General features: G+C 44.1%; 1 protein-coding gene and 1 non-coding gene across 2 annotated transcripts; one reads left to right on the top strand and one right to left on the bottom strand.

The window, feature by feature from the left end:
• Window positions 1-11,117: 11,117 nt before the first annotated feature.
• Window positions 11,118-109,657, top strand: LOC147438215 (phosphatidylinositol-3-phosphatase myotubularin-1-like). The gene is made up of 19 exons (XM_086487517.1): window positions 11,118-11,465; window positions 11,961-12,044; window positions 48,465-48,539; window positions 48,634-48,705; window positions 48,798-48,876; window positions 48,952-49,001; window positions 77,565-77,860; window positions 77,947-78,020; window positions 78,097-78,160; window positions 80,550-80,612; window positions 81,198-81,297; window positions 81,426-81,539; window positions 81,613-81,782; window positions 82,267-82,351; window positions 107,416-107,643; window positions 107,726-107,785; window positions 107,855-107,919; window positions 108,046-108,355; window positions 108,444-109,657. Exons 1-19 carry the CDS (start codon window positions 11,424-11,426, stop codon window positions 108,993-108,995), a joined length of 2,583 nt encoding a protein of 860 aa, XP_086343643.1. The 5' UTR covers window positions 11,118-11,423; the 3' UTR covers window positions 108,996-109,657.
• A 2,526-nt stretch (window positions 109,658-112,183) lies between these two features.
• On the bottom strand, window positions 112,184-112,257 carry TRNAE-UUC (transfer RNA glutamic acid (anticodon UUC)). Its single transcript has one exon. It is a non-coding gene; the product is annotated as a tRNA-Glu (tRNA).
• Window positions 112,258-144,179: the final 31,922 nt, after the last annotated feature.

Raw genomic sequence — 144,179 nt, forward strand, 5'->3', positions numbered from 1 at the left:
TGTTACTGTGGCGGAATCAAACTCCTCAACCGGTGTTCTCGTCACATCCCTATAGCTATGGTCCCTCAAGTTTACCTTTTTTATGGTTTCCATATGTCTCAGGTATATATGGTCATAACCCCAATCTTGGACCATTTTCAATTGTCGCATGAATGGTCTTCCCAGAATGATTTCATAGTTGTTCTTCTTTCCAAAGTCAACAACAGCAAAAGTGTGTTCATATTTAATGCCACAAGAAGTAACAAGTACTTTTTCTAGCAATCCTAGGGGCTTTTCCTTGCGTTCGTCTGCAAGCTGCAGGGTCATTCGTGTGGATATCAAGGCAGGTTTTCCCCAAACCTCTTTGGTTGCAATGGCCACACCAGCTCCACTGTCAAGGATTGCCATGGTTTTTACATTATTGAATTCCACAGGAAGGGTGGTGTTTCCATCTTCTCCCTCATAATACTCGCCTACCTTGTTTAATGGCACTGGCCTAGTATTTGGTTGAGGCATTTCAAGCTCTTTGATGCCTTTCTCGATTTGAGTCATTAGGGTTTTTACACCAAATTTCTCTAGACATTTACCCACATTAGCCCACATGTTTGGTCTTATTCTGAGCAACTCGGCTAACATTATTGTACAGGTGACTGGGGTAGATAGAATATCTACTAGCCCCTTTGAATCGATGGCCTTGTTGGGAGACAGTCTCTGTGATGGGACTGCAACCACATCAGACTTGGTCTCGTACTGTCCCATGTAGGACGATAGTGTTCTTAGCAAATGGGGTTGACTATCCATAGATTGTACAGATCCTTTGTCACCCCAATACGATCGCACGTCTAGATTCATTTGAGATCCAGTCTCAAATTCCTCTATTGGTGGTAGAAACACTCCTTGTTCATCACTAGTCTTGTCTACTCGTCTTCTTAGGTCATCGGCTTCATTGGCCTCTCTGACTTGTTTCCACAATTCGTCAAGACCATTTATCTCTTTACAATCCTCAGGTATAGCTTGGTGAAATCCCTCGGAAGAGTATCCATGGTATTCAGTGCTATCCTTAGTTCTAAGGCTGGGTCTTTGAGGTTTGGTCTGTGCTCATGACTAGAATCTGGCTCTTTTAGTTCCTGGTTTTGTGGGATTACTTGTGTAGGCATGACACGGATCACATCCTCGGGTTTTGCAACTGGTGGTTCTAGAAAAGCTTGGGCTGTTTGAATCATTTTCTTGCACAGTTCAAACCTTTGCTTTTCTAGTTCCGCATAGGGATATGTCATCCACCTGTGTTCTTGGGTTTGGTTGTTTTTGAGCCTTTCATCATAGGCTTTCAAGAGGGCATCTAATGTCTCATTAACCTTCTCTGCCAACACAAATCCTCCTGAACTCGCACTTCTCGGTTTCTCATCCGTGGATGGTTCTTCTAGAGGTTTAACTATCTGTGTAAGAGAAGGTGCCTCCTTTTCCTCATGTTGTTTTATCGTCTCCTCAGCTTCGGTAAGCTTCTCAGCTAGGGATTTTTGCTCTCGTTCCCTGCGTGCTTTCATCCTAGTCTTTCTAGCTTTCCAACTATTTCGTTTGCTCTTGGTTTTCTGATTAGATGCGTCTGTCTTTGGTCCATCATCTGTCTTTGGACTCATGTCACTTTCCGTGTTCTTTGTCTCTGGATTCTCATCAGCTTTCTTTTGAGCTTGTGCTCTCGTAACCACTTGAACTGGTACGACATTTTCATTTTTAGAGCTATTAGGTAGCTGAAAAATCCCTAATACATTTGTCGTGATTTTCCTGATTTGGTTTGGGTTTTTGGGTAATCGGGGATCAAGTGAGTGATGCCACACTCAAGACAATAGGCATTTACTTCAGTGATCTCCGTATGAGGACATTGTTTGACCAAGTGGTTGTCATGACTTTTGTGACAACCTGTCTCTGGTTGAGGAGATTCTTTTAGCATTTCCTCTTGGCTACAAGCAAGCTTTGACCTAGATAAGCCGTTATTTGCAATGAATCGCAATGTCCTTTCGTCCATTTCATATCTTCTTTCTTTGGGCTGAAACCCAGGAGGTGGAGGTTGTACCGGCCTCACCACTCCATGTGTTTCGCTCACATTTTGTTGCTCCGAAGGGTAGTGCTCACTTTGGTTGCTATACCACATTGTAGCTGAACCCGGCGTTGGTTTATTTGATGCTTCCATCATTGGCATGTATCTCATGTCTACCGATATTCTAGCACCTGGCAGCGGAGGTTGTTATCCTAAGACAAGTTGTGGCCTTAAAACTCCTACTGGTCGTGGCGCATTCCCCGTAATGTATCTAGGTGGAGTAGGTACTTCTGGAACAGGTTGTACATACCTCTCCCTAGCATTTTCCATGCTATAATAGCACCCTTCCCCCGTATGGTTCGTCCATTTTCTCTCAATTTCACACCACTTCGGCTCTCCCGAATCAGACCTTACAAGAGGAATCAACCTCTTGACCAAGTCATCGATAAGCTTTTCTTGATCAATAGGTGCCGTTGGCTTGGCAATGGACTCACTTATCTGTGAAACACTGTGCTGAGAGGATGTGTCATCTCCTTGACTCTTTAAGTCCTTTTCTTTGTATGCCTCACAATTATCCACTAGATAAAGAGCTTCTTTGATCAACTCGTTTAGCGTCATCCTCCTTATCATATGCAGATCCTTCTGAAGGCCCGCATGTCTCATTCCCTGGATAAAGATCAGCATCAGTCGTGCTTGCGTAGGTAATTCCGCTTTCGGACAGAGCTTAACATATCTCTTGAGCCGTAATGATGCTTTGCGTACTGATTCATCCTCTCTCTATTTGAATCTATGGATTTGCGAGACCGTGTTGTGAGCAATGCCTTTTGGGGAGAATTCTTCAATAAACTCCTCAAACAACTCATCTAGGGTCTCAAAATCCCATTTTTCCATCGAGTCGAACCATGTAGCTGCATCATCTTCTAGAGTCAATCCAAATCCCGCAAACTGTGTCGCAAAATCTGAAACTTCCTCTGCTCTAATCACTCTTCTAAAAGCCGTTACGTGATCTCTCGGATCTTTATCTCCGGAGTATTTTCTGTTTACCCATTTCTGGACTTGGGATGGTCTAACTCGTCGATTGTCTATAAGTCTAACCAGAGACTCTCCCAATCCTTCTCTCGTTATCGCTCTTGAAGGGAATCCTGGTGGCTCTCTTCTTGGAACTCCTATAGGAATTCTCGTGTTTGGTGGAGGCATTTGTGGTCCTTCATTGACCAAACATCCACCTCTTTCTAGTACAGTCTGTGGATTTGTGCTTTCTACAACTCTGTATTCTCGTCCATACTTGTCGACAACTATAGATCTCCATTGACACTCGACTCCGTATGTGTAGACATATAAGAGCTTGTAATCCGTTATCTCTTCTAGGTATGGATCTGAGCACCTATAAAGATTGACCTCATTGTCGTCAATGTATCTATATAGTCCTTCACTCTCATGAACAATCATCCAAACTCTCTCAACAAGATGGGTCTTTATCAATTGCAAGTTTGGAAGATCCATTGTGGGAGGATATTCCTCTATCGTTGGGATCTCCAAGCTTGTGTAAGCTACGTTTGAATCTAGGGTAGACATGATTTCTGGGCTTAAGAGCTTTTTCTTGGTTCAAGTAGACTTAGTTCACTGTGTTCAAGTGCTTTGGTTAGGGAAAAGTCGAAACTATGTCCAAAACCGCAACCGTTTCGTCACAATTCTCGTAAATTGTCGCTTTTAGACACCCCTGACTTCCGGATGAATTTTGAATCCTCAAACGATGTTTTTTTCAAAGTTGAACTAAATGGTTGCCGTAGGCATGCATTTAGGGCATGCATTAGTTCATGTTTTGCTCTAAGATCTATAGAGCCGCTCTCAGGCTACGTTTTGATATAAAAACTTTTCCGATTCGATACCGTTTGTGAAAGTTATGGCCAAAACAGTGAAATGCAATTTAGACTGGTCAAAATGAGTCCAAATTCAATTTTGAAAAAAGATTTGGGATCTCTGTGACACTATGAACACTCTTGTATGGTCAAAATTACAGTTGGACCCTAAAACTGGCCTAGAGACATACTACGCGTAGGATGTCTATATGCTTAGAATTTAACAAAATTTGGTCTAGAGACTCCCCTTAAGTCCAGCAACACAATGGTATGCTCAGAATTTCATTTGGACCTAAAAATGGCCTTGAGACATCCTACGCGTAGGATGTCTTTTTGCTCATAATGACTTGAAATTTTCACCCCAGCTTCTCCTTGATGTGCTGATCACAGTGGTGTGCTCATAGGTTGGTTTGGAGTCCTAAATCAAGCTGGAGACATCCTACGCATAGGATGTCTAACTGCTCAGATTTTGTCCAAACTTGATCCCAAGATTCTCCTAGTGCTCAACAACCCAATGGTATGCTTAGAATTGAATTTGGATGCCAATAGGTCAAGATTTAGGCTGCAAGAGCTTCTAGTGCACTCCAAGAGTAGGATGTCTGACTATTCTTGTCTTTGCTTGGTAAATAGGCCAAACAAGGTCCAAATTCACTTTTGCAAAAAGTTCTGGAATCCTTGAGACACTTAAAACCTCCCTATATGGCCAAAGTAGAATTTTGACCACTTTTTGCTCTGTTTCAGCTCAAACTTGCACTGTAGCTTCCCCTTGATGTGCTAATCTCACGCTATTTTTACTTTTTGATTCTGACACCTATAGGCTGGTCAAATGATCAAGAATTTGTTCCAGAAGCTTGATGTCTGGTCTGATGAATTTCCAAGTCAAATCAACTCCAAATTGGACCAAAATTGACTAGGAGGCTTGCCTAAGGCTATACAACAGCATGGTATGGTCACAATAGAATTTTGGTTTTAGAATTATGCAGTAGACATCCTACGCGTAGGATGTCTTTTTGCTCAGAATGAACCCAAACTTGAACCACAGACTCTCCTTAAGGTGCTGATCACTTTGGTATACTCAGAATTCAGTTTGGAGTCCAAAATCACTCAGAAGACATCCTACGCGTAGGATGCCTTTTTGGCCTGTTTGACCCCAGACTTGTCCCACAGCTTCCCCTTGATGTCAGCAACCCAATGCTATGCTTAGATTTGAGTTTGGATGTCAAAAGACCCCAAATAACTAGCTATTCTTGCCTTTTGTCTGTCCAAAAACGCTAAAGTCTGTTCAATCTTCCCTTTCACTGACCCAAATGAGATGAAATTTATCACATGCACTCAAAACATCATGTATAACATGCACATGAAGTCACCCTATGGTTTGGTCTCAAAATTATGCCTTGAGCACAATTTGGGTAGGATGTCTGACACTTCTCGTCTTTTGGCTTTGATCTGTCAAAATTTGGTCAAATTTCCACTTTCCAGGTGAAAATAGGGTAGAACCTACCTTCTAAACACACTGGTAACCTCAGATTTTCAAAATTTTCACCAGACCACCCTGTAGACATCCTACGCGTAGGATGTCTACTGCTGATTTTAGTGTCCCTGATGCTTCCTTATTCTCTCAACAAGTCCAAGTATGCTTCACAATTGCAAAAACATGCAAGAATCACTCAATTTAAACCTTTTCTGAAATTTTACGTTTTCTGACTCCGTCTTTTGGCTTTTGGTCAACAAAAATAGGGAAAAACACTCAAGCCGATATGTTACTAGGGTAAAACCTACCCTCTGAACCCACTGGTGCAGTCAGAATTTTCAAATTTGGTCTCCAGAACCCCCTTGAGACATCCTACGCGTAGGATGTCTATGTTTACAAAATTGCAGGTTTTCTTCACAGAACCCTTGCAAATGCTCTTTTATATGCACAGCATCAGTCAGTCGTACAAAAATATCCACAAAAGCTTGTTTAATGCATTTTTACCCTCAAAAGCACACTTTTCCGTGATTTCAAATGCAATCAAGCACTTTAGCAAATAATTCAGTGATGAATAGCTCTAGATTAGAATCGTATCACTTACCTAAAGCTACTCCTACAAATCATATGGGGTTTTGCATCTATGAGTAGAAAAATGCTTCACTGCCACACACGGACTAGTAAACGCTTTTATCACCTCACAAATCACTCGACCACCAACAACTACTCTAATCCACAGATCCTAACTAAACCTATCTAGTTGCAGACCCTCACCAAGACACACGCTTCCTGGCTATCCACTTGACCGCGGAATATCCTCTTCCGGATCCACTTAAGAAAAACGCTTTCTTTAGCCGAAACTAAATCAAGCAACCATCACACGAGTGTTAGTAGGAAACCTACTTAGGTCCTTGTGTCCCCGGCAGAGCGGCGCCAATGTTGGATGGGAAGCGACTCACACACCCATGAAGTGCATGCAAACACTACCTAGATCAACATAATGTCAATCGAGGACACAAATGACACGATAGGCACACATAGGAAATCTCTTAAGCTTGTCAGGCTGAGACCATCCTACACATACAACACTCTGGAAGGCCAACTAAACCACAATCAAGAACCTCACTGCTCTCAACTACACCACCTAGCCACACACACACACATACGGAAGGTAACTCACCTAATCATGCCAGATTCATACGAAACTTAAGGAACACCATCCCCTCACTAGGATACACCTGTCCCTAAGCTTCTACACTCAAAACCCTCACTCTAAATCCATATGCGGAAAATGCGTAGGATGACAGAGCTGAATTTTGAAAGTGCCCGAAACTGAAATTTATGAGTACCTATGCTTAGCTTATGTCGCCACGATTCTATAGACTACTAGCACGCAGAAAACAGACATTGTTTGATACACTTACGGCCACAAATAGCTCGTAGATGCGTCAGCGTGTGCGTTTCGTCTCGCGTGGAATGCTTGGCGTTGTCGCGTAGCTCTCCTCGAGCCTACATCAATGGTGCAGTCGGATCTCCAATGTGTTGAGCGAGTCGGGCGTAGCGAGAGGATGAAGCTCACACTCACTCTCTTTCTCTCTCACACACAGTAGACGGCAGCGCTAAAGTTTTGATTATGAAAAAGTCTTTTTTTACAAAATGACCTAGGTACCTTATATACTAAGGATACCTTAGGTTTAACCAAAAATGGGGTTGAAAGGGTCAAATGGCTTTGTATTTACAATCTGGAAGTGTCATTGCACCCCGGCTTCTGAAACTAGAATAACTACTCATTACAAATGACGTTTATAGCCATAATCCGCAGCATTTCATAACTCGCAAAAGATAAGACTTTGGTACGAAACTTGAGTTATGTTGTGTTGTTGACCCAGTGGTCAACAACGTTGCTCTTGGTTTCATTGAACCTCCTCACTGTATCAAGTATCAGTTGGCTCGCATATGGGATGCCAACAAGGAAACATCAGTGTTCTTACGAAGATACTACCACGTGTTTTCGAGGACGAAAACACTAAGGGGGAAGTAGTGTCAGGCCAAGGGCTAGAGGGCAGGGCCCGACCTAGGGGAGTCAAGGACTTAGGCCAAGGGCCGGACTAAAGGTGTGGACAGGGGATCCGTTTAGGGCAAAGGGCCATGGGCTCTCCTATAATAGGTTGGTAGGGAGGAGGATCCATAGTTCAGTCTCCCCTCGGCCTTTCACTGAGAGAGAGCACTGTACACGCCGAGGGAAGAAGGCATGCCCTCCTCTGTGTGTGTGTGTGTGTGTGTGTGAGAGAGAGAGAGAGAGAGAGAGAGAGAGAGAGAGAGAGAGAGAGAGTGTCGAAGAACATATGGAGATAAGAGGGGCGAGAGAAAGAGAGCATGTGACACCACTTGCTCTTCCATAATAGAAAGAGAGGGAGGGATAGAGAGGATGACTTGTAAGTTGAGGGAGAGAAAGAAAGAGAATCTTCCTGTGAATCTTCAGTTTACCCTTCTTTTAAAGTGGGGCTCAACTCCAATTTTTCGTTTATTAGTTAGATTGTTCCATGGAATCTTTGGTCCCACCTTAGTCACTCCTTTACTTTCCAAAGTGACTTGGTAGGACTAGAACCCAATATCGGTTGGGTGGGTAATGACCACTCTATGGTAGCACTAGAGCGCCCTACCTCCACAAGGTCATCGATGGGACGCTTCAATGTTAACATTGAAAATAAACAGAGTTGCTTGTTTCGCATGTGAGTTGCACACCCGCTCGCCTATCCTGTGCACAACGTGGTGAGGCATGGATGACTCCGCCCCAATGCATGCCAATTGTTGGCCACACATCCACCAAAGCCTTTGCATCATGGATTTGCACACATCATAGCCGTTTTCGTTTGTTGCCAAGAGGGTATCACCCTAGATTCTCCTCAAAAGAGTGTTTTTACTTCATTAACATACAACGAGATTGAAAAATCTCACACAAGGTTCGTCCACATGGGCGGGACCTTTTAATGGCAAAATCAGATAGCACACACACAACAACATTTTTAATCAACGATGCACACATCAACGAATCTCCACAACTTGCTTAACATAACGAATCTCCATCAGCTCTCTCTCGCTTGCAATCTGCTTCAGCATCTCCAACATTGTGTGGATTGCCAAACCTTCTCCACAATCTCCACACATGTTCTCTCTCTCTCTCTCTCTCTCTCTCTCTCTCTCTCTCTGTTCCTTTCTCCATTTTAGTTCATTATTTTTGAATGGGCCTCACAAGTCTTGTGTCCTTAGAGCGGCAAAAAATCCATGGCTATGGCAAAGAGATCTCGTCATTGTTGTAATTAGATTCGAAGGGAAGACCTTTTTTCCAAATGCAATCACCTATTCGTGCACCTGGAAGGCCTGCGTCCTTTGCATGGGTGAGCAATTTATGATAAGATCGAATTCATGATGAGATCGCTAGTCGGGGGTTGTTGAAATATCATCACTAATTGGAACTTGATTGCAAGATATGCCAAACACACTGGTGTCCCTTCTTCAAATGCATTCACATATGCTTGCTAATCAAGGGCTATTGGAGCATACTTGGTGGTGATTTGATCAATATGTGTGCCAAATGTGGTGCCCTCACAAAAAGCTGAAGTTCTTGCTAGGTATTATTTATAGGGTGTCATCTCTTGGAGCTTGTTGATTTTTGGATATGCCCAAAATGGCCATGGCAAGGAAGCTCTGGGTTGTTTTGACCAAATGTGACGGTGCTTGAACCCTGTCTTAACATGGGTGAGAGAAATCTTGATGACATTGCAAGTGAGGGGCTATTGCCTAATGATGTCATGTTTGGTAGTGCCTTGATTGGCATGTATGCCAAATGTTATGCCCTCACAAAAGCACGAAAAGTTTAGATGGGCATCCTTGCCAACATGTTGCACTTGGCAATGCTTTGGTCGACATGTATGCCAAATGTGGTGTTCTTATGGGCAGGGGATGTTCCCTAATGATGTCATATTTGGAAATGCTTTGATTGGCATGTATGCCAAATGTTATGCCCTCACAAAAGCACGAAAATTCTAGATGGGAATCCTTTCCATGATGTTGTCTCCTCTTTTGGAGCATATTCATTGCAAGATAGGCCATGGCAAGGAAGCTCTGAACTGTTTTTACCATCTGCAAAGGGAAGGCTTTCTCCGACTACAATCATCTATGCTTAAACTTTGAAGGTATATGGCCTTATATGAGGCCTTCAAATGGGTGAGAGAATTCACAACGAGGCTTCTAGTAAGAGGCTGTTGGTGAACATGTTGCTCTTGGCAATGCTTTGGTCAATATGTATGCCAAATGTGGTGCCCTTATGAAAGCACAAAAAGTTTTAGATGAGCTTTCTATGTGAAATGTCACATTCTAGAACGTGTTGATTGCAATATTTGAGTGGCATGGCTAGGAAGCTTTGAACTGGTTTTTGTTGCGATGCAACACGAGGGTAACTCCTCTATTGCAATCTTCTTTCTCAGTGTGCTCATTGCATGGATTGCTGCTCAAAGGCTCTTGGAAACACGTTTTGCTTGCCAGTTCTTTGACTCATATGCATGCCAAATGTGGTGCCCTTTAATGAAAGAACAAAAATTTGTTGGGGCATGTGTTAGTGAGTGATTCTTATGCAGCTGCTAGCATGTCAAAGATGACACACAAATTTGAATGCATGAGGATTAAGAACGTTGCTCGAAAGCAGCCAAGGCATAACTGTTGGATTGATGCAAGTGGAAGGGCTCAATGATTTGCTAATGAAGATATCAAGTATCTGTAAGGAAAACATATCTAGTTGCAGGATATCGTATCCGCCTATCACCCTCATATATGTCCCCTACCACTGCAAAAGAGCCTCTCGACTCTTCCATACCAAAGATTTGGTGATGCAACTTCAGCCTTTGCCTTGTCCATCCTGTCTCCAATATGCACCTACCGCGCTCAAAATAGTCCTTTACCATTGTAAAAGATCCCTCTCGGCTCTTTCATACCAAAGCTTGGTAAGACAACTTTAACCTTTGCAATGTTTACTCCGCCTCCACTATCATGTTTGTTTCGAGCAGTGCGGCCATACAGAAGGTTGCATTCAGCTTGTGTGCATTGATGATAGACATTCAATTGCACGATGAGTAATCATTACCATTTTTTAGTGATTTTGGACACTGAGAACGCACTTAATGAACGTGTTGAAAATTGCAAGCTGCTATGGAATGGCACGTTCCTTCGTATTATAAAAATTAGGGAGGACTGTGCAAACTCCCCCATGCAAGGAGACTTGCATGTTTTTTTTTTTGAAACATAAAAATGGAACAACAAAAAATTAATAGCATTAATGTCTTGTATGATTATGAACATTGAGCTTGATCAAACTCTAACCCTCCTTGTGGTTTTTTGTGAGGTACACCTCTGAAACACTACAATCGGTATCCCATTTTTATGAGGTACACCTCTGAAGCACGACAATCGATATCCCAAATACTCTCAGTTAAGAAAACTAACACGTTTTGATGAAAACACACACACACTCTCTCTCTCTCTCTCTCTCTCTCTCTCTCTCCACATCAATCCTGCTCGATAATAAATATCTTAAACTAATTAATAGCATCAAATAATAAAACTTGTCAATTTTTTTTCATTTGGGAAGTGTTGAATACTTTGCTCAATCTCAATTCGATGCGAACGCAGCTAATGAAGCAGTGTAGGTGCACCACATACCATAGTGAAGGAAAACTTATTTTTGTGAGCATATGCAACACAGCAAAATTAAAAGGCCCAAGTAGACTTATCAAGAATAGCGCACGTGGTTACGTTAGTAAACTATCTGTCGACAGAGTAGAAGCAGTAGCGGGTAACGCGATCGTTCAAAGGATAGGAAGCAGCATAGCCTTGATGCGGAGACGCTCAAATAAAAGAGAGAAAGAACGTCTGTTTGTGCAAAGACATAGCCATTCCTCTCTGTTGTTTTGTCTTGGAGCAAGGCATTAAATTCCAGCACCGCAGCGAATTCTCTTGCCGATCAGCTCCTCCTTGTATTTTTCTCGTGTAACGCAGTGGTAGAGCAGGGATTCTTCTTTTGGAAACAATGGATGGATCAGAGAGTTGGCTCGATTGGACTTCTGTGGAGGTACGGTTGTGCTTCACTCATCTATTTCCATGCATTTTTTTTCTATGGTATTCATTTTTTCCTGCCCCATTAGGAGATATCAAATTATATGGTAGCTTTGTCGATTCATAGAAGATTTCACAGGAAATTGTTTATTTGGCTTAAGACTGCATGCTCGTCAAGTAAATGCAGATTTGCAGATAAACATACTTCAGAAAACCAGTAAGGGGGGCATGCATTTTAAGTTTGTTTTTTTCTATGATCGTGTTACATGAGCTACACGTCAACCTGCTCCTTATCGTGCAACTGTGCTTATTGTTAAAGAAAATTAACACAAGGTGGAATCCGAGCTACTTTTAGAATTAGAACATGCACAGCGTTCAATACATCAACAAAATTTGCATTAAGGATAACTGCATGTAGGTTTTTTTTCATAAGTGTTCTTACTTTGTGCTGTCGAAGTAATTTGCCGATAATTACTTGCTGTGATGTGCTCTTTCCTTCCATCATTTCAAGGTTTCCGTCTCCCAACCTATCAGTGGGTCTTTTTCACACGGCATGGAAGATCTTCTTCTGCCAGATGAGGGAGTGATTGCTGAGGTATGATACTCGTTTTTCCTGTTGTTTCGTGTCCAAAATGGTTTGGAAACCACCTGTTGAAAGTTAGTTATGAAGAAGTCTTTATTTAATATTGCATTTTATTGTGCATGTAGTTGTTTGTGGCTGGATTCTTTTTGTTTCCTGCCTTTTGTGTTGGTTGTCTATGTAAAAGGAGGGTTGTGCATTTGTAGGAGAGGAAGTATCCTTTGAGTTGAGTTGGAGACAAATCATTCACATCCTTTGAGCTGAGTGGCACTACATGTTGACTGTCTTTTTGAGACCTCAAGACCCTTGTTGTGATTGGTTCTTGCCTCTAGGAAGTTCTCACTTGCCTCTTTCCATATGAAGGTTGTAGCCCGATTTGGGGAGACTTCCTTTTAAATTCAAGTTTAATGCTCTTCATTAAGCCAGGCTTGAGAAAGGCTTGGTTATGGAACTCTGATGGATGAATTGCGGTTGTTGGCAAGTACTTGAGCTTTTTGAGATAGCAAAGTGACACTCTCTTCCTCACTTAACTTTGTCATTTGGATGTCTGATTGCTCATCTTGTTTGCTTGAGTCAGATATATCCTAATTTGTGCAAAATGCTCGACATATAAGTTTCTTAAGCCTTGCTCTCGGCATCGGTGTTCTAGCTCCAAAAAATTAATTCATCCTTTTTTTTCTTTAGAGGAAATTAATTGAGATTTTTATATCAAAACATTTGATATATCTTGAACTATCTAGAATCTTTATTACTTTCAGTGAATGTTACATTGGTTTGAGTCTTTAATTATGTCTCCTAATCAAAGGTGTTTTGACAACTGGAGAAAGTAAAGGTAAAGTCTTTAGATATCTTTACATATCTAAACATCAGACTGAAAAGCAAATTTTTAATAAGGGCATATTCAATGTTTTCATACTAGCGTAATATTTTCCTCAAAAAAAAAGCTAGAAAACAATAACTATATAGGAAGTAAGTTATTCATGTATTGAAGGGTTGGACCACCAACCTCTACACCTACCCAAGGACAATTCAATCTCGATTTGATTGATTATGTTTCCGATAAAGCGCTAAGTCACAAAAAAACAGATCTTGGATCTTGAGTCTAGTTCCATAGTCTCCACTCAAGGAGTATCTTTCGACAACATGAAAATTTAATTCAAATTGGGTAAGCAATGGTGTAGACTCTTGCCACACAAGGGCCCATCAACTATCCCATTCGTGGTGGTCTCTTGTATTTTTGTTACCGTTTTTGTGTGGTACTGTCAGAATGTAACGCACCACGTGCCAATTGAAAGAATAGATTGGGACATACTTTTAGTTGGTCCGTTTTAGGATTTTGAATCCTAACCCTTTCATCTTTAGGCCACTTGGCTTCAATAAGTTGGTCTTTTCTTCTTCTTCTTCTTCTTCTTCTTTTGTTAGGGTTTAGGCCCCTCAGCTGGGATCTGTAGGTTGGCTAGGGTTAGGATCAAAGAGTCCTAACCCCCTTCGTCTTCAGTGGTGGATACGTCAGCAGTTTGTGACATACTCCCTGTTATGATCATGTCTCGAGCTAGAAGAGAGCGAGAGCCTAGAGGAGGTGCTCACAATATAAGGTACTTGATCACGACTTTATTTCTTGATTACAAGACTTAATACTTGATTAAGAGAACTTGACCATAAAACTTGCATTACAATGCAAGAGTACAAGACAAGACTTGCTAACAAGACTCGAACACAAGACAAGATATGGAGGAGGGCTTACCTCGCAGGAGCCTCACAACTGGTGTTTGCAAGACTGAGGGGCTTGTACTATGTAGCCCAAGATTTCTATTTATACTAAAGCCTAAGGAGGTCAAGAATCTTATAAGTTCTTCCTTTAGAGTCTTCTAGCTCTGCTAGAACCTTCAAGATTCTTCCTCAAAATTCTTCTACTTACTTCTAGAATCTTCTTGGTACTTCTAGAACCTTCTGGGATTCTTTAAGTTTCTAGAATCTTCTAGATTCTTCTAGAACTCTCGTATCCGTGACAACACCCCCTTCTCTAGCCACGAGGAGCGTTTGTGCCTCGACGTGGGGCAGGCTATGATGGACATTGTTGATGAAACTTGTGCTTTGGCAGGTGCGTGATGGAGGTTAGATGTAGGCTCTCATGTTTGTTCGCTTGCATTATACTTTATGTACAGGGGTACTGAAGTCTTCCACGAGAGATCATGGAGGCAAGGATTTGCCTCCACGAAGTCGAGCAAGGATTTGCTCGCCTTCATCTTCTTTACGACCTTCGATCTCTATGGGCGGTGGTGGCTGTGAGCATCTCTCGGGAATTTGGCACTGATAACAAGGTTCCAAAAGTGAAATATGAAAGAGTAAATGGATGTTTATAGAATGTGGTAACTAGAGACGGGATGTGAGTGGATTCACTTGGCCAATTATCTTGAATGGTCCAACTTTTGGGAAGGGCGAGATGAACGTAGATCGCGGCGGAGAAGCCACATTCAATCCCCAATCTCGTACGGTGGATGTTGCATTCAATGTTCGTCCGCGTTACTTTTGTGTTTGTCCGTGCTACTTTTATACTTCTGTTGAGCTTTTTTGATATTCATTGTGAATTCTTCATGAATGCTCTGTAGATATGTGACGAAATCTATGGCATCCGGATTCTTCACTCCATGATTCATGTGGACATCCATCCTCGGGTGTCGACATAATTGGCAAAGAATGGGGTATGTCGAGTAGAAGCATGAATAGTGCTATAGGCAAATTAGCCAGGGCTAGCAATTCTACCCAATTGTCCTGATGGTAGTTGATTGTGCATTGGAGATATTGCTCTAGAACTTGATTCACTCTCTTTGTTTGTCCGCACTCTGTGGATGATTGCGTAAAGAGAGGTTAATCTTTACTCCTAGAAGCTTGAACAATCCTCTCCGAAAGCTTGATATGAACTATGATCCTCGATCTAAAACAATGTTGCCTGGAAGCCTAGGATAGTGGTAAATACCCCCAAAGAAAAGCTTTCCTTTCTTCTCCAATGAATGGAGGGTAATAGCCTTCTCGTAGCTTGCTTGGTTTCGACAACTACTTGTTCAAAGCATGTTGAGAGGAGTGCCGATGAGACTAACTTGAGAAGCACCATTTGGGTAATGCTCTGGTTGCATGCGTACAAACAGCTTCCCTTGTTGAAAGTGGCCTCTAAACTTTGATCATACCCCATCAAAATTTTCATGTGGGTTGACCTTGGGCTCCCTCCTTTGTTGTGGTTGTTATGGACTTGGACACTCCAGCGAGAAATCAATAGCAACACACGATTAGAAACTGCAAAATCATTGAACTTTGACGCGAGAGAGAGAGAGAGAGAGAGAGAGAGAGAGAGAGAGAGAGAGAGAGAGAGAGAGAGAGAGAGAGAGAGAGAGAGAGAGAGAGAGAGGAGGCATGGTGGAGTTCTGCGCCTAGATGCAATGGGCCGAAAACTGGCGCCCCTTCCTGTATTTCTTTATTATTATGCTCGCAAAGTACAACTCCCCAAGGGTCCTCTGCTCTCAGACTTTGCGTCCAAATGCTCTGCAGATTGAGGCTCTGGAGCCCTTTATAAACTTACAAGGGATGCCCAAAAGCAGAGCCCTGTAAAGCTTCTGTAAGCACACCGCTCAAAAGCATCAGTACTCAAAAGCTCACGCAACTGCCACGTCCTCGACCCAACGCAAATCGCAAAAATCCGTACAACAGGCCTGCCACATGGCACAACGAGCGCGATTTACGGATAGCAGCCCAAGAGGTCAAGCTTTCGATATTTTGGAGTTTAGGCCCCACGGCAAGTGCTCCTTAAGTTCTTTAGGTCATTAGGGGTTAGGTTTTTAATTCCTAGCCCCTTTTAGGCCTCTCAGCAAGACATTCTGTGTCCAGACTTCTTTTTGTCCATCTGGGCTCAGTTTCTCTTATCCTCTTGGCCATTTCCCTTCCAGTTGGGCACGCCATGTCATCACTTTGTGACACGTCTATACAAGCTCTTGAACAAACGTATTACCACGTTTGTTCTAGTATCATACTCGATGGTATTCGGAAGCCTCGGGTACTTATTCCTAGGACATGACCCTATTCCAAGGAAGTTTCGTTCCTTATTTTGAATCTTCGAGAACCAAGGTTCTCACCTTCCAGACTCAGGGCATGGCATCCCCGTAACTCTTTCCTGACTCTGTTCCTAGAGTCCTCTTTCTGCAGAACACGCTCTAGTTTCTCATGCAGAGGCTTATGCCTTCCTCTGCTCCTACTCCCTTGCGAAAAGGAAGTGCTCCCGCAAACAAATACTCAGTGATCAAAACATGAAAAATGTTACCTTTGAAGTCTCGACACTTGGAACGCAAACTTGGTTTCCGAAAAGCAACTTCCCAGAAGGGATCTCTTTGCAGAGAACCTTCTCTTACAATCCTATAGATAAAAGAGGGGTGTTCTTGGGCTGAAAACAGAGAAAAACAACAACTTGTCGGGATGGAAATACTCTCCGTAGGCACTTCTTTGTGATGAAACTTGCCTACCTGGTCTTGGCGTCATTCGGTACATCGGGGCAGCCATGGGCATCACAGACGGCATCATCTTCGCGGCGAAATCCGCAGCAGCATCTTCTTGTTCCTAGCATTGGCCTTTTTCTTGTGTTTGCGAGTCCCTCACGTCGTGTTGGTGACTTCTTTGATGCACCATCAATCTACTCATGCTTTCATCCCTTGGCAGGACATAATAAACAAAGCAATCACATGTATGCAAGCAAATGGGTGGTTGTCCATAGTACTGATAAGTAAGCTTGCCCCCAAGTCCATCACATAACTTGCACAATGTTAATCCTTCCCTAAGGTCGATGGAAACTCCATGTTACCATTGTACATTTTTGGCACTTGTTTGGTTTCCACTATCTTTGAAAGGAGCTTTAAAGAAAGACAAAATGCTATTTGTTCCAACTTACCTTAGTAGAGTTTTCCAATGCTTGCTCCCCATACTTGCTTTCTCAGAAAGAATTTGGTTTTCCTCAAAGTTTCCTCTAAACCCATCTTCAATCAAGTGCTTGCTCATCCTTATGCACAATTCTAACTCATTTCGGAATTTCCTTCCGACTATGGAATATTCCCTTTCCGATGCCCTTGTCACCCCCTGAAACCGGCCTGTACTTTCAAAAAGAGCGATAGACCTTAGACTTAAACCTTATTTACTTTCACCCATTTAATTTGTTGCCCACTTTACTTGTACTTTCAAGACACAACAAAGGGGGAAGGGATACAGGCTGCTAGATTGCACCTGTATGAGAAGACCGACACCAGATTGGCCCCTAAATAGGCGCCCCTTTCGGTATTTCTTTATTCTTTAAAAGAGGGAATAAACGCTGTGGTTCCCTACAAGCTGCCCCGCACAACCTTGGCTGAATTTCAACTGTTTTGGCCCGATTTCGGCAGCATAACTGTACTAGGACCCTTCATAGTCAGTATTCCCACGCATTGGATTACTTTCCCGACGCATACGGACACTTTGCAAAACCTGGCGAGAATCTGCAGCACGCTATATTCTCTGTTTTCTGCCCCCGAAAATGCGCCAGATCACCTGTACAGCGGTCCCCTTGCGTCCCCGAACCTCCTGGGGTATTAGGGTCCGTTTAGGGCCAAAACCCTAAACCTGCAAAAATACACAGCAGGCTGTAATTCACTGTTTCGGGCTCCGTATTGCGTGCTGGTCGCATCCGTAGCAAGTCCTCGAGCTCCCGCACCTGTAGGGCTACTTGCCCTATGAATCGGACGAGATTTCGCACGTGAAACCTCTCCGAATCACCTGTACGTGCAGGGGATTAGCCGCTGGAGTAACCTGTGCAAGAGGCTCTTGCCTCGGCAATCGCGAATGAATCCACACAACTGTACATTGGTCAATTGAAAAGCCCACTAGAGGGGCATAACATACTGCCATAGGGGAGAGAGAGAGCAGTGCGTAGCGTGCAGGGCATCACTCCTGGCACCGCACTGTACAAAAGAGGGAAAGGAAGCACTCCATAGCTCTCAACCTGTGACAAAAACTGAAAATGAGCCTCCCTTCTCCGAAATTCAGCGTCACTTCTTCCTGCATGAGGAAAGTGCATAGAAATGTGCCACTTGGCACATTTACAGGCTATTTCTCGTTTCGGGGTTGCCGCCTAAAAATCTCCCGACCGGTTGCCCAGTTGACTTCACTGCAGAGTAATAGAATGTTCCCCTTGTCATTCCGGAGATAATGACGTGAACACATTTTCAGGTCCCAAAATAGCAGTTCCCTAAATTTTAGGAGATGCTGCCATTGTATCTTTCTAGGTCATCTGACCCTCTTTGTACACTACAACCACACCAACAACTGAATGTAGCCTCTGTAGCAAAGGATTCCACTTTGACTAGTCAATGACCCCACTTTGGCTAACCATAGTCCTTGTCCAACCTTAGTGCTCTCTTGCCCTCAGGCTTGGACTCCCTCTGAACAGTTCCACACTAGCTATGCAATGCAGGGCAGTTAGATTTCCCGAGGGGTGTTTCCAAAAAGTGAAAATGAATAAATAATAAGAAAGAAATCAGCAAAAAGGATAGATAGTAGTCACACGCTTGTGACATACCCCCCTCTTGAAATCTCAAACGTCCTCGTTTGCATCTATGTCGTACATGCTCACAGTCAACACTGGTGTATTCAACACATGTACGACACATGTACGACACATACATGCTCATTGTCAACCCTGGCGTCACAAAGTGATGACGTGGCGGACAGCAGAAACCCTAATTTCTGCCAGAAACCCTAAAATTCCTGCAAACCCTAATTTTTGCCAAAAACCCTAAATTCCGGAAATCGCGGAGGTGGATTATTAAAAATAATTTTTTTTTTTTTTTTTTTGGAAAATGATGAGCGACGCGAATTTTGCTTTTGCTTTTTTTTTATAAAAAAAAAAAGAGAAAAGACTCTCTAAGAGAGAGAGAGAACTGATGCTTTTGATTTTAAAAGCTTTTGGGGCTCTGCTTTTGGGCATCCCTTGTAACCTTTAAATTAGTGGTGAGGGCCTCACTTCTCAGAGCATCTGGACGCAGAGTCTGAGAGTGAAACCCTAACCGCTCTCTTGTACTTTGATGATTGATTAATACAAAAAGAAATACCGAAAGGGGCGCCAGTCTTTGGGGCCAATATCTCTAGGCACGGAACTCCGCCGGGCCAGTGCAAATCTATTGTGATCTGTGAATTGTTTTGAAGTGGTTATTTGGTGCTGTCGCGGTTGATTCTTGACTTGGAGTGTCCAAGTTTGTTACAGTGGTATCAGAGCACGGCCGATTTCTCTTCTACGGGAAATCCGATCCCCGATTTTTTTTTTTTTCCGCGGCACCTATGGCTTCAGGCAATGATCAGTCGACTCCCTCTGCATCTGGAGATGCGGGCTGGGATCACAACGAAGATTCAGACAGAGAGTATGGCCCGCCTCGGCCTACTCAGGCGGAGCAAACAGAGATGGAGCGTCGTCAATTGAATGATGCTCAATTTTGCCAAGGACCCGAAGATGGTAAAATATATGAACCAGACCTCTTTGAAAGAGGTACAGATGGAGTGGCAGAGAAATACAACACCACTCCCGAAACCCGCTCTCAAGAAACCTTCTACCTCCAAGAAATATACGGAGAAGGAACTGGAGAACGTGGTTGATGCACGGATTGCTCAGCTTTTCGACGTGCAAAAGAAAGGCAAAAAGCACGGCAAAAAGCAGGGCAAAAAGCAGAACAAAGGTACTGACTTCCCGGGATATTTGGGTCGTCAGTCGACATTCGACAAAGCAAAGAAACGGAAGAAGCGTGTTCGATTTGAAGGAGTACCCAGTTCTTCTTCTTCTTCTTCTGACAGCTCTTCTAGCTCCTCGGATTAGAGCGAAGAAGACAGAAAAAAAGCAAAAAGCGAAGCAAGACACAAAGCTTCGGAACGGGCAAGAAAAAGGCAAAGAAGGCTACATCTCGCCCAGAGACTGACAGTTCTACTGAGGACTCGTCTACAGACAGCTCAGATTCCGATGACGGAAAGTTTTATGCGAACAAGAAGAATTTTTACAAAGCCAACCGGTATGACTTTCTCGAAGATAACAGCAAGAAAGTCCGAGAGTTTAAGGAAGGTGGCCACTCGATCAAGTTTGATACTTTTCAGGATACTCAGATGCTTCGAAGGCTTTGTCTCTTATACAGCAGTTTGACATCGCTTTCGCGGGAGGACGCTATTCAGAGCACTCCAAGATTCGGAGAGCTGCCTCTTACTCTGAGGGGAATGCTCGTACTTGGTGGTCCACGCTTCTATTAAGCAAGACTGTGCCAGTTACATGGCTGAAATTCAAGAGGCTTTTTATTTCTTCTTGGTTGACTCAAGAGTTTGAGCGAGATATACGAGCTGCTTGGAACCATCTCCGGATGACCAAGAGCGATACAGTGAATTCTTATTGTGAAAGATTCTGGAGCTCTTTTCTACCCGCCTCTTCGTTCAAGAAGATCTCGTTCAGAGAACAAATTGAGCGGTTTACCTTGGGTCTACCTACAGAGATCCGAGATCACTGCTTGGAACAGAAGTCAGCTTCTATTTAGGAGTTGATGAGTCATGCGAAGCGGGGCTTTGCCATTCACTCTGGCAGTCTGACCTACCCCACAGATGAGGCCATGACACAACGAGCCAAACAGACTTCTGGGAATGAAAGTAGAATGAAAAAGAGCAACCCAGAGAAAAAAAAAGGATGCACGACCCAAGCTTACTCCTGAGGAGAGAGCTCGCTTCATCAGAGAGGGGAAGTGCTTTGGATGCGGGAAACATGGACATATTTCCGCAAAGTGCCCTGATAAGGCACAGAAAGAACAGAATGATAAAGACGACGACAGGTCTGAGAGTTCGAGAGCAGCTGAGGAATGTGGCAGAAAAGGCAGATAGAAAAGCAGAACTGGTACCACATGGCGTGGGACTTGCACCGAATCAAATGAATGAAAGTACAAACTTTGCCGTTTTTTTTTGGGGCAAAGTGAAGGATCAAGAAGCTCTTTTGAAGGAGCCAAGGCCAACTTCTTTTCACTTGGAATTGGCGGCTCGATTTGGAACTGCGCCCGACAGACTGACGCCACTGGCGGAGGTAGTTCGACTGGCACCCGGATGGGATGTTGCCATTACACCGAGCATTGGCAAACTTCGTTTGCAATGACAGGGGTGTTCAGGGCACGTGAGTGACGTTCTACTCGGGATCCCTTGGTACCACAAGAACTACGCCGTGGTTGACTACCGGGCCGAGAAAGCGACTTTGATAAATGAAGGGCTTAGAGATTGTACTTGATGAACTTCAGTTTTCTTACTCATTCTTTTGGGAGAACTGAACCATGGATAAAAGTTGAATATGTTTTGACCTGAAGAAAAGAACGCCAAGATTTTTTTCTCCACGCTCATGCTGATTGCTTTTGAGAGGGCCTGAAGATCATACCATTGATCTGATATCTGGAAGCACACCACCGAATCGGCCACCTTATTGTGTGAGCCGAGTACAGAATGAAAAGATTATGAACTCAGTGAAAGACCTCTTGGAAAAGGGTCTTGTCCAGCTTAGTACTTCACCGTATTGCTCTCCAGTGTTGTTGATTTTGAAGAAAGACAGATCTTGGAGAATGTGCATCGATTATAGCACTCTCAACGAAATCACCATCAAGAACAGATTTCCGATTCCTAGGATCGATGATATACTCGACAGGTTACAGGGATCCTCGTGCTTTAGCAGGATTGACTTGAAGAGTGGATATCATCAGATCAGGATAGCGCCAGGAGATGTCTACAAGACAGCTTTTCGAACGACTTTTGGGTTATTTGAGTTTTTGGTGATGCCTTTTGGCTTAACCAATGCTCCTGCGACATTTAACCGGATGATGGACAGGATTTTTCGAGAGTACAGGCTATTTGTTGGCACTTTCTTTGACGACATCATTGTTTTCTCGAAGAATGAGGCAGAACACAGAGATCATCTGCTTCAAGTCTTTTAGGCATTACGAGATCACACGCTAGTGATTAATGCAAAGAAAAGTGAATTTTTTCCTACCATGGATACACTTTTTGGGACACATTGTGTCAGCAACACAACAGGAGTGCAAATGGACCCGGCCAAGATAGAGACTATCCGTGATTGGCCCGATTTGAGGAATGTCCATGAAGTTAGAAGCTTCTTGGGACTATGTTCATACTACAGGCGGTTCATACGAAAGTTTGCAGAGGTTGCTTCCCCTTTGCATATCTTGACACAGAAAGGAGTACCTTTTTCGTGGGGACCCACAGAGGTGACTGCCTTTCAGACATTGAAAGAGAAATTGACTACGGGACCTATTTTGACTTTGCCGGACTTGCAGAAGTCATTCGAAGTATATTGTGATGCTTGTGGTCGTAGTCTGGGTGCGGTCTTGATGCAAGAAGGCCATGTCATAGCTTACGAGAGCCGTTTGTTCTCTAGGCCGGAGATGACAGCACAGATTTATGAGAAAGAGCTTTTGGCGGTTATCCATGCTCTTACTCAGTGGCGGCATTACCTACTCGGAGCGGATTTTATTGTCTTTACAGACCATCAGAGTTTGCGCTACTTCTTGTCACAGAAGCAGCTTTCGGAAAAGCAGATGCGGTGGGCGAACATCTTGTCACAGTTTCACTTCCAGATTGTCCATGTGCAGGGACAGAAGAATGTGGTGGCAGATGCTTTGTCTCGGAAACCGTTGGTTCTGGCTATTTCCGCGATACATCATAGGAGCTTCGAGGATATGGTCGATCAGTGTGCCACAGATACAGATTTTGCAGATATTTTCACACGGATACGGGATGGGGAGACAGTAGCTGGATACTCCCTTCGGGAAGGCTACTTGATGAAAAAGACTATGTTGTGCGTTACACAGCCGTTGAGGGAAAAGGTTATGACTGATTGCCACTGTCCACCTTTTACGGGTCACCGCAGCATTGCTACCACCATGAAAGGGGTAGAGAGAGATTTCTTTTGGCGGAGACTGAAGAAGGATGTGGAAGAGTTTGTGCGCAGTTGCTTGGTATGCTAGAAGGTCAAGTTTGACAGGCATAAGGCACAGGGATTGTTACAGCCTTTACCCATACCCACCCACCCGCCCCTGGGAAAATATTGAAATGGATTTCATTTTTTTTTATCTCCCGAGAATACAGAATGATCACGATGATTTTCCGATTACATGGCACGCCTGAGACGATTGTCTCCGACAGAGACCCCAGATTTATGAGTTTGTTTTGGAAGGCAATTTGGGAGAACATTGGGACGCGGTTGCAGTTCTCGTCATCGTTCCACTTGCAGACTGACGGGCAATTTGAGATTGCCAATTCAGTGATTTTAGATTTATTGAAGTCTTGTATCTCGCATCAGAAGACTCAATGGGAAAAGAACTTACCTTTGGTGGAATTTGCCTACAATAACACGATACACTCTTCGACGGGGAAGACGCCATGAGAGATTGTTGAAACTGCTGCGAAGGTTCCATCCTTCCTGAGCACGAAAGATTAGAAATTTGAAGCGGATGAATATTCGCGAGATTTGGATACGGCTTTTGCCAAGGTTCACGAGACTTTACAGAAGTCTCAAGAACGACAGAAAAAGACAGCGGATCGCCATCGTCGCGACTAGAAACTGAAGGAGGATGATTGGGTGCTCTTACTTTTGAGAAGGCACGCCTAAGAAAAAAAAAAGGGAAAGGAGAGGCTTTTTCCAAAGCTTAGTATGTGATACTACGGACCTTTCCAGATTACTGACAAGATAAATGATGTCTCCTTCCGATTGGACCTGCAAGATACTTGGAGGATTCATAATGCATTGCATGTGAGTCTCTTGAACCCTGTTAAGGGTGATGTGCCTGATGATGGGGAGCCTGATGAGCAACCCGAAGTGGAAGAAAACGAGGAGATCCTTGTTCCTGAACAGATTTTGGCACATAATGATACGAAGAAAGGTAAAGTCCGAAGGCGGTTCTTGGTTAAGTTCAAGAACTTTCCTGCATTTGATGCGAAGTGGATGGAGGAGGAGGACCTAACAGATACTCCTCGGATTGTGAAACTTTACCTCGATGTTTTGGTTTAGCATAGTCTACTCCAAACGGAACCCAGAAACTCAGCTTGGCCGAAGATCTGGTGCAGTGGGATGCACAAGAGGGGAGTCGCTCCACTCCTTTGTCAACAGATGCCTCGATTTTGATACTAAAGTCACTGATGTCTCTTTGAGCTTCAGGGATACTGAGAGCTGACAGTATTCTGCTGGATGACTTTATGAAATGGAATTCCTGATTATGATACTGATTTGTTCTTGACTTCTTGTGAGTTCAGGAACTGATGCCGAAATGACTGTAGCATTTTGGTTTGATTGATCTCGAATAGACATGGTTGCAATAGGGGTTAGTCAATCGGACATCGATGAGGTCCCGATTGGACCTAGATGTGATTGCTAGCTACATTGCCGATAAATCATGGTCTAAGATCCGAATGAATGTTGAATGTCATGTGATGTCCTGTGATGTCTGGTGATGTCCTGTGATGTCGTGTGATGTGACTGTCGATTTTGTACATGTGCTAGATGTGCGTTCCTAGTACGTAGGTACTAACAGTCAGTGTCTGCTAAGACGGTTTATGGCTTTTGTCGGTTTTGCAGGCGTAATCGCGGTCGATTACAATGCTTTCAAGAGGGGGGTATGTCACAAAGTGATGACGTGGCGGACAGCAGAAACCCTAATTTCTGCCAGAAACCCTAAAATTCCTGCAAACCCTAATTTTTGCCAAAAACCCTAAATTCCGGAAATCGCGGAGGCGGATTATTAAAAAAAAAAAAATTTTTTTTTTTTTTGGAAAATGATGAGCGACGCGAATTTTGCTTTTGCTTTTTTTTTTATAAAAAAAAAAAGAGAAAAGACTCTCTAAGAGAGAGAGAGAACTGATGCTTTTGATTTTAAAAGCTTTTGGGGCTCTGCTTTTGGGCATCCCTTGTAACCTTTAAATTAGTGGTGAGGGCCTCACTTCTCAGAGCATCTGGACGCAGAGTCTGAGAGTGAAACCCTAACCGCTCTCTTGTACTTTGATGATTGATTAATACAAAAAGAAATACCGAAAGGGGCGCCAGTCTTTGGGGCCAATATCTCTAGGCACGGAACTCCGCCGGGCCAGTGCAAATCTATTGTGATCTGTGAATTGTTTTGAAGTGGTTATTTGGTGCTGTCGCGGTTGATTCTTGACTTGGAGTGTCCAAGTTTGTTACACCTGGTGTATTCAACACCTCGTCGACACATGTATTGCCTGTGTGTGAACCCTATCTCAATGACATAGTGGTAGCTTCGCACTCTGCCATTGCTTTGAGTCATTAACTTTCCAATGACAAAATGGTAGCTACGCATTTTGCCACTGTTTTTTAGTACACGTTGGATCCAGTAACACTTTCGAGCATACCGAAACCGACAGTTTAAGAATGCAGTTACACATGTACTCTTTAATAGAAGCAATTACTGTATCCTTGACAAACTGACAAGAAATACTCACTTATATAGCACTAACCACACTTTTGGACATTCCGTAAGAGCAATTGCAAAACTGACAATCTGTATAGCTATAACATTCATGTAAGATGTACTTGATTTGAGCTCACTTTAAATACCATGTACATCATTCCTTTCAGAAGCCATTGTCACACTGACAATCCATGTAGCTTTGAAACTCAAGGGGTCAAGGTAGGTTGCAAATCGAAGGCTTCAAGGTAAAGTGATAACACAGTTGGTGACTCTGCAAGTTCACCTTCTTCCATCCACTTAGCACCCATTGGTGGATAGTTCTGAACTTCACCAAGTAACGCCTAGCAACCTTGCCTTTCACTTTTCTTTCTTTATGTGCCAAAATTTGTTCCGGGACCAAGATCTCGTCAAGTTCCTCGACTTCCAGCTGATCTTCAGCTGGCATATCCTCTGGCACATCACCCACATAGGGTCTGAGAAGACTCACATGAAACGCATTGTGAATCTTCCAACTCTCAGGAAATTTCAGCATATATGCAACATCATTGATTATGTCGCATACTTGAAAAGGCCCATAGTAACACATGCTGAGCTTTGGAAACAGTCTTTCCTTGTCCTTCATCTTCTTTAACCTTGCCTTTTCAAAGCGTAGAAGCACCCAATCACCAAGTGAAAATACCACTTCACGATGGTGATGATCAGCTGCTTTCTTTTGCTTTGCCTGAGTCTTTTCTAAGGCCACCTTGACCTTCTTGTACATTTCATCCATGTCCTGAACATACTTATCTGCTTCAAATATCTTGTCCTTTGTATGCAGTATGGGAGGAACTTTCTTGCCAACTTCAACTATCTCAAAAGGTGCCTTGCCAGTTGATGAATGCATTGTATTATTGTATGCATACTCCACCAATTGCAAATACTGCTCCCACTTTCCTTTATGCTCTGACACATAGCACTTCAACAGATCTAGGAGAGTAGAATTTGCCTCTTCTGACTGCCCATCTGTTTGAGGATGAAATGACGAAGAGAATTTGAGCGTGGTGTCCATATTCTCAAACAAGCCTCTCCAGAACAAACTTGTCATGCGTGGATCACGGTCGCTAATAATCGACTGTGGCATGCCATGATACTTGAAAATATTGCTCATAAACAAGCGTGCCATATGATCTGGCTTTATCTTCTTCATGACAGGAATAAAATGAGCCTGTTTGCTGAATCTGCAAATGATGGTCCAAATACCATCATTTCTTGTCTCCGTTCTCGGAAGATCAAAGATAAAATCCATAGCAATACTTTCCCATGGTTTATCTGGAATAGGTAGTGGTTGCAATAACCCTGGTGCCTTTTGCCCTTTTAGCATATTAGGCATTCTCGAACAAAGGCATCCACATCTCTTCTCAATGTAGGCCAGTAGAAGAATGTCTCAACCTCTTTAACTGTAGCGTCGATACCACGACGCCCTGCATACGGTGGGACATGACTCTCTTCCATAACTTTGCGTCGCAATGGCTTTGTGACACACACAATCTGCCATGCATCATCATGAACCCATCTTTGAGAAGATAGTGTTCATGACGTTGTCCATCCATTAGCTGCTTGCAGACCCTTGCAAAGTCTTCATCATTTGCTTACTGTTCCCTCATATCATCAAGTTCATGATGATAAGGAATTAACACAGCTGAAATTTGTGGCTTCCTTGACAAGGTATCAGCCACAACGTTCTTCTTGCCTTCCACATGCACAATCTGAAAATGGAACATGGACAAGATATTTGCCCATCGCATATGCTTCTTAGATAACTTTGCCTGTGTTAAGAAGTATCGCAAGGTCTGATGATCCGTTTGGACAACGAAATCTGCACCTAGCAGGTAGTGTTTCTAACTTAGGAGCGCATGAATCACGGCCTGCAGTTCTTTTTCGTAGACTTGCATAGTCTTTTCTGGCCCTCGTAAGATTCTACTCTCATAGTCTACTACCCTGCCATCTTGCATTAGCACTGAACCAATGCTACTACCACAGGCGTCATACTGGACCACAAATGACTTCCTAAGATCTCGCAACACAATGACCGGATCTGAAGTCATCTTTTCCTTTAAGAGATTAAAAGCTGAAATCTCTTTTTGTGTCCATCTGAGGTGACTGCCTTCTTTTGAAGAGCATGTAAAGGTGAAGCAATCTCAGTGAAATTTCGGATAAACCTTCTGTAATAGGAGTAAAGTCCCAAGAAGCTTCGGACATCGTGCACCGTCTTCAAATCTGGCCATGACTTGATCGCTTGAACTTTTGCAAGATCCATTCTGACACCATCCTTTGAGACAATGTGTCCCAGAAAGTGAATCTCTTCCAGAAAAAATTCACTTTTCTTTGCATTGATGAGCAACCTATGGCTGCGTAGCTCTTTGAACACAATGGCCAAGTGATGCCTATGCTCCTCTTCATTCTTTCAGTAGACTATCATGTCATCAAAGAATGTACCAACAAACTGCTGATGTGGACGGAAAATTCTGTCCATCATCCTATTGAACGTAGCAGGAGCATTTGTGAGACCAAAGGGCATCACTAGAAATTCGTAAAGGCCAAACGTAGTTCTAAAAGCAGTCTTGTGCACATCCTCTGATCTAATGCGGATCTGATGGTACCCACTCTTTAGATCTATCCTGCTAAACATAGCTGCTGCTCCTAATTTGTCCAGAATATCATCAATTCTAGGTATAGGGAACCTATTCTTGATGATATTCTTGTTCAGTGCACGGTAGTCAATGCACATACGCCATGAGCCATCCTTTTCTGCACCAACAACACTGGAGAATAGAATGGAGATGAACTGGGCTGAATGAGCCCCTTTTCTAACAGCTCCTGAACTTGGCTCATTATCTCTTTCTGCTGAGCCGCACTAACCCTGTACGGAGGCTTATTTGGTGGGCTACTGCCTGGCACCAAATCTATCGCATGGTCCTCGGGTCTCTTTGGCGGTAATTGAGACGATAATGAATCGGAAAAACAATCACTATACTGTTGTAAAAACATTGACCTTTCTTTATCTAACACAGATAAATTTGATTCATCACAATCCGACACTTCACGTGCAAAAACCAAGTACGCAGAAAGATGCTTTTTCATTACATAAGTAATAGCAGAAGCTGATACAGTGGGAATAGACTCCCCTTTAAGCTTTACATCCAGAATGTGAGTCTTTCCCATGCTCTGTACAGTGATCTTTTTGTTGTAAGCATCCATGATTCCTTGTACATGAAACAACCAAGGAATACCTAGCAACACATCACATCCGTCCAGTGGCATGATGTAAAATTCTTCAGCATCTACATAGGACTGGATATGTAGGCGCAACTTTTCGATGATAGGTGTCACAGCCTCTGTATGGCCAGGACATGCCAAACCTGCCTCTGGTGTATACCCCATCTCTTCAGGTCTGATTCCCAACTTTGAAGCCAGTTCTGGGGAAATGAAGTTGGCTTTGGCACATGGATCAAAGAAGATAAGCAATGTTTGATCCCTGACCTTTCCCCATGCTCGCAAAGCTCACTTGCATCTGAATTTGGCTTGTCGCCCACCATATCTGGCACTAGACCAGCCATGGGCCTCTTTCCTTTCCTGTCCTCCTTGTCTTCAGAATCAGCTGGCCTTTTCTTTTGAGGGCAATTGTAAGCAATGTGGCCAGGTTGCTCACAGATAAAGCATTTGTTCTCTGACCTCAAGACCTTCTTTTGCTCTTCCGACTTGCGAGGAAAATGTCTTTTCCATTTCTTTGCTGGTCCCTTTTCTGATTCAGTCGTAGGTTTGCCTTTCCCTGTGTTGGTTGGCTCTTGAGTCCCTCTAGGAACCTCATTGGGAATGTACTTCTTCGCTGAATTTTTCTTGGCTTATCCTTCCTTGACGCCAGTATTAAATTCACCATCTTCTCCCTTGAGGAAACCATTGCCAGTGTTTGCTACCTCGATGAGCTACGTCAAAGTCATGACTTTGGTCTTCGTGCAGTACTTTCTCAATCCTGTGGGTAGGCCACAACAATATTTTTCAATCTGTTCTGTCAATGGCACAAACCTACGGGAAGAAGAGCTTTCCAAAACTTCCGATTGTAGTCATCTAGATTCTTGCAAGTAGTAGCATTAAGCTGGTGCCATTCTGTCATGACATCTGCTTCAAAGTCATCAGATAACCATGCTGTCGCAAAAATCTGCTTGAAGTAAATCCATGTGGATGGAGCTTGCCCTTGGAGCAATAAAGTTGTCCACGATTGTCCCGCATTCCCTGTCAAGAAAGTGGCTACCTTGCGGACCTTTGAAGCCTCTGTAAAGTTTCCCCCTGCATAGGCCTTGTCAAAACTGCTGGAGGAATGAGAGAGCCTTCCTCCTGTCATCAAACCGTGTAAAGGTCGTGAATGTCACACCTTTGCCCTCTTCTTTGTACGGAGTTGGCCTCTCCAGCTATAACCGGCCCGTACAACGTAGAGGGCTGTACTATTTCAATTACCTGTTAATTTTACACAGAGCATTGAGAAGGGAAGAGAACACAGTTGCGTCCAGCGACTAGAATGTCACTGCGCACACGAAACCGACACCCTGTAGGCCCCAAAGACTGGTGCCCCTTTCGGGATTTCTTTATTCAAATTAAGGTAGACGATCCGACCACTTAGCACAAGCTTTCACAAAGCTGTTCAAACCTAGCGAGGGCTGAAAACGCAGGTTTTCGACCGGATTTCGACAGCATAACGGCGCAAAACCCCTGTAGGTCAAAAAAACCTGTCTAGGACGGATTCCCTCAATATTTGGAAGCTTTCTGGTGAGCTGTCACAGAAATTCAGCGGGCTGTAATTCTCTTTTTTTCACTGTCGGGAGCCCAAAAGCCTGTACACGCATCCCAAGGCTCTCACGAGGCTCCCCCGATGTTCCCTTGCAGTTTAGGTGCGAAACCCTAAACCTGCAGAAAAACACAGTAGGCTGTAATTCCCTGTTTCGGATCGTTTTTAGCGGAGCGAACACGCCTACGCGTGTCCCAAGGGCTCCCGCACGCAATGGGACAGTTCCCCTGTGAATTGGACGAGTTTTCACGCGAGAAAACTCTCCAAACTCGCAATCTTTCGTGATGGAACTGTGCGTACCTGTGGGGATTAGCAATTAGCTAATCCGGTTCCTGTTCAAAAGGCTCTTGCGTTGGCAAACGCGCATAAACCCCAGAACTGTACATAGGTCAAATGAGAAGCCCACTAGTGGGGCATAACATACTGTACGTAGGGGAGAAAGAGAGAAGTATGTAGCGTGCGGGGCATCACTCCCGTCACCATACTGTGCATAGAGGGCAAGGTAAGCATTCCATAGCTTCTGTACCTGCTACAATCCACCTGAGGCTGAAAATGGCGCCCCCTTTGTTGATATGCAGCTCGTTTTTGCCTCCCAGAGTGGCAGAATCGCTCACAGGCTGACACGTCGCCCAGTTTCCGAGTTTGGGCTTTCCCTGCTAAAAATATCTCAACTGGTGCGTCAGTTGACTTGGCAGCAGAGCAATAGAATGTTCCCCTTGTCATTCCAGAGCTAATGACGCGAACACATTTTCCGGTCAAAAATAGCAGTTCCCTAAATTTTAGGAGATGCTTCCATGGCGTCCCTATCGGTCTCCTGACCATCATTGAAGACTACCATTTGACCAACATCTACAATGTGGGTTAATTTACTGGCCCCTTTCAACTTATAAAGTTGCAGTGACTTGACGAGTGGCCCAAATTCCAGTTTGGCGCACACGAGCTTCCATACTCATCAAAATTCAGTGCTAACTGGCCCGGGCAGTCCCTGTCTGACCAACCTAGATCCCCGATGTGAGAAACCCATTTGGTTGCAGCCGTTTCACACTGGCCATGCAATGTCCACTTGCATCTTTTCAAGGGTTTTGGGACAAACAAGTAAAAATAAAATAAATATATCTAATACTTATTTACGGAAGGCAACAGGAAAAATACACCTCCTGGTGACACCAGCGGCGTTAAGTTGTCATAACTGAAACATGGGAACACTGTTAGGGTTCATCTGTGTTCCTTGGCCGCTATTAAGTTGACCTGGAAATGCCATATTTGGCTGTTGATTTGTAATTCTAGCCATACCAAAATTTGACTGTGGCATCCCAAATTGGCCCCGAGTGCTTTGAAACCCTGGTTGCATGCCCATGACACCATACATGGGGTTAGGCATCATCGTTTGAGCATCCCCGAACACTGTTCCTGGCGTGTAAAACTGATTTCCAGGTGCATGACCAGCCATACTTTGGAATACTAATCCACGTCTAAAATAGCCACGGTGTATTGAAGGTGGTGGGAAGACTTGTTGCATAGCCTGTAGGTTGCTTCCCTACCCATTAGAACCAGCTATAGGTGGCTGAAAGGTGGCTGGTTGAACTGGTACAGCTTGAAAGACTTGCATTTCAGCCACCTGTTCTTGCACCTTAGGCACAGGTTGTGGAGACTGCATGTTCTCTGTCAAGTGTACTGGTGTTTCCATTGACTATGCAGTGTGAATCACCTGTGCTTGAGCCTTAACAGGCTTTTGAATATGATCCAGTGACCCAACTTGCTGAGACAGAAGAGGAGGTTGCAGAAAGGCTAAAAACCTCGGGTTCTGCATTACATGTGTGAACATAGCCACAACAGTAGCCAACTGGGTCGTGAATATATCATCATCCGTCTGTGGTGGTCTTGAAGACTCACCCACTTCATGTGTCTGTTGACCGTGTGAAGAGGAAACCTCTTTAGCCATATCATCTGGTCTGTAAGCCATAATTGCAATTCCCTATGTCTGATCTATGATCCCCTGTGTCTTCAAGCCCAAACTGACCAAGGCTCACTTCTATAGGAAAAAGTGATTTAATCCCGGCGATGGAACCATGAAACTGGCCTGTACTTTCAAAAAGGGCGGTAGACCTTAGACTTAAACCTTATTTGCTTTCACCCATTTAATTTGTCTCCCACTTTACTTGTACTTTCAAGACACAACAAATGGGGAAGGGATACAGGCTGCTAGATTGCACCTGTATGAGAAGACCGACACCAGATTGGCCCCTAAATAGGCACCCCTTTCGGTATTTCTTTATTCTTTAAAAGAGGGAATAAACGCTGTGGTTCCCTACAAGCTGCCCCGCACAACCTTGGCTGAATTTCAACTGTTCTGGCCCGATTTCGGCAGCATAACTGTACTAGGACCCTTCACAATCAGTATTCCCACGCATTGGATGACTTTCCCGACACATACGGACACTTTGCAAAACCTGGCGAGAATCTACAGCACGCTAAATTCTCTGTTCTCTGCCCCGAAAATGCGCCAGATCACCTGTACAGCGGTCCCCTTGCATCCCCGAACCTCCTGCGGGTATTAGGGTCTGTTTAGGGCCAAAACCCTAAACCTGCAAAAATACACAGCAGGCTGTAATTCACTGTTTTGGGCTCCGTATTGCGTGCCGGTCGCATCCGTAGCAAGTCCTCGAGCTCCCGCACCTGTAGGGCTACTTGCCCTTTGAATCGGACGAGATTTCGCATGTGAAACCTCTCCGAATCACCTGTACCTGCGGGGGATTAGCTGCTAGCTAATTCAGTACCTGTGCAAGAGGCTCTTGCCTCGGCAATCGCGCATGAACCCACACAACTGTACATTGGTCAATTGAAAAGCCCACTAGAGGGGCATAACATACTGCCATAGGGGAGAGAGAGCAGTGTGTAGCGTGCAGGGCATCACTCCTGGCACCGCACTGTACATAAGAGGGAAAGGAAACACTCCATAGCTCTCAACCTATGACAAAAACTGAAAATGAGCCTCCCTTCTCCTAAAATCAGCGCCACTTCTTCCGGCATGAGGAAAGTGCACAGAAATGTGCCACTTAGCACATTTACAGGCTATTTCCCGTTTCGGGGTTGCCGCCTAAAAATCTCTCGACCGGTTGCCCAATTGACTTCACTGTAGAGTAGTAAAATGTTCCCCTTGTCATTCCAGAGATAATGACGTGAACACATTTTCAGGTCCCAAAATAGCAGTTCCCTTAATTTTAGGAGATGCTACCGTTGTATCGTTCTAGGTCATCTGACCCTCTTTCTACACTGCAGCCACACCAAGAACTGAATGTAGCCTCTGTAGCAAAGGATTCCAGCTTGGCTAGTCAATGACCCCACTTTGGCTAACCATAGTCCTTGTCCAACCTTAGTGCTCTCTTGCCCTCAGGCCTGCACTCCCTCTGAACTGTTCCACACTAGCTATGCAATGCAGGGGAGTTAGATTTCCCGAGGGGTGTTTCCAAAAAGTTAAAATGAATAAATAATAAGAAAGAAATCAACAAAAAGGATAGATAGTAGTCACACGCTGGTGACAGCCCCCTTGTGATGCATCAAGAATACCCATCACCTAGTCCTTTCTCACCGAACTTACGGTACCATCTCCTCCGCAATGCTCTATGTCACCCATCCTATGATGCATCAGAGATGTCCGTTCCCGGATGGTCGAATACTTCTTCCTGATGCTCCTTGTCACCCATCCAATGTGACGCATTAGAAGTATCCGTTCTTGGTGGCCTTACAGATATTCCCTTTCCCAGTGCTCTTGTCATTACTGAAACCGGCCCGTGGGGCGGTAGGCTTTGGCTTTCACCCGAAATTCTTTACTTTAGACACACACACAGAGCACTTTACAAAGGGAACCTGTGACGGAATTAACACTTATGCACACACATGGCTCGGAAGCTAGAATGCTCCGAGCAGACGCCGACAACCTGTAGGCCCCAAAATTGGCGCCCCTTTCGGTATTTCGAGAGGGTAAATTACAAAGTAGAGTCTTGAAAGTCCTTCACCTGTATCCAGCTAGATACCGACTGTTTTGGCCAAATTTCGGTAGCATAACAGCCCCAAAACTTGCGCGAAACCAATTCCCCTGTTGGAACTCACTTCCACTGGCATAAACCCTCTGATTCCTGCCCAAAAACAGTAAATTCAGCACGCTGTATTTACTGGTTTTTGCCCTGTTTTCAGCCCCAAACAGTCCCCTAACCGTCCTCTGCCAGTGGGGCGCTATTCCCAATGGTTCTGGCGTCTGTATGGCTGAAAAACAGTCAATTTACAGCACATACACAGCGCTGAAAACTCACTTGTACGGTGAGGTTATAACCCTCACCGGTGCCTGCTTTGGAGTAGTAGTTAGCTATCCCTGTTCTTGCTCAAGGAGGCTCTTGCCTCCGCACAAAAGCATGAAACCACACAGCTGTACATGAGTCAAATGAAGAGCCCTCTTGTGGGGCATCACATAACTGCATGTAGGGGAGAAAAAGAGCAGTGTGTAGTGTGCAAGGCATCACTCCTAGCACCACACTGTACATGAGAGGGAAAGAAAGCACTCCATAGCTCGTAACCTGTGAGACAGGTTCTCAATGAAGCATCCTCCCAGCATTAAACGAGCGCCCCCTCTTCTGCGCTTGATCTATAATGCATCTGTGAACAAATAGACGCAAAAAGCGGAAGATTCCATGGTTGCCGAAACTTGCGTATCGCTAAAAACGCACAAAACAGCCCTATAAACACGCATCTAATGCCTTCCAAAGCTGAAATTGAGCTCCTCGGTCCTAGGTAAAGTTATGGGAAGCTCAAAAATGGAGAGAACCTGGCTGAAAATCATAGTTATCAGCCTCCAAAACTACTCCAAAAAGTCAATTACGAGTTTTTGTTCTCCCAGACTTCGTAAATTTACCAAAAAGTGCCACTTGGCACTCATACATCCAATTGCCCGCATTGGGGTTCCTGCTTAAAAATCTCTCAACTGGTTGCCATGTTGACTTCGCGGCATACTTGTAGAATGTTCCCCTTGTCATATCGGAGGTAATGATGCGAACACATTTCACGGCCCAAAATAGCAGTTCCCTAATTTTTAGGAGATGCTTCCGTTGGGCTCCCACTGGTCATCTGACCATCTATCCTCATTGGGACCGCATCCAAAAGTGCAACGTGGCCCAACTATCGGATACTTTCTGTTGGTGATCCCACCTTGACTTTATGCCTTTATTGAGTTCACTTCCTAGTATCCACCAACTTGCTAAGTGCGACGGGGGGACCTACATGAGCTTGTACTGAGCCTAGACATCCTCTTACTATACGAATTCCAGTGCCGACCAACTTCTTGTCTGCGAGTGAAACTACTGTTCACATTTGCCATACAATGTCCTACCATTTGCAACTTCAAAAAGAGGGTCTCAAAAATTAAACAAAAATCATTGGAAAGAAACCAACAACTAACATTAGCAGTTGCCACGTCCTCGTAACATTATGACCCTCATCGATGCCTGGTTTGGAGTAGCAGTTAGCTACCCCTGTTCCTACTCAAGGAGGCTCTTGCCTTAGCACAAAAGCATGAAACCACACAGCTGTACATCAGTCAAATGAAGAGCCCTCTTGTGGGGCATCACAACTGCACGTAGGGGAGAGAAAGAACAGTGTGTAGTGTGTAAGGCATCACTCCTAGCACCACACTATACATGAGAGGGAAAGAAAGCACTCCATAGCTCTTTACTTGTGTGACACATTCTCAATGAAGCATCCTCCCAGCATAAATCGAGCGCCCCCTCTTCTGCGCTTGAGATGTAATGCATCTGTGAACAAATAGACGCAAGAAGGGGAAGAGTTTCATGGCTGCCAAAACCTGCGTATCGCTGAAAACGCAGCAAAACAGCCCTGTACTAAACACACATCTGATGCCTTCGAAAGCTGAAAATGAGCTCCTTGGTCCTAGGTGAAGTCATAGGAAGCTCAAAAATGGAGAGAAATAGCTGAAAATCACAGTTATGAGCCTCCAAAACTGCTCCAGAAAGTCAGATACGAGTTTTTGTTCTCCCTGACTAGGTAAATTGACCAAAAAGTGCCACTTGGCACTCACACATCCAATTGCCCCGCATTGGGCTTCCTGCTTAAAAATCTCTCAACTGGTTGCCATGTTGACTTCGCGGCAGAGTTGTAGAATGTTCCCCTTGTCATATCGGAGGTAATGACGCGAATACCTTTCACGGCCCAAAATAGAAGCTCCCTAATTTTTAGGAGATGCTTCCGTTGGGCTCCCAGTGGTCATCCGACCATCTATCCTCATTGGGACCGCATCCAAAAGTGCAACGTGGCCCAACTATCGGATATTTTCTGTTGGTGATCCCACCTTGACTTTATGCCTTTATTGAGTTCACTCCCTAGTATCCACCAACTTGCTAAGTGCGACGGGGGAACCTACATGATCTTGCACCGAGCCTAGACATCCTCTTACTATACGAATTCCAGTGCAGACCAACATCCCGTTTGCGGGTGAAACTACCGTTCACATTGGCCATACAATGTCCGACCATTTGCAACTTCAAAAATAGGGTCTCAAAAATTAAACAAAAATCATTGGAAAGAAACCAATAACTAACATTAGCAGTTTTGCCACGTCCTCGTGACATACCCGCCTCTGGAAATCGCAAAACTTCCTCAATTGCATACCATAAATACATGCCACTGATGATCTTGTGTTGTTAGCACTCTTTTATCATCGCATGTATCAGCAAGAAAGGTCGTAACACATAGATAGAAATGACTTAATGAGACCTTCAGACTTTTGTCATTTCCATCTATTACATTGAATTCATATGTACATATGATATGCTAGCTCTATCATTACCCCTCCTCTGCACATGTTGCGTTGGGGCATAAGTAGGCTGTAACCCAAAGGCCTCAAGGTAAAGCTGCAATACATTTGGTGACTCTGACAGTTCATGCTCTTCTATCCACTTTCTATCCATAGGTGGATAATTCTTGAACTTCACCACATAGCATCTTGCAACCTGTCCCTTAACTTTATACCTGTGCAAGAGGCTCTTGCCTCTGCAAACGAGCATAATTCCACAACACTGTGATGTACCACCCACGACCAAGTAAGCTCAAATTTCAAGATGATTTATCAATGCGTCATAGAATCCAAGCAATCGCCTCAGAGAATCGGCGAGCAGCGTGTCACCTGGCAGACCCACATCACTCCCACAGGAGATCTAGTGGCCAATCCACCACCGTAAGACCTCTCCCTATCTGATCTTGGTTCATACTTGCAAACCCTAAAAACGCAGCAGAAAATCAGTCCTGATTTGACCACTTTTTGGCAGGGTGAACATGCAGAATTTCTTGTTTGTCCTATGCAGAGGAACCCTCTTCCCTGGTGTCATCTGTCCTGTCAGCCATAGTGTAATTCCAAGTTCCTGTGCTCTGTGTCTTCACCCAAAACAACCGAGGCTCACTTCTTGAGGAAAAAGTGATTTATGACCCGGCAATGGAACCTTGAAACCGGCCCGTGGGACAGTAGGCTTTGGCTTTCACCCGAAATTCTTTACTTTAGACACACACACAGAGCACTTTACAAAGGGAACCTGTGACGGGAATTAACACTTATACGCACACAGGGCTCGGAAGCTAGAATGCTTTGACCAGACGCTGACAACCTGTAGGCCCCAAAATTGGCGCCCCTTTCGGTATTTCGAGAGGGTAAATTACAAAGTAGAGTCCTGAAAATCCTTCACCTGTATCCAGCTAGATACCGACTGTTTTGGCCAAATTTCGGTAGCATAACAGCCCCAAAACTTGCGCGAAACCAATTCCCCTGTTGGAACTCACTTCCACTGGCATAAACCCTCTGATTCCTGCCCAAAAACAGTAAATTCAGCACGCTGTATTTACTGGTTTTTGCCCTGTTTTCAGCCCCAAACAGTCCCCTAACCGTCCTCTGCCAGTGGGGCGCTATTCCCAATGGTTCTGGCGTCTGTATGGCTGAAAAACAGTCAATTTACAGCACATACACAGCGCTGAAAACTCACTTGTACGGTGAGGTTATAACCCTCACCGGTGCCTGCTTTGGAGTAGTAGTTAGCTATCCCTGTTCTTGCTCAAGGAGGCTCTTGCCTCCGCACAAAACCATGAAACCACACAGCTGTACATGAGTCAAATGAAGAGCCCTCTTGTGGGGCATCACATAACTGCATGTAGGGGAGAAAAAGAGCAGTGTGTAGTGTGTAAGGCATCACTCCTAGCACCACACTGTACATGAGAAGGAAAGAAAGCACTCCATAGCTCGTAACCTGTGAGACAGGTTCTCAATGAAGCATCCTCCCAGCATTAAACGAGCGCCCCCTCTTCTGCGCTTGATCTGTAATGCATCTGTGAACAAATAGACGCAAAAAGTGGAAGATTCCATGGCTGCCGAAACTTGCGTATCGCTAAAAATGCACAAAACAGCCCTATAAACACGCATCTAATGCCTTCCAAAGCTGAAATTGAGCTCCTCGGTCCTAGGTAAAGTTATGGGAAGCTCAAAAATGGAGAGAACCTGGCTGAAAATCATAGTTATCAGCCTCCAAAACTACTCCAAAAAGTCAATTACGAGTTTTTGTTCTCCCAGACTTCGTAAATTTACCAAAAAGTGCCACTTGGCACTCATACATCCAATTGCCCGCATTGAGGTTCCTGCTTAAAAATCTCTCAACTGGTTGCCATGTTGACTTCGCGGCAGACTTGTAGAATGTTCCCCTTGTCATATCGGAGGTAATGATGCGAGCACATTTCACGGCCCAAAATAGCAGTTCCCTAATTTTTAGGAGATGCTTCCGTTGGGCTCCCACTGGTCATCTGACCATCTATTCTCATTGGGACCGCATCCAAAAGTGCAACGTGGCCCAACTATCGGATACTTTCTGTTGGTGATCCCACCTTGACTTTATACCTTTATTGAGTTCACTTCCTAGTATCCACCAACTTGCTAAGTGCGACGGGGGGACCTACATGATCTTGCACTGAGCCTAGACATCCTCTTACTATACTAATTCCAGTGCCGATCAACTTCCTGTCTGCGAGTGAAACTACTGTTCACATTGGCCATACAATGTCCGACCATTTGCAACTTCAAAAAGAGGGTCTGAAAATTAAACAAAAATCATTGGAAAGAAACCAACAACTAACATTAGCAGTTGCCACGTCCTCATGACAATTGCTCTGAATGATGCACTAGAAATATTTGTACTTGGATGTCTCTAGTGAGAAAAATCTCTTATGTATAATTCAATAATTTATTTAGAATTATTTTTTCTAATGTCCAAAGCGAGAAAACCCTCTCAATTATAAATCCAGTAATTCATTTAGAATCATTTTTCTGTTAGATAAAGCTAATTTAGCAACATCCTTCTTACTTATAAACAATTTTCCTCAACTGTAGAGGTTCAATTGAATTGCTTGGAGAGATATCGGAGAAATTTCCAAATCTTGCTCAATGGTGAGTTGAGCTGGTCCTTTCTGAAAAGAGAACTTAAAAATTGAAATAAACAAAAATTCAATGATTCAATACTTACCTTACCGGTTTGAAAGCAAGAAAGAACTAACAAAACCCTATCTTTTGTTAGTGTTGGCTTAACAGTTGTCCCTTCCATACCAAAAAAACTGGAGGATGCGGGAGCGAGGAGACGGAAGAGCAAAAGAGATGGGGTACTCAATTCCATTAGGAGAAATTCATGTCCTTCCTCTAGTACCTCGAGGATATCTTTTAACCGATCGTCAATCATACGAGTCACATTGGAACTCGTCATTTCCAACAAATCGGAAGTTTTCTTATTCGAGAATCTTTCAATTCAATTCGTCCTCCTCAACCTCAAGAGGAAGTTTTCCTATAAATCAATCTAGGTATCTATACTTGCATGTAATCTTGCGTTGTTAGTCCTGAGGATATTAAACCTCTGGTGTACTCTCGCATAGGGCATGTCCAAATCATAGAGCATCATCTCGTGTGAGCATGGCTTCCTTTGGCAAATAGAGTTTGCCATCTCACTAGTATAAAGTTCTTGTTCCTTGCATTTACTCAAGGTAGGCCGATTTGGTTCGATTCGAAGATTCCTTGGTGCACCGTGGCACCTCTTTCCGTCTTTTCTGCCTTCGGGTTGTTACCGTGAGTGAATCATGTGCATCGTGCAATATGGCGTTCTTATGAGAAGGGAACACACAAAGACGGTGATGAAAATACAAGAGATTATCAGGAGTGAGAGACTTGAAAAGTGCATACTTACTATTCATTTGATTAATCTTCTCGTATGTTGTGCATAATTCTTTGGAACCATTAAGAGAGATGCCATAAATGTAGGGAACAAGTCCCGTTACCTTAGCAAGAGGTTTCTCTGGATGCTTATCCGCTTTGGACATGCAAAGAGTTGTGTCCCGTCTAAAAACATTCAAGGCATCTGCCTTCTTGCAATAGGCGAGGTGTCAAACGAGATCTTGTCGATTGGGTCGAATTGTCACGAGAATCCCTAGAATTTGTGTGTTTCTGTTGAGGATTCTGAGTGTTTGCCAGTTGATCTTTCGTAACAAACTCTAGTTGTCCTTTCATAAGCTTGTAACCGACTGTAGCATGGTACATAAGTCCTTGCATAGTGGCAACTTGTTTAGACAAATAATATTCTTGTAGAGATGATGGCAGTCCAATGGTATAGCGTTCGCACTGGTCCTCCAAGTTTCTCAGCTTGAAGAAAAACACCCGAAGGTAAACGTTGAGGAACCTTTGGTCGTAGCATTTTTAGGTTACACCATTCTGCGTGTCACAAAACGGGCACTGTCACAAACTGATGACGTGGTTGACCAGTGCAACACACATCATCCCTACAGACCCTTGGAGATACTCTCTACCCTGTGGGAACCCTGGAGAGCATCAGAAAATGCTGACGTGTCTGACTGTCCCATAAACTGTGGTGGATTGGCCACGTGGCAGCAGTACGGACGTCCGTGATTTACGATGCTTTTTGCGGCAGCCTGTGTCAGATTCTGGCCTTGCTTTATTTACGCAATGACTAGAGAGAGAGAGGGAGAGCTTTACTTTTTAAAGGGCTCTGCTTTTGGCATCCCTTGTAACCTTTAAATAAGCAAGTAGGCCTCTCACAACTCAGAGCATCTGGACGTAGAGTCTGAGTGTGAGCGCCTGCCCGCACTCTTGTACTTTGAACTCAGATTAATACAAAAAGAAATACCGAAAGGGGCGTCATTCTTTGGGGCCAATATCTCTAGGCATGGAACTCCGTCGGGCCAGTGTCGAATAAATTGTGAACTGTGAACTGTTTTGAAGTGGTTATTTGGTGCTGTCGTGGTAGATTCTTGACTTGGAGTGTCCAAGTCTGTTTACAGGCACCACGTGCCAATAGAAAAGAACAGATTGAACAGACTTTTAGCACTTCAATAACAACTGAATTGAAAAAAGAGAGAGCACATGCGACATGGAGTGACGAAATTCCACCCCAGAGAGTACTGGCCCCAAACCTTGGCGCCCCTTTCGGTATTTCTTTATATTACTTGAACTTGGTACAATCCCAGTACTCACGCTCTGCACCTTCTCACCGGAGTGTGCAAAAACATCTTGGCCAAAAGCGCTGCACCTAAAAAGCTGCCACGTGTTTTACGAAAATCCGTACAGGTTGCACGTTAGCATAGTGAGCGCAAATTGCGGAATTCCATACTGTTTGCCACGTCAGCAATCCTGTGCAGATTGCAAAAATCCGTACTGCCTTGCCACGTCATCAATTGGTTACGCTATCTTTTATGTGAATCTTTCAAGGGTGAATCTGGGCTTATCCTAGATTCAACTAGGTATATATCTTTTGTGTGTGAGGGTCCAACTTTATTTTAATGCCTTTATGTCACTTGGGCCCCATTGGATAGGTTCCCATAAGTTGGTAGGACTTCTTCTTCTTTTGCTGCTTCCTCTTACGGTTTGGGCCCCTCGGCTGGGATCTGTAGGTTGGCTCCGTTATTCAGTGGCTTGGCATGTTAGCAATTTGTGACATCCCTTCTTCTTGAAAGAAAGTAATCGTCCACGATTACAGCATATCTACAAAACAGCTCAAGTTAGCTCAAAAATTTCCGAGGGTTATTCCGAGGGACATTCTGAGGGACAATCCGAGGGAGAATCAGTTTTCTCATTCCAAATCGGAGCTCTTGATTTCTTGGGTCATTGGCTTCCCAGAAGAATCTCATCCAATAAGGAGTGGGTCGTTGACTTCCTAGAAGTATCTCATCCAATAAGGAATATTCAATGGGTGGCACATCACAATGAAACACAAATGCTCACATATGCATGTTACAACACATAGAAACATAAAGTCACCGATCAACAACTCCCTCATCACTCCTCCCTCCAATAACCTAAAAAGGTCCGGGCCATGAGATAGAGGCCTTTTACAACCAAACGAAGCCTGCGTCATTTGGAGGTGCTAAGAGTAACCACTGCTCAGACTTCTTAATACTCCCCCTGTAAATAACCATCTAGGTCCGGCCATGAGTAAAAACAACACTACTCAATCATTCAATACTCCCCCTGCAAATAACCACAAAGGTCCGGGCCATCAGTATGAACAAGCATTCTCAAACATCATTTCTCACTACTCCACCCAGGAGTACAAATTACCTATCATTGAATGTCACGTGACACATCCAACCCTATGTGTCCGTGGACAAGCTACAGCATGACCAGGGTTCAGTTCAGTCAAGTCAATCTAGAATAGGAAGTGTTCTGGCACTTTTGTGAGTCTGTTCGCAGACCATGCATGTCTAGACACTTAGATTAGATGCATATCCTCCGGTTGCACACAGCATGATCATCAACATTCCCATTAGAATCCATCAGGGGAATTTTCAAGTGCATTAAAACCTATTTTCCCTATTTTTGACCATTTTCACTTATTTATTAAGTGATTTTTGTTGGGAACTAGGTAGGGCAATTTTGCTAAAATAGTATATAAGCAAACCAGAGTTAGCACTTTCTGGCAGAGGATGCTCAACAGGCCGATTTTCAAGCAAGACAAGGACCCAATCAGCCTGGCGTTTTTCACAAAGCAGCCTGGCGTTTTCCAAGACCTGCACTCAGCGTTTTTCAGCCCTAGGACGTCAGCGATTTCAGCCATCAGAGCAGCGTTTTCTGGACCAGCATACCAACGTTTTGGTAGCACTACAGATCAGCGTTTTTCAGCAGTATCGCAGCCAGCATACCAGCGTTTTTTAGCACTGCAGATCAACGTTTTTAGGGACATGATTTCAGCGTTTTGTCGCAGCATGAACCAGCATTTTTGCAATAGCAGATCAGCCCCGTCAACTTCGACCCTTGCAGATTCGCCAAACATTCAGTTTTCAGCATTAGCCTTGTCCTCGTCGTCCACACCGTCGACATCGACATAGCAAGCATTTAGACTCATTGCATCAACATCTTATACCAGATTGTGCAATCAATAGTAGACCACTCTCGCCATTGAGAGTGGGGCCCTTGGAGGAGGGTTTTACAACGTCTCCCGTGTCGTATTCTCTTCTCTCTCTATCTCTCAGTCTCAGCACCTTCACTCATAGTGTCCATTCACTTTGTTTGTGTCCATTGCACTCTCTTCTTAAAGAACGGAAGGCTCTCCCTTCCCTAAGAAAAAGGAACCTTGAGCACAGTTCGGAGCACTCATCTTGAGCAAAGTTCAACATTCATTTCCGATGCACGTTACATTGAAATCAGTATTAAAACCAGAGTCATACAATTTAAATTGGTACCAAGACGGGTTTAAAACAGATACCATCCATTTCAAACAAATTTTCAAACAATACTTTCTCAAACAGAGTTCAAAAGTATCTAACAATAAAACAACTAGAGAGTTCATTCAGGGTTTTGTTCGGACAATCGAACTTTGAGGACGACTGGCTTACCCTTCTGCATCACGGTGATGGTTCGGTTCCGAACCTGGAGAGTCGCATCATTTTTGTCGTGCCAGAGCATGCCCAAGAGAACGTCGCAATTGCCTAACTTCATAATGTGGAAATTGGCTTTTCCATGATAATCTTGGATAGTCAATGGAAGAGCACCAATGAGCGGTGCCACTTTTTGAGTTTGCCACGCGGCTAGCTCAACGTCAATTTCGCCACCCTCTACATCATAATCAAAGTGCATCTGCTTCAAGAATTCTGGATGGATGAAGTTTTCGGTATCTCTCGGGTCAAAGAAAATTAGGGCTTTCAAGCCATTGACTTTGCCAGATGCTCGACACAATTCATTTGTACTTTCAAGGCGTATGCCATAGATGTCAGGTACTAATCCAATGGCCTGTTAGCTCGTTTGGCTGGAGATGGTCCTGGGTTTTTGTCGAACGTCGGCCCGGGGCGTCAGCTCCGCTGGTCTGTCAGTGCGTTGGGGACAACCAAAATAGTTATGTCCTGTTTGAAAGCATCCAAAACATCCGCCTTCTTGTAATATAGTGTCTCGTTGTTGAGGTGTCAAACGAGGCCTTTGAGGTTGGGTTTCACGAGACTCTTGAGAAGTTGTTGATTGTTGCCAAGAGTTTTGGTTAGTGGTTGGAGGTTCTTCTGTGGTAAACTCTAGCTTTCCCTTCATGAGTTTGTAGCCGACTGCTGCATGGTCCATAAGCCCTTGCATGGTGGAGACTTGTTTGGAGAGAATATTCCTGCAATGGTGATGGTAGTCCAATGGTGTATCGCTGGCATTGGGCCTCCAAGGGAACGAACCTAAAGAAGGATACCGGAAGGTATACGTCGAGAAACCTTTGGTTATAGTCGTTCATGGTCTCTGTGGCAAGCATTTTGAAATTGCCCCATTTTGTCAAGATCCATACTTCAAACATAGAAGTCATATAACTGCGTGAAAATACTGTCTTGAAAGCTTGGCAGGTCCCTGGAGCATGTGGTTGTGTTGCGATTGAACTCCACCACTACATAGCATTATCTTTAAGAAATCCTGCTGCTCGAGAAATCTTGGATTCTTTTGTATGGTTCCCCAAAGCATTGATGTTGTCGAATTGTTGTAGGAACTGCAATGCTTTCTTCCGATCTCTCACACCGGAAAAAGTGAAAAATTTGACTGTCATGCCACCATCCTTGAAATCTTTGGGTTGGTTAGGCGCGTATCATGGGTACGGATAATAAGGGTATCCATATGGGCTTCAACCATTGTAGCCGGGTGGCGGTGGTGGTAGGGGAGGTGGGGGTAACGGCGGTTGCACTGGATCAAGGTCAGATGGCTGCACCATATTCGTGAAGACTCCCCCGATCGGAACAGATGGCTGGGAAGGTTGCCAGCTGGAAGCTCTCGTACTTTCTGGTGGCGAAGGAGGAGGTACCAGCCGGGGCATCAGAGGGGTTAACATGTAATTCAAAAATCGTTGAAAACTTTGCAGCATCGAAAGATTCTGTTTAGGATGCCGTGAAAGAATGTCGCGAAGCTCGTTGAGAAGAAACTGCAAATATTCTGCTGAATCCATGAACGCCATTTCTTGGGTTTTTTATGGCTTATGCCTTGTAAGACCGAGCAATGAAGACGGGAGCGCGCTCGATGCGCGATGAAGTACGCGTGGGAGTGGCTAATAAGTCCGAGGCCGGTTTGCTCTGTCTCCTCTTTTGTAGGATCGATATGACGAAGATTCTTCTAATAAAATTCCAGTAGTCGTTGGAAGCGCCGGTTTGCTCTGTCTGCTCTTTTGTAGGATCGGTACGCTTTCAGAAAAGCACACCTGATGCTGTGATACCACTGTCACAAAACGAGCACCACGTGCCAATAGAAAAGAACAGACTGAACATACTTTTAGCACTTCAATAACAACTGAACTGGGAGACAGAGAGCACACGCAAGTGGCGGAATTCAACCCCAGAGAGTACTGGCCCCCTTTCGGTATTTCTTTATATTACTTGAACTCAGTACAATGCCGGTACTCGCGCTCTGTACCTTCTCACCGAAGCGTGCTAGAGAATGAGCCCTTTGCACATATTTAACGGCCCTTGGCCTCAAAAGCAGGTACAAGAAAAGCAGTAAACTCAAAAGCATCTGGTCCAAAAGCGTTGCACGTAAAAAGCTGCTAGCACGCTTTATGAAAATCCGTACAGGCTGCCACGTCAGTAGAGTGAGCGCAAATTGCGGAATTCCGTACTGTTTGCCACGTCAGCAGTCCTGCGTAGATTGTGAAAATCCGTACTACTCTGCCACGTCATCAACTGGTTACGCTATCTTTTGTGTGTGTGAGGGTCCATCTTTATTTTGATGCCTTTATGTCACTTGGGCCCCATCGGACGTGGTCCCATAAGTTGGTAGGACTTCTTCTTCTGCTGCTTCTTCTTAGGGTTTAAGCCCCTCAGCTGGGATCTGTAGGTTGACTCTGTTATTCAGTGGCTTGACACGTCAACAATTTGTGACACTGCGAGAAGCTGTTTCAAAGAGGATGTCATGTGGCTCTGGGCAAAAATATTCTTGAAAGCTTGCGAAGTTGTTGGACCATGCGGCTTGGTAGTTATAGAACTCCACCACTGCATAGCATTATCTTTGAGAAAACAGTGGCTCTCCAGACCTTTGATGCTTCAGTGTAGTTCCCGAGGGCATAGATGTTGTCAAACCGCTGAAGGAATTGTAAGGCTTTCTAACTTTCACGCCTAAAAAGGTGAAAAAACTTTTACTGTAGATCCACCATCCTTGAAGTCCTTAATTTGATTCGGTGCAAATCCAAGATGTGGATAATAGGGGTCGGCATATGGACTCCAACTGTTGTATCCAAATGCCAGTGGGGGAGGTGGTAGCAATGGCAGTGGCAGAGGCGGTCGCACGTGTTAAACATCAAATGGTTGCACCATATTTGCGAAAAATCCACGGACCGGAATAGAGGAGTGAGTAGGCTGTTGAGTAGAGCCCTTGTGCTTTCTAGTGCCGGAGGAGGAGGAACAGCCTGAGGCAACATGTAGTTCAGAAATTACTGAAAGCTCTCCTGAATCGGGAGGTTTTGCTCATGATGCCTCAAGAGTATGTCCCAGAGAGTTTCTACAAGGAACTGTTGGTACTGTGTAGAATCCAGAAGCACCATCTTGCTCTGTCTGTTCTTGGAGGGAATGGTATGCTTTTAGAAAAACACATGCGTGAAGCTCCAATATCACTAAAAACGGACGACACTACGTGCCAACTGAAAAAGAACATACTGAAACAGACTTTTAGTAGTGCAAAACAACTGAACACACGAGACACGGAGTGGCGGAGCTCCACTCCTAGACAGGACTGGCCCCAAACCCTAGCACCCCTTCTGGTATTTCTTTTCTTTATATTGCTCAACAAGGTACAAGCCCTGGGAACTCTGCTCTGCTTCTCCACATGGTAGAATGGCAAAGAGAGTACCCTCTATACATATTTAAAGCATAATTACAGGGAATGGCCATTTTCAGGTATCTGTTCCCCGTTCCCATTCCAACTTCTTGTTCCGAATCCTTGTCCCATGCTTCAAACGTGAGTATCCGTAACAGGGAATGTCATTATCCTAGGGCAAATCGTGGGCTATTATGCTCAGAGATTGATCTGCATTGATCTGCCTTTCTAGTGTACACTTGGGCTCTATTCTTCTTTCTTTCTCTTTTAAAGTGCCAGTATGCCACGTCATCAAGTTGTGACATCTTCTTGTCGTGTTTAGAACGACCAACTCGACCTTGACATTGGCTTCATTCCCAATGTGGATTTTTCCACCGAGATACGTTAGGTGTGTTTCAGAGTCTCTCGTTTGAAAAACTATATCATGCTTAGAATGGGAGATACCAGCTAGCAGGGTGGAACTTAGGTGCATAATAATATCAGGTGACGGATTATGCTTTAAGTTTTAATAGTGTAATTCTATGTGTTTTTAGTATGCCTATGCCATTAATTTCAGGAACCTATAACATTAGGTGAAACAGCATGCTATAATTTCAATTTTGCAAGAGCGCTTGTAAGTGAAGTGCATTTTTATTAATGCCTGTGCCATTAATTTTAGAGACTATGTTCTAGTGAATGGTATGTATGGGTGCTGTTTATTTTACAGGATTACTCCAGAGAGATTTGATGCTGGTAATTTTACTGATTCCATCATGTTGTATGTCCAGGGAAGAGGTGTTGTTCTAGTGAATCTCGATATAGCTGGAACTTTGCTGGTGACAAATTATCGGCTCCTTTTTGTGGTTGGTCCTGCAGTATAATTGGTTGCTTTCTTGAGATGGGAAGTTTTAAACGGTAGTGGCAACTTAATTAATCTTGAGAATTATCTACTGGCAGAGTGAAGGGCAGAGAAAGGTTGTGCCTCTTGGCACAATCCCTGTGGCCACTATTGAGAAATTCAGTAAACAGGTACTTGTATTGCTTGAAATTTTTGTAAGTTTACGCTCAAGAATGTGCTCAAACTTGTCGTCTCACTTTATTGATGGTGCATTCAACTATAGCCACAGCCATTGTTGCGTACATCACAAGCTCCTCGGGCACGCGAGAAGGCAACTTTACAGAGGCTGCTTCAAGTTGTTGGTATGATTTACGTTAGCATGTGATGCGTAAAGTTTTAATATCCTTTTCTTCCTTTGGACTGACACACAAATTTAGGGAAGGACATGCGAATCATCTTATTTGGGTTTCGACCTCGAACGAGACAGGTAATAATAGTCAGTGCATGCCTTGTATATATATATATATATATATATATATATATATATATAGATAGATAGATAGATAGATAGATAGATAGAGAGAGAGAGAGAGAGAGAGAGAGAGAGAGAGAGAGAGAGAGAGAGAGAGAGAGAGAGAGAGAGAGAGAGAGAGAGAGATGAAATGAAATGTTATATTAACGTCTCCAAAAGGCCAAAGTGACCTATGAGACCAAAAAGCTAGTGACCTATGAGACCAAAAAGCTACAATGTGGTGGATCTGATACAAAGTCAGATAACAAAATGACAAATGACAAATGACAAAACAAATATACTGTGGAATCCTGGACCGCTAGGTGTGAACGGGGCAGAGCAGCTAGCTGGGGTAGCTAAATCACAAGAGATCCAGCATCGGTCGCTGGCGGATCTCATCAATCTCCTCCATGGTCAGTAGTCTGACCGGGCGTCGTGCATGTCGGGCCAAAGTGATCCGAATCCTCTGATGCAGCCTCCGTCAGTGCTGTGTAGTCCTCCGCAGTCGTGGGCGTCTGGATCTCCCCAGCTCGGTTGCCCGGTCGATCAGTGTGTCTCTAGTGTGAGGCGACGAGCCTCTGCTGTGGTAGTAGCTCCTCCGGGTGTCCAGTGTCTGCTCTAAAGAAGTCTGTGATGTGTCTCTGAGACTGGCTAGCCTCTCCTCTCATCAGGCTCTCTCTGTGTTGGCGTAGCTCGAGTAGAAACAGACCCAAGCATCTTTGATCCTCGTATTGCAGGACTCTGGAGAGTGGTCCAAAGCCCTCTCTAAACAAGCAGTGGGAGCGGCCTCGTATCTCGTAGTAGACGGGGCAGTGGCATGTGTAGTGCAACTTTGTCTCTGGCTCCATGCCACACAAGGGGCATGTCCTGGCCTTTGCTGGTACTCCACTGTATCTCCCAGTCTCGATCCGCAGCTGGTGTGAAGATGTGTGTATCTGGCCAATAGCACATCGTATCCCATGAGACAAGTGAGTGTCCATGTATCTGGGCCTCGTCACAAAACCGTCCTCTGTAAGCTGGAGAAGATGCTCTCTGTAGAAAGCCATCTTCGTGCCCAGCTCCTGTGCTGGCTGTATCCATGTCCTCCTGATGTCTAGCTGAGCCAGGTCCTGTCGGATGAGCCTGGTGATCTCGGACTCTGTAAGAGTCAGAGAGGGTGCCTCTAATGAGTACTGGAAGGGGGGTAATCTGTCTATGCTGAACCCATGCGCCTGAAACCATGATGTCATTTCACCATACCAGCATGCTGTATCTCCCTACATGGCTAACTGTCGAGAGGACTCAAGTGCAAGGCGGGCATATCTGTCTCTGGGAAGTTCCCACATGCGGTGTATGAAAGAGACAGATCTGGTAAGCGCCTCGACTACTAGTGGGGGAGCAGCTAGCTCTGCTCGGATAACTGAAGCCTTGGCTCTAATGAGCCGCGAGATCATAGAGACCAGAGGCTTCTCCATGTCCTCCCACCCATTAGTGCGACCTGTCCTCCCGTGATGATCCAATGAAGGTCCCCATATCTCAGCTCCATAGAGCAATGCACAGAGAGAGAGAGAGAGAGAGAGAGAGAGAGAGAGAGAGAGAGAGAGAGAGAGAGAGAGATCCGAGGCATCTCTGATCCTGGTATCTCATGACTCTAGAAAGTGGCCAAAAACCCTCTCTGAATAGATAGTGAAAGCGGCCTCGTATCTCGTAGTATACTGGGCAATGACATATGTAATGTAGCTCTGTCTCTGGCTCTATTTGGCACACCTTACAAATCTTGCACTCAGTGGGTACTCCTCTAAATCAGCTTGTCTTGATCTCTAGCTGATGTGAGGATGTGCGTATCTGACCAATATCTGACCAATAGCACATCGTATCCAGTGGGATAGATGAGTATCCATGTATCCTTGTCTGATCACAAAACCATCCTCCGTGAGTTGGAGAAGATGCTCTCTATAGAAAGTCATCTTCGTACCTAGCTTATGTGTAGGTTGTATCCATGTCCTATAGAAGATGCTCTCTATAGAAAGTCATCTTCGTACCTAGCTCATGTGTAGGTTGTATCAATGTCCTAGCAATGTGTAGGGTGCAGGTTATCACTTCTAGCACCACATTGTACATAGAGGGAAAGGAAGCACTCCATATCTCTTAACCTGTGACCAGTTCTCAATGAAGCATCCCCCCAGCATAAATCGAGCGCCCCCTCTTCTGCCCTTAACTTGTAATGCATCTGTGAACAAATAGATGCAAAAGGGGAAGATTTCCATGGCTGCCAAAACCTGCGTATCGCTGAAAACGCAGCAAAATAGCCCTGTAAACATGCATCTGATGCCTTCCAATGCTGAAAATGAGCTCCTTGGACCTAGGCAAAGTCATGGGAAGCTCAAAAATGGAGAGAAATGGCTGAAAATGAGAGTTATCAACCTCCAAAACTGCTCCAAAGAGTCAGTTACGAGTTCTCGTCTCCCAGACTTGGTAAATTGACCAATAGCACATCGTATCCAGTGGGATAGATGAGTATCCATGTATCCTTGTCTGATCACAAAACCATCCTCCGTGAGTTGGAGAAGATGCTCTCTATAGAAAGTCATCTTCGTACCTAGCTCATGTTTAGGTTGTATCCATGTCCTATAGAAGATGCTCTCTATAGAAAGTCATCTTCGTACCTAGCTCATGTGTAGGTTGTATCAATGTCCTAGCACTGTGTAGGGTGCAGGTTATCACTTCTAGCACCACATTGTACATAGAGGGAAAGGAAGCACTCCATATCTCTTAACCTGTGACCAGTTCTCAATGAAGCATCCCCTCAGCATAAATCGAGCGCCCCCTCTTCTGCCCTTAACTTGTAATGCATCTGTGAACAAATAGATGCAAAAGGGGAAGATTTCCATGGCTGCCAAAACCTGCGTATCGCTGAAAACGCAGCAAAACAGCCCTGTAAACATGCATCTGATGCCTTCCAATGCTGAAAATGAGCTCCTTGGACCTAGGCAAAGTCATGGGAAGCTCAAAAATGGAGAGAAATGGCTGAAAATGAGAGTTATCAACCTCCAAAACTGCTCCAAAGAGTCAGTTACGAGTTCTCGTCTCCCAGACTTGGTAAATTGACCAAAAAGTGCCACTTGGTACTCATACATGCAATTTTCCCGCATTGGCCTTCCTGCTTAAAAATCTCTCAACTGGTGCATCAGTTGACTTTGCAGCAGAGTAATAAAATGTCCCCCTTGTCATTCTGAGGCTAATGACGCGAACAGATTTCATGGCCCAAAATAGCAATTCCCTAAATTTTAGGAGATGCTTCCGTTGGGCTCCCACTGGTCATCTGACCATTTATCCTCATCGGGACCGCATCCAAAAGTGCAATGTGGCCCAACTGTAGGATACTTTTTGTTGGTGATCCCACCTTGCCTTTATGCCTTTGTTGAGTTCACTTCCTAGTATCCACCAACTTGCTAAGTGCGACGGGGGGACCTACATGATCTTGAACTGAGCCTAGACATCCTTTTACTTTACAAGTTCCAGTGATTAACTTTCCATCTGCGGGTGAAACTACTGTTCACATTGGCCATGCAATGTCCGACCATTTGCAACTTCAAAAAGAGGGTCTCAAAAATTAAACAAAAATCATTGGAAAGAAACCAATAAACTAAGGTTAGCAGTTGCCACGTCCTCGTGACACAGGCTGCGGTCTGGGGGGTGTTTGGTTGTAAAAGGTCTCTATATCTCATGGCCCGGACCTTTTTAGGTTATTTGTGGGAGGAGTGATGAGGGAGTTGTTGAACAGCTCATGGCCCGGACCTAGATGGTTATTTGCGGGGGGAGTGTTCATCGGCGTCTTTACGTTTCTATGTTTTGTAACATGCATATGTAAGCATTTGTGTTGCATTGTGATGTGCGAACTACTGAATATTCCTAATTGGATGAGATTGCCTGGGTATGTAATTTTAGTGCATCAAGACACCCATGGAAGATCAGTACGGTCTGGGTGTGATGGCTAATTTTACTACGCCGGAATATCAAGAGTTCCCATCTGGACGAAAGGAGAAGCTAACTCCTTGATCAAACAGCCGAAAGGAGAAGCCAACTCCTTGATCAAAAGAGCCAAAAGGAGAAGCTAACTCCTTAACAAAAAGAGCAAACTGATTGTCCCTCGGAAATTTTTGAGCTAACTTGAGTTGTTTTGCAGATATGCTGTAATGGTGGACGATTACTCTCTTTCAAGAAGGGGAGGTGTAACAACTCCTGACGTGTCAAAGCCCTGAAAAAGGGAGCCAACTTGCAGATGTCGGCCGAGGGGCCTAAACCCTAAGAAGAACAAGTAACAGAAGAAGAAGTCTGACCCCGTTCGATGGGGCCCCGAGTGACATAAAGCATTAAAATAAAGCAGGACCCGCACATTGTACTCCTCAAGAGAATTTGAGTGGCCTGAAGATTTTTGTCCATCGTGAGTTTGAATGCAGGTGGAGCATTTGTCAGGCCAAAACTTGTAACTTATCAAATAGATCTTCAACCCGCGGCACGGCGAATCCTTTTTTTTAAAGTGATCCATTTAGTGCTTATAGTCGACACACATGTGATATGTGCCATCTTTCTTTTGCACTAAAAGTACTGGTGAACAGAATGGAGATCGTGAGGCAAGTGCATGAATTCGTGGAAAAAGGGATGGTGAGGCCTAGCTCAATAAGGAGGTTTATTAGACGGTGAGCTTCCTAGTAGAAGCTCTATTGCATGGTCATCATCCCCTGGTTTTGGAGGTAGCTCACTAGGGATGTTGAAACCGGCCTGTTCAATCCAAAAAGGGCGGTAGACTTTACTTCAAACCTTGATTTAGCTTTCACCCATTATTAGTCGTCTATTATACCTGCGCTATAGTGACACAAGAGAGGGGAATGGGATACAGATGCTAGAATGCACCTGTATGAGAAGACGGACACCAGATTGGCCCCTGACTTAGGCGCCCCTTTCGGTATTTCTTTATTGTTCAAAAGAGGGAATAAACGCTGTGGATCCCTACAAGCTGCCCCGCACAAACTTGGCTGAATTTCAACTGTTCCGGCCCGATTTCGGCAGCATAACTGTACTAGGACCCTTCACAATCAGTATTCCCACGCATTGAGTGACTTTCCCGACGCATACGGGCACTTTGCAAGACCTGGCGAGAATCTGCAGCACGCTGAATTCTCTGTTTTCAGCCCTGAAAATGCGCCAGATCACCTGTACAGCGGTCCCCTTGCGTCCCCGAAGCTCCTGGGGGTATTAGGGTCCGTTTAGGGCCAAAACCCTAAACCTGCAAAAATACACAACAGGCTGTAATTCACTGTTTCGGGCTCCGTTTCACGTGCCGGTCGCATCCGTAGCAAGTCCTCGAGCTCCCGCACCTGTAGGGCTACTTGCCCTTTGAATCGGACGAGATTTCTGGCGTGAAACCTCTCCGAATTCACCTGTACCTGCGGGGGGATTAGCCGCTAGCTAATCCAGTACCTGTGCAAGAGGCTCTTGCCTCGGCAATCGCGCATGAACCCACACAACTTTACATTGGTCAAATGAAGAGCCCACTAGAGGGGCATAACATACTGCCAAAGGGGAGAGAGAGGGCAGTGCGTAGCGTGCAGGGCATCACTCCTGGCACCGCACTGTGCATAAGAGGGAAAGCAAGCACTCCATAGCTCTTAACCTGTGACAAAACTGAAAATGAGGCTCTCCCCCTCCTAAATTCAGGGCCAACTCTTGTTGCATGAGGCAAGTGCACCAGAAGGTGCCACTTGGCACATTTATAAGCATTTTCCCGTCTCGGGATTGCCGTCTAAAAATATCCCAACCGGTTGCCCAGTTGACTTCACGGCAGAGTAAGAAAATGTTCCCCTTGTCATTCAGGAGGTAATGACGTCAACACATTTTCATGTCCCAAAATAGCAGTTCCCTAAATTTTAGGAGATGCTGCCATTGTATCTTTCTAGGTCATCCGACCCTCTTTGTACACTGTGGCCACACCCAGAATTGAAATGTAGCCTCTGTAGCAAAGGATTCCACTTTGGCTAGTCAATGACCCCACTTGGCTAACCATAGTCCTTGTCCAACCTTAGTGCTCTCTTTCCCTCAAGCCTGGACTCCCTCTGGACAGCTCCACACTAGCTATGCAATGCAGGGCAGTTAGATTTCCCGAGGGGTGTTTCCAAAAAGTGAAAGTAAATAGATAATAAGAAAGAAATCAACAAAACCCTGAAGGCCCACTACTGCTGCTCGCCCCCCCCCCCCCCCCCCCCCCCCCCCCTTTGCTGTTGCGCCATCGCTCTCCTCCCCCCCCCTCCCTCCCCCCACTGCCCCTTCGCTGCCCCCCCACCCCCTTCAGCCCCTGCGCACTGCCTCTCAACCCACCCGCTGCCCCCCCCTATCTGCGCGAGCTGCCCCATTAGCTGCCGCAGCCCGTTGCCCACCCCGGTCTGCGCACTGCCCCCTAGCTGCAGCAGCCCGCTGCCCTCCTCTCGCTCTGCCTTCCCCGCTCCATCCTCCCCGCTTGCTGTTGCTTGTGCACCCGCACATTGCACGGCTGCCCTCTCCGCCCTCGCTGTCCCCCCATCACCCCCCCCCCCATCCTCTTCGCTCCCGAAGGCCCTCTGCACCTGGCTCGGCAGCACTCTCTCTTCGGAAAAGTGCCTGGCTGACTTGTTTGCAGGTTTCTTCTTCGCCGCCCGCTTCTTCGACTCAACAGTAGACACAAATGGAGGCTCCAGCTTCACCTCAGAGGGACTCGCCTGAAGCCCCCTCTCCCGACCCCGCTGAGCCCACCATTCGACTTGCTCTTACGCCGGCAGAGCAAGCGAGCCTTGCCACAGAGGTAGAACGCTTGCAGGCGACTTCTGTCATCTGCAAGGTTCTCGGCACTCGTCCCAGCAGAGGAGAGCTGCGAGACCTTCTCCAGGCCCGCCTCCTCGCAGAGGTAGGCAAGATCTTGGATGTCCAGATTCTCGGACGGGGGTACTACCAGATTGAGTTCGAGACTTCCGAGATGGGCTCCAAGGTCATAGCTACGAGTCCATTGGCCATCCGAGCATCACGCGCCCACTTTCGACAGTGGCGACATGGTTTTGACCCGTCTTCGGATGTGCTAGTAGAGGAGGCGGACATCCCCATCTCAGTATGCTTTCCGGGTTTACAGAGGGAGTACCTTCCACTTCTCTCCAGGATTGACTCCGCCATCGGAACTGTCTTGGAGACACCTCGTACGGCAGCATCAGTAGCTGCCAAGGCGGCTGGCATCCCTTCAGTTCGAGTTTTGGTCAGAGATACCCACACGCTCCCGAAGGTCATCCTTCTGCCTCGAGTGAGTGGGGGTTGGTTTAGATAGAGTGTGGAGTACTCGGGTCTCCCGAACCAGTGCTTCATTTGCAGACAGATGGGCCACCTAGCGAAGGCCTGTCCACGGAGGAGACCACGACCCGCACCCCAGCCTCAGCCCCAGCCTGCCAAGGCTGGGCCGCCGCCACAGCCAGCGACACAGAGCACAGATTCAGCGCCACCCTCCGAGCCTGGGGCTCCAGCGGAGGAGGGGTGGCAGCAGGCCTGTGGCCGTCGACGCCAGGGGCCACAGCGACAGCCTGGCACTCAGAGTGGCCCCCAGGTGCCTACTCAGCAGTAGTGGGTTCCCACGGGGAACCGCTTTGGTCCTCTTGAGCAGGAGGAGCCCCCTACGCCAGCCACCACCTCCGCTTCACCCTCGCCAGCCGCTCCGCCTTCCGATCTCCCCTCCTCCTCCTCATGCCCTCCCCCGCCCTCTGCTACCGCTCACTCCCCACCTCGCCCCCCCACATTCTGGCTTTGTGAGGCCTCCAGAGAGTCTTGCCTTCTCTAGATCGGACCGTAGAGTGGGAGGAGTGAATCTATCGCGCATAGATCGCTTCTACACTAGTGACCACTTCAGTGACTTGGGGGGATCAGTGGGCATCTTGGCAGGGACATCCTTCTCGGACCATGCACCAGTGATCCTCACAGTGGCAGACAGGCAGAGGAGTGGGAGCACGATGCTTCGCATCCCGGAGCGGGTTTTGTTGGACTCAGCACTCAGAGAGAGGGTCGAGGCTCTATGGACAGAGGGCATGGACAGCCAGGCTCCACCTGCAGACAGAGTGGCCTCAGGCCTAGTTCAGCTTAGCCACTTCTTTCTCCAGGAGTCTTTGGCTCGGCGGGTTGCAGCGAGAGAGGAGGAGCAGCGTCTCAGACGAGGCATTGCTTCACTACAGAGGATGCAGGAGCAGCATCCAGACAATCCATGGTTGGAGGAGCAGTTACAGCAGGCTCGACAGGAGCTTGCTTGCACAGAGGAGAGGCGCCATGAGTTTGCCTTTCACCGACAGGCATCTCAGTGGACTCAGGTGGGTGACAGAGTGACAGGTGCTTTTTTTGAGACAGTGGGACCTCGGCACTCGCATGCCAAGGTCAATCAGTTGAGGAGTTCCGATGGGTCAGTTGTTTGTGAGCCAGAGGATATGCGTGCAGTTGCTACTGACTTTAACGTGAGCTACTGTCGGCTGAGCCCGAGTCAGAGAGACAGGATGCATGCAGGGAGCAGGTTTGGGCACAAATGCCTTGTCTTGTGACTGAGGAGATGCGGCAGAGGCTTGAGTTACCTCTTCAGCTTGAGGAGCTGCACACGGCTCTTAGGGCCCTCCCTCGTGGTAGCTGTCCAGGTGGGGATGGGCTGACTTTCAGCTTCTTCTTGGAGTACTGGGACCTGCTTGGCCCAGATCTTTGTAGTGCCTTTCAGTACATTCTGCACACAGGAGTGATGCCGGATAGCATGAGTGAGGGCCTGATTTACCTCATTCCAAAGGAGGGTGGCTCCTTGGATGAGATTCGACAGTGGCGCCCCATCACCATTCTCAACTCAGCCTACAAAATTCTTGCCAAGGCTCTGAGTTTGAGGATTCAGCCACTTTTGGAGAGCCTTATACATGGGACTCAGACAGGTTTTGTCAAGGAACGCAGTATCCTTGACAACATCTTCACTTTTTGGGAGGCTTCTGCCCTTGCACGGCTCTGTGGGGAGGACCTTGTGATTCTTCTTCTCGATTTTGAGAAGGCATACGACAGAGTTGACTGGGACTTTCTAGAGGGCACGCTACGCAGGATGGGCTTCTCAGAGGCTTGGATCAGAGGGGTGTCAGCTTTGTACAGACAGGCCCACAGTCAGGTGCTTTTGGCAGGAGGTAGAGGTGAGCGCTTCATGCTCACACGATCGATCAGACAGGGTTGTCCTCTTGCCCCCTTTCTCTTTCTGTTCTATGCGAAGGCGATGAGCAGATTTTTGGTGTCACAGCAGGTTGGTTTGAGGGGCTTAGCACTCCCTATACGGGGAGATGAGCTTCTGGACGCTGAGTTTGCTGACGACTCCGCCTTGTACTTAGAGGGCCAGGAGGCCAATTTACACAGATGTGGGCAGGCTTTGGAGACCTTCTGCTGTGCATCGGGCGCACTGATCAACTGGAGAAAGGCAGTGGCTTTCTCAGTTGGTAGTGCTCGTGTGCCAGATTGGATGCCAGGAGAGGGTTTCAGGTGGATTCCTCCAGGGACTGCAGTTCGGTACTTGGGTTGTTAGGTTGGTTTGGATTTGTCCCCCGAGCAGCAGATTGCTCCTCTTCTCCTGTCCATCAGGAGAAAGCTGTTACATTGGAGCTCAACACGACTTTCGCTTGCTGGTAGAGTAGTAGTTGCCAACCAGGTGTTGTTGGCGACTATGTGGTACATCACTTCTTGCTGGATCTTCTCGAGTTCTTGCATCAGCCAGGTAGAGAGGCTGATCAGGAACTTCCTTTGGTCAGGTCGCGACACTCAGATTGCCCGAGCCAAGGTGGCTTGGTCGGTCATTACACTTCCTTGTTCTCAGGGAGGGCTTGGGATCATTGATCCAGCACAGCAGAGCAGAGCCCTTCTTGGGAAGTTCGTCGTCAGAGGACTTCTTCCAGGCGAGGAGCCCTGGAAGGAGTTCTTGTTGCAGAGGCTTCGTGCCAGGGTGCCTCAGTCAGGAGGCCCTTGGCAACCTTCGACCAGATGGATCTTTACAGAGTTGTGCCGAGTTGGTTTGAGCAGGAGATTGGAGGACCGATTCGCTGTGAGTTTGCTTCGTTCTTGGGAGCTATTGCGGCGTGGCCTAGAGCAGCGACAACCGACGTGCACGGAGGAGCGCCTACGGCAGCCCCTCGTCTGGAACCCCATGGTTAGCACTCAGAGAGGCCACTTGGTTGGGAGTAGGCCTCATGTTTCTTGGGGTCCCATGGCAGCAGGTCCTTCGCGCTCTCTAGGTGACTGGCTAGAGTTCACAGGTTTGTCAGAGGAGGTGCAGGTTGTCCAGCTACAGGGCATGAGAGGGGTTCAGAGCATGTGTCAGGACATCTCAGAGTCAGTTCCAGCTGATTGGCTCACGCCTCTCGAGCCAGTAGCACCCCGGTGGATGGGAGCCTTCACACGACTGGAGGTTCTCATTTCAGTCAGGGCTTGCTCAGAGACTGTCCCAGCCCTGTTCTTCGAGCTTCAGGGTGGGGGACGATTACAGAGAGTTGCAGTAGAGGCCCCGCAGGTAGCAGAGTGTTGTTTCCAGAGGATCCGAGTTGTGGGCATCTGTGGGAGGACTTGCGTCATAGACCCTGACCCAGCAGTTCTTGAGACACGACACTGGAGGCTATGGGCTTGGGAGTGCTGTCCACTGGCACGAGTACAGTGGGATCCTGGTGAGTGGCTATGGAGGGACCCATTCTCTTGTGCTGACCGCCCAGGAGTCCCTTTCTTTCAGTACACTGTTCGGCTTGGACGCCATATACTTGCAGCACAGAGAGAGGCCCGCCCCGCTGCAGCACGTCATTGGCAGGAGGAGGGTCTCACTGATGAGTTCTTGGCAGCTTTTTGGCAGAGGCTGTGGGACTCCAGACAGCCGAGGCGCGTCACCTTGTTCCAGTGGTTGGTTGCACACAGAGCCACAGCAGTAGGGAGCTGGCTTGTACATAGTGGTCTCTCGGCCGCATGTACAGCCTGTGACCAGTTGGTGGAGAGTCAGCGACACTGTCTTTGGGACTGTCCCTCGGCCCAGCAGGTGTGGCTACGAGTTCTTCGGCCGATGCCTGTCCTCTCCACGGCTCGACAGTACACTTGGGGGGCGGCGGCTTGGTCCACCCTCACGGGCCCGGCACTTCAGTTTGAGCTATCTTCCACCAGCAGGATGATAGTGATACAGGGGGGTCGACCTACACTCCAGCCTGCTACAGACCTTACTCCACAGGAGTGGAGCAGTGAGAGAGCGGAGTGTTGGGAGCTCATCAGCGGCCTAGCTCTCTGGTTCATCTGGCGGGCCCGTTGTTTCCGCATCTTTGAGGCTCGCCTTGTACCACCAGCAGAGACTGTTCGTGACTTTTGGCTAGAGCTGATCCATACTCTCATAGGACAGCTTGAGGGACTACAGGGCAGCTCCGACCGCATGCGGGAGCGCCGCGAGGCTTTCCTTCGTCTCTGGCGCCCTGGGCCGTTTTACTCCATGGTCCAGGGGGTGCTCAGATGGCACTACTGTCCACCTGTGTGGCTTTTCCCTCCTCCCATTTCTTGATTTAGCCCCATTGTATATATGCTGTTTTTTCATTGCGAGGGTCTCCCCATCATGTTTGTTGTAGCCCTCTCTTGCAGAGGTGGATGTAGCCCTATGGGCAGCTTTCATTAACTAATAGAAGGATCTTTTTCTCGGAAAAAAAAAAAGAAATCAACAAAAAGGATAGATAGTAGTCACACGCTGGTGACATACCCCCCTCTTGAAATCTCAAACGTCCTCGTTTGCATCTATGTCGTACAGGCTCCTAGTCAACATTGATGTATTCAACACCTGTCGACACATGTACGACACATACATGCTCATTGTCAACCTTGGTGTATTCAACACCTCGTCGACTCATGTATTGCCTGCGTGTGAATCCTGTCCCAATGACATAGTGGTAGCTTCGCACTCTGCCATTGCTTTGAGTCACTAACTTTCCAATGACAAAATGGTAGCTGCACATTTTGCCACTGTCTTATAGTACACGTTGGATCCCGTAACACTTTCGAGCATACCCAAACCGACAGTTTAAGAATGCAGTTACACATGTACTCTTCAATAGAAGCAATCACTGTATCCTTGACAAACTGACAAGAAATACTCACTTCTATAGCACTAACCAAACTTTTGGACATTCCATAAGAGCAATTGCCAAACTGACAATCTGTACAGCTCTAACATTCATGTAACAAGTATTTGATTTGAGCTCACTTTAAATACCATGTACATCATTTGTTTCAGAAGCCATTGCCACACTGACAATCCATGTAGCTTTGAAACTCAAGGGATCAAGGTAGGTTGCAAATCGAAGGCTTCCAGGTAAAGTGATAACATTGTTGGTGACTCTGCAAGTTCACCTTCTTCCATCCACTTAGCATTTATTGGTGGATAGTTTCTGAACTTTACCAAGTAACGCCTAGCAACCTTGCCTTTCACTTTTCTTTCTTTGTGTGCCAAAATCTGTTCCGGGACCAACATCTCGTCAAGTTCCTCGACTTCTGGCTGATCTTCAACTGGCATATCTTCTGGCACATCACCCACATAGGGTCTGAGAAGACTGACATGAAACGCATCGTGAATCTTCCAACTGTCAGGCAATTTCAGCCTATATGCAACATCATTGATTATGTTGCAGACTTGAAAAGGCCCATAGTAACGCATGCTGAGCTTTGGAAACAGTCTTTCCTTGCCCTTCATCTTCTTTAACCTTGCCTTTTCAAAGCGTAAAAGCACCCAATCACCAAGTGAATATACCTCTTCACAACGGTGACGATCAGCTGCTTTCTTTTGCTTTGCCCGAGTCTTTTCCAAGGCCACTTTGACCTTCTTGTACATTTCATCCATGTCCTGAACATACTTATCTGCTTCAAATATCTTGTCCTTTGTATGCAGTATGGGAGGAACTTTCTTGCCACCTTCAACTATCTCAAAAGGTGCCTTGCCAGTTGATGAATGCACTGTATTATTGTATGCATACTCCACCAATGGCAAATATTGCTCCCACTTTCCTTTATGCTCTGACACATAACACTTCAGTAGATCTAGGACAGTAGAATTTGCCTCTTCTGACTGCCCATCTGTTTGAGGATGAAATGACGAAGAGAATTTGAGCGTGGTGCCCATATTCTCAAACAAGCCTCTCCAGAACAAACTTGTCATGCTTGGATCACGGTCGCTAACAATCGACTGTGGCATGCCATGATACTTGAAAATATTGCTCATAAACAAGCGGGCCATCTGATCTGGCTTTATCTTCTTCGTGACAGGAATAAAATGAGCCTGTTTGCTGAATCTGCAAATAATGGTCCAAATACCATCGTTTCCTGTCTGCGTTCTCGGAAGATCAAAGATAAAATCCATAGCAATACTTTCCCATGGTTTATCTGGAATAGGTAGTGGTTGCAATAACCCTGGTGCCTTTTGCCTGTGAAACTTGACCTACTGACAAATTAGGCACTCTCGCACAAAGGCATTTACATCTCTTCTCAATGTAGGCCAGTAGAAGAATGTCTCAACCGCTTTAACTCTAGCATCGATACCACGATGCCCTGCATACGGTGGGAGATGACTCTCTTCCATAACTTTGCGTCGCAATGGCTTTGTGACACACAATCTGCCATGCATCATCATGAACCCATCTTTGAGAAGATAGTGTTCATGACGTTGTCCATCCATTAGCTGCTCGAAGACCCATGCAAAATCTTCATCATTTGCATACTGTTCTCTCATATCATCAAGTTCATGATGATAAGGAAGTGACACAGCTGAAATTTGTGGCTTCCTTGACAAGGCATCAGCCACAACGTTCTTCTTGCCTTCCACATGCACAATCTGAAAATGGAACATGGACAAGATATTTGCCCATCGCATATGCTTCTCAGATAACATTGTCTGTGTCAAGAAGTATCGCAAGGTTTGATGGTCCGTTTGGACAACGGAATCTGCACCTAGCAGGTAGTGTTTCCAACTTAAGAGCGCATGAATCACAGCCAGTAACTCTTTCTCATAGACCTGCATGGTCATCTCTGGCCCTTGCAAAATTCTACTCTCATAGGCTACTACCCTGCCATCTTGCATTAGCACTGCATCAATGCTACTACCACAGGTATCACATTGGACCACAAATGACTTCCTAAGATCTGGCAACACAATGACTGGATCTGCAGTCATCTTTTCCTTTAAGAGATTAAAAGCTGAAATCTCTTTCCGTGTCCATCTAAAGGTGACTGCCTTCTTTTGAAGAGCATGTAAAGGTGAAGCAATCTCAACGAAATTTCCGATAAACCGTCTGTAGTAGGAGCATAGTCCCAAGAAACTTCGGACATCGTGCACTGTCTTCAAATCTGGCCATGACTTGATCGCTTCAACTTTTGCAGGATCTATTCTGACACCATCCTTTGAGACAATGTGTCCCAGAAAGTGGATCTCTTCCAGAAAAAATTCACTTTTCTTTGCATTGATGAGCAACCTATGACTGCGTAACTCTTTGAACACAATGGCCAAGCGATGCCTATGCTCCTCTTCATTCTTTGAGTAGACTATCATGTCATCAAAGAATGTACCAACAAACTGCTGGTGTGGACGGAAGGTTCTGTCCATCATCCTATTGAACGTAGCAGGAGCATTTGTGAGACCAAAGGGCATCACTAAAAATTCGTAAAGGCCAAACGTTGTTCTAGAAGCAGTCTTGTGCACATCCTCTGATCGAATGCGGATCTGATGGTACCCACTCTTTAGATCTATCCTGCTAAACATAGCTACTCCTGCTAATTTGTCCATAATATCATCAATTCTAGGTATAGGGAACCTATTCTTGATGGTATTCTTGTTTAGTGCACGGTAGTCAATGCACAAACGCCATGAGCCATCCTTTTTCTGCACCAACAACACTGGAGAACAGAATGGAGATGAACTGGGCTGAATCAGCCCCTTTTCTAACAACTCCTGTACTTGGCCCATTATCTCTTTCTGCTGAGCCGCACTAACCCTGTACGGAGGCTTATTTGGTGGGCTATTGCCTGGCACCAAATCTATCGCATGGTCCTCGGGTCTCTCTGGCGGTAATTGAGACGGTAATGAATCGGAAAAACAGTCACTATACTGTTGTAAAAACATTGACCTTTCTTTATCTAGCACAGATAAATTTGATTCATCACAATCTGACACTTCACGTGCAAAAACCAAGTACACAGAAAGATGCTTTTTCATTACAGAAGTAATAGCAGAAGCTGGTACAGTGGGAATAGACTCCCCTTTAAGCTTTACATCCAGAATGTGAGTCTTTCCCCTGCTCTGTACAGTGATCTTTTTGTTGTAGGCATCCATGATTCCCTGTACACGAAACAACCAAGATATACCTAACAACACATCACATCCGTCCAGTGGCATGATGTAAAATTCTTCAGCATCTACATAGGACTGGATATGTAGACGCAACTTTCCAATGATGGGCGTCACAGCCTCTGTATGGCCAGGACATGCCAAACCTGCCTCTGCTGTATACCCCATCTCTTCAGGTCTGATTCCCAACTTTGAAGCCAATTCTGGGGAAATGAAGTTGGCTTTGGCACCTGGATCAAAGAAGATAAGCACTGTTTGATCCCTGACCTTTCCCCATGCTCTGCAAAGCTCACTTGCATCTGAATTTGGCTTATCGCCCACCATATTTGGCACTAGACCAGCCATGGGCTTCTTTCCTTTCCTGTCTTCCTTGTCATTAGAATCAGCTGGCCTTTTCTTTGTAGGATAGTTGTAAGCAATGTGGCCAGGCTGCTCACATATAAAGCATTTGTTCTCTGTCCTCAGGACCTTCTTTTGCTCTTTTGACGTGCGAGGAAAACGTCTTTTCCATTTCTTTGCTGGTCCCTTTTCTGATTCAGCCGTAGGTTTATCTTTCCCTGCGTTTGGCTGACTCCTGAGTCCCTTTAGGAGCCTCATTGGGAACGTGCTTCTTGGCTGAATTTTTCTTGCCTGATCCTGCCTTCACGCCAGTGTTAAATTCACAATCTTCTCCCTTGAGCAAACCATTGCCAGTGTTTGCTACCTCGATGAGCTGCGTCAAAGTAGTGACATTTGTCTTCGTACAGTACTTTCTTAATCCTTTAGGTAGGCCACAACAATATTTTTCAATTTGTTCTGTCAATGACACAAACCTATAGGAAGTTACTGGAAGTAGAGCTTTCCAAAACTTCCGATTGTAGTCATCCAGATTCTTGCAAGTGGCGGCATTAAGCTGGTGCCATTCTGTCATGACATCTGCTTCAAAGTCATCAGATAACCATGCTGCTGCAAAAATCTGCTTGAAGTAAATCCATGTGGACGGAGCTTGCCCTTGAAGCAATAAAGTTGTCCACCATTGTCCCGCATTCCCTGTCAAGAAAGTGTCTGCCTTGCGGACCTTTGAAGCCTCTGTAAAGTTTCCCCCTGCATAGGCCTTGTCAAACTGCTGGAGAAATGAGAGAGCCTTCTTCCTGTCATCAAACCCTGTAAAGGTCGTGAAAGACACACCTTTGCCACCTTCTTTGTACGGAGTTGGCCTCTCTAGCGGCGTTAAATTGTCATATGGAAGTGACTGAAACATGGGAACACTGTTAGGGTTCATCTGTGTTCCTTGGCCGCTATTAACTTGACCTGGAAATGCCATATTTGGCTGCTGATTTGTAATTCCAGCCATACCAAAATTTGCCTGTGGCATCCCAAATTGGCCCTGGGTGCTCTGAAACCCTGGTAGCATGCCCGTGACACCATACATGGGGTTAGGCATCATCGTTTGAGCACCCCCAAACACTGTTCCTGGCGTGTAAAACTGATTTCCAGGTGCATGACCAGCCATGCTCTGGAATACCGATCCACCTCCAAAATAGCCAGGGTGTACTGAAGGTGGTGGGAAGACTTGTTGCATAGCCTGTAGGTTGCTTCCCTGCCCATTAGAACCAGCTATAGGCTGCTGAAAGGTGGCGGGCTGAACTGGTACAGCTTGAAAGACTGGCATCTCAGCCACCTGTTCTTGCACCTTAGGCATAGGTTGTGGAGATTGCATGTTCTCCGTCAAGTGTACAGGTGTTTCCATTGACTGTGCGGTGTGAATCACCTGTGCTCGAGCCTTAACAGGCTTTTGAATATGATCCAGTGACCCAACTTGCTGAGACGGAACAGGAGGTTGCAGAAAGGCTAAAAACCTCGGGTTCTGCATTACTTGTGTGAACATAGCCACAACAGTAGCCAACTGGGTCCCGAATATATCGTCATCTGTCTGTGGTGGTCTTGAGGACTCACCCACTTCATGTGTCTGTTGACCCTGCGAAGAGAAAACCTCTTCAGTCACATCATCTGGTCTGTCAGCCATAATTACAATTCCCTGTGTCTGGTCTATGATCCCCTGTGTCTTCAAGCCCAAACTGACCAAGGCTCACTTCTATGGGAAAAAGTGATTTAGTCCCGGCGACGGAACCATGAAACCGGCCTGTTCAATCCAAAAAGGGCGGTAGACTTTACTTAAAACCTTGATTTAGCTTTCACCCATTTTTAGTCGTCTATTATACCTGCGCTATAGTGACACAAGAGAGGGGAATGGGATATAGATGCTAGAATGCACCTGTATGAGAAGACTGACACCAGATTGGCTCCTAGCTTAGGTGCCCCTTTCGGTATTTCTTTATTGTTTAAAAGAGGGAATAAACGCTGTGGTTCTTTCCAAGCTGCCCCGCACAACCTTGGCTAAATTTTGACTGTTCTGGCTTAATTTCGGCAGCATAACTGTACTAGAACCCTTCACGGTCAGTATTCCCACGCATTAAATGACTTTCCCGACGCATACGGGCACTTTGCAAAACCTGGCGAGAATCTGCAGCACGCTGAATTCTCTGTTTTCAGCCCGAAAAATGCGCCAGATCACTTGTACAGCGGTCCCCTTGCGTCCCGGAACCTTCTGGGGGTATTAGGGTCCGTTTAGGGCCAAAACCCTAAACCTGCAAAAATACACAGCAGGCTGTAATTCACTGTTTCGGGCTCCGTTTCGCGTGCCGGTCGCATCCGTAGCAAGTCCTCGAGCTCCCGCACCTGTAGGGCTACTTGCCCTTTGAATCGGACGAGATTTCTGGCGTGAAACCTCTCCGAATTCACCTGTACCTGCGGGGGGATTAGCCGCTAGCTAATCCAGTACCTGTGGAAGAGGCTCTTGCCTCGGCAATCGCGCATGAACCCACACAACTGTACATTGGTCAAATGAAGAGCCCACTAGAGGGGCATAACATACTGCCAAAGGGGAGAGAGAGGGCAGTGCGTAGTATGCAGGGCATCACTCCTGGCACCGCACTGTGCATAAGAGGGAAAGCAAGCACTCCATAGCTCTTAACTTGTGATAAAACTGAAAATGAGGCTCTTCCCCTCCTAAATTCAGCGCCAACTCTTGTTGCATGAGGCAAGTGCACCTGAAGGTGCCACTTGGCACATTTATAAGCATTTTCTCGTTTCGGGGTTGCTGTCTAAAAATATCCCAACCGGTTGCCCAGTTGACTTCACGGCAGAGTAAGAAAATGTTCCCCTTGTCATTCAGGAGGTAATGACGTCAACACATTTTCAGGTCCCAAAATAGCAGTTCCCTAAATTTTAGGAGATGCTGCCATTGTATCTCTCTAGGTCATCCGACCCTCTTTGTACACTGTGGCCACACCCAGAATTGAAATGTAGCCTCTGTAGCAAAGGATTCCACTTTGGCTAGTCAATGACCCCACTTGGCTAACCATAGTCCTTGTCCAACCTTAGTGCTCTCTTGCCCTCAGGCCTGGACTCCCTCTGGACAGTTCCACACTAGCTATGCAATGCAGGGCAGTTAGATTTCCCGAGGGGTGTTTCCAAAAAGTGAAAGTAAATAGATAATAAGAAAGAAATCAACAAAAAGGATAGATAGTAGTCACATGCTGGTGACATTGGCCCCAAAGACTGACGTCCCTTTCGGTATTTCTTTTTGTATTAATTTGTGTTCAAAGTACAAGAGAGTGGGAGGGCTCTCATTCTCAGATTCTGCATTCAAATGCTCTAGGAAGTGAGGGCCCTGCCCACTTATTTATAAGTTACAAAGGATGCCCAAAAGCAGAGCCCCAGTCTCTTTTAAAAGCTCTTTAAAATAAAGCAACTGAGCCAAAAGCTTCCAATAAAACTCAGCCAACGTAAAATCAGCTTTTTCGTATGCTTTGCCACGTCATCAGCCGCGCAAAAGCAGGGAATCCGTATGCTGTGCCACGTTGGCCTGTCTCCGCATTTTGCGCTGGAAATTCCGGGACTGCCACGTCATCACGCTTTCTGCGTTTCACGGGCTTGCTGCCAGCCAGTGTGGGTGTATCCGGGCATGCCACATCACTGGTCTGTGACATAGCCCCCTCTTGAAAGCATTGTAATCGCCCTCGATTATGCCTACAAAACAGATAAAGGCCATAAACTGTCTTAGCAGACACTGACTGTTAGTACTGACGCACTAGGAACAACACATCTAGCACATGTACCAATCGACAGTCTCATCACTTGACATCACAGGACATCACATGACAAATTACATTCAAATATCATTCCAAATCTCAGACCATGATTAATCGGCAACTCCCCGCTATACCAACCCCCCACGCCGAACTCAATGTATACTCCCGATTGAGTCCTAGCATCGGCTTACCAGTTAGCTATAGTCTTTCATTTTCAGTTCAGCGTTTTCTTTATGGGATGGATTTAGGATATACCACACATGTACGTTGATTTGTCTCATAGGTCGACTTCGGCCTTTCATAGACATTAATAAAACCGTTCTTTCTTTCTGTGTGTCTGTCTCAGCTACCCCTGCCATGTAAATGGGAGAAATATAAGAAAGGGGCCCATGGGCACTTGGGAGCACCCGGAAAGCGAGGGGGGGGGAAACCTTTGAACCTGTAGGAGCGTATATCGTTAAGAAAGAGCCAAGGACTAAACATGGCTAGAAGGAACTAGACATGAGAAAGCTATCTCACTCTGGCCAAGCACAGCCACAAAACAGCCCTTTCTCCCTGCCACCTATCCCTGGGAGATACCTGGACCGACTGGACAGATCCAGAGAGATGCCATAACTAGTGCGAGAATGGCATTTGGACAACTCTTGCCTCAAAGACTAGAGCAGAAGAGATTGACAAAGACAAAAAGACATGCAAGGTAGGAGGAGGTGGGGTGGAGGATGAGGAGCGCTCTGTATGTGTTCACCATTTGAAAGCAAACGGGGCCAATATGCTGCCCTTTTCATAAGACAGCCCACACTCAAAGTGCTGCTGGAGTCCAGAGACTAGTGACAGTTCAGAGAGGGAGAGGGGGGCCTCCCTAGGAATCCATGGAAACACCATCCTAACCCCTCCCGCAGCAATATGGTAGGGAAGACGACACTTTGGCCTTGACTTCCCATACTCCATCAGTACCATCCCCCTTACCAAGCAGTCTTCATGGGAGTCCTTTCTACTTCAAGTGCTGAAGAAATTGCAAATCGACATGGCAGCTATGAAGCAAGAAATACTTACGAAAGAATGACGAGCAAATTTTCGAACTGCAAGTCATAAATACCGGGCAGCTGATTACCAGAGACGACCTCACGCCAGACACATTACAACAAGCATTGAATGACCAAGTGTTAAAGGTAAACTCATCTAGTTTAGAGCATTCAGTGGTTAAAGAGAAGGAAAGAGTGGAGAGTATCATAAACCCCTAGGCTGGAATAAAGAAGACATTGTACAAGAAATAAAGGAGAACTATGTGGGGGAGCAGGAGAGAGAGCCCACTTGCTACTCTATGCAATGAGAGTGAAGGAGAAGAGGAGAGTGGCGCAGAAGAAGCACACGCAGAAAAAATACGTGAGAGAGAGAGAGCTCGTAGAAGTTTGGGAAAAGTCTCGATAGTGACATTTTGGGCTTGACCTTTGAGTATATAAGTAAGTGACTAGGGGGCCATTCACACTTGGGCCCCCTCACTTATAAGTCTTTTAACTTATAAGTTAATAAGTACAAGGCACTTAGGCCTTTATTCCCTAACAACCTCCCACCTAAAGGCAATGTACCTTGGGAGATCAAAGAATCAGCTAACTATGATACATCAGCTGATCATGCACTTACTCATCCAACACCCATCATCTGACGGCAATATGCAAACCGCTCTGCTGGAAGACTCTTGGTCAAAAGATCTGCAGGATTGTCATCTGTGTGCACCTTGACAAGTGTAATGCTCTTGTCATCAAGCACACTCCTGATAAAATGATACTTCACCTCTATGTGCTTTGTCTTGGCATGAAAAACAGGATTCCTTGCAAGCATAATAGCACTCTGACTATCACAGTGTAGCACAGGAACCGGTGACTTAATGCCAAGCTCTTCTACCAAACGCATGAGCCACAAAGCTTCTTTGCATGCCTCACTGGCAGCCACATACTCAGCCTCAGTGGTAGACAAAGCAACACATTTTTGCAGTCTAGAAATCCAAGAAACTGCACCTTCTGTGAATGTAAACACATATCCAGAGGTAGACTTCCTGCAATCTGGATGTCCAGCAAAATCTGCATCTGTAAAGCCATGCACATATGTCTCACTCTTCCCAAAACAAATGCACAAGTCTTTAGTGCCTTTCAAGTATCTCAAGATACACTTCACTGCTTCCCAATGCTTTTTGCCAGGATTGCTCATGTACCTGCTTACCACTCCCACCGCAAATGCAATGTCCGGACGTGTAGCAACCATAGCATACATCAAACTGCCAACGGCTGATGCATAAGGAATCTTGGCCATTTCAGCCCGCATATCATCTGTGTTTGGGCAGTCATGTGTAGTCAGTTTTACATATGGAGGCAGCGGAGTACCAAGTGCCTTTCCCCCATCCATATGAAAACGATGTAGCACCTTATTAACATAATCTCGTTGAGATAGATACAGACGCCTGTTGGGTCTATCTCGAGAGATACGCATGCCCAAAATATGATTAGCATCACCAAGATCCTTCATGTCAAAGCGATTCTTTAAGCTTTGCTGTAATGCATCCAACTCCGTGACATTTTTACCCGCAATAAGCATGTCATCAACATACAAAATCAGCAATAGAAGAGATCCATCACTTGCCGTTTTGATATACAAACAGTGATCAGAATTACTTCTTTTGTATCCTTGAGACCTTATGAATGTATCAAACTTGTGATACTATGCACGGGGAGACTGTTTCAAACCATACAAGCTCTTCAAGAGTCTACATACTTTCTTCTCTTGCCCCTTTGACACAAAACCTTCTGGCTGCATCATATAGATCATCTCAAGCAAATCGCCATGTAAAAACGCTGTTTTGACATCCATTTGCTTTAATTCCATATCTTCAGAAGCAACCAGGCCTAAAACAAGACGTAATGTGGCAAGCTTTACAACAGGAGAAAAAATCTCATCAAAATCCACACCATGCTTTTGCTTGTACCCTTTAGCAACCAAACGTGCCTTGTACTTAGAAGAAGCATCAGATGTGACCTTGGTCTTGTAAACCCATTTACATGGCAGAGCCTTATGCCCTTTAGGCAAATCAACCAAGTCCCATGTATGGTTTTTCTCCAAAGACTGCATTTCCGAAACCATTGCTTTGAACCATTTCTTACTGTCTTCCCGTTGCATAGCCTCTTTATAGCAAGACGGCTCACCACAATCAGTAAGCATGACATAGTCCAAAGACGGTTCATATCTATCGGGGGGCCTTGTCACCCGAGTAGACCTACGCACCCAATGATCCATAACAGGTGGATTTTCAGCCTGTAAACCATCAAAAACAGCAGGCTGTTCAGCCGGTTGCATCGCAACAACGGGCGGTCTAGGAGCATCAACCTGTTCCCCTACCTGTGGTGCATCAATGGCAACTTGTTGGGGCTGATTTTCAGCAGCTAATGGCTGATTTTCAGCACCATTTTCAGCATGTAAAGGCTGCTGAACATTGGGCCTTTTTGGCTGTCCATATGTAACATCTTCACGAAAAACAACCCGGCGCACTTCCTCGACCTTTGTGGGCTGTTTGTGCATGCAATTCTCATTGAAGATGACATCATTGCTGCGTATGATTTTCCGTAATGCGGGATCCCATAATCTATACCCCATTTCACCATCCTCACCATATCCTAGGAAAATGCATTTATGAGACTTTGGTTCTAGTTTGGTGCGCAGTTCACTCGGGATGTGAATATAGGCCTCACAACCAAACACTCTTAAATGTGCATATGAGGGTGGCTTGCCAGACCACACCTCCTCAGGCACCTTTCCACCCAAAGCCTTGCTAGGTGAGCGATTAATCAAGTGAATAGCTGTTTGCACAGCTTCTGCCCAAAAACCATGAGGTAATGCAGCTTGTGACAGCATACTCCGAACTTTCTCTTGGATAGTCCGGTTCAACCTCTCTGCAACTCCATTCTGAGAGGGATTAAAAGGAGCCGTGAGCTCTCTTTTAATACCTTTAGTAGCACAAAAGTCAATAAATGCTTTTGATACATACTCCCCCCATTGTCTGTGCGCAAAGACCTAAGCTTCTTGTCAGTTTGATTCTCAACAAACGCAAGAAACTTCTTGAAAGTATCCAAAACATCGCTTTTAGCACGTATTGGATACACCCACACCTTACGTGTAGTATCATCGATAAACGAGACAAAATATTTCTTTCCCCCTAAGGACAACTGTGGCATTTCACATACATCGGAATGCACTAAGTCTAACCTGTCAGACTTCAAAGAAAGAGACCTTTTGTGCGGTGTTTGACTGTGCTTACCATAAATACAGTGTTCACAATGAGAAAAATCAGCATACCTCAAACACGGCAAATAACCACAACGAGACAGAGTTTCCATTCCTCTTTTACTCATGTGTCCCAACCAGCCATGCCACAAAGAAACACTTGGCTGCTCGGTTACGGCGACAACATGGTCATGCACACTAGATACATGCAAAGGATACAAAGTGTCCGATTTACAACCCTTGGCTACAATCCGGGCCCCTTTACAAATTTTCCACTTGCTATTACCAAAAGTGGTGTGATAGCCTGCATCATCTAGCTGCCCTGTACTAATCAAACTCTTCTTGAGTTGTGGCACATGGCGCACTTTGTGCAAAACAAAAGTCATACTATCAGCAAAGGAAAACTGGACACTGCCAATACCTGCAATGTCACATGCATAGTTATCTCCCAAATAAACAGTGCCCTGCACCTCACCTGAGTACTGTGTAAACCAATCCCTATGAGGTGTTACATGAAAGGAGGCACCTGAATCAAGAATCCAAGTATGCATGTCCACATCAGAACCCATAGCAAGGGTATGTGCATCCACAGAAGAGGCATTGAGTACATCAGTGCTGCTGTCACTGTCACAACTACTAGCAACATTGATTTCCTCAATCAACACAGTGCTCTTCTTGGCATTTTCCTTGTCCTTTGCATCAGTTTCAGTACCCTTGTTCTTCTCTTTCTTCCACTCATAGCATTCCCGTTTATAATGCCCTTTCTTTCCACAATGATGACACACAACATCTTTCCTACGAGATTTGCTGCGTGCCCTGTCCTTACTGTCAGATTTCTCCCTCTGTTGAGACCTGCCTCTCAAGTGCAATGCATTAGAAGACCCACCTGTGGTGTTCTTCCTGTTCATCTCTTCCATCAAGAGAGAACTCTCTACATCTGCATACTTAAGTGACGCACTTGAGTTACTAAGAGCTGTCCGGAATACATCCCAACTCTCGGGCAATGTGCATAGCAGAAAAGTAGCTTTGAACTCCTCATCAATCGTGAATTTCAGCTCTGTCAGTTGGCTGAAAATAGAATTGAATTCATTGAGGTGCACTGACATGTGCGTGCCCTCCTTCATGCGGAGATCCATAAGCTTCTTAAGCCAATACACTTTACTGGCAGCACTCTGCTGTGCATACAACTCGTCTAAACGCTTCCACATGCCCCATGCTGTCTGCTCATTCTCTACATTGAAGAGTAAATTGTCAGACACCGAAAGCATGATCGTGGAGCGAGCCAACTCGTCCACTTCTTCCCATTCTTCAACCTCCATATCATCCGGTTTCACACCCTGTAACTTAATAGGTTTCGCCTGTTTCTTCTGCAGCATCACATTATAACATTGCTTCTTCCATATAGCAAAGTTATAGGCCCCTTCAAGCTTGCGAATGTGCAACAAATTGCCACTTTCACTGCTAGAAGCCATTCTGAGTGATTGCAAACACTGAAACCCTGTTTTGCCGACCTAAACACGCCCAATTGTGCGCAATCGGGCAAAAAACAGCTTGCTGTTACAGAAAAACAGCGAGCAAATTTCACGCGAAATCACCCCAAAACGGCGTACATTCACTGCCAAACCCTTACCAAAGGTTTCCACAAGGTGTATACATCATTTGCTTGCTGAAATTCCCTGTTTTAGGGCAAAAATCAGACCTGTAAACACCTGTTTTTCTGAATTTTCAGAACCTCGTTGGTGGAAACACCTGTAAGATTGACCTGTGAGACTTGCCCTAATGAAATTGCATCAAATTGACCCCGAAATTGGTCAATTTCAGCAGAAATAGGCTGCTGTTCGCCAGTTTTTGAAACCCTAATTTTGGGGAAACTGTCACCGGAGGTCGATTCTACACGGTGAGAGGATCCCTTCGCGACAGAGTTGATCGAAAACGGTTGAATATCCTTCCCGCAGCGAGCAAGAACAGAATTCTGATCTGTGTTGCGAAAATGGCTCTCTTGGAAACCCTAAAGCTCTGATACCATGTGTGGGGGAGCAGGAGAGAGAGCCCACTTGCTACTCTATGCAATGAGAGTGAAGGAGAAGAGGAGAGTGGCGCAGAAGAAGCACACGCAGAAAAAATACGTGAGAGAGAGAGAGAGCTCGTAGAAGTTTGGGAAAAGTCACGATAGTGACATTTTGGGCTTGACCTTTGAGTATATGAGTAAGTGACTAGGGGGCCATTCACACTTGGGCCCCCTCACTTATAAGTCTTTTAACTTATAAGTTAATAAGTACAAGGCACTTAGGCCTTTATTCCCTAACAAACTATCTCTTGGACATAGATGTGCTCTCAGCAAGGTGGTCCTATTCGTGGATTTGAATTTTGGAGGCCCCTACTCCATAGTCCATCACAGTGAAAGGTACAAATGCAAAGGTCACATACATGGATAAATTTGACAAGTAAACAAACACAACAAATAACTCAAGGGAACAAAGGTGAGGATAGCAGATGAGTTGACACCACTACAGCTAAAGAATAGACCAGCAGAATTGGCTAAAGTGAAAGAGGAAAGGAAGAACGGTAAGTGAGCATTCTAAAGAGGCAAAGAATCATTGCAGAGTTATGTACCCCACTCCCCAAGGAGTTAACACATCCTCTATCTGGATTAGCTACTTAAAATTTTCATGTACTGTAGCTATACCTCTTAGAGGTCCTACAAGGGAAGTTTCAAAAGCATTCTCCTTTCATTTGTTTTTTTTTATATGCCTATATGGCATGGATGGCCAGATGATGTAACCTAGATGTATCCGATCTGTCCTATAAGTCACATTGGCCTCTACAAGACGTTAATATAATCTCTCTCTCTCTCTCTCTCTCTCTCTCTCTCTCTCTCTCTCTCTGTGCGCCTTTTATTAAGCTGAGGAGATCGAAAAATTCAGAGGCTTTGGAGGAGTACGCCTTGAAGATGATGTTGTAAGTGTGAGCTAAGTTCCAGCATGCCATTAGTCATCACCACTGCAGAGCTCGTCCCACACTCATTCGACCACTACTGGCACTCTCATCGACCGAGCATTGGAGCTACAGAGATACAGACGACCGCGACTGAGGAGAGGAGCTACACAGCATCGACGGAGACTACAACAGAAGATTCGAGCCATACTCTCTCGACATCCAGAGTGCAGATGAGGATGGATCCTCACCATTTCTTCCATCTTTGTTTCACACACTGTTACATCCAGTTTACCGGGTACCTATTGTATCAGCTGCTACACCCACGTAGTTTTAGATTGTAGTAGTAGTAGTAGTATTTTGTTCCACTTCTAGTTCTTTTCTAGTTCTTTTGTACCCAGACATGGTATTAGATTCACTATTTTGTAACTGATTGGTCTCATAGGTCATTTTGGCCTTTTGAAGACGTTAATATAACATTTCATTTCATTTCATTTCTCTCTCTCTCTCTCTCTCTCTCTCTCTCTCTCGTAAGGTGCAACCATCGCGTAAGGTCTCTCTCTCTCTCGCACACGCAGGGCGGAAGACCTCTTGTCACAAGACGAGCACCATGTGCCAATAGAAAAGAACAGACTGAACAAACTTTTAGCACTTTAATAACAACTGAACTGAAATAGAGAGACGACACGCGACACGGAGTGGCGGAATTTCACCCCTGAGAGTATTGGCTTCAAACCTTGGTGCCCTTTTCTATATTTCTTTATATTGCATCAACACAGTACAAGCCGGTACTCCAGACTCTGCACCTTCTCTAGGAAGCATGCCAGAGAATGAGCCCTAACCTCATATAAAGGCCCTTGGCCTGAAAAGCAGTTTACATGAAAAGCCTTCAAACTCAAAATCTTCTGGTCCACAAAGCAATGCCAAAAGCTGCCAGCGTAATTTACGGAAATCCGTACAGCCTGCCACGTCATCAACCGGCACAATTTTCGAAAAGCTGCCACGTCATCAATTTTTGTGTGTGTAGTGACACCTCCGGGTAATCTTTCAAGTTGTGAGAGAGAATAAGCTTTTCATTAATCAAAAGAAAAGTGAATTTTTTCTACAAGAGATTCAATATTCAGGTCACATTATCTTTCAAGATGGTATCCATATGGATCCATCAAAGTTGGAGGTAATAAAAGCATGGCTCAATCCAAGGAATCTACATGAGCTAAGAAGCTTTATTGATATGTGTGCATACTATAGACGCTTCATAGCAAAATTTTCTTAAATAGCAGGACCATTACATGACTTAACAAAGAAGAACGTTAAGTATTCATGGACTGCTAAGGAGCAAAATGCTTTTGACAAGCTCAAAGAGAAGCTTACCTCCCAACCAGTCCTCATGCTTCCGGATCTCTTAAAGCCATTTGAGGTCCAATGTGATGCTTGTGGTGATTGCCTTGGAGCAGTCTTGCTTCAAGAAGGGCATGCCATAGCATATGAAAGCCGAAGGCTCAGTACGGATGAAGGGGTGAATTAGTTTGAGCAATTATTGTATGTAGTGGTTTGTTCGCCTTGGTGTTTGTATTACACTTGTGTTTGTGTTATAAGCACAGAGGCACAAGAGTTGGGTAGCTTTATTTTAAACTTTTCAAGATAATTCTAGGGATGCTAGAGGCAGTGTTGAACCATGTACATTTTTGCACAAATAACCAGACTGAGGATAAATTCAGATTTTATTATTGGGCATTTGGAGATTACTTGTCACAAGCTTTGAATGACTTGGTTTTATTTCTCAAATATTTGTTTTTTCTGCTTTATGAGTTTCAGAGAAGGGCAGTATGGGAGAGTCTCATGCGGGTGACAAAGCCAGCACATTTGTGGGATCTTTATGCATTTACCAGTAGCTCATCTGCATTCAGGAACACAGATTCGAGAGTGCGGCTGCATGCAGAGTATTTGCGGCTGCTTCATTTACCTTCCAGCAGAAAAGGTTATGGCAGCTTTATTAGTGATGGAATAGGACTGACAGATATGACCCAGTGTTGGCGCATATGTGAAGCCAATTCAAGCTTTACCTTATCACCCACTTATCCTCACCTACTTATAGTTCCTTCCTCAATAAGGTATGAAGGAATCTTGATAATTATTTATGTTTTTTTAGCTATTGGGACGTCGTGATGTTAACACATAAATTCAAACTGAGATTCAGTGATGAAGAGGTGCAGCAAGCTGCAGCCTTTCGAGCACGTGCAAGGCTCCCAGTTGTGAGTTGGCGGCATTCTGGTGAGTGACGCGCAGCGCTTAAGTTAGCTTGATATAGAGAAGTGGTTTTTCAATTTTTCTGCATCCTTTATTACAGAAAATGGAGCTGTGCTTGCAAGATCTTCTCAGCCGCTGGTTGGAATCATGCTGAACAATAGAAGGTGCTTTTCTTTCCATTTGGCTATACTGTGTACTTCTTTCAATACATGCACATGCACACGCGCATGTGCGCCCACACACACGCGCACGCAGACATGACCAATGTAGAGGGAGAAAAACCCAGATCTGATGGTGGTAGCCTACAAATATCGCTATGATTTGTGGCGCAAAGAGAGGGCCATGCGAATGCTGATGATGTGGCAATTGTATGGGCACACGCATGCGTGCGCGCGCACACACACACACACACACACACACACACACACACACACCCCAGATCAGTGTAGAAGGAGGCAATTGTACTGTGGTGGTGATGTAGCAGTGCTGCTTAATGCAGACTGCTTCTTGAATCATAGTTTTTAATAATAGAAGCTGTAGGTGCCTGCTAGCAAAAGCTTTCAAATTTCTTTTGAACCAAAGTGCCTACAAATTAAAGGCCTTTTTGATGGTTGTAACTTAGATTATGAAGAGTAGTATTTTCCGTCTGCTGTAACTTCAAGTTGATCAATAATAAACACATAGTGAGTGCTTGAGTTGGGTGTCAATACTCTCTTAAGGGAATAAGTCCTTTGCATGTCACCTCAGTTGTTCAAATGTGAAGTCTTTTTTGTTTTGTCACGGAAATTCATTCAAGGAAACAAAGGAAGTTCTGCAGACTGTAGGTTCCTCTGCGTGTGGCGTTGTCGCCACTGGCTAGCCCCTTTTGCACCAGTCTGCCCACCCGGCCCTGTTGGCTCACCATCAGCGACCCCCATTGCACCTGGCCCCACCAGCCCACCCCGTCGTACCCACGCCCGTTGATGCCCAAGTTGTATTATTGATTTTCCTATCTGCACGTGGTGTCGACCTGTTACAGTGGCGTCTGAACCCAGACTTCCTTCATCCTCATTAGGGAAGCTGTCCAATGAAGCAGTTTCTAATGGATCTGCCTACTCCGACCAATCCGATTACATGTGGATGCTTCCAGAGGGATCTTTTTCAGGTCATGATGACTAAACAGGTCCATTTTTTTTTTGGCAAGAAAAAGATCCATTAGTTAATAATAAGGGAAAATTACCAAAATACCCCTCTAATTTGTGGAAATTCCCAAAATACCCTTGTATCTATTTTAGTTTGATTGTTCATGATTCTCTAATCTTTATAATTCTTTTCTGACAATGGAGATCCGTTTTTGAGTGCTTAACATGTAATTTGTTACAAATTACCTCCCAAACAAAGACAATTATGTTTAAAAATAATGAAGCAATTAATCTCCAAAGCCTGCATAACCAGCTCAAATTCTAGTTTTAGTATCTTGCATTGATAGACAATCAATCTTCTTATGAGAAGCTACAATTTTTTTTTATCTTTGGAGAAATTTACTCTCACAACCAAGGTATTTTGGGAATTTGGAAAATTTGAAGGGCATTTTGGGAATTTATGACAAAATATGAGGGGTATATTGGGAATTTTTAAAATTTGAGGGGTATTTTGGGAATTTCCATAAATTAGAGGGGTATTTTGGTAATTTTGGTAATGGATCTGCCTACTCCGACCAATCCGATTACATGTGGATGCTTCCAGAGGGATCTTTTTCAGGTCATGATGACTAAACAGGTCCATTTTTTTTTTTTGCAAGAAAAAGATCCATTAGTTAATAAAAAACCACCTCTGCGAGAGAGGGTTACATCAGAAACAAGAAGGGGGGGGGGGGGGGGGGGGGGGGGCGCGATGGCGGGCAGCAGAGCAACGAGCACAATCTTCTTACCGCTTGTTTCTTTAGAAGTTGTTGTGTGGAGTTTGTCTGATTTCTAGGATTAAGTCTTTGAGATGTCTTATCCTTTTTAGTTTAAAATTGAGTATTTATTTCAAGTTTTAGCTAAGTGAGCTGCTTCAACTTATTTTGCATATGCCTTTTCTAAAAACATTTTTAAGTGAATAATGGTTTGTTTTATCTAGTTTTGTTTAGTAGCAAATAAAGTGATTTATTTTTATTTTTATTTTCGGCGTCCCTTGCTTTTGTAGTTTTGTGAGTGTTTTATGCTCTCTTATAATTCGTAAGTTCAGACTATTCTGAAATTATGAAGATATATATATATATATATAGCAGAAAATTTGCTTACGGGGGGAGGGGGCGTCTTCTCGTTCCAGTGAAGTGTCTATTGAGGTTTGTTTTCATTCAGTGTTGACTTAAACTGTGAAATTAATTAGTATGAAAGGTTAAGTGCTCACTTCCATTTTTGTGGGACACACGTGCACACGCATGCATGCACTTGCATGCTTGAACTATTACTGTTAATTTAAAATGTAGCATTTTAACCTCTTAAACGAAATTCTCAACTTCAATGGCGAGAAATACCAGCTTTGAATCTCCTCCTTTGTTTCCCAATTTAATTGTTTTTTGGGTTGTAGCAATGCAGATGAGAGACTTGTTGAGGCCCTTTGTCTTCGGTCAAAAACTAATGATGAACGCAGGTATGTCCTCTCAAGACAGTAGTAATTATTTGATGTCTTCCCTTTTTTTCTAGCGGTAGGTATTTCAATGTACTTGAAAGTCAGTAAAAGAATATCTTTCTATGGTCAAGACATAGAACTTCACTTGCCAGTTTGGAATAGGAAGAGCCTCGTAAATTAGCATGGAAGATCCAAAGGGACACATGATTTCTGGTAGGTTGCCAGCCATAGTTAATATAAAACTGATAACTTTGTCAGTAGTTTTGCTACCTGAATCCGTCATTGGGTGAACGGCCACGTCATGTCTCGATACAAGAACTTGCTTGATTTGTAAAGGGAAAGGCCTGGTGAAGTCACTTTTGACTTGTGTTGACTTTTGACTTGTGTTCGATGCTATTAGTGACATATTCCTATTTTTATTCGTCAAAATGCTTCAACTTTGTCTGACAATCTGTCCAAAGGTGAATAGGCTGTTAGGTTGTCCATGAGGGACCCATGAAGCACCCTTTCTTATTTTGATGCTGTCTAAAGAAGTGTTCGCATTGGTGTTTCCTGTTTTGATGGTATTAGTCCCTACTCTAATGTTTACTGCTGGTGCCTATGCAGAAAGCTTTATATCGCAGATGCAAGACCAAGGAAAAATGCATTGGCGAATGGAGCGATGGGTGGTGGGTCAGAGTCCTCTTCTAATTATTTCCAGTGTGAGGTATGTGTGGTAGTATTATTGAACACCCCGTTTCTCAAAGTTTGATACTGAAAACTAATGTGGAAGAGATTTAGACAATAAAAGCCCTGACAGTTCTATGAATTAACAAGAATGGGGGACATATACAGGTGGTGTTTTTAGGTATAGAAAACATACATTCAATGCGTGATAGTCTTGCGCGTCTCAGAGATTATCTGGATACACATGGTGCTGCTTCATCAGATGGATCCTCCTCTCTGCTGGTAATTATTTTAAGTGTTCAAAAATTGTGGCAAAAATATTTTTAGGTGATGATTTACCCTAATATATTGTCAGAGAAGTGGAGGACTTGCGTGGGGTGGTGGCAACCTGAGCAACATGGCTGCAGCTGTGTCAGCTCTTGGCGACAGTGGCTGGTTAGTGCATGTACACAACGTACTGGCTGCTGCAGCATGGGTTGCTGCCCGCATTGCGCTTGAAGAGGCTTCAGTGTTAGTTCATTGCAGGTTGTTTCACAAACCATCACTGGGTATTCTATCAATCGACTTCTGTGTATTATTGTATCCAGGCATTCATATAGTGAATCTGTACATTAGTGACTTGTTTGGTTAGTGTACATATACGTAGCATTTATAAGTAGGTGCCTTATTGCATTGGTGAAAAAGCAGGGTTGCACCTCGTTTTTTCAGAGAGGGACTCAGATTTGGGTAGAGGATGACATGGACCGAGGATATATTTTGGGTTTGTCTAGCTGAAGATAATGCCAGTTACTGCAACAATACTTGGGTAGCTATATGCAAGAGGGGCTTGTAGTTAAAGCCAATTTAAATTGGAAGCGTTTATAATAATGAGCAAAGCTGATTTGATGGTTAGAGTGGTCCAATTGTTTGGAATGTTGATGATAGTAGTCTTGATTGAGCAATAGGCTATGGTGAATTCTCATCTTCAAAGGAAACAGGGAACAATCTGACATAAGATTTTCGCTTTCAGTGATGGTTGGGATAGGACAGCTCAAATTGTTGCACTGGCAGAGCTTATGCTGGATCCTTACTACAGAACATTTCGAGGCTTCCAGGTAAATCTGTTTTCCTTTCTCTCTCTCTCTCAACACATTGCTGATTCTCTTTTACTTTGATCCCCTGTAGGCGCCCACCCTGTAGGCGCCCAAAAGGTGGCTACCTACAGGGAAATAAATCTGATACAACCGCCCGAAGGCAAAGTACAAGGCTGTCTGGAGGTATTGAACCTGTAAATAACTGATGCCTAGCATAGACTGAAAAAACTGATACCTGGGACAACCATAGAACTGAAAAAACCAAGGGAAAAACCTCAATAGCTACGAGGTGGAGAGCCGAGAGGAGAAGGTATCCTCAGACGCCTCTGGAAAATGGGCACCCCGTAGCTATCGAGCAAGCGAAGAATCTTCCAAGTAAGTGGTAAGGGGGCAGCTATGTTGTCACCAGCCAGTGGCAATTCCATTTTTGTTTATTTTCTCTTTCTTTGGGGAATTTCGTTTGTTTTACCTTTTGGAAACACCCCTCTCGAAATCTAATTGCCCTGCATTGCATAGCCAGTGTGGAACTGTTCAAAGAGAGTCCAGGCCTGAGGGCTAAAGAGCACTAAGGTTGGACAAGGACTATGGTTAGCCAAAGTGGGGTCATTGGTCAGCCAAAGTGGAATCCTTTGCTACATAGGCTACATTTTAGTTCTGGGTGTGGCTGCAATGTACAAAGAGGGTCAGATGACCTAGAAGAATGTAATGGCAAAAACTCCTAAATTTTAGGGACTGCTATTTTTGGACGGCAAAATGTCTTCGCGTCATTACGTGCAGTTTGACATGGGGATCATTTTGTGACTCTGTGGCCAAGTCAACAGAGGATGCAGGTGAGATATTTTTAGACCCGAGGGTCTAAAGCGGGAAAATGCACAAATGAGTGACACTTGGCACTCTGAGGCTAGTTTACTACTTAAAGAGAAGGCAAAAACGTGATTTTCAGTTGTGAGCTCGTTTTTGAGTGCTGTCACAGGTGGGAGAGCTTCAATGGAGTGCTGGCTTACCCTCTATGTACAGTGAGGTGCAGGATGTCATGACCTGCACACCTCTCACTGCTCTCTCTCTCCCCTATTCTTTATGGTTATGCCCCTCTAGTGGGTTCATCAGATTGACCAATGTACAGTTGTGTGGGTTCATGCGCGATTGCCGAGGCAAGAGCCTCTTGCACATGTACTGGATGAGCTACGGATGCGACCGGCACGCGAAACGGAGCCCGAAACAGTGAATTACAGCCTGGTGTGTATTTTTGCAGGTTTAGGGTTTTGGCCCTAAACGGACCCTAATACCCCCAGGAGGTTTGGGGATGCGAGGGGACCGTTGTACAGGTGATCTGGCGCATTTTCAGGGCAGAAAACAGAGAATTCAGCGTGCTGCAGATTCTTGCCAGGTTTTGCAAAGTGTCTGTATGCGTCGGGAAAGTCATCTAATGCGTGGGGATAGTGACTGTGAAGGGTCCTAGTACAGTTATGTTGCGGAAATCGGGCCAGAACAGAAGAAATTCAGCCCAGATTGTGCGGGGCAGCTTGTAGGGAACCACAACTTTTATTCCCTCTTTTAAAGAATAAAGAAATACCGAAAGGGGCGCCTATTTAGGGGCCAATCTTGTGTCTGACTCGCATACAGATGCATTCTAGCATCTGTATCCCATTCCCCTCTTGTGTCATTATAGCACAGGTAGAATAGACGACGAATAATGGGTGAAAGCTAAATCAAGGTTTGAAGTAAAGTCTACCGCCCTTGTTGAAGTTAACAGGCCGGTTACATATGCTACCCAAGACCGCCAGATGACCAGGAAGAAACTGAACCCTCAAGGAGGAGGATTGGCGAGAAGAAGCACTAGTAGACATATGAGAGAGCTGGTGCAATACCATAAGCCAGAGACAGGCTGAATTACAGAGGAGAGGGCGAATTGCTTGACGAGGCTTGCTATCAAACAACTAGTAACAGGTCGGAGGAACAGGTGACAACGTCAGGGAGGCCAAATTCGAGAAGCACGCTGTCAGACAACTCATACTGCTGGAGGAAGCAAGCCCTTAAAGCAATCGATGACAACTTCATTTGAGCAGCCTAAGGGCGCTCCAACTAGAAGAAGAAGCATAAAAGCACTGCGAAGCCATGGATGCACGCACAACACGCAAACACAGTAGGCAAACACACACACCCCCAAACCGGCGCGCGCGCGCGCACACACACACACATTCCTGACACACTCTAAGACATCGACCTACAAGTAGACAAAGTTCAAACCCATACACAAACCCACACACAAAACCCCGGACAAGAACGAATCAGAAAAGAAAGACGCGCAGACACACACACTTTTTTTTCTTTGTAAATCGATTTGATTAATTTACTAGTTAGTATTGGGAAACCTACTGAAAGGGTCATATACAAGGGGAAGAACACATAACTACTCAGCTGTACAGAGTAGCTAGAAACATTCATAGAAAAGCTGATGTATCTCTACGGTGATATCACCAACTTCCAAAGCAAACCGTAACGATTGCATAAGAGAAAGCTTGAAGAGTGGGAACGGGTCTGCATGAGACGATGGAACATGTAAGTATTACACTGACTCCACAAGGTCCAATAAGCCCAGTATCTGACATAAAGAAGACTGCAAAACGCTGTAGTGTCGGTGAGAAAATACCAAATGCCCAGAACCTGTTGTGAAAGACAACCCCAGGAAAATAGAGCTGCATACAGGCCGATACACGGCGAAGGAAGTCTCTAGTAATGCAGCAATCCCACAACAAGTGGCAAATATCCTCTTTTGCAGTTGAGCAACGAACGCAAGAAGAAGGGCGAATATGACGCGCCCTAAGAAAAGTGCCGATTGGAAGCACTTTAAACAGCGCCAAAGAAACAATCGCTCTTTCAAAGGCAAATGGATTTTCCACAAGGCAGAGAGGAGCCTCCTCTACCAAAGATCAGATTTGTGCATGCGCCAAAGGGCATTACAATGATCAGCAAGCCATGATTGTGGTAGAAGAAGAGCATAAATTCGACCTGCAGAAATATCTCGAAAAGGCGTTTCCCAAAGTTCCCAATGAGACATGGATCACCATCAAGCAAAGGTGAAATAGGCCAAAAGTTAAGCAGCATGCTTTGAAGCTCTCTCCAAAACTGACGGTAATGCATGTCCAATCCAAAACGGCGAGCGGCGAAGGGAAACTCAAAAGTATAGCCGGCCTTATTGACTACATCCTCAACCACACGAATGCCACGACCAAAGAGAAAGTAAGCCCGACGAGGGGAGCAATCAACCAAAGTAAGAGAGAATGCCGGGCTTCAATGGAGATTTTCCAAACGAAATGAATCACCTTCCTGCCGAGGATTCCACGAAAGATGAATCGTAACCTCTTTCCAAGCAGATACCAAAGTGGAAGCAAGAGGACATCCAGGAATGTGCCCTTCCATCTTGCCAAAAACCACTTCCCAGATAGATGATTGCCAATGGTCAAAAGAGGAAGTAACTGGTACCGGCCTGTACTTTCAAAAAGGGCGGTAGACTTTACTTCAAACCTTGATTTAGCTTTCACCCATTATTAGTCGTCTATTCTACTTTACTTTCAAGACACACGAAAGATGAATCGTAACCTCTTTCCAAGCAGATACCAAAGTGGAAGCAAGAGGACATCCAGGAATGTGCCCTTCCATCTTGCCAAAAACCACTTCCCAGATAGATGATTGCCAATGGTCAAAAGAGGAAGTAACTGGTACCGGCCTGTACTTTCAAAAAGGGCGGTAGACTTTACTTCAAACCTTGATTTAGCTTTCACCCATTATTAGTCGTCTATTCTACTTTACTTTCAAGACACGACACGGGGGAAAGGGATACAGGCTGCTAGAATGCACCTGTATGAGAAGACCGACACCAGATTGGCCCCTAACTTAGGCGCCCCTTTCGGTATTTCTTAATTGCTTAAAAGAGGGAATAAATGCTGTGGTTCCCTATAAGCTGCCCCGCACAAGCTTGGCTGAATTTCAACTGTTCCGGCCTCATTTTGGCAGCATAACTGTACTAGGACCCTTCACAGGCAGTATTCCCACGCATTGAACGACTTTCCCGACGCATACGGGCACTTTGCAAAACCTGGCGAGAATCTGCAGCACGCTGAATTCTCTGTTTTCAGCCCCGAAAATGCGCCAGATCACTTGTACAGCGGTCCCCTCGCGTCCCCAAACCTCCTGGGGGTATTAGGGACCGTTTAGGGGCAAAACCCTAAACCTGCAAAAATACACAGCAGGCTGTAATTTACTGTTTCGGGCTCCGTTTCGCGTGCCGGTCGCATCCGTAGCAAGTCCTCGCGCTCCCGCACTTGTGGGGCTACTTACCCTTTGAATCGGACGAGATTTCTGGCGTGAAACCTCTCCAAATTCACCTGTACTTGTGGGGGATTAGCCACTAGCTAATCCAGTACCTCTGCAAGAGGCTCTTGCCTCGGCAATCGCGCATGAACCCACACAACTGTACATTGGTCAAATGAAAAGCCCACTAGAGGGGCATAACATACTGCCATAGGGGAGAGAGAGGGCAGTGCGTTGCGTGCAGGGCATCACTCCTGGCACCGCACTGTACATAGGAGGGAAAGCAAGCACTCCATAGCTCTTAACCTGTGATAGGAAACTTGAAAATGAGCTCACAGCTGAAAGTCACGTTTTTGCCTTCTCTATAAGTAGTAAACTGGCCTCAGAGTGCCAAGTGTCACTCATTTGTGCATTTTCCGGCTTTAGACCCTCTGGTCTAAAATATCTCACCTGCAGCCTCTGTTGACTTGGCCACAGAGTAACAAAATGATCCCCATGTCAAACTGCACGTAATGACGCGAAGACATTTTCAGGTCCCAAAATAGCAGTTCCCTAAATTTTAGGAGATGCTGCCATTGTATCTTTCTAGGTCATCTGACCCCCTTTGTACACTGCAGCCACACCCATAACTGAAATGTAGCCTCTGTAGCAAAGGATTCCACTTTGGCTAGTCAATGATCCCAGTTTGGCTAACCATAGTCCTTGTCCAACCTTAGTGCTCTGTTGCCCTCAGGCCTGGACTCCCTTTGGACAGTTCCACACTAGCTATGCAATGCAAGGCAGTTAGATTTCCCGAGGGGTGTTTCCAAAAAGTGAAAGTAAATAAATAATAAGAAAGAAATCAACAAAAAGGATAGATAGTAGTCACACGCTGGTGACATACCCCCCTCTTGAAATCTCAAACGTCCTCGTTTGCATCTATGTCGTACATGCTCACAGTCAACACTGATGTATTCAACACCTGTCGACACATGTACGACACATACATGCTCATTGTCAACCCCGGTGTATTCAACACCTCGTCGACACATGTATTGCTTGTGTGTGAACCTTGTCCCAATGACATAGTGGTAGCTTCGCACTTTGCCATTGCTTTGAGTCACTAACTTTTCAATGACAAAATGATAGCCACACATTTTGCCACTGTCTTATAGTACACGTTGGGCCCAGTAACATTTTTGAGCATACCCAAACCGACAGTTTAAGAATGCACTTACACATGTACCCTTTAATAGAAGCAATTACTGTATCCTTGACAAACTGACAAGAAATACTCACTTCTATAGCACTAACCAAACTTTTGGACATTCCATAAGAGCAATTGCCAAACTGACAATCTGTACAGCTCTAACAGTCATGTAACATGTATTTGATTTGAGCTCACTATAAATGCCATGTACATCATTTGTTTCAGAAGCCATTGTCACACTGACAATCCATGTAGCTTTCAAACTCAAGGGGTCAAGGTAGGTTGTAGATCCAAGGCTTCAAGGTAAAGTGATAACACAGTTGGTGACTCTGCAAGTTCAGCTTCTTCCATCCACTTAGCATCGATTGGTGGATAGTTTTTGAACTTTACCGAGTAACGCCTAGCAACCTTGCCTTTCACTTTCCTTTCTTTGTGTGCCAAAATCTGTTCGGAGACCAAGATCTCGTCAAGTTCCTCGACTTCCGATTGATCTTCAGCTGGCATATCTTTAGGCACATCACCCACATAGGGTCTGAGAAGACTCACATGAAACGCATTGTGAATCTTCCAACTGTCAGGCAATTTCAGCCTATATGCAACATCACTGATTATGTTGCACACTTGAAAAGGCCCATAGTAACGCATGCTGAGCTTTGGAAACAGTCTTTCCTTGCCCTTCATCTTCTTTAACCTTGCCTTTTCAAAGCGTAAAAGCACCCAATCACCAAGTGAATATATCACTTCACGACTGTGACGATCAACTGCTTTCCTTTGCTTTGCCCGAGTCTTTTCTAAGGCCACTTTGACCTTCTTGTACATTTCATCCATGTCCTGAACATACTTGTCTGCTTCAAATATCTTGTCCTTTGTATGCAGTATGGGAGGAACTTTCTTGCCACCTTCAACTATCTCAAAAGGTGCCTTGCCAGTTGATAATTGCACTGTATTATTGTATGCATACTCCACCAATGGCAAATATTGCTCCCACTTTCCTTTATGCTCTGACACATAGCACTTCAGCAGATCTAGGACAGTAGAATTTGCCTCTTCTGACTGCCCATCTGTTTGAGGATGAAATGACGAAGAGAATTTGAGCATGGTATCCATGTTCTCAAACAAGCTGTTGCTAAATTGGCTATATCTTACAGAAAAATAATTCTAAATGAATTATTGGATTTATAAGTGAGAGGGTTTTCTCGCTTGGAACACCAAGGAAAAATAATTCTAAATGAATTATTGGAATTTTAAGTGAGAGGGCTTTTCTCACTGGAGACATCCGAGTAGAGAGTATTCGTAGTGCGTCATTCAAAGTAATGACGGGAGCACTGAGAACGGGAGTATCTGTAAGTCCACCAGGAACGGGTACTTCTGATGCGTCACATCGGATGGGTGACAGGGAGCATCGGGAAGAAGTATCCGACCATCCGGGAACAGACATCGCTGATGCGTCATAGGATGGGTGACGTAGAGCATCGCGAAGGAGATTGTACCGTAAGTTCGGTAGGAAAGGACTAGGTGATGGGTATTCCTGATGCGTCACAAGGTGGGTGACGGGTGCATCGGAAAGGGAATATCCATAGTCGGGAGGAAATTCCGAACTGTGTTAGAATTGTGCACAAGGAAAAGCAAGCACTTGAATGAAGATGGGTTCAGAGGAAACTTTGAGGAAAAACAGATGCTTTCTGAGAAAGCGGGATTGCTTTTCGGGAAAGCAGATGCTTTCTCGCGAGGAAGTCTATGTCTGCATTGCAACTGTGCATGTGATTGCATCTAGGGACGCCTGGGAAGTGCTGTGAAAGCATTGTTTTTAACTTGTAAGGTTTTATTGAGTTTTTGGGCAGGTTCAGACTATTTTTAAAATACGCCGGCCGCCCACTTAATAAGTGGGCAGCCATCTAATAAATAAGGCAACAGATCAGCCAACGTTTTCTCTCTCTTTTTCTGGCAGAACAGGAAAAAAAAAAAAAAAGCGGCCGCGATCTCTACGCGAGCAGCTATTCGTGCCCGTGGCTAGGAGCTATAAAAGCATCACATGCCCTCACTCAGAGAGGAGGACCAATCTTTGCAAGGAGGAGATGCTGCTGCAGATTTCAGCCGTAAAGAAGACGTTGCCGGTGATGCCCATGGCTGCCCCAAGTGTACCAGATGTCGCCAAGACCCAGTGCGCGAGTTCCCTCACGAAGAAGTGCCTACGAAGCGTGTTTCCATCGCGACAAGTTGCTATTTTTCTCTGTTTTCAGCCCGTAAACGTCGTAGACGGGGCTGATTTACGAGAAGGAACCCGAGAACACACCTCTTTTGTGTGTAGGATTGGAAGAGAGGATTTTCTATGGAGAGATCTCTTCCGAGGAATTGCTTTTCGAGAATCGAGTTGCGTTTCGAGCGTCGAGACTTTGAAGGTAACGATTTTCATGTTCTGATCTTTGAGTATTTGATTGCAGGTGTACTTCCTCTTCGTGAGGGAGTAGGAGCAGAGGAAGGCATGAGCCTCTGCAGGAGAAAAGCGCTCTGAGGAACTAGAGCCAGATCAGCCCAAGCGTTTCGTACCCGAGTTTGGGAAGTAGATCCACGGATCGGAGAGAGGTAGTCTCTCAAGTTGTGATCCGGAAGTTGGGATTCCCAAGTAAGGATTTTGTGTCCGGGAAAGCAGAGTTGTTCTGCGGGAAGAGGACTCTGGAAAGAGAGTTGGAAAAGAGTTGCAGGGATGCCATGCCCCGAGTCTAGAAGGTGAGATCCAGAGGCGAGAACCTTGATTCTCGAGGAATTGGAATAAGGAACGGAAGTTCCTTGGAATAGGGTTTTGCCCTAGGAATCGGAAGCTGAGGCTTCCTTGAACCATCAAGTCTTATTCTAGAACGAACGTGGTAATACGTTCGGTTCAAGTGCTTGTATAGACTTCTCCTCAGTAATAAAGATACTATTACGGGGGGGGGGACCAACCCATCTTCTGGTCCCCAGTACCGTGTCAATCTTCTCACTCTCTATCTCTATCTCTATTTATTTCTCTCTATATCCTCTGGCTTCAGTAATAAGTGATAAATCCTATTCATCCGAATGTATTTTATATTGTTATGCGCTCCCGTTTGTGACACAAGCCTCTCTAGAACAAACTTGTCATGCGTGGATCACGGTCGCTAACAATCGACTGTGGCATGCCATGATACTTGAAAATATTGCTCATAAACAAGCGTGCCATCTGATCTGGCTTTATCTTCTTCCTGACAGGAATAAAATGAGCCTGTTTGCCGAATCTGCAAATGATGGTCCAAATACCATTGTTTCTTGTCTACGTTCTCGGAAGATCAAGATAAAATCCATAGTAATACTTTCCCATGGTTTATCTGGAATACGTAGTGGTTGCAATAACCCTGGTGTCTTTTGCCTGTCAAAGTTGACCTTCTGGCAAATTAGGCATTCTCGCACAAAGGCATCCACATCTCTTCTCAATGTAGGCCAGTAGAAGAATGTCTCAACCGCTTTAACTGTAGCATCGATACCACGATGCCCTGCATACGGTGGGAATTGACTCTCTTCTATAGCTTTGCGTCGCAAGGGCTTTGTGACACACAATCTGCCATGCATCATCATGAACCCATCTTTGAAAAGATAGTGTTCATGACGTTGTCCATTCTTTAGCTACTTGAAGACCCTTGCAAAGTCTTCATCATTTGCATACTGTTTTCTCATATCATCAAGTTCATGATGATAAGGAATTGACACAGCTGAAATTTGTGGCTTCCTTGACACGGCATCAGCCACAACGTTCTTCTTGCCTTCCACATGCACAATCTGAAATGGAACATGGACAAGATATTTGCCCATCGCATATGCTTCTTAGATAACTTTGTCTGTGTCAAGAAGTATCGCAAGGTCTGATGGTCCGTTTGGACAACGGAATCTGCACCTAGCAGGTAGTGTTTCCAACTTAAGAGCGCATGAATTACAGCCAGTAACTCTTTCTCATAGACCTTCATGGTCATCTCTGGCCCTTGCAAAATTCTGCTCTCATAGGCTACTACCGTGCCATCTTGCATTAGCACTGCACCAATGCTACTACCACAGGCGTCACACTGGACCACAAATGACTTCCTAAGATCTGGCAACACAATGACTGGATCTGAAGTCATCTTTTCCTTTAAGAGATTAAAACCTGAAATCTCTTTCTGTGTCCATCTGAACGTGACTGCCTTCTTTTGAAGAGCATGTAAAGGTGAAGCAATCTCAGCGAAATTTCGGATAAACCTTCTGTAATAGGAGCATAGTCCCAAGAAACTTCGGACATCGTGCACCGTCTTCAAATCTGGCCATGACTTGATCGCTTCAACTTTTGCAGGATCCATTCTGACACCATCCTTTGAGACAATGTGTCCCAGAAAGTGGATCTCTTCTAGAAAAAATTCACTTTTCTTTGCAATGATGAGCAACCTATGACTGCGTAGCTCTTTGAACACAATGGCCAAGTGATGCCTATGCTCCTCTTCATTCTTTGAGTTGACTATCATGTCATCAAAGAATGTACCAACAAACTGCTCGTGTGGACGGAAAATTCTGTCCATCATCCTATTGAACGTAGTAGAACCATTTGTGAGACCAAAGGGCATCACTAAAAATTCGTAAAGGCCAAACGTCGTTCTAAAAGCAGTCTTGTGCACATCCTCTGATCTAATGTGGATCTGATGGTACCCACTCTTTAGATCTATCCTGTTAAACATAGCTGCTCCTTCTAATTTGTCTAGAATATCATCAATTCTAGGTATAGGGAATCTATTCTTGATGGTATTCTTGTTCAGTGCACAGTAGTCGATGCAGATACGCTATGAGCCATCCTTTTTCTGCACCAACAACACTGGAGAACAGAATGGAGATGAACTGGGCTGAATCAGCCCCTTTTCTAACAGCTCCTGTACTTGGCCCATTATCTCTTTCTGCTGAGCTGCACTAACCCTGTACGGAGGCTTATTTGGTGGGCTACTGCCTGGCACCAAATCTATCGCATGGTCCTCGGGTCTCTCTGGCGGTAATTGAGACGGTAATGAATCGGAAAAACATTCACTATATTGTTGTAAAAACATTGACCTTTCTTTATCTAGCACATATAAATTTGATTCATCACAATCTGACACTTCACGTGCAAAAACCAAGTACGCAGAAAGATGCTTTTTCATTACAGAAGTAATAGCAGAAGCTGATACAGTGGGAATAGACTCCCCTTTAAGCTTTACATCCAGAATGTGAGTCTTTCCCCTGCTCTATCAGTGATCTTTTTGTTGTAGGCATCCATGATTCCCTGTACACGAAACAACCGAGGAATACCTAGCAACACATCACATCCGTCCAGTGGTATGATGTAAATTTCTTCAGCATCTACATAGGATTGGATATGTAGGCGCAACTTCGATGATGGGTGTCACAGCCTCTGTATGGCCAGGACATGCCAAACCTGCCTCTGTTGTATACCCCATCTCTTCAGGTCTGATTCCCAACTTTGAAGCCAATTCTGGGGAAATGAAGTTGGCTTTGGCACCTGGATCAAAGAAGATAAGCACTGTTTGATCCCTGACCTTTCTCCATGCTCTGCAATGCTCACTTGCATCTGAATTTGGCTTATCGCCCACCATATCTGGCACTAGACCAGCCATGGGCTTCTTTCCTTTCCTGTCCTCCTTGTCTTCAGAATCAGCTGGCCTTTTCTTTGTAGGATAGTTGTAAGCAATGTGGCCAAGCTGCTCACAGATAAAGCATTTGTTCTCTGACGTCAGGACCTTCTTTTGCTCTTCCGACTTGCGAGGAAAACGTCTTTTCCATTTCTTCGCTGGTCCCGTTTTTGATTCAGCCGAAGCTTTGCCTTTCTCTGCGTTGGCTGGCTCCTGAGTCCGTTTTGGAGCCTTATTGGGAACGTGCTTCTTCGCTGAACTTTTCTTGCCTGATCCTTCCTTGATGCCAGTATTGAATTCACAATCTTCTCCCTTGAGCAAACCATTACCAGTGTTTGCTACCTCGATGAGCTGCGTCAAAGTAGTGACTTTGGTCTTCATACAGTACTTTATCAATCCTTTGGGTAGGCCACAACAATATTTTTCAATCTGTTCTGTCAATGGCACAAACCTATAGGAAGTTACTGGAAGTAGAGCTTTCCAAAACTTCCGATTGTAATCATCCAGATTCTTGCAAGTAGCAGCATTATGCTGGTGCCATTCTGTCATGACTCCTGCTTGAAAGTCATCAGATAACCATGCTGTTGCAAAAATCTGCTTGAAGTAAATCCATGTGGACGGAGCTTGCCCTTGAAGCAATAAATTTGTCCACCATTGTCCCGCATTCCTTGTCAAGAAAGTGGCTGCCTTGCGGACCTTTGAAGCCTCTGTAAAGTTTCCCCCTGCATAGGCCTTGTCAAACTGCTGGAGGAATGAGAGAGCCTTCTTCCTATCATCAAACCCTGTAAAGGTCGTGAAAGTCACACCTTTGCCACCTTCTTTGTACGGAGTTGGCCTCTCTAGTGGCGTTAAATTGTCATATGGAAGTGACTGAAACATGGGAACACTGTTAGGGTTCATTTGTGTTCCTTGACCGCAATTAAGTTGACCTGAAAATGCCATATTTGGTTGTTGATTTGTAATTCAATCCATACCAAAATTTGCCTGTGGCATCCCAAATTGGCCCTGAGTGCTTTGAAACCGTGGTAGCATGCCCGTGACACCATACATGGGGTTAGACATCATCGTTTGAGCACCCCCAAACACTGTTCCTGGCGTGTAAAACTGATTACCAGGTGCATGATCAGCCATGCTCTGGAATACCGATCCACCTCCAAAATAGCCAGGGTGTATTGAAGGTGGTGGGAAGACTTGTTGCCTAGCCTGTAGGTTGCTTCCCTGCCCATTAGAACCAGCTATAGGCTGCTGAAAGGTGGCTGGCTGAACTCGTACAGCTTGAAAGACTGGCATCTCAGCCACCTGTTCTTGCACCTTAGGCACAGGTTGTGGAGACTGCATGTTCTCCGTCAAGTGTACAGGTGTTTCCATTGACTGTGCGGTATGAATCACCTGTGCTCGAGCCTTAACAGGCTTTTGAATATGATCCAGTGACCCAACTTGCTGAGACGGAACAGGAGGTTGCAGAAAGGCTAAAAACCTCGGGTTCTGCATTACTTGTGTGAACATAGCCACAACAGTAGCCAACTGGGTCCTGAATATATCGTCATCTGTCTGTGGTGGTCTTGAGGACTCACCCACTTCATGTGTCTGTTGACCCTGTGAAGAGGAAACCTCTTCAGTCATATCATCTGGTCTGTCAGCCATAATTGCTATTTCCTGTGTCTGGTCTATGATCCCCTGTGTCTGCAATCCCAACCTGACCAAGGCTCACTTCTATGGGAAAAAGTGATTTGATCCCGTCGATGGAACCATGTTACCGGCCTGTACTTTCAAAAAGGGTGGTAGACTTTACTTCAAACCTTGATTTAGCTTTCACCCATTATTAGTCGTCTATTCTACCTGTACTTTCAAGACACAACACGGGGGAAAGGGATACAGGTTGCTAGAATGCACTTGAATGAGAAGACCGACACCAGATTGGCCCCTAACTTAGGCGCCCCTTTCGGTATTTCTTTATTGGTTAAAAGAGGGAATAAACGCTGTGGTTCCCTATAAGCTGCCCTGCACAAGCTTGGCTGAATTTCAAGTGTTCTGGCCCGATTTTGGCAACATAATTGTACTAGGACCCTTCACAGTCAGTATTCCCACGTATTGAACGATTTTCCCGACACATACGGGCACTTTGCAAAACCTGGCGAGAATCTGCAGCATGCTGAATTCTCTGTTTTCAGCCCCGAAAATGCGCCAGATCATTTGTACAGCGGTCCCCTCGCGTCCCCGAACCTCCTGGGGGTATTAGGGACTGTTTAGGGGCAAAACCCTAAACCTGCAAAAATACACAGCAGGCTGTAATTTACTGTTTCGGGCTCCGTTTTGCGTGCCGGTCGCATCCGTAGCAAGTCCTCGAGCTCCCTCACTTGTAAGGCTACTTACCCTTTGAATCGGACGAGATTTCTGGCGTGAAACCTCTCTGAATTCACTTGTACCTGCGGGGGATTAGCCACTAGCTAATCCAGTACCTGTGCAAGAGGCTCTTGCCTCGGCAATCGCGCATGAACTCACACAATTGTACATTGGTCAAATGAAAATCCCACTAGAGGGGCATAACATACTGCCATAGGGGAGAGAGGGCAGTGCGTAGCGTGCAGGGCATCACTCCTGGCACCGCACTGTACATAGGAGGGAAAGCAAGCACTCCATAGCTCTTAACCTGTGACAGAAACTTGAAAATGAGCTCATAGCTGAAAATCACGTTTTTGCCTTCTCTATAAGTAGTAAACTGGCCTCAGAGTGCCAAGTGTCACTCATTTGTGCATTTTCCCGCTTTACACCCTCGGGTCTAAAATATCTCACCTGCAGCCTCTGTTGACTTGGCCACAGAGTAACAAAATGATCCCCATGTCAAACTGCACGTAATGACGCGAAGACATTTTCAGGTCCCAAAATAGCAGTTCCCTAAATTTTAGGAGATGCTGCCATTGTATCTTTCTAGGTCATTTGACCCCCTTTGTACACTGCAGCCACACCCATAACTGAAATGTAGCCTCTGTAGCAAAGGATTCCACTTTGGCTAGTCAATGACCCCAGTTTGGCTAACCATAGTCCTTGTTCAACCTTAGTGCTCTCCTGTCCTCAAGCATGGACTCCCTCTGGACAGTTCCACACTAGCTATGCAATGCAGGGCAGTTAGATTTTTCGAGGGGTGTTTCCAAAAAGTGAAAGTAAATAAATAATAAGAAAGAAATCAACAAAAAGGATAGATAGTAGTCACACGCTGGTGACAGTAACAACATGCTGACCGAGGTATGCAAACATCAGAGTCCAAGGCTGAATTTGTTGCACAAGTGTAGGCAACAACATAGCTTTCCTAGTAAGAACATGAGTTTGCAAATCCAAGATATTAAGGCCACCAAGACGTTTAGGAGTGCAAAGCTTCTGCATCGACATCAAGCGTAAGCCTTTTTTCTGAGCTTGGGTCCACCACAAATGGGACATAATGTTCGACATACAAGAATCAAGACAACGACGATGCCAATGCATCAGTGGCAAAAAGAACTGAACATATGCCAATAGGATACTCTGAACAATTCGCAGACGAACATGTAAGGCCAAGTGAATAGCTTCAGTAATGCAATTTGACATTCAAACGTTGCATAACCCAATCCAGTTTTTGAGAGTGAGTGACATTCCATCCAATTGGATAACCCAAATGCCTAGTGATCACATTTGAAGAAACAATCTCACCAGGCCACAATAAACTATGCCAATCACAAGAACGAAGAGGTAGAAACTTCGATTTACAAAAGTTGTCTCTAAGTCCAGCCGCAATGGCAAAAAGTTCCAAGGCTTCCATAATTGCTTTGACATCCGCCTGCTGATTACGAGGCATAAACAACGAATCATCGGCGTAAGCCTGCAATAGCATACAACAGAGCACTAAGGGGGCAGCCCTGCCTGACCGAACAACCAAGAGGCCAAGATTTTGTTATTTCACCTTCCAAGATCCTTGAAGACGTGCTACATGTATACAAGAAATAAACCACATCGGCAAATTTAGGACCAAACCCTAGGCACCTCATCGTGGCGGCAATGAAGTCCCACTGTACAGTGTCAAAGGCCTTTTCAATTTCAACTTACATAACCAGCACATCCTGCTGAGTGTACTTAGCATACTCCATGCCAATCATAACATTAGCCAGATTATCCGGATTATCCATAATCAAGCGACGTGGAATGAAACCATATTGAGCCTGATAGAGTCCTGCAAAAAGATGGTCCTTAATGCGGTGCACCAACATCTTAGCCAATATCTTATAAACCACCGGCATCAAAGTAATCGGGCGCCAATGAGAGAATCGCTCGCAAAGCGCTTGCTTAGGCAGCAATTTAAGTAAACCTTCTTTCCAAGATAGTGGCAAATCCTGTTTCTCCTATGTTGCATTTATCATGAAAAGCAATGGTTGTTCAAGAGCCTCCCAGAAGGAGAGGAAAAATTCCACAGTAAGCCGTCCCAACCGGGAGACCGCCAACAGCCCAAAGCAAGCAACGCACTATGCAATTCTGAGGTAGTGAAGGGGTCCTCAAGGCAACATGCATCTTGCGAGGATATGATCGGACTAACAAAGGAAAGCATCAATTGACGCGCATGGCAAGCAACCGAAGATGCGTGAGGAGTAGCAAACACGTGTCGATAATGCAAAACCATGGCATCAACAAGTTCTTGCTTTGAAGAAGTCCAAACACCTGAGGAAGGCATAACCCGCTTGATTGCTTGTGAGACTCTTGTATGATGCAAGTGCTTAAAGAATTGCTTCGAAGCACAGCCTTTATCCATGAAAGCCTGTCGACGGGCACGCGTCTGCCATTTAGCAAGCTTTCGCTTGTCATTATGCTGAATACACACACAAGCTTCGCTCAACTTCGACATCTCAGAGTTAGACAAAGGCGGCAAATCAGCCAACACTTGCAGCCGTTGACAAGCTTGCTTCGCATCCTTGACATCCCCCCAAGTGCATTGCATGTAATGCGTGCCATAGTCACAAATAACACTTTGCACCCTCATAAAAAGCGATACCAGGCAACATCAAGATCAAGATGCATGTGACCAAGCAGAGGGGGAATAACCTTAGAAATCATGTCGCGAAAAACCTCATGAGTCAGATAAGCGTTGTTAATAAGTAGCAGACGTTTCCTAGGAAGAGGCCGATCACAAATAGACTGCCCAAAACTCACATTCAGCAAAACAGGGTAATGATCCGATGACTGTAAGGTGTAATCGATGCTGACCTCACATACAAAATCCTCATATTGCTGCAAATTAAGCAAATACCATTGATCCAACCGCGCTCGATAAGAAGAGTAGGCGACTTGCTGAAAAGTAAAACCAGAGGCATTTGGATGCAAATGCCACCATATATCAATAATCTGAGTAGAAGCAAAGAGATTATCCCATTCTTGCCTTTCCGCAAACAACATATGTGAATTACCAGTGGTACTATCATCCATCCCAGGGGTATTATTAAAATCACCACAAAGGAATGCTTTTGAAGTCCATGAGCGAGAAGAGATATCTCGCCATAGAGCAGCCCTTTGCCCAGATGATGTATGCGCATAAATGCCTCCGAATTCATACACCTAACCGTTCAACAGGCATTTAACCACCATCGAGTGGCCGTGCGGATCATTATACAAGAGAGTTGGTTGAAGCTCATGCCAAACCAACATCAATAAACCTGAATAATCCACCAGCATATGCAAACCAGCATAATCTTGCAAACCTGAATAATCTTGCAAACCAGCATATGCAATCCAGTAACCTGCAAAATAAGAACACTGATCAGCAGAGTCATGCTGATTGTATTCTTGCAAAACAACGATATCTGCCCTACATGTATGTACATAGTGCCAAGTCAGTCGCCATTTCAAGGTTACATAACCCACGCACATTGTATGAAATGCATTTAATTCGATTGTGCATCAAAAACCATATATACAAGGGTAAGAAACAAAGGGATCAAGTTGAGATGCCCATATGGACATCTCCATCCACCACATCCATGCCAGAACCCATCCGCTGAGTCAAAGCAGGAAACTTGTCCATAGAATCTGCCTGAGAGGTGGAAGCCTCGCCCAAAAGTACATCCTTCTAAGAGTGCATCGCTTTTTCCCAAGCATCAATCAACGTGTGATTGTCATTGCAGGGAAGCTGCTTAAACGATACATTCTTATTGGCATTAACCAGAGGAACATAATTACGGGAGGAAGGTGGAGTACGAATTTCCACTGTCTTTTTAGGCACCACCCACGAGCCAACATAGTGCACTTGACCCAATATTTTTGCCTTACCTGCATTTACATTCCCAACATCAACAGTCCATTAAATTTAGCTTCACCAATAGATTTGCCTATAGGGGCAGGGGTAGAGGAAGGAATAGCCAAAAGAGGGGGCTGCAAAACTGGTTCAAGACATTCAGATTGCATGTGACCGAATCTACCACATTGGAAACATGAGTTAGCAAATTTGCCCCATTTGAGTTTAAAAGGACGCTTGCCCACCCATGGATCCCCTTAATCCACCATAATTCCATCCGGGGTATGCTTGTGCGTATCCCAAAGAATGCAAAACCTATTGGTGTTCGCATCCAATTTCGGGGGTCAAATCACCTTGCCAAGCTGAGCAGCCAACAACGGAAGAAAATGCCTCCACATGCGAGGGAAATCAACAATTTTCACCCACAGAGGACATTTGTGACGAATAAGACTTTGATAGTCCTTCGTAAGTGCCCAAGGCAGAACATGAGTCATCTGCGTGCCAAAAAAGAGGGGAGACATCTCTAGCAGAAGGTTTCTAGCCTCAATATCTGCCAATAAAACCTCATAGAAACCCTGAGCACCAAAACAAACGCCTCGGACAGCATGGCGTTTGAGAAGGAAATCAACCCACTGTCCGACATCCTGCGCAACGGGCGTTTTGCCATGGAAAAACAAGATGACCGCATTCATGGCATATTGCGCTACCGGATCCATAAGGTCCTGAACTGGAATTCGCACCTCAAGGGCGGTGTCTGACCATTCCAAGCTTTACGCGCCTCTTCGAAGTCTTCATACAGACAACTTTTGATTTCAGAAGCACTCTCCGAAACACTGTCCATGGCTTTGCGACGCTTGAAGACGCACGGGAACTCTGACATGCATCAACTAGACCACGACCGAAAACTAAAGCAAAAGACTTTGTTTGTATTTTGTGTTAATTTATCTATTACAGAGACCTCAGAGATATGTACATCTCCCACAGAACGCATACATCTGCAAAATAACTATGCCTGGAATATTGTAAACTGTCACTAGCTGTAAATTGCCTGGCGCTGTTGATGCAGCAGGTCGTACAGAGGTCTAACAGCAACGAGCAGGCTCAAGGCGGTGAGGGTAGAACACCTGCTGGCGAGGCAAGACAGCAGACACGCAGTGCAGAAAGTTGTGCACACCACTCCACCTGATCACGCAGGCTGTCTTTGCGTAGGATTGTCTTCACACAGGCTGTCTTCACGTAGGGCTACTGGCCGCGTAGGCTATCTTCATGCAGGTTTGCAGATTCGCGCAAGGTTACAGGTTCGCGTAGCCCAACACACACCTTCACGCAAGGTTACATGGTTGCAGATTGACTCTCAGATCACACACACACACACACACACACACACACACTCACCAACAAACCACAAAGCATGCATAATCTGTTGTGCATCCTTCGTAACGGTTTTGGGCATGAAAAGAGAGTCATTAACATATGCTTGGCCAATAGGCTGCTTTCAAGAAGGTAGAGCGAGACCATGCAAACGACCTGAGGAAGTGAGGGCCTCAAGATGTAACAGCAAGGGGTGTGAAGCAATTGCATAAAGCAAAGCACTCAAAGGACATCGACTGAACGCCTTAGAGTCCAAGAATTTGTGATAGAACCACGGTGACCCACCCATTAGGCCTGCAGAAGTGCTCTGAGTGTACAGGTGGAAGACTACCTACAAGATTTTCGGCCCAAATCCTAGCCTTTGCATTGTTTCTGCGATACAATCCCATAACACAATATCAAAGGCCTTTTCAATGTCAACTTGCATAACCAACACATCTTACTAAGTGTATTTTGCATATTCCATGCCTATGATGATATTCGCCAAATTGTCAGTAATGTACCGGTGCGGTATGAAACCATACTAGGATTGATGAAGTCCTTGATGCAGGTAATCCTTAATACGGTTGACTCTCATTTTGGCATCAATTTGTAGACCGCCGGCATAAGGGTGATGGGCCGTTAGTGGGGAAATTAATCACAGAAGACATGCTTTGGCAATAGCTTAAGCAGCCCCCTTCCAAGAAAGGGGTGCATCCTACTTCTCCCAAGCCATATTCATCATCACCAATAAATGTTCCTTAAGGTAGTCCCAAAAGGAGAGGAAGAATTCAACAGTAAGCCCGTCCCAACAAGTAGATTTCCATCTACCTAGGTCTTGTAGACTTGCATGCAACTCTTTCTAAGTGAACGCAACCTCTAAATATTGTGATGGCTATAGATATGACGGGAGTAACATGTGAGAGAAAAAGATTGCGTGCCTGTCTAGCCTCTTGGGTAAGAGGGGGTGGTGCTTCAAAGATCTTTCCATAGTGAGAAACTAACACCTCTACCAATTGCTACGGGGAAGATGTCCATTCCCTAGAGGAAAGCTTAACTCATTTTATGTCTTGAGATTGTGAGAATGATGTAAATGCTTGAAAAATAGTTTGGAGGCACATCCTTTATCAACAAAAGCATGTTGCCTTGCACGGCTGCCCATTTAGCCAATTTTTGTTCATCATTATGCTGTATAGTAGTACGAGCTGAAAGTAATGCATTAAGTTCAGCCTTCGAATGGCGGAATTAGCCATATGCATCAATCTTTGACAAGTATCCCTTGCCTGTTGAACGTTGCCCCACAGTTGAGACATATAATGCTTGCCATAATCACTAACAACACTCTGGATCTGCATAACAAAGCGGAACCATGTGGAGATCAAAGGTGGGATTATATCCACAATCATGCTACGAAAAACTTCTTGCTTCAGATATGCATTATTGACATGTAAAAGCCGTTTCTTGGGCAGAGAAGCAACATTTGTAGAGGGACCAAAGTGTAAAGTCAAACAAATAGGAGCATGATCAAAAAGGCGCGCGCACACGCACACGCACACACAGACGTTGGTATGGGCAAATGACATCATGGTTTCAATCACATGGCTTCAACATGGATAGACTGCCTCCATTCCAGTATTCCTTGGATGCACCCTCCCTTTCTCTCACACGGACAGAGATCACTAGACTTATACGTCAGTATTTGATTCAACTAGATACCATAAGCACATGGATACAGCCGGTACGAGAGTTGGCACGAAGATGGCTTTCTATAGAGAGCATCTCCTCCAATTAAAAGAGGATGGATATGTGATCAGACCGGCCTATATGGACACTCATTTATCCTATGGGATACGATGTGCTATTGCATCAGCTATAGTTATGCTAGTAGAAGTCAGGATATGCTAGTTGTGTCATATAGAGCCAGAGACAGAGTTACATCACATTTGTCATTGTCCGGTATACTATGAGATACGAGGCCGCTTTCACTCTCTATTCAGAGAGGGCTTTGAAACATTGGCTAGAGTAATGAGATATCAGGATCAGAGATGCCTCGGGTTGTTTTTGCTAGAGCTGCGCAGACATAGGGAGAGTCTCTTGAGGAGTCCAGGCAATGGGAGACATTCATAGAGGGAGATCACTGACTTCTTTAGAGTAGGGACTCAACAGCCAGCATGCTTCACAACAGACTTCAGAGCCCACTTCTACCAGAGGTATATTAGTGGACAGAGCCACTGAGCTCGGGAGAGCTAGACGCCCACGTCTATGGGGGCGACCACGACATTGACGGAGGCTCCATCAGAGAATCAGGACTATTCTAGCACGACAAGGGAGACGCCCAGTACGACTATTTACAGAGGCGGACATTGACGAAGCTCTTCAAAGACCGATGCAATACTTTCTCGGACAACGCTTGATGCCGGGCATCCTTGGGCATGGATGATGATGATGATGATTTCAGTCTGACGGTTTTAATCTTTTTCTTTAGTCTTTCACTTTACTTCATGTTTTTTTGTACCCAGACATTGGATTAGATCCACAAGGATTGTATCAGTTTGGTCTCATAGGTCATTTTGGCCTTTTGAAGACATTTAATATAACATTTCATTTCATCTCTCTCTCTCTCTCTCTCTCTCTCTCTCTCTCTCTCTCTCTCAATAACAAGTCTTGAGTTCAACTCTCCTCGTCGGAGATCTTTAAGGTCTCTTGGGATGGTTTCCCACGACGTTAAAATTCTCTTCTTCTTCTTCTTCTTCTTCTTCTTCTTCTTCTTCTCTCTCTCTCTCTCTCTCTCTCTCTCTCTCTCTCTCTCTCTCTCTCTCAAAGTGAGACGAGGAGACAAAGAGCCTAGTCTATGCCGGGCCGAAATACCGGACCCAAGTTTAAGCGTGTGCATCCGTAAAACACGACTGGAATCCCAACGGCCCGTTTTGCTGGATGATGACATGGAAGGATCAGATGGTGCTGATGTGACAGTAATGCGGGCCCGCTTTTCGGTGTCAGGTGTTGGCAACATTGACTTTTTGGGAGTAAGCTTTTGAAGTGTGAGTTTTTGATAGCTTTTGCTTTTGGGCCTCTGTGCATTAAAAAGCAAGCCTTGGGGGTCATATGTGGTAGATCATTGCACGGTTGCAAGATTGCAAATTTGACTCCTCAGCAGTTGTATCTGTGATCATCAATAAACAACAAAGTGCCTTGGGGGTCATATGTGGTAGATCATTGCATGGTTGCAAGATTGCAAATTTGACTCCTCAGCAGTTGTATCTGTGATCATCAATAAACAACAAAGTGCCTTGTGGGATGCATGATTTAGGGGCTAGTGCGAACTGCGCTCTACTGTGTCTCATCCTAGTGCTCTTTTCTGTTCATGTACTTGTAGTTTTCAAGTTCAATCATGTGTTTGTTGTTGATTCACCACCTCGCCCATGGCTTGCCGGTTACAATGGTGTTCGATGCTTCTCCTATGGAGGATCCGATCCGGCTTTTTGCAGCTCAAGCCATGGATGCATCTTATAGAGAAGACTGAGAAGCTCAAGAGGAAGCCGATCGTGGACGAGGAGGTTGAGTGAGAGGAGGCTCGGCAGGGGCAGGATGTTCCCACCCGGAGCCTTATCTAGAGATAGATCCTGATGTTGCAAACCGAAGGCATTAGTGGGAGGTGTAGAATTGTATGGATCGACTTCTTGCTTCATTCATGGATCCTCTCTATGCCAAGCACATAGGACTCAGCTGATGACGGAAGTCTTCAAGAAGTAGCAAAGTTCTATAGACCCTAAATCCAAGACACCAATGAAAGTCAAAGCAATGCCAAAGCCGACGAGATTGATTGTGAGGTATCTCAGCAGTCATGTTACAAAGTGATGTCGTGTCAGGCCAGTACTCGAATGGACGAGCAGGAGCTGGAACCCTTACGTGCCGATGTGGCACTATATAGCCCCTGAACGTGACGGGATTGGCGGCGGAAATCCCGAAATATACGCCAAGGTGATGTGGCAGCTTTTATGAAAGCAGTTGACTATTGCTTTTGGGGCACGTTCATAGTCGGCAGAGCTTTTTTGAGGGCACTTGGCTTGTGGGCTCAGTTGCTTTTGTATCGGTGCTTATAAATATGAGCCTTGGGGGTCTACTCGGGCAGATTAGTGCATGGTTGCATAATTGTAGAGCAGACTCCCTGGCTATTGTACTCTGTGACTTAATACAAAAAGAAGCATTGGAAGGGGAGTGAGACTTTGGGGCTAGAGCAAGTGGAAATCCTCCACTTCGTGTTGCTACTTCAGTTTTGTTTTAAGTTCAAGTGTTCCAAGATAAACGAGATGTGTGGTCTTAGTGCATCAAGACATGAAAGATCAATGAGATCTCCATGGGATGAATGAGAAAATCACCATTCTGGAATATCAAGAGATCTAAAAAGGATGAGATGGCTAGATAGAATCTGATTTTGGAATTGGATTTTGTGTTGATGCAGGCTCAGGTGGCAGATGTCACAATTGTTAGGTTTATGGGCTTAAGCCTATGCTTGTGTGTAACACCTCTTGTCTACTAATATGCCGAGGTTGCATGGAACCATGTGGTAGCATGTGGAAAAGATACCCAAGGGGTGTAGGTACCGGTGAGGGGCATTTCTATAGAGGGTGTGGCTCACCTAGAGTCCCTGAAGTAGCCTAAAGAGCACCCAAGAGTTCACAAGTGGATTTGGGCTGATTTGAAGCTCGAGATGATGTTATGTATGATGGCAGATGAGATGTCTACACTAGCTCTATATAATGAGCCTCTTTCTACTCACATTCAAGCAATCTAGTTATCATGTTTGTGTCTACACTCTATTCCATTCTCTAGTGTGTAGTTAACTGTTGATTATTGTGCCAACCCCATGAATTTATCCTCCCTAATCTCTACTACAACTTGATGACGTGGCATGACCATGACTGGACGTGAAGAGAGGAGATGGAGTCCAAGACAGCTGGCACGGACTGAAGGACCTGAATCTAGGTGCAATCATCTGCAAAATGCGGTGGAATTTGTGTTGTGAATCTTGGGGGGGTTTTGGGCCGCATGGCAGTTGGAAGGCTAGTGCGTTCCGGCGAAAGCGTTGATTTCTTGCAGAGCTTTTAGCAGCAGTTAACTTACAGGCTTTTAAGCCTTTGTAAAAGCAAGAGGCCAAGGGCCTATAAATGTATGCCTAGGGGGAGTTATTTTCACTTAAGAGTTTGCAAGTGGCTCTTCCAGGCAGTTCTATATGCAAAGATCAATAATAAAGAAATACCGCAAGGGGCACCCAGTTAGGGGCCAATACATCTGGGAGTGGAACTCCGCCACTCCATGTCTATTACTAAATTTAGATCCAATTGTTATTTTTTGTTGGCACTCGATGCCCTTCCGGTTACATGCATGAAAAGAAAGCGGAAAAGTACTCCATAAAATGTGGTCTACTTCTCAAGCTAGGCAAAGTGTGTGCCCGATGATAAGGATATCCTCTGCATGGAACATAAATAAATGAGAGAGTGTCAACCTCAGGATTGGACGAGAGCGTTGGCAGCCCCATTGGCTGTGCCCTTCCAAAGACAAATCTCAAAGCTGGACTTCAGTGTGGGTCCTGTAGAGTCTGAAAAAGTCATTACTAATGTCAATTGTGAGGAGAGAATCTCAGCCTGTGTCCAGCAAGCTCTTTGCTTGCTAGAAACTGCAGTGAAGAAAGAGTATCTGCCAGTTTTAGTCATGGTAAACCATGAAACAAATATTTCTATGTTAAAGGTGAAATCCTCCTAGGTTGGGCGAAACATATGTAGGGTTGCCAATATAATTTTACATCCATCTTGATGTTTTGACTGTTTCAAGACCTCATTTATGAATGTTTGAAGTGTATACTGCTTTAATAGATTCAGACGTTTCAAAGTGAAAATCTATGCATGTCAAGGGGGGAACGGTATTGGTGTGGAAACTTTTTGTGGCCGTTTTTGGATCATACGAGACTTCTTGAGTGGTTTCTTAAGAGCCAGGAGTACTTCTAAGGTGGAGAACAAAGAACTGGCTTTGAAAATGAAATTTCAAGGCACCTTTTCAGAGGTAGAAGCATTGGTTTTATTTTTGGTTTAAACGGCATTCAATAGTTAAGGCCCACGGTGTTGACCTTTCAAATCAGATTTGTTGTGTAATTTTTTGTGTGGAAATGGCTTATTTCTGAAAGCTGAAATGAGTGCTGTCTAATGGGTACTCAAATCATGCATATGCAGCCATTCTTTCCTTATTCTTTGTTTTTTACTTAGGGTGAGATGCCTTGCAAAGTTTCTGTGAGAAAAAGATCAGGCTTGTGTCTAATACTTCCACTGTTTTCTAGGCACTGATTGAAAAAGACTGGCTTGCATTTGGGCATCCATTTGCTGATCGGTTAGGTATGCCCACATATAACAGCAGCAACAACCTTCTCATATCAGAGAGTGTTCGACAGAGCTCAGGACAAAATATATCCTCCCCAGTGCGTCTCTCACAGGGCTCTGGGTTCACCTCTTCCTTGAGTCACAACGCAGCAGCATCTTCTAACAATTTTTCACCAATATTTTTGCAGGTATTCATGATTTGTATTTGCTTATTATACAGGGACGCATGCTAAATATGTTACATAATGAACTTTTGTGCAAATGTCACAGTGGATCGATTGTGTCTCACAACTACTAAGATTATATCCTCGTGCATTCGAATTTTCTTCGGTAATTCTTAGTGCCTCTTTCAAAGTAAATAATTTCTCATGGTACCTCCTAAAAGTGCTCTGTATGCAGGCATTTCTTGTGGAGATTCTGGACTGTGTTTTATCCTGCCGATTTGGCAATTTCCTGTGTAACAGGTATTTGCAGAAACTAGATATTTAGAGTCTTATGTAAAATAGCCATGCACGTGTGTCTTGCAAGCGGCAATACTCATAGCACGTGCTCAACGTTTACTCGGCGATGACATCTCGGTTTTGTTGTAGTGAAAAAGAGAGGTTTCAAGCAGGAATATCAGAGTCTTGTGGATGTATGTGGGTTTATCTAGAGAAGCAGCGGCATGCAAGAGGAAAGGAACATGAGCATTTTAACATCTTTTATGATCGAGAATATCAAGATGGGGCATTGCTTCCTCCTGCTGCTGCGCTTGCTCCAACGCTTTGGCCCAACTACTTTTTGCGATGGGCCTGCCCGTCTGAGATTAATGCAGGAGGGAGGCCCATCAGCTGGGTGCAAGGTGGTGAGTTGGAAAACCAGTGCCGCATGTTGGTGCAATCGTATACGGGATTCAAGAAGGTGAGGTTTATTTACTTGTATGTATGGCTAGTGAATGGCTTTATAAATAGTTCCATATGATATAATCCTTGGTTTCGCTTGTATGCAGGCAAAAGATAGAGCTGACATTAAGGTGAGAGAATTAAGTTCTCGATTGAAGCTGGTGAGCGAAGAACTCCGTACAGAAAAGCAGGCATCCTCTTCTACAGCTGCAGCTCTGGCTCGGCTTCAAAAGGAGAACAATGCCATCAATCGAGCTTTGCTAGCGATTGGTTGTAAAGTCCGCTTTTCAGAGTCTAGTGCAGTGCTTGGTGCAAGCTCCTCTGAGGATGAAGAAACAAGCAATCAAGAAGGGATTCCGAGCGCGAGTAGGGCTGGCTTCCTTGGGGCAAACCTTGAAGATCTTGCGGTTTCTGTGTCGGTTGCTTCTGACTCTGACTTGTCTGCGGATCTTGTTCGAAGGCCATGTGGAGAAGCCTGTGATTCTGAGAACGAGGAGGGTTGTAGATGGCCAGCAAGTGGTTGCGCGCGCTTAGGCAGTGGCTTTGCAGGCATACGAGCAAACTTTAGCGCTCTTGAAAACCTGTCAATAGATGATTCTTATTTTGAGGTAGGAGATGATCTCAAAGGTCAACCATATCCGCCACCGGAAATTACCTGAAAGAGCATACAGAGTGACTGTTCCATAATGTTGGCCTCCGCATTTTAGGAGTTGGTCAGTGAGTCCTCTCTGAGGCACTCCATGTGTGTGTTGTATATCACTTGTACTTGTAGAGAACGGGGTTGCCAAGACGGTTGACATTATTACTCCCTCAATTAATTGATTGGCAGAAGGTCTGCTACAGGAGAACATTCATTGCAGCTACTTGTGAAGCATGAAGCTGTATCGACTACATGAGCTCAGTTTTGTTAACATAAAAGTGGCATGGTAGTGAAACAGGACAGGCTTGCACCCATGAAGAGATCGCAGAGCATGATGATTGTACAGAGAGTAACATAGAGATGATGGAAGAGGATTGAATGTCCATATCGGCAGAAACATCATAGGCGGGATGAGTCGCACTTTGCAAATGCAGCTGTGGGGATAGAAGTATGTACAAGATTCATGAAGTTTTGTAGCTGAAGAGTTGCCTATCAAGATCTGAGAGTGTCTTTAGTATCAAGATATGTACCGAAGTAAAAAAAATGTATAAGAACTATGAAGTTCTCTAGGGTCACCTATCCAGATGGGTTGTAAGATTCTCATAGTTCTGACATTGTATAATTTGTTCAAAATGATGCCTAATCTGAATCACCAATTGAAATTTAGCTGTCTTTCTGGCCCTTACTTTCTCAGGCCGAGGTCCTATTGACAAAATTTGCACTTGCTGCATGGCACTAATTTGCAAGCAGTCCCTTCTCAATGGCAATAGCTGTAGATTTGAATGTTGGAATTTTAGGGTAGCATTGAGCGCAGAGCAAGGTGAAGGGTCACATTGCCATTCTTAAACCAAACAAGGTGAAAATCACAATGGTCTACATAAGAGTCACAATGAGAGAGTATGTGACCCACTACCCAATGCTCCTCCATATAAATAGGAAAATCAACATCAACTACTAAGTAACAGTTCTCCTAATAAATCAACATCAACTAGTATCAGTTCTCCCAATGTATCTCTTAGGAAAAAAAAAAGGAAAACATTGCCATTTTTAACGTGTGCCATGCAGCACTAATCAACAAAGCTTTATCCAATGACCCACAATTGCTATAGAGGCCTCATGTAGGCCAAAAATAAAAAGGACACATATGAGGCTCTTAAATGGAAGGACCCATTTACAAGCTATAAAACCATGGGAGATTTCAATGCTTCACGTGCAAAAGTAAAGGGTATGCCAAGTTCCTTCTTCACCAAGGAGTATTGTAAAAAGCCAAAAAGTGACTTGGAAGACTCGCTTGGAAGCATCAGCAATGAACCTCAAGATTTATTTACAATGATGTGCTTACAAACAAGAGCACATGATAGATTATCTTGTAGAAGAGAGTTAAAACTACATGAGAAATCCCAAGAGGCCTCAAAGGTTTGTTCAGTGCACGTAGAGAGAGAGAGATAGATAGATTAAATTATCGTCCCACGGAGGTCAGACACGAACCATGGGACCAAAAAACAAAACATAACGGTCGTTAGAAGTGCTCAAGCTTTCGTTGCCTTCAAAAAAGCTCAAAGCCTTTGTCGTCTTTTCACAAAGGCTCCAAGAGAAAAATCGCCTAAAAATTGATGATGGTTACGAATAACCCCAAGAGGGCTTTATATAGGTACTAGTACGGCCGACCGTCTCTCCCCAGGTCGCAGATTGCGACACGTGTAAAGGGCTCCCCCTTCCACCATATTATGTTAGTAGACTAACCTAGCCTTTTGAGTGCTCTTGCCCTTGCTTTTCAATTGTCAGACCTTTGACTTTTCAATTATCCAATCCCTTCGCTTATAAAAGAAGACTTTTAGGGCTTTTGGCTTTTCAATTATCCAATCCCTTGGCTTATAAAAAGAAGACTTCTAGAGTTGATTTGTGATAGATGACTTGGCATAGGTGGACAGCTTTGCGTGGTTCTCATTTGTGGTGATGATTGGCAAGGCAAATCAGGCCTAGACAAGAATTGATGGATGCCAGGTCCGGGTGTTGAGGACGTCTGATACATATCAGTTAATGATTGAGGGTCCATCAAAAGCATGGAAGAAAATAACAAAAATCTTAAGGGGCCTCATGTGAGGAGATAGCTAGTTTGGGAGTTCGAAATTCTTGGATGATGGCTTTACCGCCTTGGTAGACTGCCCATTTACCTTGCTTGCGGGCTTCGTGCATCCTCTTGAGTTCGCTTGCTTTCATCTGGAATTGTGTCGTGGTTAATTCTTCGGCGATCCAAAGCTTTGTTCCCTTCAAGAGTTGAGATTGATGTAGCAACTTGATCCGCTCCTCTTTGTCCTTGAAGGTGATGATACATTGCTTGGGTGGCACAGGCCTATGTGTGTCCTTATCCAACAAACAGTTTTGGGCTTGATCTGAACTGGTTGAAGAATGTCATTAAGTTTGGTGATGGCTTCTTCGAGGGTGTCTTTGTCAGTGCACCACGATGGGTGGAGCCCCCCAATCTAGACCTTGAGGCCAAGAGATTCTTGTAGTCGGCACTCTTGTAGGCCGCTTGTATCTTGGTGTCAATCTCTTCATGGGCTGCCTCATGAGATTTCTTTTGGGCTTCTATGACACTCTCGGCGAGGGAGGATTTAACTTCCTGTGCTTTTGCAAGCAGAGCTTGGCTCTCTACTTCTTGAAGGACATCTTTGGAGCTGATAATGGTTGTAATACATTTTATAGGCTCCAAAATCCAACACAGAGAATTGAAGGGAAAGCTAATCAAATCATGTGATGAAACCTACAAGCTTACACACAATGCTTACCCATGCCAAATTGCCACTCATTCACGAGTCTTCCCATAGCTTTGGAGAACTTTATCGAGCGTTTCCACCACGAGAGATTTCAAATTTAATAAAGTTCTGGTTTTTTAAGTCAACCTTGTCAATTCATTGTGCAAGAAAGATGAGAGCCTGTCTACACTACTTAAGGTATTATAGCGAAAGTACCATATACGAATGCAGTGAGTGCAAAGGGAAATTCACATAAGGACATCCACATTGCCCCAGGCACGTCACCATTATAATCAGAGCTTTTAAGGGAAATTCTCTTAAGAGTTCAAGGACGCCGGGGGAGGGGGACGCAATGTAGAGTGGAGGTAAAGTGAAACATTATTCCCAAAGTGAGGCTGTTTCGAGCCTTTATGCACGATGCAATCACTGATCGAGGTAGCAAAACAAATTCTTCCATTGCCGGGATTTGAACCCGGGTCGTCTGGGTGAAAGCCAGATATCCTAACCGGACTAGACGACAATGGACTAATGATATATATGGGGTCATTATAATATTTATTGTTTGTAACTAAGTGAACCAAAACTGCAACCTTCTTGCCACCCATGGCAACCCCTGAGCGGGTCATTTCATCACGGAACTCTCTCTCTCTCTCTCTCTCTCTCTCTCTCTCGCGCGCGCGCGCATCAGTCCACCCCTTTATTTTTGGGTTTTGGAAAGTGTGAGAACAGTGTTCCATTGTAGACAAGACCAATCATACAAACTCAAATGAGGCCATTGTTTGTAGTGTTTTACCTGTGCATGTATGAGCACATCTTACTAAAACTGGAATTTATCTTGAATATCTCTGTTTGCAGGTGATAGCACAAGGACAAATAGTCTTGAAACCGTGTCTAACATAGACAATTAACCTTTTAGATTATATTGATTACATTCTTTGCCTCAAGATTAATATTTCCTCTCCATACATTACAAGCTTTACTCTTCATATAAATATCATGTGTACCTGAAAGAATGAAAGTCTCCCCCTTTTGGAGAAATGGGTTAGAGTGCCACCACACGGTGGGTGTTAAAACCCATACTCTCCATTTAAGGGAGGAATGGGAGAAAAAAGGAGGACATGCTGTGTTTCATAAACTTTTGCATATTTGCAAATGTTTGGATAGTTTGAGAAGTGAAGGCTTTTCCATGGTCCACTTAAAGAAACTGAAGTTTTTTTAGCCTACTTTTGGACCACTTGAGAAGGCAACGTTAAATTTTTAGGGTGAGTTGGCAAACTCATCGTGTGAAAGCTCTATTAAGTGCGTTCTTGTCGTGTGCATGTCAAAGATAGTATTTTCTCTCATCCAAATCTATATTATAATCTTCTATAAACATACCTTCTTTTGTATCTTTGTTGTAAAACCCTCATCTAGATGTTATATGACATCAATGAAAGATCAAGAGAGCAAAAAAGGCAATACAAAGCAAACAAAAACTCGAATTATAAACACTTTTAAGACTCAAACGATATCTACTAACACTTGCTAGCGATAAAAGTAAAAAAACATAGGTAGAGAAGACTTTGTCCAAATCCTGTAAATTATGATGGAACTAGCTATTCTCAAACTTAACTAGCTCTTTTGGTAGTGCTCAAAGGCAAGATTATGCATGGAACAATGAGAAGAGGGCGATGGCACCAACTTAGCACATTTTTTAAATGCCTCAAATATTTGAGATATAAATTTGGTCAAAAATTTACTTTTCTTTCTTGACTTCCAACCTTCCAATTTACTTGAACTTAGCCCAAGAATACAACTTAAAGCCTAACAAGGCTGGTGATGAATAAAGTCCATTCGAATGATATTTTTGCGAATTTGGCCATGTTGGTTTCTCTCTATGATGCTCCAAATGGGATGACATTTGGCATAATTGGAGGCCTCTTTATAGAAAATATTGTGGCTCCACGCTCTTAGGGGATGTCAAGCTACAACAATAGAATGCAGTAGGTAGACGAAAATTGTTCTTGTGATCATTGACCCCACTGGTTGTGAGCCGGAATTCTCCCTCTAGTTTACTCTAAGTAACTACATATGGGAGCTACAAGTGGGCTTGCACAACTCTACATATGGGAGCTACAAGTGGGGTATACCTAATTTTTCAAGAAAAGGGTGAGAGAATATAAGGGTGCTTTTGAATCTTCTAAACAATAAGAACATTACTAAGATCTACTTATTGAGTGATCCTGCTTTAGCACACTCAAATTGTATTAATTCAATCCTAATAAGAGAAGTTGAATCAACCAATTGATCCAAGGACAAAGTGTTTAGCAAGGAGTTAAAAGATGAAAGAACTCATCAACAACAACGGGATCATGTAAGTAAACTTATCATGGTTTAAATTGATGGTTGACTCTAGTACTGATTGAAGGGTCCCCACGCAAGCTTTTCCCACCAAGCATCATAGCTCATGTTTTTGTAATGCATAAAAGGCACTAGAAGCACATCAAATTTCAAAATCCATGGCATCTAGAAGTTCCACTTTAGCTTAGCCTTATGTAGATAGCTAGATCTATAGATGCTAAGGGAAGGGAATGCTGAATACGTGGGCTTTGGCAAACGTAGAGGTGCCTTTGAATTTGGATTGTCCACCAATGTAATTTACATGTGTTTTGGCCCAAAGAGAACGACAGAAGTCTTGTTTTGTTTAGAAGTTGCATTGAGCCTTGCAAGGAACAAAAGAACCCTTGTAGATCTTCTATATCAATTGCATTGAGTTATCCTTGTGATTAGTTAACAATGTTGGCATCCATTTGGAACTTTTTTGAAGTAGGGATGGTCCATATATACTCCCAAAATTGGTGTTAAACCAAACTATGCTCGACATTCTGATTAAGTAGATAGACACTAGCTCCATTCTCACATTGAAGCAATGCACTGATACGTGTAGGTGGGACCAATGTTGGGGTATGACCTTGTTGGCTTGATATGAAAAATCATTTTTGCCTCACATGGGTTCTTGATCACCTATCCTTGATCAAGATGTGAGTTGTGGGCTCTACATAAGATTCTTGACTAATAGATTAGGTGATGATAGATTTAAACTTTCCAAATCTTGAAGAAGAAAGCACCTAACTAATTGACCTCTTGAACAAAGGTGTGACAATAAGAGAATATTTATTTAATCTGCCACAATTTTCCATGAGCACTTTAGCCAATTCTTTTGATACAATAATGGGCCTCATGAAGCTCTTCAAAACAACATTGGACTTGTCTAATTGCAAGCCTCTATGTTGCAACCAATTTTGTTTTTCTTGAGTAAGATCACTATCTCTTAAATGATGCATGTCGAGAGGAAAGAAGTTAGATGCCCCCTCACACGAGTGGGTAATGGTAAGAAGTGAGTGATTTGACACCACTTGACTTTCCTCACATTTACGCATGCAAGAGGAGGGGGAGTAAGAGAGTAACTTCAACATTTCTTTTTTTTTTTTGGGGGGGGGGGGGGGGGGGGGGGGGGGTAACTAGTAGAGGGACTGGAGGGTTAACTTAAAATAAATTATGGCCCCTCCTTGTGGGCTCCTCCTACGCTATACACCAAAAATGCAAGATTGTTGAAGATGAGCCAACTAATACCCAATGATCGACTAGCATTATAAGACAACCACAAACTTCCTTTCTTTATGAATGAAGTCTTGATCATGAAGCTCATAAATATCTTGATTGATTCTTTGGATTAAGTTATCCAACACCACCAATCTATTTTGTAACGATACCATGCATACCTATGCATTCATCAATCATCAATTTGCAACTGCAACCTTCACTATCTGAGGCGTGACCTATGATTGGACCTACTTTTATGGTTAGGAAAATTATCGATAACGTTTCCACTTCTATCCAAGGCTTTCTTTATAAAGATAGCGTCAAATTACAACTAATGAAAGATGTGGAAGCTTCTCATGAAGTCGATTTGCTAAGAGAAGTCATCTAAAGTGACCAATCTCAGTGGCTACAAAGGCATTACTAAGTTTTTGGTATTCATTGGCTCCCTCACCAATGGTGATGACATAGGATGAAATTCTTTGTTGGTTATCGCCTTTCGAACCACTAAAACCAATAAGGCTATCATTCTTTGCATTTCACCTACTTCATCCTTAATGAATATATGTATTTCTAGATATTTTTAATGGTTGAGAATAATTGTTTAGCCATGTGATGTATACCTAATGTGGTGCCTGGTAATAGTCTTGTCTTTAGCAGTAATGGATGGAACTTAAGGTATGATGTTAAACTCAATCTTTTCCTTTTCTATATTTTAGCAACATTTTCAAACATATCATGCTTGCCTCACAAGAAATTTAAAGTTTACCCCCTTTATTCCTTTGCACTTTGTGGTGCTCATAAAAGGACCACCTAGGTTTTAGCCCAAAAATTCATGTAGTTTTGGCCCTCCTCATCTTGTTTCCATTTCAAACACAATGTTTGTCGTGCCGCTTTGCGGGCATGGGGTGAAAGATGCAAATCTTCATACATATTTGATGTTTTTCAAACTTATGAACAATGCTAGCAACTATTATGTCAGCAAGAGGACTGAGATGTATGCTAAATGTGGGTTTCGATGCCTAAAAATGGAGCTACTGCTTGCAATCCAAGTTGTACTATGCTGCCAAAATTTGATTTTATAAGCCAAGTTTGTAGTGTTTGACGTGCTCTCCATGCCTGTCTTTACGGATCATCAATCGGAGTTACGGTGAAGAAGTTATATCAGTTTGAAGTTGGGACTGTTTGCAGATGTGGGCCGGATTGGGTAGCTGTTGATGAGGGGTCAGAGTTGAAGTGAATGCATGAGCGTAAAGTGGTTATCATATGGAGCATGTTGGTCTTTTCAAGTCGCCATTTGGAGCCCTGGTTGCCAAGATATTAGCAGTTTAAGTTTCATCAAGGGCCAGTTCTGTACTGGTTTTGTCACCTTGGTCAATGTGCCAAAACTGGGAGTTTTTGGGGTTCAACCAGGCTCTAAAATACATGGCACTTAATAGATCAATAAGTGCTTGAGGAGCATCTTTTTTGGAATGTCAGGAAGTCACATTTGGCAGTGCCCTAGCCGATATGTATGTCAAATGTAGTACCCTTATGGAAGCAATTAAGTTATTGATGACCTCAGGGAAAAATCTATTAACCGGATGCGAAGGGAAGACCTTTCTTCAAATGCAATTACCTATACTTGCATCTTGAGGGCATGTGGCACTATCCAAGACATGCAAGTAAACTGACGATGTTATTGCTTGCTAGGGGATGTTGAATGCCTTGTTTTACGGAGCAATGCCTTGGTCCATTTGGTGTGTCCACAAGGGCATGAGCATTAAAATAAAGGCCGCCCAAGGAGATTTGGGCGCCCAAAATTAAAGCAAAGGAAGTGGCCACCCAAGGGGTGGAAATAAAGAGGAAAATGGGAAGGTAATGGATAGAGCAGCGACGAGGGTGCAAGAGAGAGAAAACACTGCTCACGGAGGCTTGGGTGGTTCTCAAACGCCGACGAGCACGAAATGTGAAGTCTTTAGCAGGCCGTGGCGCCTCTATTCGGCTCAAGCGGCACCCATTTTTGAGCTGGTCGTCATGCTGGGTTTCCACATCATCACTGAGGCTTCACATGCCTTGTCACGACAGTGTTACAACAAAAAGGAGAAAAGCCTAAAAATAGCGAGGGATATAGCGAGTAGGGGTTGAAGGGAGAAAGGGGAGGGAAGCAAAGAGAAGATTGGGGCATCAAGGAGAAGGGGTTGAAGCAGGAGGGAATTACTCCAACGAAGGAGAGGAAGGAGTGGGAAGCTCTAGGGTAAGCAAGGCGGGGAAGAAATCCCATGAGTAAAAGGGGAAGAGGGAGGAGATGGTGTGCATGAATGAAGGAGAGGAAGGAAAGCAAGGAGGCATGACCGAATCAGAAGGAAGGGGAGAAGATCAAGGAAATCTTTGCCTTCTCTGGACTGATTTCTCTATCGACTAAGGAAAGCAACAAGGGCTTGTCCTCTCTCTGATGATTAAGCAAGACATAAGAGTAAGCTCGTGGTTTGAAGGAAAAGGAAGAAGGTGGTACAAACGGGAAGAAGAGGGAGGAGAAGGCACATAAGATCTCTCTCTCTCTCTCTCTCTCTCTCTCTCTCTCTCTCTCTCTCTCTCTCTCTCTCTCTCTCTCTCTCTCTCTCTCTCTCTCTCTCTCTCTCTCTCTCTCAGAATCCACCGCAAAGCAAGATAGGAGGAGGCATTGAGACCGACCACGAAGGGTGTGCAAAAGGGATGTGTTCTACAAGATAGAGAGCAGACAAAACTGAACTGAGCAGTGAGCGGAAGGGAAAATCATAAGCAAGGAAACTGTTCAAGGTGGGGTTTGCCTGGCAATTACAAATTGCTTCTGAGGGGTTGGGAATTTTGATTATGGGTTTGCAAATCAACAGGCATACTTACGATGGAGTATGCAACTGATTTGTAACACGATTTCAGATATCAAATTATAGGAGGCATCTTCTAGTTGTCAGCATCAATTAAGTGTTGATAACTAGTTTTAATTTAATTTTCACTGCTACTTGTGTTTTGAGTCGTGATTTTCTTTCGAAATTGCTCTGTAATCATCTCTATATCTTCTTACTAAGACTAAATCGACTCCATGTACACTGGTTTTTCTTGGTTCATGCCTCAGCTGATTATCCATCTACAGCCAAAAGCCAAGTGCTTTCCCGATCGACCCCGGAGAGCCGTGCACTTCGACATATTTTTGGTGAACCTGACGCAAAATTGATCGGGGTAGACGAAGCCAGTTATGTCAACAAGCCAAGAGAAAGAGATGTAGTAGATTATGGGGTTAACGGCTACTATTTTGCAGCACCAGTATGCACGCCAAGTGCAGGATATGAATCAAAATTTGGGTACCTATTAGGAAATTGAGAACGGAGAATTGCAGCATTCTGCAAAAAGTGAATTGAGTGGATTTGAAGAGCACAATAACACAACACTTTTTCAAACATTGAAGTCAGCAATGGGAAAGAGGGAATCTAAAGAGCCAGATGATTGGAAGCAGTTGACCCTTGAAAATTCCAAACGCTCAGTTTCTTATCAACAAGGGATTTTGATGGTTATGATCCAGTAGGATACTTGGAGTGCTATGACAAGGAGTTGGAGCTGCATGGGGTTCCAAAAGAGAACAGGATTCTAAAATTTGACAGGTTTGTGATCCCAAATTTCATTGAGCGAGTTCAAGACCTTCAACAACAACATATGCATAGTTGGAGCAAGTTTAAAGCTGCAATTATCCGAGAATGTTAGGATCCAAGCATGTATGAAGATGATGAGGATTGTGTTAATATGACTACCTTTGCGGAGGTTTGGAAGCAGATTAGGGCTAAGCTAGAAACTGCTATTGATGAATGCTTGCTTGAGGATGATAGGCTATTATAGGATAAAGATGATGAAGAAGTTGTCCAATTTGCTTATGCAAAGCTTGGAATTGCAGACTCCATGCTAATGGTTGAAGTTGAAGACTTACAGGGTCTAGAAAAGCATGAGGATTCAGAGGTTTTGTACACACATGAGGGTTCACAGGGTGTGGATGTACATGAGCATCTACAAGAATTATGTATATTAGATTTACAGGGTTTGGATACAACAGATTTTGAGGACTTGGATGAGCAAGGACATGTGCTTGAAGATTCGCATGCTGATGATTTAGAGGGGGTGCAAACTCCTTCTTTATCAAGATTTTGTGATGCAAAGCTCTCAATATGGCAAAGTGCTCGTGAACTTGATGATGCTTATTCAGAGGGGGTGCATAATGAATTTCAATCTTTTGGTGCTTCATATGATTGGGTTTATTTTGACGAGGATATGGATAGGGATGTAGATACAATTTTCAACATGCATGCTCAGCTTTGTGCTACAGAAGGTTAAAGATATTTGAATGAGGGGGAGAAACTTGATGAGCAGTCTACAACAGATGCGGCTAGTATGCATACCATGTGTGGAAAGCCTAGTTTGCAGCCTAAGATATGCAGGATAGAGGAATCTTCTGAAGCGGTGGACCTTGAACTTATGTGCTTATTGGATGAAGCTTTGGAAGGCTTCTCAATTACGAATGCAAAGGGTACCGAGAAATTTGGTTTCGTGCATAAGAAGGTTTATCTAGATGTGGTTGATGATGACCTTATGCAGTTGTTGGATGATGCTCTATTTGGTTCTGGGAATATACAAACTAGGGAAATGTTTTTTGATGCATCCCGAGAGTCTGATGAAGAGGATTTTTCCAGAGACTTGATGTATCCAAGTATGCATGATCGGAATTTTGATGCTAGAGGGGGTGAAGGTGAATTACCAATCCTCCTACCCGTGATTGATGATCAACAATTGGATGATCCACTTGCACAAGGGATATGGCAGTATCTAGTGATACCTACTGTTGTATGGGATTTTTTGTTACCCTATGATGTAGGGGATGCTGAGCTACCTTTTGATCCAGGAGGTAACAATTATATGCATGGTCCGGGGTGTTACCATATACATGTGGTAGTGATGTGTGTGAACACACTAGGACCGCCGGGGCATTTTTTCCCTCTTTAGAAGGTTTTTTCCCCCGTGCATTGTATATACACCCATCACTCTAGGGCTATCTATCTTTCCATAGCACACTAAGTTACACACTCTTTATTGTGTGCCTTGAGCTTCCTTCGTCTTCTCCAAGCTGTGTGTGTTTCTCTGCAACCCTAATTCCAACAATTGGTATCATAGTAGGTCACGTCCTCCCGGGCTTAGTCGCTAGCTGCTCCAACACACGCCTGCTCACTTTCTCCGATTTCAGTGAGCTTTGGTGAGCGTTTGCAGGTCGACAAATTGTTTGGGAAAGCTCGAAGAGATCGGTTTGCTCAGAATTTTGATTTGGGCTCATTTCGGCCTCCGTTTCCACTACAGGCAGTACTACACAGGCTATTTCGTCATTTTGTGCAGAATTTCTGTCAGTGCCGTTTTTTGCATAACAGGTGCCTTATAGTCTTCTACGGTTTGTGCTATATAGCACAGGTTGTTCCCGCTCCGTTTCTCCTATTTTCAGGCAGTTTTCACATTAGGTACAGCATTTACCATGGCTGACAACAACAACACAGATGTGTTCAAGATGTTTGCTGCTGAGGACAGGTTGGATGGGGACAATTACCCTATGTGGGCTTATATGATGCAACATGTTCTTGTGTCAAAGGGTGTCTGGAACTTTGTGCAGGGCATTGATGTACGTCTTGGTTCTGAGGATGTAGGCGATGTTGAGGATGTTGCAGGTCTTGCTGCAAGGATTGCAGCTGTTAGAGTTGTTTTGCCTACGGCAGAACAAGCTCGTTGGGATGTTAAGGATGCACAGGCTCATGCATTGATTGCGTTTTCTATGAAGCGCACCATTGTTCCTCACATCCGTTCAACAAAATCTGCAAAACAGGCTTGGGATATTTTAGCAGGTCTTTATGGAAGCCGCAATGAGGCTAAAATTGCTTTGCTGCGTAAAGAGCTGGAGTCGAAGATTATGCATGAGGAAGATGATATGGACACTTTCCTTGATAGTGTCAAGGATATCAATGAGCAACTCATTTCTGCAGGTGAAGTCATTTTAGACAGTTCCCTAGTGCAGACTGTTCTTGATGCCTTACCAGATTCTTACCAGACTTTTGCTAGTACTTGAAGAGTTATGACCCAAGGAAATCCAGAAGTTGTCAAGTTTGATGCATTATGCACATTGCTATTGCAAGAGTCACTGTCCAGAAAAAACAGGACTAGACAGCGTGCAGTTGAACAAGATTTTATTGCTTCTCAAAGAAAGGGTGGTAACAACAATGCAACCACTTCTTATGGTTCTGCTGCGAGTGGCAAAAATTATGTTTCTAATGCTTCTGCTGGCAGCAATTCGTCTGGAAATTCTGGTGATAAGGGCAAAAAGAAGATGCGTTGCCATTATTGTAAAGCAAATGATCACTTGATCAAGTCGTGTCCTAAGTTGAAGGCCAAAGAGGCTAAGAAGAAAGAGGGTGGTTCCACTGCAAATGCTGGTTCCACTACAAATGCAGCCATTGTTGAGTCTTCTGTGAAAGGAGACTATGTTGTTGATGCTGATGCAGAATGGGCTTTTAGCGCAGAGTGCACTTACAATCCTGTTGTCCATGATGCATGCTTGTCAGTTGCTACAGATTCACATGTGTGGTATTTCGACAGTGGTTCTACAAAACACATTACCTCACATCGTGAATTGTTTACCTCTCTTGAGTCTGTCCCTCATGGGAATTCAGTCACTTGTGCCAACAACGCCTCTTATCCAGTTCAGGGAGTTGGAAAGATTGTGCTCACTGCTGCTAATGGCAGTTCCTTTACACTTGTTGATGCACTTTATGTACCTGGGATCAAGAAGAATCTCTTGTCTGTATCCGCACTTGCTAGACTTGGACTTGTAGTCAAATTTGTGGATGACAGATGTACAGTTCATGATCTCAGTTTTGGTGATGAAATTGTTGCATCTGGCGTTTTGTGCCGTGGGTTGTATAAGCTCACTTTGTATGACAAGTGTGGACAAAATTTTGCAAATGCTGTTGCAGATTCAAGGGCTATTTCAGATGCAAAACTTTGGCATGCACGTTGTGGTCATCTGAATTTTGCCAGTTTGCTGCGTTTGCAGAAATCTGATATGGTTGCTTCTTTGCCACCTCTTGAAGCACCTGTCAAACATGTTTGTGAAGGCTGTATTTTGGGTAAGATGCACCGTTCTAAATTTCCAAAGGATGGTTCAGTTCGGGCCACATGCAGGTTGCAGCTTGTGCATAGTGATGTTTGTGGGCCCATACAAACTCCGTCCTTGGGCAATTACCTGTACTTCGTGACTTTCATTGATGATTACTCCAGGCATGCATGGGTGTTTCCGCTTAAAGCGAAGTCCGAGGTCTTTATGTGCTTCTGGCTATGGCTAAAAATGTCTCTAAATGTACTATGGGCACCCTCCGTTCAGATCGAGGGGGGGAGTATATGTCTCATGAATTTAATGCATTTCTGGCTAGTCGTGGGATAAAACACCAATGTACAGTGCCTTATACGCCTTAGCAAAATGGTGTTGCTGAGAGGAAAAACAAGTCACTGACGGAAATGGCACGATGTATGGTCAAAAGTCAAGCTTTGCCGCATTCTTTTTGGCTTGAGGCCACCATGTGTGCCACTTATGTACTAAACAGGTGTCCTACGAAAGCTTTGCAGTCTATTACTCCACATGAAGCATGGCATGATAGAAAGCCTTCTATTGAGCACATGTGTTTTTGGCTGTTTGGCATATGCTTTGGTGCCACAAGTGCAGTGCAGAAAATTGGATGATAAGGCTGTCAAATGTATTTTTGTTGGTTATAGTGCTGAAAGCAAAGGTTACAGGTTGTATCATCCGCAAACAAAACGTATTCTGGTTTCTCGGGATGTAGTGTTTGTGGAAGATTCTGTTCAGCCCTTGTTGTCATGTACTAGAGACAGTAATGTAAGCTCACAGGACATTTATGACACTTTGTTGCCTCTTTTCAGTGGTGGAAATACGAATGTAAGTTCCAATGAGGCAAATGTACAGCCTATGGGGGTTTCTGAAAATGTTCTAGATCAGCCTATTACTGATGTAGATGTACATGATGTACTTGATGAGGAAAGGGCTGAAAATGAGCAGGCTAGAGGTATGCCAAAATGGCTGGTGCACACTTTGCGTGACAGTAAATTCGATGCACCTTTGTCTAGTCATACTCGTTCACGCTCACACCATGCATCTTATGCATCAGATTGTTATGCTTTGGCTTTGTCTAGCTTACATGATGTTGAGGAGCCTCTGACTTTTGATGAAGCACAAAATTCAGAAAATTGGATGGCTTCCATGCAATCAGAATATGATGCACTTATAGAAAATGACACATGGACTTTATGTGATTTGCCTCCTGGAAAAAAGGCCATTGGTACGAAGTGGGTTTACAAGTTGAAACGCAAACCGGATGGTGAGATCGATCGCTATAAGGCTCGACTTGTTGCAAAGGGTTATGCACAGCAAAAAGGCATAGATTATGAAGAGACTTTTGCTCCCACTTGTCGTATTACTACTGTGCGTTTTCTATGTGCATTGGTAGCTCATTTTGGTTGGGATGTACATCAATCAGACATTGTTACTGCTTTCTTGAATGGTGACATATTTGAAGAAGTTTATGTAACGCAGCCTCGCGGTTTTGTCATAAAAGGACAAGAGGACAAAGTGTGCAAATGTAACAAGGCTTTGTATGGGTTGAAGCAATCTCCTCGTGCTTGGTATGAGAAAGCCGACACTCATTTGGTCAAACAAGGCTTTCGTAACAGTCCAACAGAAAGCACATTGTATGTAAAGCATGAGGGTGATGTATTTCTCATCGTGGTTCTTTATGTTGATGATTTGCTGATCACTGGACCAAATGAGAGACATATTGCTGAATTTAAGGCTGATTTGAATGCTACTTTCAAGATGAAAGATTTGGGGCTGTTGCATCATTATTTGGGTATACAGTCTAAGCAGTGTGATGGTGGTATTGCCTTGTGTCAGAAAAGTTACATAGAGACATTGCTATGTAAGTTTGGACTTGAGGATTGCAAACCTATTGCCACTCCCATGGAAACAGCTTTGAAGTTGAGTCTACATGATGCTGGTGATCCTGCTGATGTCACTCTTTACCAAACTGTTGTTGGCTTCCTCATTTATGTATGCAACACGAGGCCGGATATTCAGTTTGTAGTCTCACAGGTCGGCAGATTTATGCATAGCCCAGGGTCTAAGCATTGGTAGGCTGTCAAGCGGATTTTCCTCTACCTTAGTGGCACTTTACATCTTGGCTTGTTTTATCCCAAGGGGAGATCATTGCCGCCAGACTTACATGCTTTTTCAGACTCAGATTGGGCTGGTTGTTTTGACACGCGAGTGTCCACAAGTGGTTTTTGTTTCATGCTTGGTAGTTCATGTATATCATGGTTGAGCAAGAAGCAACCTACTGTGGCCACTTCTAGTTGTGAGGCTGAGTACAGGGCAGTCTTCAAAGGTACGGTTGAGTGTGTATGGCTCAGACACCTTATGGCTGATTTGGGTGTTGGACAGGACACTGCCAACACTATCTACAGTGACAGTCAGAGCGCATTGGCAGTTGCGAGGAACCCAGTTTTTCATGCTCGCACAAAGCACATTGAGGTGCATTACCACTATGTCAGGGAGAGGCTCTCAGCAGGAGAGATCAGCTTGGCTTATGTGCCAACATAGGACAACCTTGCAGATCTTTTCACAAAGGCATTGTCTCGTGAGAAGCTTGAAGCTTTCCGCAAAGCTTTGGGCTTACTCCCCTTTGTGGACTGATCCTGTCCTCAGGGCATGGCACTTCCCTTTACTCATGTGCCAGCTCTCGTTCACCGCATCACTCCAGGGGGGATTTGTTACCATATACATGTGGTAGTGATGTGTGTGAACACACTAGGACCGCCGGGGCATTTTTTCCCTCTTTAAGATGTTTTTTCCCCGTGCATTGTATATACGCCCATCACTCTAGGGCTATCTATCTTTCCATAGCACACTAAGTTACACACTCTTTATTGTGTGCCTTGAGCTTCCTTCGTCTTCTCCAAGCTGTGTGTGTTTCTCTGCAACCCTAATTCCAACACGGGGCAATTGATTGATATGACGCTTGATCTGGGTGGAGATGGATATGTGCATGGTTTGGGGCGATTGACTTATGTGCCATATGATCCAGGTGGGATTCATGATGATTTATGGGTTGACTCATGCTTATTCTCTACTACCAGGAAATTCTGTTTTCCCTATGATGCTGGAGGAGGGTATATTCTCATAAGGCCACATGTTGCAAAATTTTCAAAGCATGCTCACAGTGGAGCAGTACTTATGCGTTTATAGGTGTTTGCTTATAGTCTTGAATAATGTTTGGCACATACCAAAGGATGTGCAAGTTTAGAGGGGGTGGATGTCGTGCCGCTTTGCGGGCACGAGGTGAAAGATGCAAATCTGCATACATATTCGACGTTTTTCCAAACTTATGAACAATGTTAGCAGCTATTATGTCAACAAGAGGACTGCGATGTATGCTAAATGTGGGTTTCAGTGCCTAGAAATGGACCTGCTGCCTGCAAGCTGAGTTATAATGATGCTGCCAAAATGTGATTTTATAAGCCAAATTTGTCGTGTTTGGCATGCTCTCCAGTGCCTGTCTTTACAGATCGTCAATCGGAGCTACAATGAAGAAGTTATATCGGTTTGAAGCTGAGACAATTTGTAGATCTGGGCCGATTGGGGAGCTACTGATGAAGGGTTAGAGTTCAAGTGAATGCATGGGTGTGAAGTGATTATCATATGGAGCATGTTGGTCTTTTCAGATCGCCATTTGGAGCCCTGTTTGCCAAGATATTAGGAGTTTAAGTTTCATCGAGGGCCAGTTTTGTATTGTTTTTTTGCCTTGGTCAACGTGCCAAAACTAGGAGTTTTTGGGGTTCAACCAAGCTCTAAAATACAAGGCACTTAATAGATCAATAAGGGCTTGAGGAGCATCTTTTCTGGAATGTCATCTCTTGTAGTACATTGATGGTGGGGAATGTCGGAAGGGAAGTCGCATTTGGCAGTTCCCTAGCCGATATGTATGTCAAATGTAGTACCCTCACAGAAGCACATTAAGTGATTGATGACCTCGGGGAAAAATCTATTAACCACAAAGGGAAGACCTTTCGTCAAATTCAATCACCTATACTTGCATCTTGAGAGCATGTGACACTATCCAAGACATGCAAGTAAATTCACGATGCTATTGCGAGCTAGGGGCTGTTGAATGCCTTGTTTTATGGAGCAATGTCTTGGTCCATTTGGTGTGCCCACAAGGGCATGAGCATTAAAATAAACGAAGCAATGCCTTGGTCATTTGGTGTGCCCACAAGGGCATGAACATCAAAATAAAGGCCACCCAAGGAGATGTGGGCACCCAAAATTAAAGCAAAGGAAGTGGCCACCCAAGGGGTGGGAATAGAGAGGAAAATAGGGAAGGTAATGGAAAGAGCAACAATGAGGGCACATGAGAGAGAAAACGCTACTCGCGGAGGCTTGGGTGGTGCTCAAACATCGACGAGCATGAAACATAAAGTCTTCAGCATGCCATGGCACCTCTATTCGGCTCAAGTGGCACCCATTTTTGAGCTGTTCATCATGACGGGTTGCCATGTCATCACCAAGGCTCACACGCCTTGTCACGGCGGCATGACAACAAAAAGGAGAAGAGCCTAAAAATAGCAGGGGATATAGCGAGTAGGGATTGAAGGGAGAAAGGGGAGGGAAGCAAAGAGGAGATTAAGGCATCAAGGAGAAGGGGTTGAAGCATGAGGGAATTTCTTAAACAAAGGAGAGGAAGGAGTGGGAAGCTCTAGGATAAGCAAGGCGGGGAAGCAATCCCATGAGTAAAAGGGGATGGTGTGCATGAACAAAGGAGAGGAAGGAAAGCGAGGAGGCATGACCGAATCATAAGGAAGGGGAGAATCTCAAGGAAATAACTTGCCTTCTCTCGACTAGTAAGCTCGTGGTTCGAAGGAAAAGGAAGAAGGTGGCACGAGGGGAAAGAAGAGGGAGGAGAAGGCACATAAGATCTCTCTTTCTCTCTCTCTCGCTTGGAATCCACCGCAAATCAAGATAGGAGGAGGAATTGGGACCGACCATGAAGGGTGTGCAAAAGGGATGTGTTCTGCAAGATAGAGAGCAGACAAAACTCGACCGAGCAGTGAACGGAAGGGAAAATCTTGAAAACTAATAAGCAAGGAAACTGTACATGGTGGGGTTTGCCTAGCAATTATAGATTGCTTATGAGGGGTTGGGGATTTTTCATTATGGGTTTGCAAATCAACAGGCATACCGACGATGGAGTATGCAATTGATTTGTAACAGGGTATTAGATATCAATTTATAGGAAGCATCTTATGGTTGCCAGCATCAATTAAGTGTCGATAAGTAATTTTAATTTAATTTTCACTGCTACTTGTGTTTTGAGTCATGATTTTCTTTCAAAATTGCTCTGTAATCATCTCTATATCTTCTTACTAACACTAAATCAACTCCATCTACACTCGTTTCGCTTGGTTCATGCCTTGGATGATTATCCATCTACAGCCAGAAGCCCGATGCTTTCCTGGTGGACCCTAGAGAGAGACGCGCACTTTGACAACGTTGTTTGGCTAAATTCTATTCAAGGGGAGATCAGGTAGGCACTAGGCCTTTGACCGTGAAAGTTTTGTGAGAGCAATCTCTCTCTTGTGAATTCTCTTTATTTCCACGTTTTCACATTATCAATTTTGACATGGTATCAAGGAGGTTGGCTCATTTATTATGGAGGAAAGGAGATGTGCAAAGAGTGGGAGAAGACCTGCTTTCCAAAGTGCTCAAAGAAAAGCCTCAGAATGTAGCATTTTAAGAACGAGGTGTAGAGAACTCTCAAGGGAAAATGTTTCAAAAGGTAGTTGCGTTCTTCGACCATGGTTTTTCTTCCTATTGTGGGTGGCATCTTGAGATGCTCACACTTTGCACCTGTGGTTCCTGCCCCAAAAAGGGGTGCATTCAAAACGGCTAGGCCAATATGGGAAGGGTGTGGAGGGGGGGGGAGCGGGGCTCCTACAAAGTTTTTTTCCTGCATGACCTCTATCTCCCAATGAGCAAGGCTCTAATGGGTGGAGAAAGTGCAGGAGCTTTCACACGATGATGGTGCCATTGTGCTCAAATGCTAGCAACAAACTTAATGGAGACAAGTATGCTCGTTGAAATTTGATCATGAGGTTATGTTTTCTATGCAAAGGATTACGGGACATCATTGACGGCTCAAAAACACGTCGAAAAAGAGCCATCTACAATAAGTACACTCGATTTTAGAATAATGAGTACCTACTTGATTGGGATGCAAGTAATGCCTTACTCTTGATTAACTCACTTGAAGAAAAGATCTTGGAGCAGTTTGGCTTATTTTTTTAAGGTCCTTGGAGAACAACCATCTCTGTCTGCTTGATCAAACAATTGAGGGACTGGTTGTTGCTTTGGTGGCTGCTAAAGCTTTGGAACCCATTTGTAAGTTGTCTTGCTTGGTTTCTTTGCCTCTGGCCTGACCTTTTGCATCCACTTGTAAACCAACTTGGTTGGTTGCTTTGCTTTGGGCCTCTTCTTTGGCACACACAACACTTGGTCTTAGGTGTGGCTATTGAAGCTTTGGCACCCATTTGTGAATTGGCTTGCTTGGTTTCTTTGCCTCTAGCCTGATCTTTGGCACCCACTTGTAAACCGACTTGGTTGGTTGCTTTGCTTCCAGACTTTTCTTTGGCACCAACACCCACACCCACTTGCTCTTAGTGGTGTACTTTATTCTTTCTTTTGGGTTGTGTAGTGGTTATGGTGGTTTGTAGGTATTTTTCTTGCTTGATTGGTCCTTAGGCACCTAGATCTACTTAGGATTTTCATGCAAGTGAGCCTTTGGTACCCAATATTGCTTGGTTCCTTGCATGCCTGTTATGTGGATAGATCTTGTGTTGAGAAATTGACCTAGGTGTTGTGCTTGAACTGTGCTTTGCCAACTTGGAAGCCCATAAGTCTGCCTTCCATTCCTCTTTGCTATAAGCAAATGATACTTTCAATTGCCCACCTTTGAGTGTAAGTTCCAAGACTTTTGTATCCCAATTTTGAACAACTTTGTATCACATCCATGGACCTCCTAGTACCATATCTTCATTCATGTGCTCATGTGGAATGTAGATAAACATGTGTGAGCAAGAAAATCCATGCACAAAGATATTGAGGTTCTTATTCCTAAGGTTTGAGTAAACTCTTTACTGCATGCCTTCCCTTTGGCTTTGCAATACTCCAAGGGTTGAGTAGTTGCCTTTTTGTAAGTGGAATAACTTACTATGTTTATCTTGGCACCTGTATCTGCTAATTCCTTGACTTTGAATCCACATTTTAGGGTCAATGTTATCCTCATTTCAAGACCATCTAGCCATTCATCATGTTCTTTACCTCATATTTTGCTAAGGCGTGAGTGAAATGTAGAGCTTGAATTTGAAGCGTAACGACTGGCATGACATTTGAGACTGGTTGCAATGCCACTTTTCTCTTTAGAGCTCAAATGCAAGCTTCCTCCTGAGCTTCTTCTATGACTTCTTAGAATCTTACCTTGCATTTTTGTGGTGCATGCATTCTTTCAAAAAGATCATTAGTTTCTGGCATATTATATCTTTGCAAACGACATCCACTAATCCAATTTTCCATGATTTCCCCATCTAAGGTGGCTAACTTAACCGCCCCACTTGGTGAAACACTCTCGATCACAAACGGAACATGTCCCTTTGTTTTGACTTTGAGATGTGTTTCTTCATGGAATAGACCAATAAAAAATCTTCTTGTTTGAATTTTTTTGTCAGCTAACAGGAGTCAACGAATTGTTTTTGTTTCCTTTCTTAAGCATAGATGTGTGCAATGGAAGCCAACCTTTTATCATTAAATTATTCAAGATTTTCTAGTCGTTTCAACAGTTCATGACCTATTCATCCTAGTTCATGTGCAACTATGAGTGTTGGAAGTAAAATTCCATCGGCAATGTCGCATCAAGTCCATAGACTAAGGTAAGGATAGGACATGGATTTGTTGTGGATAACCATAAAATTATTTCGCAAATTCTTTATCACCTTGTTGAGAAAGTGTGTCTCTCTATCATTCACAAGCTCAATAGGAACTCCACATCTTGTGAATATACATTCATATAAGAATTCAACCATGGTTCGTGAGTTTTTCTTCCTAGTGGCTCTAGCTTCAGCACACTTGGTCAAATAATCAGTGACCACAATAATATATTGTGTTGAGTTATAAGCAAGTGATTGTATAGGATCAACAAAGTCAATACTATTGCTCCATCATTGGTTACAATGACATGCTATCCATTCGGGTTGACATTTTAGCTCTTTAACAAGAGTCACATCTCCTTACAAATTATTGCGCATCTGCAAATAGAGTTGGCCATCATATGCTAGTCATCAAGATTTCTCTGGATGTAGTCTCATGAGAAAATGGCCCCCTACTGGACTTGCATGTGCTTGTTCCAAGATAGGAATATACTCGTCTTTATTAGCACATAGTCTGAGTTGTTGGTCCTCTGATCATGGTATAATTTGCAGTCTCCATTTTGATTTCTCTTTGTCTGTATTTGCTCATGTATTTATGGATTTTTTTGTTTATCAAGTACTCCACCAAATATCTACTCCATTTAGGTGCAATAGATATCTAGAACAAAGTAGCATGTGGTATTGATGCTCTCTTTTTGCATTGGGACCAATTGTCTACATAGGCATGAACATCTTTCTTCACGTTTGGCTAGTAAACCCCTAACCACATAAGTCGTTTCAGTGTTTGGCCCACTACAAAATTGATACCAACTACTGTTGTAAGAGCTTGATTCACGTAGTTAGCATGCTCCTCTGGGTTTATGCACAAAAGTAGAATTCCATCTCTATTCTTTTGATAAAATCTTCCCACCAACCTGGCACATAGTCGTTTGCTCGATTAGCCGTGGTGTTGTAGGAAGGGGAATTTGTGAATCTATTTGTGCTATTGTCATTAGAGCGACTAGATCCTCTCACCATCTAGGAATTATCTCAATTGAGAACAAATTTGCATCAGGCAAATTATCATCCACTCCATTGGGAGGTTCCTTGAGGTGATGCTTGATAAATGATAAGCTCTCTGATATGTGGTGTCCTTTTTAACAACCAGCATAAAATCAAACTTCAATAAGATAATGAACCATCTTACAATTCTCCCAGTACTACTTGGTTTTTTGATGAGCCATCGTCTTGCCCATTCCCGATTACTACCACTCTTTTGATGTAAGCATCTTATTCTATTCTAGTCTTATGCTTTTTAAAAATTCAGTTCCAGTTTGCCACCCTTGTATAAACCTTTATGAATCATTTAGTCATTTAAAAAACAAAAGGTTTGTGATTGTTTGTTCATTATTTTATTGCCATGGCAAGTGTCTCTTTCCCCACATTCAATGGCAAGAAGGGAGAAGGCATCACCCACTGATTTTGTGGATAATTTTGACATCGCTTGTGTGGTTTTCAACAAGGATGATGATGTTTCATGGCTACACATTTCCCCTCCATTGATGAAATTAGAGGCCAAGTCTTGGTACAATGCTTTGCCCCAAGCTACCAAGGATGCATGGGACTTACTACGTGTTGCCTGTGTGAAGAGGTTTGGTGAAGGCACAACCTCAAAGAAGTTATGGCAGTTGCTAACAAAATTGAAGCAAGGAGGTCTGCTAGAGTATCCCACTTACAAACCCAAGTTTGTGGATTTGTGGGAGAAATGGATTGCCTCACTGGAGGAAGGTGAAGGAGTGCCTAATTTCCTCAAGAAGAACTGTTTCATTGCTGGCTTGTGGTCGCCGCTTAAAGAGAAGGTGAATGGGAAATTCCCTGCAAGGTATGAGTTGGCAGTGGAAGAATCCCGGCCTAAAGACAAGAAGCTGCTCATGCAAGCAAGACTCAACGAGTCAGAGAAATCAAGCTCAGCCCGACTAACCCCAATGACTGCAAAAGCCGTTCAAAGGACCCAACCACAAGAGGCATCAGAAAAGAAGCAAGACCTATTAAGCCCCATCACTACTCGGTTAGAGAATCTATCTGTGCATTTGGTGTAGCAAGGACATGCACACAACCTCAATCAAGAGCAAGGGAGAGGACAATGAAGGTAGAACCAAGAGTACCATTGCTACAATTGTGGAGAAGATGGACATAGTATGTATTATTGTTCACAACCCAGGAGGCAAATGTTTAATAGAGGAGCAAAACAAAACCAACTCTCACCACCAAGAGCAAGACCACCACCACCAAGGCCACGGCAAGCAACACCGCTCGTACAAATCCTACAACCACCGGTTCAACCACATCCATCACCACCACCACAAACTCTCATTCCACCCTTACCTCCACCAACACCACCACAACCTCTCATTCCACCCTTACCCCCACCACCAGTTGTTAACCATGCAATAAGTGTCACTAGTCTGTCTTGAAGGTAAGGGAAAGGTGAAAGTGGATGAGCATATCAAAGGAGTAGCAAAAGGTAGGACCAAGGTAGAAGAAGTAGATTCCATGGGACAGGGTGAAGCTTCCCAAAAGTAAGAAAAGAAGAAAACCAAGGGAGAATCTAGCAAAAAGCCGTCCAAATCATGACGTAAAATTGACATTGTGGATTTTTCTCTAGGTGAATATTCCAAACCATATGATTTGGTTCAAGATGTTTCTGTGCAGGGCCCAAAAATCACATGGCCCCAGCTGTTTCACCTTGTACCTAGGGTAAGGAGACAATGGACAAAGATGGTTAGCACGAGACGGCCGAAGTCAAAGATAGTTGGAGCTATCTCTAGGAGAAATCTAGATGAGATACCACCAGTGATGGATGCTCACATCAAAGGACAACACATCTCCAATATCTACATCAATGGTGGCACACAAATATGCATCATGAGTGAGAAAATGATGCACCATTTGGGCTTAGAAGTGAGAAGGTCGGCACCATGCCAAGCCAAGAGGGAAAATAATTTCAAATTCAATGTATTGGCATTGTAAATGCAGTTAGGGTCGAAGCATTCATCACCAAATTGGATGTAGACATCTTTTTCATGCCACTTCTAGGGAGGCCTTAGCTTATGTCTATGAAAGCTAATCAGGATTAGGGCACCGACATAATCCAAATGAAGGATTCCAAAGGAAATCCAATATTCTATGACATGAAAACAAGTCCACAATGCAACATGGATCTAGAAACCTTTGAAGATGAGTTTAGAGAAGGAGTCAACAAATGACTGAAGAAAGTGACAACAACATTGAAGTGATGGGGGTCCTTCTCAAGGATCCCAAGAATATGGAGCAACCTGATGCATCATCATCAAATCAAGGGGAGCCACCATGTATACAATTTTTGGTAGAATCAATTAAGATACATCGGATGCTCTCTAGTAAGTTGTGTAACAAAGAGCATGAAGATTATATTTGATGCTTAGTAATTTTAGTACATTTTTCATTGATGAATATGATAAAATCATTAGCATCACAGTAGTTGAACATCACATTAAGCTCAAGGAGGGAAGTAAACTATAGTGCCAAAACTCAGGCATTTGGGAGTAATTCAACAAGGGGCCTTTCTCAAGGAGGTAAGGAAATTATTAGAAGCGGGGTTCATCTACCTTTTGAAGAATCAGAGTGGGTTTCTTTAGTGGTAGTCACACCAAAGAAGAATGGTAAGTAGAGGGTTTGTGTTGATTACAAGCCTCTTAATGTAGCCACAAAGAGCGACCATTTTCCTCTTCCTTCTCAAGATGAAATTATCAATGAGATAGCAGGACATAAGTGCTACACGGTATGTGATGGCTACTCGGCTACTTCCAAATTAGCATTGTTGAAGAGGATAAAAAAAAAGAAAACCTTCACCACACCATGGAGATGTTTTTCTTATAGAGTTATGCCTTTTGGTCTCACCAATGCTCCAACCACTTTTCAGTGCTATGTGACTTTTTTTTTCAGCCATTCTTTGGGAAATCAATCCGTGTTTTTATTGATGAATTTTTTATATAGATCCCGCTCTTTTCATTTAGAGAAAGTCTATGAAGGTCTAGCTAGGTTGTAGTCTTTGGGTGGCCAACTCAACGTAGAGAAATGCCACATTGGTGAAAACAAGGTTACTCTTCTTGGCCATGTAATCTCTGCCAAGGGTATTGAAGCTGACACAAGCAAGGTTCAAACTTTGGTGTCTTTTTCATGTCCTACCACAACAAAGCAGTAAGTCTATTTTCTTCAAAAGGTGAGGTATTTAAGCAAGTTCATCCACCTGCTCTCTCAAGTGGTTATCTCTTTATGAAAAGTTACCCATCAAGAGATCATCACTTGGAGTGAAGAGAATGATGACCAATTCAATAAGGTAAAACAAATTCTAGCCTCACTTCCCATCATTGCACCTCCAAAGTGGGACGAGACGTTTTATGTAAACCCTAGTGTGGGTAATGATACTCTTGGGGTTGTATTGATGCAAAAGGATCCTCAAACTTCTTTCATATGTCCTATCTACTTCTTTAGTTGCATGATGTTTCCATCAAAGAAGGGATACACGGCATTGGAGAACATGGTACTTGCATTAATGTTTGCTACTAACAAGTTTTTCTCTTATTTATTGTTTAGAACATTCATAATTTTAACCATAGAAGAAGTGTTTCATTATGTAATGCAGCACATGGATGTTTCTCCTAGGATTTCCAAATGGCTTACAAGGTTGCAAGAATTTGACTACACAATGCAAGTAGAGAGCTCCACAAGAGCCATTCTAGGAGGCATTCTCACTCATTTCCACTATGAAAAGAAGTTGAAGATCAAGACAAATGATAAAGAAATAACACCTGTGTTAGAAGTCCTCAAGAAAGGGGGGCCTCGCTCTCTTTTCTTTGATGGAGCCTATAATAAGACGGTGGACAAAGTTGCAGTTGGCATTGTCATCTTCAACGAGCAAGGGGAAAAGGTATTCTCCATTGGGAATCTCTTGGATTCCCACTCCAACAATGAGGCAAAATATGCAACCTTAACGCTTGGGTTAGAGTGGTGTGTGACAGAAGGTATTCAATGGTTAAATGTATTTGGTAATGCCATGCTTTTAATAAAACAAGTAAGAGGAATTTAGGCTTGTAAAAATCATAGCTTGCTAAGACATCTACATTGAGTTAAGGATCTTCTAGGAAAATTTCCATATGTGCAATTACATCATGTACCTAGAGCTGAAAATGAAGAGGCAGATGCTTTTGCTAAAGAAAGGCTACAAGATGTTCCAGTGGGAGCAGTCAAATTAAAGCTATCTCTCTTCCAAGAAGGTAGTGCTGTTATGCCTCACATCATGAGTTTCCTGGACGTAGGAGAGTATCCTAAAGAACTTACCAAGGGTCAAAAGCAGTGGCTTGTGCGTAAGGCAACAAAATATTGCCTTATCAATGATGACCTCTACTACAAAGGTAAGAATCAAATTCTTAGACGAGTACCTCTCTCTAGAGAGATCACATAAATAATATCAAGCTTCCATGATGGTGTTTGTGAGAGCACTTGCACTTGACATCAGCAGTAGGAGGATTCTAGAAATCGGGTTTGTGTGGCCCAATTTGCAAAGAGATGTTTCACCACTGGTGAAAAACATGCAAGGAATGTCAGCAGGTTGGCGATAGAAGGCTCACCTATGAGCCACAGACTCCTATAATCTCTTATGGACCATTCAATAAATGGGGAATTGATGCTATTGGGCCTTTTCCAAGGACCCAATCATGTAAAGTGTACATCAAATAGGTGTCGACTACATGACCATGTGGACCGAGGCAACATCTACCACTCGGATTACAGCCAAGGAAGTAGCAAAGTTTGTATTTGAAAATATTTGCTACCGTTTTGGAACTCCTCTTGAGATAATTTTTGTTAGGGGCTAGGTTTTAGAGGAGACCTAATAGGAGAGCTCATGGAGAAGCTGGGCATATCGCATCAACACTCAACTCCCTATTATGCACAATGCAACGGTTTGGTGGAAAAGGTAAATGGTATGATCTACAAAATCATCACTAAGCAGGTAAATGATCGCGTAGGTGATTGGGACAAGCACCCCTTATGGCTGCTCTTTGGGCCTATCATTGCACATAATTCAAAACATCATTGGGATTCACACCATATTACTTGGTGTATGTTAAGGATGCAAATTTACCCATCGAAGTTCAATTGGCTAGTCTCAGAGTGATAGCTAGGCAAATGGAGCACCCTAATGCTCATCTCCAACAACCACATTCTTGATCTAGAGAGGCTTCAACTAAACTGAGAAGAGGCTATCAACTATTATGTAGCACAACTAGAGCAATGATGCCTTACCTTCAACAAGGGACTAAGGGCAAAAGGTCTCAAGAAATGTATGTTGGTTCTAAGGTATGATAGCAGGTTTGACACTAGGAGGATAATAAGTTTTCACCCAGATGGGAGGGGCAATTCATCGTTAGAAAGTGCTACAACAATGGCGGTTACCTAATCATAGATGCAGATAGGCTTCACAAAACACGTGTCAATGGATGGAGGCCGAAGTAGTACTTTTTGAGGTTTGATCAAGCACCAATGATGGATATACTTGAGGAGGGAGACTCCTCCACCTCAACCAAAGAAGAATCAAGTACGGATCTAGAGGAATAAATGCCTCTAGCTTAAGGGGGAGGGCTAATGAGAGTCGATTTTCAAATCTTGCTCCACCTCTCTCTTGGTATACACTTGGCGACAAGGCTTCGCGGACGAACATCCACTTGAAGACTTGCAGCTTGGAGGAAAATCTCTTACGAGAGATTGCCATAGGATGGATGTTCAAGAGGGTGCATTATGGGCAAGCATTGGTGGATCCAAGAAGCATCTGGATTTCCTATGCTTTTCTTCCCATGGAGCTCTACTCTTAATTTATTTAAGCAAGATAATATCTATACTTTGAAAATAGGGTGGCCAATAATGAAGCCAAAGTCAACAAAGGAGGCGGGAGGAACTTCCTTGTCTCCTCTCTCTCTCTCTCTCTCTCTCTCTCTCTCTCTCTCTCTCTCTCTCTTCATGGCTGCAAATTCTCACTTTTTCTCTCTCTAACCAACAAAAAAGCTCTATCTCTCTCCTATACACACACACACACACACACAAGCAAAAAACAACCAATTTTCAGCACATACACACTCACACACATAGTACATACTCTCTCTCTCTCTCTCTCTCTCTCTCTCTCTCTCTCTCTCTCTCTCTCTCTCTCTCTCTCTCTCTCTCTCTCATGTCTTTCCCAAGCTCTCCATGGGCAAAAATTCTCTCTCTTTCTCCCTCTCTAAAACCAAAAAATCCTGCTCTCCACCCACATAAGGAGGGTTAGGGATCACTCTCAGGGACACGGTTATGGTGGCCCGCACTCCATCACACATGCTCTACATCATGAGCTCTTGCTCTCCCTCTCTCTCTCTCTCTCTCTCTCTCTCTCTCTCTCTCTCTCTCTCTCTCTCTCTCTCTCTCTCTCGGATGTTGGTGTCATCTCTTGGATGCCATTGTAAGTATCTTAAAAAAATAAGCTCGATCTTCTCATGCTTTTGTGTTGATTCTATCTCTCTCTCTCTCTCTCTCTCTCTCTCTCTCTCTCTCTCTCTCTCTCTCTCTCTCTCTCTCTCTCTCTCTCTCTCTCTTCCTTCTTGGATGTTGGTGTCATCTCTTGGACACCATTGTAAGTATCTTTAAAAAATAAGTTTGATCTTCTCATGCTTTTGTGTTGATTCTCTCTCTCTCTCTCTCTCTCTCTCTCTCTCTCTCTCTCTCTCTCTCTCTCTTCTTGGGATATGCTCGCTATTGTCTTCGCAAGTCATGTTGTCTTGGTTTTGTGAAATGTATTACGCTACATGCCTCCACTAGCTAGATATCCCTGTCAATAAATTTGCGACATAGACCGCTCGCATGTCTCGTGCATATCATCGTGTTGAGCGTGCTCCTCCTACTCCATGTATCCTAAAGTGTCTTCTCTAATCTAAATATACATTCCCATTTCCAGTTCCAGTTCCAGTTCCAGTGCCTATTTTCATTTTCAGTTCTAGTGTTCAATGTTACATCCAGTTTCAGTCTTCTATTTCATTTCCAGTATTTTCTGTTGTAAAGCCTCATACTAATTTGAAAATAATTGAAACGGCCAACTTGGAATAGATGTCTGAAAGTGTCTCGCTCATTCCAAATCCCTTCCATACCCTCTCATCAAGTATGATGTCCTCAAGGTAAAAGAAATATTGCTGAAGGATCAAGCCGAAAAAAACAAAAAAAAAAGCATCCTACTTGGAAGAAGTTTTGGTTTAAAATACATCCCAGTTACATGATTTTATACACCCAAGATTCTCTAGAGATTAGGAAGTATCCAACTATCTACTCAGTACCAAGAGTGAGGAGTTGGGGGAGCCACTAGCTTATCTTAAAGAAACATCCAACATGACTCAATTACCATGGATTGTCTCCACCCAAAGACAAGGCTATAGAGGACTATATATTATAGGCATTAATAGATGCCATAGAGATCTTCAAGAGGATTATTGATGTGGCTTGCATCATGTTTATCAAAATGGCAAGGATGATCCTAACCTACATTTCATCAGACTGAGCAAAACGATGCTCCATGAATGTCCTTTCTTGAAAGCAACCAAGGATTGTCCTATGACCTTTCAAATCAGTCACCTTATGAACTGCTATGTGGAATATATGCAGAAGTAATATTTCATACTACATGAAAACCTTTAAAGAAGCATTTATATATATGATTCTTCACTTTCAAAACCAAGATCTTTGGCCAAGTCAGAGAAAATCTATGGGCAAGGTTTGTTGGTTATTCTGCAATGGAGCTCAAAACACCTATCGACCTCCAATTCCTTGCAAAAGGTGATAAGCAGCTGAGGATAACGTACTACAAATACCTCGACGCTCTCAAAAGCAGCACATCAGTCCGCGAGCCAAAACATTACTTGGCCATTGATGTTGTGTCTCAGACGACACAAACTAGGAGAGAGGGAATGTTAGTAGCAGGCTAACCTAGCAACACATTTTTTTATCCCAATTTTTTAATTCCATTGATTTTTCTTATAAAAAATATCGTCATGTCCAAAGATGTAATAATTTTGATTATTATCTCAAGTTGTAAAGTCAGTAGTTGGGCCAACAACTTTCAATTTGTAGCTATTCCTATGTTATATCTAGCCTCTACTTACCCAAATTTGAGTCCGTTTCACACTTTAAGACCTTATGGCTAAGGTATCAAAGCCAATTTCTATAAAAGAGATATAAGCGTTTTGGATAATGAATGGACGACGCGTTTATTGAGTATTGTGTATTCTCATCTTCCTTCTCAAGTTCGTAACTCTCTTGCGAATGGTCTGTTTGAAGCACTATCTATTGCATTGCATTTGCAGGTGAAAGCTCTACACGACATTGTAAGTTTCTTGCGATAAATCTCTGACTCTATTGTAGCTAATCTTCTTCTAAATCTACTCATAACTCAAGTTTTACATATCTAAATTATGTTTCATGCATAGGAGGAGTAATAGGACAGCATTGCTAAGCTATTGAGTGCATTCGGAACCAAAAATAGTTAGGTCAAGTCTACCCTGTAGATAATAAGCGCGAGTTGGCAAGTGGTCAAAAAGGGGATTTGAGGCTAGAGCATGTGTCTTTAGTCATTGCCTATTTGTCCTACAAGTTTGGTTTCAATTGAGCTTCGTATGCTTAGTGAATTGTTTAGATTTGCTTACGAGTGTTTCAGTTTTTGCTACCTAAAATGTAGTTGAGTGTAGCTTTGAGTAGATAAGGATTGAGTGTGTTTTGGTCTCAATCCAAAGTGTATGTAGCAAAGATTTGATTTTGACTATACATTGTGATGTCTCCATAAGTGATCCATTTTCCTCTCGTCGGCAATTCCAATTTATAGAAAGGTATGTGGGTACAATGTTACTTTATTCAACGACTTTCTTCAAATGCATTAACTCTTTAGCCATATGCTTTCCCCCTCATTCTCAATGAGGGTTCCCATAGTACAACCAAATACATTTTTAGCCATAAGCAAACCTATTTGAAGCACATAAACACTTTAAACCTTGTTGTAACAAATGCATCCCATCATGCATGGAGTAATAATCAATAATAGTTATGTACAAATCATTCTCAAAGGATGGAGTATGATTAGACCACAAGTTTTGCATCTGAAACAACCTTCAAATCCAAAATTACACATGTTCAATTTCCCATTCATATTTCTTATTAGCATAGACCTTATACAACTCACAAAACAAAGTGCAAGTTGCCCCAATAGTATCACCAAAACGTGAGATCAAACACATTGCATTGCTCACCCACAAACTTGACTACAAGAACAGGTTTTGCAAGTTTAGATATAGAAAAAAGGATCTTCTTGATTCTTGGAATATGCAAAGCATCAAAAGTGAAAATTGCCACCTCCAAGAGTAAGCACAATCTTTCAAAGTCGCTCCTCTTGAGTTACATTGAGTCTCAAGAGAAGTGAAAAAATCACAATGAGACGTAATGTGCTTAGTTGCACCATTGTCAAAGTACTACACATGTTCCACACATTATTGAATGTATGCATTGTGAATAAATGGTTATGTTGACAATGCATACTAAATCCCATACCATGATATTTGTTGAATTTTACTTGAAGGAACATCTACAATGGCTACACTTTTCTATTTCTTATGATCCTCTTGAGCCTTACGCTTAGGACATTGCTGGATGAGATGATCATTTTCCTTATAATGATCATATTTCATTTTCTTCTTACCTTTATAGCCAAGCCTCTCATACCTATTGTTGTTTTAAACAAGTATTAGTTGCGGGGGTACGCCTACTACTTGTTGAAATATTGGAGGTATTCTTCTTTTGTTACATAGCCATAAATGCTTGTTCAATAGCATGTTTCTTAGCTATGTTTTTTTCTAGATTGGGCCTCTTGTAGTAGTATAGAGAAAAGACCATCAAACATCATATCATCAGATTTATCCTCTGTCCCAAGCCTAAAGGTAGAAGAAAAAGCACGATAAGAATCTTTGGAGTGTCAAGAATTGCCTTTTTCCGTATTCTTGTTGAAAAAATATGTGAAGTAATGAATGCTTAATAAAATCACAAGCAACACATGAGTCTATGCTGCTTTAGCTTCCCAATGTGCCGACTCAATAGTATATAAAACAACTCCAACATTGGAATTTCTAGAAGCTACACCATCATCCACAGAAGCTATAACCATAGAACTTGGTATTACATCATAAGCCCGTGCAATATTCCAAACACCCTTAGCAACAAGAAGATGTTGCATCATGTATGGGTAGATGTCCCCATTCAATTTTGTTCTCACAAGACAACATGCAAAATTTTATGTCAACCATGACTGGTGGCTGCACTCGATGCCAAAACTTGATTGTGTAGAGGGAAACCTACACAAAACTAATATGTGCTTTATAGCACAACCCATACTAGACTACCAAGTGCCCGTTTTGCAAAAATTAATTGATTTAGTTAGTTGTATTAAGACATATTTTGACTATTATCTATGATTATTGGGTATGGGCTTTTTTTCTTTTGCACCACCTCTCATGGTGTGCATCAAACCATAGCTTGTATGGCATAAACCATGTGATAGTCCATGATAACATGTGTGGCTCATCACTTAGGATGATGATGTATATGGTGAGGTTTCATCCCATTGTGTACCTATGATGTTATCCTCTACAGATGCTTACATAAGAGGCTTGTAATTTGTCTTTTCTAATGTCTAATCAAAACTTTTAGAGTTTGCATTGTGACTCTTACTCCCTTCGATGACACACACGCGCACCCCATGAATGCTACACTCACAAATCTACCCTAACCCCACAAGTGATATCGGAACCTTAGGGTAATAGCATTTTATAATCCTAATTAGATCCTAGTCTCTCATTAGCTTCTCTAATCACTCTCCCCTACAATTTATCGCTTACTTACTATTCTTGTGGAAGATATGTTATTAGAGATCCTTGGAGCCACTATTATCGTCGTCAAGATTAATTAAGCGTACAATTAGTATGTATATATTCTTCAATAAGCTCATTAGTTTAGAATGATCTCATTTCTTTCATTAGTGTGTACGTGTGCACACACGTACGCATGTGTTTGTGTGTAGATAATGAGCAATTTGTCCTTAGTAATTCCATAGCCAAGTGTCATTATTCTTCTTTAATTAGGCTTCCGATAGCTAATTTCTTCTTGTTTTGGATTGAAAATTAATGTTCACTCATAATTACATTGCCAAATCAAGAGTTTTGTATTTTTTGTGTGTTATCGTTTTTAGACTTATACACAATAGAATATAACAGCTAAAAGAACAGCGGGCTTTGAACAAAGGACGATGATAAACACTAAAACAACTCAGTCTCTGATTCAGTTTTGTACATCATAGTAGAATGAAAGATCATTCTAGTATTTTGCACATAAGATAGTTAAGAACAACTTATTTTGAAGCGAAAGAGGCCAAGTTCGACAGTGATGGACAACAACAAAGCCAAAAAGATCTTGAGTAAAAATAAAGTTCACCCGCATCCATATAACAAGACAACAAATTCGTTAGCTTTGACTATGTATTATAGGCGTCAACGAACCTATTAATTGTTATCTATGTCCTACTTAAAACCTTTTTAACTTATACCTACCATCCATGTAGTGTTAAATATCAACAAGTATCCATTCTCATAACAATAAACCACATAAAAGAGACGTGTGTGTGTGTGTGTGTGTGTGTGTGTGTGTGTGTGTGAGAGAGAGAGAGAGAGAGAGAGAGGCCTTTTAAAAAGGCTTTGAGGACAATACTTGCATATAGTTTGCACATCATGGTAACACTCATGCACTTGCACATATGCGACATAGCTAGGTGGACTCAACAAAGTTAACAAGCCAACCAACCGGTTCCAATTTCGACAACCCGCCAAGCTCAACATTTGCGAACGCAAAGAGACACAATGTTGGCGAGTTACAAATTTACCAAAGCCGTCCTATGCTGCATAGCTCTTTCCTCTTAAGTACCAATGTCTTCTATTTTAGATCCTTGAAAATTAACCCACTTAGAACACTTCTTTTGGAATCCAAGAAAGAGATGTTCTACTATGAAACCATTTAGCTGCTCACACAAATATCACCAAGGTGTCAAAGACACAGACTTCCCTTCCTCACAACCAAAGGTAGTCCTCAAGATGTCCATTGTGCGTGCGCCAGCGGGCCGTAGATCCCATCGCGGGGTCCTTTGTTAAACCACCACCCCCCCCCCCCCCCCCCCCCCCCCCCCCCCCCCCCCCCCCCCTTAATGAAACAGATGATGATAATTACATTAGGAAAAGAAAGGCATCATTTGACTGGTGGGAGAGAAACACCCAAAATAAAAAAGCTTTTTGTATTTCTTTGCTTTAATGTAAGCCATTTCTATCAAAAAGTAAATTCAGTACCTCTATTTTACAAAAATTAATGTTTTTCAGTGAGCACTTACTCACCTAGAGTTTATCAAGGGCACCACTTTTCAATCCCTTACCTGCTAAAAGAGGTAGTTTTTGGCATGCTCTCCCTACATACCTGTCTTTTAACACAAAGGCTCTCTCTCTCTCTCTCTCTCTCTCTCTCTCTCTCTCTATTAGATTAAGGTCGTCCCATTCCCAATCATTGAAACGGCCTTCCACCTGCAAATTTGCACAATCGAATCCAAACGATTATAGTCAGCATTCCCTTTCTTGTATCTTCATCATCATATCCACTTTTAGTCCCAAACCAAATTT

The sequence above is a fragment of the Adiantum capillus-veneris genome, chromosome 17 (genome assembly GCF_014529385.1).
Source record: "Adiantum capillus-veneris isolate H3 chromosome 17, ASM1452938v2, whole genome shotgun sequence".
Taxonomy (NCBI): domain Eukaryota; kingdom Viridiplantae; phylum Streptophyta; class Polypodiopsida; order Polypodiales; family Pteridaceae; genus Adiantum; species Adiantum capillus-veneris.

Coding starts and splice junctions, on each gene's coding strand:
- LOC147438215 (XM_086487517.1), top strand. CDS start 11,424: ATGGATGGATCAGAGAGTTGGCTCGATTGGACTTCTGTGGAG. Junction 78,021..78,096: donor TGTGAGTTGGCGGCATTCTG/GTGAGTGACGCG, acceptor CCTTTATTACAG/AAAATGGAGCTGTGCTTGCA. Junction 80,613..81,197: donor AAAACTAATGATGAACGCAG/GTATGTCCTCTC, acceptor GTGCCTATGCAG/AAAGCTTTATATCGCAGATG.